The sequence below is a fragment of the Alligator mississippiensis genome, chromosome 1, assembly GCF_030867095.1.
Source record: "Alligator mississippiensis isolate rAllMis1 chromosome 1, rAllMis1, whole genome shotgun sequence".
In the NCBI taxonomy this organism is placed as follows: Eukaryota; Metazoa; Chordata; order Crocodylia; family Alligatoridae; genus Alligator; species Alligator mississippiensis.
The window spans coordinates 293,866,353-294,010,531 of record NC_081824.1 but is presented as its reverse complement, the minus strand read 5'-3'; positions in this window follow the sequence as shown (position 1 = coordinate 294,010,531).

The window sequence follows — 144,179 nt, the reverse complement described above, 5'->3', positions numbered from 1 at the left end:
CTTGATTTGAATTTTAATTACAATTTTGGGTTCAGATGGAAGGGGACAGCTTTGCAATCAGGAAATACTTCACAATTTTAAAAGCTCTCTCTCCCACTTCTATTAGTGTGACTATTTAAACAGGGAGGCAGATTCTCAGTAGATTGTAATGAACACAACTCCATCAGGCTTGGCCTAGTGATTACTGGGGTAGAAGAATAAAAAGTAGGGGTGTGCAAAGCTTCGGTCCATGATTCGATTCAAAGATGATTTGGCCCAATTCGGAGGCTGAATCACTGAATCAGAATCAAATCAGGAGAAGAAAAAAACCCCTTTGAATTGATTTGGAGGCTCTGAATTGATTTGGAAAAGATTTGGAAAAGATTCAGAGATTTGAAGATTCAGAAGGCAGTCTTTCAGGGTAGTAGAAACTGAGAAGAGGGAGGGGGAGCAGTGGGGGAAAGACTAACATCTCTAGCTGGCCAGTGACTGTGATCTTTCCCTAAGCCTCCTTGCAATCACAGTGCTCTGGTGGAGGGACATAGAAACAGCACTCAAGCCTCTGTCTGCAGGCTTTCTGTGCCTTTTGTGAGCTGTTTCTGCCTGAGCAACAGCATCTGAAAGGTACTGGACTGGCTTGGCTTCCTACCTAGTCAGTCTCCTGCCGCTTTCTGTTCTTGGAAAGGATTGGATGTAGCTTACTAACTAGAATCCCTCTACTTACCTCTATCCAATCCATTTCTCATACACATACATCATAGAATAACTCAGATATTATTACAACACAGAAGAAGTCAGATACTCATAGAAGAAGATGAAGAGATTATATATAGTTATTAATATTATTAGTTATAGTTATTTACATACCAACTAAAGACAACACAGAAGTCAGACAGAGATTCAGATTAACACAACACAGAAGTCAGACAGTCATAGAAGAAAAATAAAATAGAAGAGTTTATTTTAGTTACACATACAACAGTAAACATAATGCAGATAAAGTCAGAGTTTCAATTTAACACAACACAGAAGTCAAAGAGTCATGGAAGAAGAAGAGATCAGATTATATATAATTGTTATTATTAGTTATAGTTACAATCAGACTAAAGACAACACAGAAGTCAGATAGAGATTCAGATTAACACAACATAGAAGTCAAAGAGTCATAGAAGAAGAAGACGAACAAGAAGAAGAAATATTATTTTATTTACACATACAACAGTAAACACAACACAGAAGAAGAAGTCAGACACAGTCATACAACAGAGAAGAGGTAGTTTTGAAATGATGGGAGCCCAAGAAGGGTGGCTGTGCCTTAAGGAAATGATCCTTTGGGCACAAAGCGAGACAATCCCTATGCGGGATAAAAGAGGGAAAGGGGCCAGGAGGCTTCTCTGGCTGACCGCAGAAATCCAGGGCAGCCTAAGGCCCAAAAGGGGAGCACATAAAAAGTGGAAACAAGGAGAGATCACCAAAGACGAATATACCTTCTCTGCTCGTGCTTGTAGGGAGGCAGTTAGACGGGCCAAAGCTACCATGGAGCTGAGGATGGCATCCCAAGTAAAGGATAACAAGAAATTGTTTTTTAGATATATAGGGAGTAAAAGGAAGGCCCAGGGAGGAATAGGACCCCTGCTAAATGGGCAGAAACTATTGGTGATGGACAGGGGGAACAAGGCTGAACTCCTCAACGAGTTCTTTGCCTCAGTGTTCCTAAGTGAGGGGCACGACAAGTCTCTCACTGGGATTGTAGAGAGGCAGCAGCAAGGCGCCAGACTTCCATGCGTAGACCCTGAGTTGGTGCAGAGTCACTTGGAAGAACTGGATGCCTTTAAGTCGGCAGGCCCGGATGAGCTCCATCTGAGGGTGCTGAAGGCACTGGCCGACATCATTGCAGAGCCACTGGCGGGAATATTCGAACGCTCGTGGTGCACGGGCCAAGTCCCGGAGGACTGGAAAAGGGCCAATGTGGTCCCCATTTTCAAGAAGGGGAGGAAGGAGGACCCGGGCAACTATAGGCCAGTCAGTCTCACCTCCATCCTTGGCAAAGTCTTTGAAAATATTATCAAGGCTCACATATGCAAGAGCCTGGCAGGGCAAATTATGCCGAGGGGAAACCAGCACGGGTTCGTGGCAAGCAGATCATGCCTGACCAATCTAGTCTCTTTTTATGACCAGGTTACAAAATGCCTGGACACAGGAGGAGGGGTGGATGTCGTATACTTAGACTTCAGGAAGGCCTTCGATACGGTATCCCACCCCATACTGGTGAACAAGTTAAGAGGCTGTGACTTGGATGACTACACAGTCCGGTGGGTGGCGAATTGGCTGGACGGTCGCACCCAGAGAGTCGTAGTGGATGGGTCGGCTTCGACCTGGAAGGGTGTGGGCAGTGGGGTCCCGCAGGGCTCGGTCCTTGGACCGATACTCTTTAATGTCTTCATCAGCGACTTAGATGAGGGAGTGAAATGTACTCTGTCCAAGTTTGCAGATGACACAAAGCTGTGGGGAGAAGTGGACACGCCGGAGGGCAGGGAACAGCTGCAAGCAGACCTGGACAGGTTGGACAAGTGGGCGGAAAACAACAGAATGCAATTCAACAAGGAGAAATGCAAAGTGCTGCACCTAGGGAGGAAAAATGTCCAGCACACCTACAGCCTAGGGAATGACCTGCTGGGTGGCACAGAGGTGGAAAGGGATCTTGGAGTCCTAGTGGACTCTAAGATGAACATGAGTCGGCAGTGTGACGAAGCCACCAGAAAAGCCAATGGCACTTTATCGTGCATCAGTAGATGCATGATGAATAGGTCCAAGGAGGTGATACTTCCCCTCTATTGGGCACTGGTCAGACCGCAGTTGGAGTACTGAGTGCAATTCTGGGCGCCACAATTCAAGAGGGATGCGGATAACCTGGAGAGGGTCCAGAGAAGGGCCACTCGTATGGTTAAGGGCCTGCAGACCAAGCCCTACGACGAGAGTCTAGAGAAACTGGACCTTTTCAGCCTCCGCAAGAGAAGGTTGAAAGGCGACCTTGTGGCTGCCTATAAGTTCATCACGGGGGCACAGAAGGGAATTGGTGAGTATTTATTCACCAAGGCGCCCCTGGGGGTTACAAGAAATAATGGCCACAAGCTAGCAGAGAGCAGATTTAGATTGGACATTAGGAAGAACTTCTTCACAGTTCGAGTGGCCAAGGTCTGGAACGGGCTCCCGAGGGAGGTGGTGCTCTCCCCTACCCTGGGGGTCTTCAAAAGGAGGTTAGATAAGCATCTAGCTGGGGTCATCTAGACCCAGCACTCTTTCCTGCCTATGCAGGGGGTCGGACTCGATGATCTATTGAGGTCCCTTCCGACCCTAACATCTATGAATCTATGAATCTAAGAAGAAGATGACATATATTATTAGTTAGTTACACACAGAGACACATTTTCCAGCACAGGAAAGATTAATATGAAGCGTTCTGGAAAGGCAGGTGCCAGGTCTTCTGGCAGAGGAGGGAGAGGGGCTAGAGGGGGAGAGCTAGAGCTGAAAACTCCACCCCCCCCCCAAACAGACAGTCATGAGTCTTCTGCTGCCAGTGGAAGCAAGGAGGTGGGAGCAGTACCTGTCTCTGCACCTGCACCACCTCCCTAACTCCAGAAATAGGCACCAGCAGCAGAACGACAGTCTTCTCCACCCCAATTTCATCTCCTAGCGTGAGCCTCCCAGTGCCAGAGGATGAGCTGGGTCTGGAACCAGGGGACCTGAGTGCCCTAGCTAAAGAAATTCTGGGGACCGAGGGGGAATCTGAGTTTGTGCTCCACATCCCTCAAAGTTCCCCTAGACCCAGGACTCCTTGTCAGGAAGGCACCTCGGAGGAGGTTGTAGAGGCAAGTGGCTCAGCTGAATCACTTCCTCCTGTTGTTGTATCTCTGCCTGCTGAGGAGGGGGATAAGACAGGATTCCCCTTTCCCCTCCCCCCAGCCTGTCCCTCACCCCCTGATGCCTCCATTTCCATTTTCACTGACTGGCTTTCTTGCCTGCATTGCATGCCAGCCTCTGGCTTCTTTACTATTCCTTCTATCCAGGAACAGCACGCACACACACCAACTGCAGGTGTTTCCTCAGCTGGATGAAGGGTTTTTTAACCCAAAAGCTTGCCAAGATATATTTCTCTAACTATTCAGTTGGTGTACTAAAAGATACCAGATTGACCCAAAGGACCTTGTTTGCCAGTGCCATGTCCTTAGACCAACATCCCTAGCACCTGTCCCTGGTCAGCTGACCAGAAGGACACAGGGTCCTGGGCACATCTAAGCCCCAGGGCTGGGGCTGGCAGGGAGAGTTCTCTGGCATCTGCTGGAGAAGAAGCTCCTGCAGGAAAGGAGAGAAGGGCTCTGTGACAGTTTGTTTCCTGAGATGCTAGTGCTACTGTGCTGCATTACACTGCTTACCTGTTGTTATTTAAAGTGGTAGACTGAGATGAGGCTATAGGGGAGGAGGAGTTCTCATTGGGGCACACTACCATGTCATGTAGAGGCCCCAGCACCAGTAAGAGTGCACCTTAACTCACACACACACACACACACACACACACACACACACACACAGTCACACAGTGAGGGTGCACTTTAACACAAACGGTGGAGAAGAAGGAAAGAAAGGATCTGTGACAGTTTGGCTGCCTGAGATGCTAGTGCTACTGTACTGCAGTGCACTGCTTACCTGTTGTCATTTAAAGTGGCAAACGGGACTGAGGCTGTAGGGGAGGAGGAGACATCATTGGGGTACACTACCATGTCATGTAGAGGCCCCGGCACCAGCGAGGGCGTACCTTAACACACACACGGGGTCACCCATGTCACAAGTTTTGCTTGTCAGCAGCCTGAGGCCTGAGGTGCAGTTTCCCAGAACTCCCTGCACCTATCTCCTTGAAAGCTGGCAGGCTCCATGGCCTCAGAAAGAGCTATCATCCCTGCTGTCATCATCCAGATATGCCATAACACATACACATGACATGAGTTTTTCTTTCAAGTTTTTGAGGTGCAGCTTCCCAGAATCCCCTGCACCTATCTCTTTGAAACTTGGTAGGCTTCATGCCTTCATAAGGGGCTACCATTCCTGTAATCTTCATCCGAATCAGAGAAAAAATGACAAAGGTATAGGTATTTCAGTGGTTCCCCATTATAGTCTGTGGCCGAATCTCCGAATCTCTCCAAAGCCAATTCAGCTGAATCGATTCAGGGCAGTGATCCAAATCTCCGAATCAAATCACTGACCTCTGAATTGGCCAAATCCGAATCAAATACTTCCCTATTCACACCAGTCTAATAAATGTCTTGAAATGAAATAAAGAGCTGCTCTAAACTGTTGTTCAAATCTTGACCCAGATCAGAACCTTTTCTGAAGTCTTAAATATTAGTTAACCATCTCCCCCTACTCTAAATTTTCAGATGATCTGCAACCTGTTCAAGATCTCCAGCCCAATTTTCAGACTGAAGAAGTTGCACTTAAAACCTGAAGATTTTTTAATCTGCTTTTCTGAATGTCCAGACCTTCCTGAAAGCTGCTCAACCACCTGCTGAGGCAACAGAAGCAGGCTTGTTTGTGAAGCAAAATCATGAAATATTTCTTACTGAAGAATTGCAGGATCTGAATTATAATGAGTGAACAAAAGATTTGGTCATCTAAACAGGGCTGGATGATCCAACCTGCTGAGTGTTTGCAGCTACAGCTACACACAAACCAGTGTAGCTTTCAGTGTAGCTTTCAGTGCAAGATGCAGGGTGAGATGGAGGGTGCTTAGCATGCAGAAGAATTGGAACAAATGAGAGAGAAGCCTTGAAATAACTCTAGTCTTTGGCTCCATATCAAGAAAGTTTGGCTACTCTTGTGATTGGAAAAAATGAATAAGTTCTCCAAGTTATTGTACAGTTTATTACTCCCTCAAGGTCTTCTCCAGGGAAGGTGATAGCTGGGGGAGAACAGGAAAGGAAGCTATTTAGTTTCTACAGAGTGGAAGCCTGGACAGAATGCGCGTCATCCTGACAAAACCATCCTGTACAAGTCTGTGCAATGGAGGAGCCAGTGGTGTTTGTTTTTGCTGGCAGTCTCCCTATTGTGAGTTTCATTTAAATACTATGAAAGATGAGAGACAGGGGAAAAGAGAAAAAAAATTAAAACTGTTTCTGGTGATAGAGCTGGCTGTTCATTTTGGTTCCATACAGAATGTACCTGTACAGAGGTCTGAGTTGCTCAGATAATACAGAAATAGAGGCAGGGCTCAGACTGACATGGCACCCTGAGGTATGACACACCAGTAGCTCCTTGAAGTTGCTCTCTTATTCTTAAGAATCTCAGCTTTCACTTGAAAATAAAATATTCTCTTTGTGTTATAGTTGCAATCTCCCCCCAAAGTATAAAGCAGCTGTTACTGATACACAGATGTCTTTGTGCATGTACGGAGGGTTTGGAGCCTGTGGGAGTATGAACTGTTCCATTCATCGCACTGAGTGGTTAACTCACCTAGGGGTGATAATCTGAATGCAATTTTTAACTATTTCATTCCCCAAGGAAGGAAGAAAGAGGAAGGACACAACTTAACTGTGGATGTCATCTCATTTTGGTGAATCACACTGGTGGAGTTTGGTTTGTGTGTAGTGCTTGGTAGGGTATTGCTACCTTCCTTCACAATTCAACCCCTTAAGTGGATGCCACATGAATCATCTAGAGAGAAGTTCCCTCCTTACACTGAGGTTTCAGGAAAGTTATTATACATTCACATATGGTGGGATTCATCAGGTTCCCTATGCTTGGTCAGTATGCTCATCATTTATCCCTTAGCTCTTTCATGAGCTGCCAAGGTCTCTTCATCTCTTTTAATGTCTGATTAAGACTGAGCATACTTTCTGAATGACTAAGTCACCAGACCTAAAGGAATTAATATAGTTCGTGACAGGCTGATGCTAGGATTTTCCTGAGGGAATTAGGCACTCAACTTCTATGGGAACTGGAAGAAGAACTTCTTTGAAAACCCCAGCCTAAATGTTTAGCAGAGCACTATTTCAGCTGACATGCAAGGGTGCTGGTGTGGCTTCTATAGCTCTTGCTTTTGTACTGCCAGCTTTTGTACTGGCTTTAGGTGGCAAATAAAACTGACTATGAGTCTCCCTTTAGTGGAGGCAAAATATTTAACTAGTTTTTAAAATTGAACTTGATTGATTTATTAAAGGAATTAAATGACTTGATGATCCAGGAAGTCACTTTCAGGCTTCAGTTCCTATGACTTGAATACTATATCCAGCAAAAAGCTTTGCTTACAGTATGTAGTTATCAGAAACCATGCTTTATCTAATAGCTTTTGGAGGTCACCATGTATTGGACCGTTATTATCTCAACGTTATGGCCTTGTCTGTACATAAAAGTCGTATTGCTTTAACCAGACTGCTACAGTGAGAGTGGCACTATCTCCCCCATGTGATTGCAGTTAGATTGATTTAAAATTGCTTTCACAAATATAATTTACTCCCATACAGGAAGTGGAATAAGCTATACTAGAGTAAGAAACCTTTATTTTGGTATAACTACAACTGCACTTGGGGTTATGCCAGTGGAACAATACTGGAAGAAAATCCCAGCTTTTATTGAAAAAATACAGGCACAAATAGTACGGTACAAAAGTTGGTTTTAGGCCATGCCAGTCACTTAAAGAAAAGAAATCTTTAGAATATTTTCATGGTAGTCTGTGATAATGGTTAGCTCTGAGTTTCCTTTTCCTTTGAGGCTGAATTGTGTTGTACCAAGGTAACCTGATTTTGCAAAAGTACAGTGGGCATGGAATAATTTTTAAGACCTGACCTACCTGTTGGTTTAATGAGTGCAGTTATGGTGTGAGGTTCTGCACACCCAAGAACACACCAGAGAATGTGATACTGGAGATGAGGGAAGGCAAGCGCCCATGGCATGCTCTAGATGAGAGAAAGTTCGTGCAAAACTCAGGAGCCAAGCCATCTATCCATTGACAAGAGGAGCCTGCTGCCAGAAATGTGATTAGGCCTCCCCAAAGAACCAAATGATTGTCTGAGAGTGCAGGAGGGTAGAGGAAAACTGGAAGAATTATGGAATCATTTAATAGTATGGTTGGAAGGCACTCAAGGAAGTCATTTAGTCCATTCATTCAAAGTAGAACCTGGGTCTGACAGTGAGCTCAGTCAGAGAAGAAAACCAAGCTTTGGAAGCGTATCCAAAATGGCTGAACTGTTTGAGATTCCCCCATATTTGAATTTGACTACTTTCTATTTTTTAAACGTAGGCAAGCATTACTCTGGGTGGGCAAAGGAGTGAGCTGAACATTTTTTCTCTGAGGCAAGACAAATGGCCCTTCATTGTAGTATTCTAGAAGAGAGAAAATAGAGATCTCTAGAAGCCCACTGAAATGGTGAGAACATCAGGGAAGAAAAGTTGCAATAGAAAGAGAAGGAGTTGTCTGAAACTGGACGCATCTACACATGCATTTGCTCTGGGGTGGGTTTACTCTAGAGTAAGTTACTCTAGAGTAAACCCACCCTGGGCAGGTATCTACACGTTCAGGGGGGCAGGAGAAGATCTGCTGCTCCTGGCAACAGTCAGCTCCTCCCCCTCTGACCTTGCACCAGCCCCCTGCAGCAGAACTCTAGGCTCCCCCTGGGTGCTAGCCCAGGGGCTGGCAGAGAGCACAGGGGCCTCCTCCACAGCTGTCTCCTGGCAGGGGTTAGGACATTCCTCCCTGCCTCCAGGAGCTGCCTGCTGCCAGGGCAGGCTCCACCACTGGAGTCTGGGCAGGGACAATGTCCCCCTGCCCCAGCAGCAAAGAGCTCCTGGCCCTGGCTTCCCGACTGGGGGCAGGGAACTTGGAAAGAACTGCAGGGAAGGGGCAGATCCCAGCCCCTTGCACTGATCCACTGGTGGGGCAGCTACCAGATTGCCCTTGATTGCAGACAGATTGAGATCACAGAGCTGGGCAGGGAACAGGTTCACCAACCTGTTTCTCATCCAGCTCTGTGATCCCAGAGCTGTGCAGGGAACAGGATCCCAGCCTGTTTGCAGACCTGCTCCATGATCATGGAGCTGTGGCTAGGAACAATCTCCCCAGCCCCTGCTCTGTGATCATGATTGGGGAGTGGGGTTTGGGAGCTCCTTGCTGCCGGGGCATTAAAATATTATCCCCACCCAGGCTCCAGTGTCCTGACACCAGGCATATCCTGGGGGCAAGGAGAAATCTCCTGCCTCCTGCTGCCGAGCTGACTGGGAGCAAGTTTGCTCCCAGTTGGCTGTCTATATGTGCTATATGGCACAGTGACTAATTGCAAGTAAATTTGCTACTTTTATTTACAGGTAGTAGATTTACTTGCAATTAGAGCCAATTACTGTGCAGTAAGCATCTCCATGTATAGATGGTGATGCTTATTGTGCAGTAATCAGCTCGAATCTTGGGTAAAGTATCTCATGTAGACATGCCCATTCTCTCCAAATTAAAGCTTCTGTTCTGAATTTTTTCATGTTTGAATTGTTTTTATAGGAACTGGGGAAAAAAATTGCTCCTGTGTCTGGGAAGAAACTTCATGCTAACCTCACCCAAAAAATCTGGACATTTTCTTTCCATTTTAAAGGAGAAAATATAGGTAACTAAATGCAGTGGCCAGCTCTGTTGCAAGCCAAGTCAATTACAAACTGTCTGCAATCAAGGGCCAATTAGACCTGTGTTGAAAATTTAATGCAGCATGTTGGACACTGCCAGGGTTTTATGATCTCAAGAGATATTAAAGTCCTTAGTGTTTTTTTCTAGTCCATAAAAAGTCCACTCAACTGAAAATAAGGGGAAAATATTAACTTATTTGAAACATTGAAAAAAGAATATAATATTGATGCATTTTCTTAAGATTACATTAAATATATCCATACATCTCATAGAGGCATTGAAAAATACTTCTGAAACTTAAGTAAATTTTAAACAAAAGTGAATGTTTTGGCTGCAGGAAATACACTGTGTCCTGTATAATAAAAAGGTAAAACTGAATCCACATCTATGGTATACTTCACCAGCCTCCCTGCCTTACTGATCCACATAGTGCTAAGGATCTGAACCAACAGACAGTAGGACTTAAAGCAGCCACAGTGAGGTTGTAAGTTAAGTTGGCTGGAGGAGTCCTCTGTGGACTGCTGTATTTATGTTAGCTGGCCTGGGGATTTCATGTTTGGCTTTGCCTTCTTCCTGCCTTGATGTGCTTCATCTACTGGAGGAAATATGGATTGTGAAGCTGGCTTAGTAAAGGATTGCAGCTTCCCATTTAGGGCTGGTTTGTACTGCAGTGGTGATTTAAAAGGATATTAGTAATGGCCAAGAATCTGTCCAATAATAATGTGTAACACAACTTTACTTGAAAATGTAGTAGGAGCCCCCAAAGCATGGATTATGGTGAAATAATCATGTACCTCACATGCACCTGAAGTTTAGTCGTACTGCTGAACTGGGATATGTATCCTACTCCTTTCATTGTGATTAACTGAAGGTTTTGCATCTAATTGCTTACTGCCTGAGGTGATATTGGTTAATGCTTTTTTTAAAATTACGCCATATCCATTAAAAGCCATCGAATCCTGGTCTCTGAAGTCAGTGAGACTTTTGCCATTGGTTTTCAGTCGAGTCAGGATTTCACCCAATGTATTTAGAAATCTAATGTTTTATATGATATAAATTGCAGTTACAGTAAATAACAGACTTGCAATAAAATGGCCATGAGGAATATGCTGTATTTACATGAATACAAAATTTAAGACTTCAAATTTAAGATGTTCTCTCCCAATAATTAGTTTCAATACATGGCAAATTATAAATTTGTTATTTTCCATAAACAGAATCTAATTATTGGAGAGTTGTTGGCAGGGGATGAGGTGCCAGATCTCCTCCCCTTGGGCTCCTTGCCCTCCCTGCCTTCCCCTTGCTCCACCCTGTGCCTGTTCCTGCATCCACCTGCTAGTTGCCCCCCCCAGGTACCTGTCCCCCACTCCCACTTGGCACCTGTTCCACAACTGCACACCCCCTGCCTCTCCTACCATTCCCCGCCCCATGCCTGTCCCCCTTGGTCTCCCCACTAGGGCTGTGCAAAGCTTCAGTCCCTGATTTGATTTGGTGGAGATTCGGCCTGATTCGGTGGCCAAATCTCCAAATCCTAAGTGAATCAGAGGACCCTTTAATCTCTCTGAATCGAATCAGAACCCTCCAAATCAATTCAGAGAGATTCAGAAAGATTTGGAGGTTCGGACATAGAAACAGCTTTAAATGTTTTTTCTACATACCTCAAGGTACCAGGTGGCTCGTAAACACTGTGATGCTGGGGTTCATGGAGTGTCCTACAGGAGTGCAGGGGGCTCCCCAGCATGCTCAGCAGCAGACCCGGAAGTGGATCAGAAGCACTTCTGGTCCACTTCTGGGTCCACTGGGGAGTGCACTGGGTTCCTGCAGCCCTCTGGCTCGGCACCTGGTGCCTCCTGGGTCTGGGGGGGTCACCCGGGTCCCCCACCAAGCCAGGGAGGTGTGGGGGGGGGGCCCAGCACACTCCCTGGCAGACCAAAAAGTGGACTGGAAGTACTTCCGGTTCACTTCTGGGTTCGCTGCTGAGCACATAGAGGGCCCCCCTACACTTCTGTGGAACGGTCCATGTGACCCAGCATCACAGCAATCATGAGCTGCATTGGTACCTGGAGATACATAGAAAAAACATTTAAAGCTGTGTCTGTGCCTGAATCATTGATTCTCTGAATCAGTATTCAATCTTCAGATTTGGATTTGGCCGAATTGAATCAGGGACAGTGATCCGAATCAACAAATCAAATCACAGTCCGTGATTCAGGCTGAATCTGAAACGAATAGGGCCTGTTTCGCACACCTCTACTCCCCACCACCTGCATCCCCCCAGCCACTTACCTTATACAAAATGTCTGGCTCCAGCTCTAGGACAGTCAGTGGTGGTGGGCCTGGTCCAGCCCAGCCAGGTAGAAGGAGCAGCAGGAGCTCCAAGCCTGGCTGGGTCAAAGCCATGGGGCTGAAGCTGGAGGTAAGTGGTTGAGGGAAGACAGGCTGTGTCACCTCCCCTGTGCTCCCACCAAGCCACACACTGCTCTGTCTTCCCCATGTGCTCTGTCATGTGCTCTGTACTTTCTCCCCCGTGCAGTCTTCCCCATACTGCCTGCACTGCACAAGCCATCCTCAGGTCTGGGGCTGAAGTCAGAGCTGAGCTTCCACCTGGCCAGGGGCAGTACTTGAATATAAGACAAGGCCTTTTTTTCCCCATGTAGATTGAAGCAGAAAAACTTCAGCTTTGATTTGAGTAAATATGGTAAAATATTTTCCACACAATATGCTGAGAGCTACCAAATTTCTCCTCTCCACACAGTAAAGAGAAAAAATGATTAAAGATTAATGAATGTCTCTGAGGCATGGCAGTCCATATTTTGGCTTATAGACATGTTTGCTTGTATAGGAAGTAGTCATTTTAGGTATTGTGAGTTGAGTTATCAGTTTGCTAAATTATGACATCCTTAGCATTCTCAAATCTTCCTTTCGATGAGGATTTTATAGGAAAATAAATTGTTTCCTACTTTTCAAACTAAAATAAAATCCTCACTGTTTGAATATTTGATTTCCAGGGATCTCAACTGGAAGGCTGTAACCAACCTGAGCTCCCTACCTTGCTGACTGGGATGGAGAGTCTACTTAGAACCATTTTTTCTGCTATGGAAAAATGGGCAGCAGGATAGCTGCCTTGTCCTGGAAGGTGACCTTGGTCTACCCTCCGTCTCCAGGGGATGAAGAGCCTGGTAGTAGGAATCAATCTCCCACTCACCATCTCTGATGGTGTGCAGTCTCTGGACTGCGGCCTGGAGCTCCTTCAGCTGATGCGCCAGAGGCCCCAGAAGGGAGCAGACCTCACAAGGGGAGGTGGCCATGCTCCCGGTCCCCAGAGCCTGAAAAAGTGTCAGGCAGCCCCCGCAGCTGAGAGCCAGGGGCTCTGTCTGCATGGAGCCCGGACCCATGGGCTCCATCTGGGTGGAGGCCATTGAGGTGCCAGAGGGCAGGGGCACAGACCCTGAGGAAACCCTCGGAGTGTGGCACATACCCATCTGCATTTTACTGGCGGTAGTCTGGCTAACTGTGGCTACCTACCCTAGGGGCTCACAGGCAGGGCCTTGGGCCCTCCCACTCGCCCTCCTGCGCAAACTCCCATGCTAACTCACACACCGGGTAAAAAAGTGCACCTGTTTGCGTGGCCTGTTCGTGAGGCTCTGGTTGCGTGGATCCCTGGGGGCTGGGCCAAGTAGGAGCTGGGGGGGGCGTGTCCCCCCTCGGCTCTGACTCAGCTGCCCTCTAGCTAATTGGGTCAGGGTCCCTCCCTCCCTGCTGCGGACCCCACCAACCTCTTGCTTCACTGGAGGTCTGGGTTGGGGTCCTGCAGAGGGGTCCTGGGGGTCCCTGGGCTCAACAGGGGCACAGCAGGCTTCTGCCTGTGTGTCTCATGCTGAAGCCAGGGATGAACTGTGGCTAAGCCATTGGTGGGCCCTTTTTAAACTGCTCGCATGCGCAGAAGGGCTGGCCAATGGGGCCGCACTACTCTAGGGGCTGGGGGGTCCCTGCCTCACAGAAGAAGGGGACAGGTGAGTGCTCCCCACTTCCTCTGTCTCACGCACCAGGCAGGACCAGTTGCGTGGCTCCCTGGGGGGCTGGGCCAAGTAGGAGCTGGGGGGGGGGGCATATCCCTCCTTGGCTCTGACTCAGCCGCCTTGCAGCTAACTGGGCCGGGGTCCCTCCCTCCCTGCCATGGGCCCCACCTACCTCTTGCTGCACTGGAGGTCCAGGTCAGGGTCCTGCTGGGGGTCCCTGGGCTCAATGGGAGTGCAATAGGCTTCTGCCTGTGTGTCTCAAGCTGGAGCCGGGGATGAACTCAGGGTGGGACATGGGTATGGGCTCGCAGAGCACCAGAATGTGGGTCAGCTCTCGCATGAAGGGCATAGTCTTGGGGACCTGTCGCAGAGCACTGAGGTGCCCTGCTCCTAAAGAGGGGAAACTGCTAGGGAGGAAGCCCTAGCAGTGAATAAGGAGCCCAGCTGTTGTTTGCCAGGGCAACCAGAGGAGGTCAGCTGACCAGAAGGGGCAGGGTCTGGCTCCCTTATAAACTCTAGGGGCTAAGACCAGAGGCAGTTCCCTGCCAGCAGCCAAGGAGGAAGGAGCTCTCTCTCATGGAAGAGAGGAGCAGCCTGACTGAAGGTGCAGCATTTGATACGGCTGAGGGATGGAGTATTTCCTGGTAGGCTGAACTGTTGTTATGGCCGGGTGGCTTCCGTTTATGTTATAGCCAAGGGGCTTATGTTTGTGTTGCTGTTTGTCATCAGTGGTTTGGGTGAGGCTACTACCCGGGTTGGAGAAGGCCTCATAAGGGACCCACAGCAGTGTGGGGAACCCAGTGCCAGTGAGAGTGCAGCAGTCGGGGTGCATTGACCCCAACCCCAGAAAAGGGGACAGGTGAGAAGCCCCAGAGGACAGAGCAGCACTGTGAGAAGCCCCGGAGGAGGGGCAGCATTGGAAGAAGCCCCAGAGAGGGGACAGCGTTACTGTGAAGGCCCCAGAGAAGAGGGCACATAGTGAGATAGGGCTGGGGAGAGCCCTAGCACCAGAGAGGGTGCAGATCAAAAGAGGTAGGGCCCAGAGAGGACAAGGGGCCAGGTTATAATAAGGCTAGGACATAACAAAGTCTATTCCATCAGCGAGGCGTGGGCTGTGGTGTAGGGAAGAAAACGGAGCCGCAGATAGTGCCCCCTGGCATTGAGGCAGTACAAGGGCAGCCTCCCGCTAATTAACATCAATTAACCAATTAACAGCAAGGCATGGCAGACGAGAAGGTGGGCGGTTGCCCCAGGAACAGGTCCGTGGGCCAAGTTTAGATTGGCCCAGAGCAGATACTTGTTACAGGACCCCACCAACGATTGTAGTCAGTCATGGTCACCCACTCAGCTGGAGGTCCTTGGCCTTCACACAGCACTGCCATGCCAACCAGGAGTGGTCCCATGCATGCATCCCAGCTGCCAGGGCCACATAAATGTGGGCATTCAAGTGCCTGTCCTGGGCAAACTGCTTCAGGACATCCTCCTCACTCCTCGACAGTACCACAAGGGCGCACACCTCCTCCTGGGTTCAGTTTGCACCCTAGGGGCTCTGGATGGGCAGTTGAATGTGGACATGGCAGGGGCTGGACACAGGTTAAGAGAAGGATGTCATGCCCTGCACTGGTTGACTGGGCCCCCGTGCAGCTTGCTCTGTGATACCAGCCCTGGAGGGCTGGCAGCTGTACCCCTGACAGTGGCACGGCCAGGGAGTCACAGCCACACAGCCAACGTGCTTCACCACAGTCCTGCAAAGAGATGGAGGTGGGGGGTGAGTAGCAGTGGGAAGCAAGTGCTGTCCCTGGTGGCACAGCCAGCAGGGCCAGCAGCCCTGGAGGGATTGCAGGGCTGGGCAAAGGATGCAGCCAGCTGCAGCCCTTGGCAGCACTCACCTGTGGCTAGAGAGCAGCTTGGGAGGGTGGCAGCCCAGGCAGCCCAATCCTGTGGGCTTTCCAGGGGTTCGCATGGGGCCCTCTGGGGTGCTACAGCCACAAGCAGTTCCTGCCAGCTCCCTGGAGTTTGTTTCCAAAGGCACAAAATGGCTGCAGGCTTTTATACCCTGCAGCTAGTGGCTGCCAGAGAGTAGCCCAGGCCAGCAGTTGCTAAGGGGACCAGGCAGGAGCCCTGGGACTGGGCTCCAGCTGGCCCACTAATGGCTGGGACAACCCAGCAGGGAGACTCCCACATTACTCCACAGTAACTAATTGGGCATAAATTACCTTCATCATACAGGTATCAAATTTTGCACAAGTTGCCGTAAGTCACCATAGTTACTGTACAGTAAGGGTGTGCATGTGTAGATGCATGCCCGTACTGTGCGTAATTTAGATTACTGCACAGTAAATGTGCATGTGTACATGCTCCCTCCTTGTGGTATCTGAAGCATCTCAGGTTCACAAATATCTCTCCAGTTGCTACTAGTGGCTAACTCTTACTCTGTTCAATCTGAGAGACAGTCTGCTCCTTTCACTAGTGTGTTAGCCTTCTCCATTGGCATTGTTTCCATGCTACCCCTCTTCCTGATATTTTTATTTTTATTTTATTTTATTTTTTTTTGGTATTTTTTATTGTCTTTTCCCTCTCTCCCCCCTATCAGGCCCCCTGCTCCACTCAGAAAAGAAAACAAACATGACAAAAGACTTCTCTGTTTGAGCACAAAACCACTCAGAACTTACGTTACAAAAATGTCCTGGAATTTGAGAAGTATATTATGTTTTTGGCAGAAATATTTTAATGATATGTTCTGTGTGCATCTCTTCTACTCAGTCTGAATCATTGTTAGCTTAGGTCATCGCTTGTGGTAAGTAGGTGTTGGTGGTATCTAACATAGGTACAATCTCCCTAGCAGTAGAAGAACTACTTTGGGATTCTTTGTTATTCCGCAAATTAATCCATTAGCCATATAAGTTTGTTAGTGTCATTATGGTAGCTTCTTGTGTTTTGAAATTTCATTATGTTTCAAAGATGATGCAAGCTTTGTAATGCAAAAAAATGCTTTTAATGATCAGTCTATAAAGGAGGGAAAATGCTACTCAGATCACAGAGGAAAATGAAAACAGCTTTCTTATTGCTGGCTGATGTAGACAAACTGGAGAAATTCCAAAAGAAAGCAACAAGAATGATAAGAAATGTAGAAAATATGCCCTGTGAGGAAAGACTGAAGGACTGAGTTTGTTTAGTCTAGAAAAGAAAAGTGTGTGCACATGAGTGCGCTGGGGATAAGAGGCTTGATAACTGACTTCCCAAATGCAAAGGTCCATTATGATGAGGATGGATCAATTATTCTTCATGGCCACTGCAGGAAGGACAAGAAGAGTTCAGCTGAACTTGCAACACAGAGGATGTAGGTTATACATGAGAAAAAAAACACTTTCAAAAGGGTGGTAAAATACTAACTGACTACATAGGGAGATTGCAGAATATCCTCTACTGGAGGGTTTTTTTAAAGAACAGGTTATGAACATTTGTTGAGGAAGTTTTGATCCCATCTCAGCACAAAACATCAGACTACATGATCTCCTGAGATACCTTCCAGCCTTACATTAATCGAATTCTCCCCACAATTAATCCAAAATCCTTGAATCGCAAGGAAATATATACATGTAATATAAATGTGTCTTCATTACCATGATCGCTCATAAAAAGTGATTTATGTGTGATTACATGAAGAATACAAAGACAAAGTGGATTTTTTTTTTCTGGAATCATTTAAGGAATGAAATTCCATTTCGACAGTTACAATATAGTCAATAAGAACAAAAATACATCAATTGCACTGAACTATTGTGTATCTCAGCACCATATAAGTAATGTATTGTTAAGCTTTACATGAATAGACATTACAATCGGGTGATCATCCTCTCCCCTTTTAAAACACAATGTGTAGCGTGGTACATCACTACTGCATGAATTGGTTACAGAGAGAGTAGCAGCAGACTTGCATTTTGATAGCTTGAACTCAAACCCTCTTTACCCCAAATCATCATAATACCATAACTATCAACAGGATTTCATTGTTTCAAATCAGGAACTGACTTGAGAAAAGCTGGTGCTCTAAGTTCATACCAGTGACAAACTCCTCCTTTAACCTGTAGACCTTTCCTTGCTTTGGAGGGTCTTGGAGAATCTATTTTACTGACTGAGCAACACATCGTTTTAGGCCTGACTCTGAGGGGGAAAAATCACAGGCCATCTGCCCTCAGGCTTTCCTCTATTTTGGGGAAACCTGGCAGTTTTTTTCTGCTGACTGGCCACATCTACATGAGACCCTGGCTTTGCAGTTTTCAGTGCAGTCATTTAGTACTTGCATACCCAAGTACTAAATTACTGTACAGTAACTGGCATTACTGTGCAGTAGTGTCCCCGCACAGCTTCCTGGTAATGCTGATGGTTCAGTAGCTTGTTACTACTCCACAGTAGCATCACATCACAGTAGGTACCACAGGACGCCACTGCACAGTAGTAATGAGCTACCACGCAGTAAGCATCTCATGTAGACATGTCCACTGAGTGGACAATGGAACCTCCAGTTCATGAAAGCAACCCTAATACCTGTTTAAACAATGGCTGCCGTGTGTACTAGCATGTTATGAAACTAGCTCCTAAATCTGGAAGAGATGCACCCTTTCTGCCAGAGCAGCCCATTGTGAAGGTTGCATCCTCTCCTTTATTCACATGCCCTTTTATTTGCTATCACTAGAAGGCATTCTTCCTAGGTTTGAGAGTGTAATGGCAGGGGTGGCTGATTCAGGGTATTTCTATACCAGGGGTGGGCAAAATGTGGCCCGGGGGCCAGTTGCGGCTCATGAGGCTATACTATCCAGCCCGCGGAGCCCCTAAAAATTTTAGAAAATTAATATTAATCTGCCCTGGGCTGCCTGTCATGCTGCCCTAGATGGCTTTCTGAAACTCAGTAAGCGGTCCTGTGCCCAAAATAATTGCCCGCCCCTGGTCTATACCATGGTGTCAGAGAGCTACATCTTTCCAAGGAGGAAATAAACACCATCTACTCACCCATCCACTTCCTGGTGCTCCGTGTGTGTCACGTTTGGATACAATTCGGAGAAAATGCCCTGAGGGTCCCCACAAACTTTCCTTTAGGCCAGACTGGAAACCCCTATCTTTGTGTACGGTGCCAAAGCTGCTTCTCAGGGTGTTTTCACCACCTCAGTTCTGGGATTGATGCATGCAATGTGGGAATGAGAACTGGCAAGTGAGAGGTTTTTTATCAGGAACAAGGCTGAGAACTCTGTCACCATGGTACTTTTAAAGTCTCCTTTTTTCCCTGGCAGTCCCTGCTTGATCAGTGTAGGGGACCACAGAGGCAGTGGGATTTTTCACTGCCTTTCACACCCACCGAATTGCAAATGTTAACAAGGGAAATCAGAGGAGATCTGGCACAGAGCTAACAAACATTGCAAGGGTGAGAAAAGATTCTCTTGCTCAGAACAAAAAAGAATGAAAGATCTTATCCATGATTTAGAAGATAGGAGGTTTCATGAGTGTGAAACTTGCACAGAAAACATACAGTCTGTCATTGTTGGGGGGAACATGGACACTGGTTTACTTGATTACTCCACAGAATTATTTTTTGTACAGTCCACGTACTAGCCTGAATCTTGTCTGTATAGCACATAGTGTGTTCTTACAGTATGCATTATATGCCATTCAGAAGCAACACAAAACAAAGCTAACCACATAGGTCGTGACTCTGTGCATGTGGGAATCCACTCTCTGAGCATAAAAGTTAAGGTACATATCTGGTATTGATAAACACGTTGTGCGTAGCTGAGGTGACCACTTTTCCGTGGGTGCCCTTTGTTATTGCAAATAAGCTTCATCTTGGTTTGTGGCAAACCTCAAATATTTGACTTCAGTCTCAGAGTGCTGTTGAGCAGACACTATAGAGAGTTATTCATCTGTTCCTAAGCAAGAATTTTTGCACTGTAACTTTTCACAGTAAATTGTTTATGACAATGAAACCCCGAGCCTTTCCAAAAAATACACTAAAAAGGAGTGAGAGAATCCTCTTCTTGCTCAGTCAGCTGCTGTTCTGTGTAACAGAGGTTTAGTGCTGACAGTGTTAGGCACAAACCCTTCTGCTAAGCCCCCTCTACACTAAAAGAAACACGTTAAAAGTTTTCCACTGATTAAATTTCACTAATTTTAATCATGTTGGGAGCCTTATTATGTTCCAGTCATTGCATTAGGACCTCTTGTGCCACCTAAGCTGGGACAAAGTATTTTTAAGGCTGATGTAGTACTTTTCTCAAGGTAGATAAGGAATATCAGACTCATCAGGCCCTGTGGGCTGGATAAGTGGTGCCATACCAGTCTGTGGGACAGATCAAGCTGATAGGCAGCCCCTTGTGGCAGATCCAACATTCAGAGCTGGTCTGGTGTAGGCACCACATGCAATACACACCCCAGCCCTGGCCCCACACACAACATGCAGTGCACAGAGCTGGGGCTGGCGCTGGTGCATGCTATGTGAGACATGCAGGCCAGTCCGAGGCACACACTTAATGTAACACATGGATCCAGAGGCCCATGGGCAGCATTGTGGGCCAGATGACAGGGATCTGCAGGATGGATCCAGCCTATGGGCTGTATCTTTAACACTCTGCTTTAGATGCCTCCTGTGCTGCAAAAGTCCATGTATAATTGATGCAGATTTAGCTCACCTAGCTCTGCACCACTGCTGCATCAGTATTAGAGATGATGGTGTCACTCCAAGGTAGACTCATGCACTGATGATTCTGCACCTCTGCAAAGCCTCTAAAACCTACTGGAACTAATGTGCTGCATGTTGTGGCAGCACAACAGAGCATTCTATGGTCAGCAGGGATCCTGGTTTTCTCTGATAAAAAAAATCTCCAATTTGAAAAATGTGAATTTTCAGTTACTTTTTTTATATCCGAAAATTGGGGATTTTTTTTTATCAGAGAAAACCAGGATCCCTGATGATCAATACCATATGTTCTGACCTGTGCTTTTAAATGGACAGAGAAGAGCTGAAGTGTTGCAAGATGGCATCTCATGTAGAGACTCACTTTACCCCACGCAGATCAGTTAGGGTACAGGGTATATGGGAATATGTAATAGTTATATTGATAGCAAAGGATACTAGTATATAGATTTTCAGATAAATCTGTTATGTCTGCATGCTCTTGTAGTGGTGTAAGTGGAGCAAAACTGTTATAACTTTAACCCTATTTCATCCAGGATTAAAGTTACAGTGATTTAGGTAACTTACACTACTGCAGGAGCATGCAGCTGTAACAATTCTATCAGAACATCTAATGTGCACCCTAAGTGATAACCATCCTCTCCTTTTGAAACAGCTAAAAGTTGCATCTGCCCTGAGCCTGAGACTGAAATGAAACAGGATATTGTCAGATTCCTTGCAACTGAGTGATTTCTAAACCATGCAAAATGGTTTGATAGGTTGCTAAAAGAGGAATAAATGGGCATAGGCCTAGGATGCTTCATTCCTAGTCTTTTTCATTCACAGATGTCTATGTAAAGTGGTCACACATGTAATTCGTCGCTCATAACACCAACTAAGTGAGTCTCAACAACCTTCACCTACCAGAAGCTTGCTGGTTGCTCTCAAAACCACAGTCATCTAGATGCTGATTTGTACTAGTGGAGTAATTCTATCGACTTCCTGCTCCCAAAGGTCATGGGAAGTGTATCAGCACTACACTCTCTCCCAGAAACACTTAAGATTAGATGCCTGACTTCTTAAACATTAAGTCCAAAATTTAGATTTGAAAAAGTCTTGCTCAGCTGGCATCTACTCCTCGGGCTCTGTGAGTTGCAGCCAGCATAGTTCCCTAGCTGCTGGGTGTATTCAATGACTATGCAAACAGGACAGGCAAGCTAGGCATCCCTCCAGTAATCTCACTTACTATATTCATCCTCACATAGAGAACTCAATTTTGTGGCCTGGATCTTATCACCCAGTAGACAGAACATTCATGGCAGAAATAGGACACTGAGTTCAAATTTCAAGCAGGGATTTGAAGCCAGCTGAGTCACCTCTCAGAGGAGAGTCCTACCCACCAGGCTATAGGGCATTCTTTAGGGCTCTCAGACTTTCCTGTTGAAGGCTGTTTCATTCAGCACAGAATATGTTAATATTTATTGAGTTAAATAGAAAAGAAGAATGACTCTCTGGACTGCTGTGTAGGGTCTTGGGCGGGAGAATTTAGGTTCTAATCCCTGAATATAATGACCCAGGAGGTCTTATATTTTAAGAAACCATTACTGTGTACATAAATACAAAGCAGCAGCATTTGGCTGGGCAAGGTACAGCCTCAGCTGCTAATTCAGTGTCACATCTAGGATATAAGAAAGTTATCAATGTCCTGCCTACCATCCATTTCAGGACAACATCCTGACTTGAGAACATTCATCATTCTAATGATTCATACTCATTTTTGTCATGAGAATTTTTCTCTCTTCCTCCCTCTCACCCTTTATTTCCAGCCTTGGTACTGGTTTTTCACTGTCTAGTCTGTGCTTCATTTTAAATGTTCTGTTTTGCATCTGCTTCCCTTTTCTGCTCCTACCAGCAGTCCTTCCTCAGTGAACTGCACACCCCAAAACCTTTCTGAGTTCAGGAGCTGGACTTGGGTGGGGACCACAACATGAGGCAGTTTTCCCTCTCTACACTTTACGTACTTTTCTTTCAGTGTAGTTACTGAATTTTTCCTTAGCCCTGAGCAAATATGGAATAGCTGCTGTCCTTGCTCTGGAGCAGACTGCTTTTGAAGCCCAAGTGGTGAACTGCAGACAGTCTGCTGGGGTGTGGTGACTGGGTGGATCAGAATGTGGGGTGCAGTCAGCAGTGTCAGTTCTTGTTAGTGCTTGGCTAGTGTTATCAGTTTCCAGGCTCTTGTCCGTCCCCACCCACATGTACGGTACATGCAGCAGTGGCTGGATTTCCCAGAATGAGACTGGCAAGGAAAGTGCAGAACCTTTGGCTCTCATTCCAAGTTTTAGTAAAAGTCTTTCCCAGGAACAATGTTAATTATAACAGTGTGATGGTGCTTGTAAACTTGAAGCACAAGTAGCAGCCTATGTCCAAAAAGTGTCTCTATTTGTTATAAAAAACAAAATGTTTGAAGGAAATAAGACACACACCCCTGCAGAATTTAACTCCAGCACTTCAGATCTCCAAATGTCTCTCACTCAGACATTTCCCTGACTCTCAGAAAAGCAGAAGACCAAGCCTTTCTGCTACTACTAGTATATTATGAAGAATGGAAATATGCACATCTTAATATGGTATTTGCTCAGAAGAACAAATATTTTAAAGATCCATTTACATACTAAAGATTCCTGTGTTTTGCTCTCAGTTCTGCCCCTACCTATTGGGTAGGGCAGACTCGTGTAAGTCCCATGGGGCCTGTCCACAGCCCAGCTTGGGTCTACAAAGTGGCCCCGAATGCCATGTCTTGTGCATGTCTCTGAGCAGTCTGAGTGGGCACTGCACCTCCCAAACCTGCAGCTCTGGGGCTGCACTGTATGTAGCATCTGTAGCAGGGGCAGCTGCGGAGAGAGAAACCTGGGAGCCCTTCCCTCACAGCCCTTTGGCCAGACAGCAGCTTGCCGTTGCCTGGCCAGGGTTGATGTCGGTGGGGGAGAGACCCCAGACCCCTCTCCCTACAGCCCCTCCCTCATGGGTGACTGGTGCCTCCTGAGTCTGAGAGGACACCCGCAGAAACTGGCAGCGGGGACAGGGCTGGCGAGCACCTGCAGAAGCTGCTGCAGCGGGGGATGGCCCAGTTGCCTATGCCCTCCCTGCCAAGCAGCAGTGTACTGCTGCCTGGCCCAGTCTGCTGCAGGGGAGAGACCCCAGAATCCTTCCCTCGCAGCTCCCCACCTCCCTCCCTGGCAAGGGTGCTGGAATCAGAGGCTGTCACTGACTAGCCCCAGTGATAGCCAGGCGGGTGGATCTGGCTCAGGCTCGGGAAGAGTAAATGAGTTCTGCCTGAGGCTAGAGCACAGCCCTGTGCATCACTTCCCGGGATGGCGATGATTGCGTTCTAAGTGAACGCTTGATGGGATCTGGCACAGGCGTTCCATAAAGTGCTCTAACAGAAAGCACTTTAGTCTAATACCTCATCCATCAAGGGTTAACTTAGTGTGCAATCCACCACTTTTAAAGCACTCTAAGAGCCGTGAACATCTGTTCAGTTACGGCTTTAGAGTATTTTCTGCCTACTTACTGCATGGTATGTATAATATCTGTACCTAGCCTAAAATTACAGAGAAGAACATGTTGAGCCGTTCAAGCAATCCTCATTTTGTTCTGTATATTTCCATTAATGGCTGTGAATTGGACTTCAGATGCATGTGATAAATTCACTAATGAGCTCAGGGAATTTTGATGCAGCAATCAGTCACTGGCATGTGTGCCTGTTAGGGAATGGGACTACAGTACAGGACCTTGCTTCAAGGGTTGGATAAAAATGCAACCACTAAAATGTATCGAATCTCTGTGGTTAGACCTCAGGTACCATCAGCTTCACCCACAGCAGTGCAGCACCTCTGTGACTGTCATGCTGCACATGTAACCACTTCACAGGGGCAAGCCCGACTAAGCAAACCACAGACTAAATGAAGACAAACTGTCATTTCAAAATTCACACGGGAATATAACTTACTCTCTGTGTTATACAAACTCAGTAATTATGTCTGTCAGCAGGTTGATATTTTACATAGATACTGTGCATGGTACTGGCTGACTCAAGCTACTCCAGAGAGCAACTCTTCTGTGTGAAATATATTTATAAAGTAAGCTTTCTCGTAAGTTAAAAATAATGTTTGTAATGGTGCTGATGGGATAATTTTATAATAAAATGGCTGTAATTAGTAGAGCAATTAAAATGGGGCTTCAGATCCCTGTACTGCAGCCATGCCATTCTTGAGTCACACTGTAGTCCCCATGCTGATTGCATGTACAGCTCTCTGAAATTCAAGATGAAACTGCATTGTGGCACTCCCTCTGTTAACCACTCTTAAATTAATGCTTCCCTAAACTGCAGATACCTCAGTTGAGAATGTGTCAGTATGGCCTTGTTGAATCCAGTCTCTGCATTTGCTGGATCTTCATGATCACTGAAGATTTCATTCAATGTACGTCAACACTCATTAGTCACAGATGGGTGGAAATAATTGTCCTTGCTCTCCAAGGGACCTGGGAGGTTTCAGGAGCTATGGTGAGAATAAGAGCAAACAAATCCTCAGATTGCTCCATCTCTTCACCACAAATTCAACGTGCATTTTAGCCTGTTTCCAAAGGGAAGAGAGGCCAAGAGAGATTGCCTGAAATACTAATAAAAAAAATCCAGTAGCGTGGTCTAGCATCAGGGCATTTCCCAAGTGTTAATGACTTGCAAGAAGGAGCCAGTAATTTGAAGGGACAGCCAAAGTGCGTTCAGTCTGCCCAGTCTTTGTAACTAGGAAATCCCCTTCACGGAGATTATACATTTCTATTATAAAGTGAATTTGAAACAAAATTAGGTGTAATTTTTATGGGTTGTGCCCTTCAGTTTGTTAGTACAGAGCACTTAAAAGATAATTATTATCCTGCACATTAGCCAATCGGGTTGCACAATTCAAAACTCAACATTCCCAGTCTGTTTGTTAACAGTTTTATTGTGACCTTCACTGATAGCAAATGCCATAATCAACACTGAGACACAGCCTCTATCCCTGCTTTTTTAATTGCTGGTATATTTCTATTCCAAATACTCTTCTGAGATGGAGAACTTTGCTTGCTTGGAGTCTAGTTTAGAGGCGAACAAGTTAGGAAAGCCTAAGGAAAATTGATTCTGCAGCTAACTAGTTAATGTGAGTGTGGAAAAGGAATAGAATTCATCCATATATTCTGACTGATGGATTTTGTACATTCAAATCATAAATAACTGAAATCAAGGCTCTCAAACATTGTTCATTGTTTCTTCACTGAAAAGGACAAGGTCATGTAAGTTCAAAGAAAACAGACTCCATATTTTTGAAGTAATGTCCCTGTATACACTTCTGAAGCACATACTGTTGGCTTTTTTTTCTTTCTCTGCATGGCTCCTAATATTATGGTATTTTAGTATGTGGGACACGTGGGGATTAACTGTAAGTTTGAGATGTCCTTAGAAGCAAAAAGTCTGCTGAGTTACATATGGCTGAGTTAAGGTCATGCCCTGTTAACAGGGTCTTTGTTAACTCATCTTGAGTTAATGACCCCGCAGTTAAGGACACATTGGAAAAGATTATGTTAGTTAAGGACTCCTGCAACATAGCAGTCTCTGCTCAGCACTCTGGAATTAAGACTTCTTTTACTGAAGAGGATTTCTCAGTTAGGGACATATTGTTACTGTGTTTCTTAATCATATTTTACCATGTTTTAAAAACATGTATTAACAAACATCATTGTAAAATTATTGAGTAAATGGGACATAAATGTTAGTATCCCCTTGTATTTAGCTGTGGGTTTATATCAGTTTATCCTGGGATTTTCAATTTATTTTTAAATGCATATTAGTAGGCCCTCAATGGTCTCTCAAGTGATATGGTATCATCAAGACCTACTGGCCATCTTCACTGTAACGTCCTAAGCTTGCACCACACTTGTGGTGGCCTTTCTCTCTACACCTGGACACTGTCCCAAACTTTGGAACCTGAGTGCACTGCTGCACCCACTCTGCAGGCCCTCACTCTGCAGGCCCTGCTGCAGGCCCTCAGTCCCTAGGGTGACCACCCATCCCTAGTTGGGCAGGACAGTCCCGGAATGGGATTATGAAGTCCCAGTCCTTGGCTGCATGATTCTGGAACAGCATTTATCCAAGATTCACAGCATTGTGCAGGGATCTGGGTTTCCCCTTGCAGGCTGGCAGTGTTCCAGCCTGCAAAGGGCTGCTTGGGGCTGCCAGGAGTGGGATGCAGGGGGTACCATGTGCATATGCATGCCCACACACATGCATGTGGCTGGCAAGACAGCCGAGAAGGGTGGAAGACAGTTCCATGCAGGTAAATCTATGGGAGGTGGAGGGGATATTGGGGGGGGGGGGAGGGTCAGATTGAGGTCCCCATGGTAAGGGAGGGAGTGGGGCCAGAGCTAGGGATACTGCCCAGCCAAGACAGAGCATGAAGTGGGGAGCGGGATAGAGCTAGGGATGGGTCATTCAGGGGGCATGGGGGAGAGCTGCTGCCCTTTCCCCAGGAGCCCCACACCACCATGGTGTTGTCCCCTCAGCAGCTGGGCAGGCAGCAGCATGGGGTTGTGCCGCCCGCTGCTGCCAGGCAGTCAGGGGGCACGCAGCCAGTGTGGGGCTCCCAGGGGAACCCCAAGCTTGCAGCTGGCAGTCTGCATTCACCCTGTCCTGCTCCGCTCTGCTCCAGCTGTGCCACTTGGAGGGGGTAGGAGGGGAAGGAGAGGGATGAGGATGTGTCCTGCCTTGACATTTTAAAACAGTGCTTGCCCTATCAGTCTCTGCAGTTTAATTAGAACATGCTCATGTTTTGTCCAGCACACTTGCAGGGGGAATGCCTAGTGCGAAAAGAGCACACTAAGAGTACTTAAGGACAGTACTGGGCATGTGACCTCTCCCAAGCATGCCCAGGAAATCTGCCGGCAACAGTCCCACAATTCTTCTTTCTGTCACTTGGCACCTTCCTTTCTTGCACTTTTTCAGCAAAACAGGCAATCGAATGCACAAAATTTAGTTAACTATTAAGTGACTCCTCTTCACCGCATTGTTTCTGCACATGGTATGCCATTGTCTGCTCTTGTTTTCCTTGCTACTGGTTGGAGTGTGTCAGATAGGAAGTACACCCCTGTGTTGGTGGCAGTTTAAAGCAGCAGATCCTTTCTGGGTACTCTGGGGCACACTATATCTCAGGGCTTCCCAACTGTTCCAGAAAACAGAGGGAGGCCAGCTGTAGTGCTTCCCTGTGAAAGGAGGTTAATAAAAAGGGAAAGTGAGTTTTTTGCAGTTCTCATGCTGAGAGGACTGAAAGATAGAGAAGTAGCTCTCTTTAGCTCTTTAACACTCCTGTCCTCCACATACCCCATTTGAATTATTAGATTCTCTCTTGTTAGTAGTGGACATTCCTCCCACGTAACAAAATTGTCCTTTTAAGCAGTTTAATTGCCCTCTTTTAAAATTTTAATGGCATCACAGTTTACACCTGCAGTGGTGCATTTCATTTTCATTTTGTCACAGTGTACAAGTGCAGTGGCATATTTCATTTTAAATGACTTTGTTATATAGCAAAGTAAAACACATCCAATGTATTTTAGTTTGCTATGTAACAAAGTGCAGTGCTATACCTGGAGAAGGCGGCAGGGATGGTGCACAGGGCACTGGAAGCCCAGGTGTGCTTGGGAAGCTCAGGCTTGGTGGGCTTGTAGCACCCCATGTACCATCCCTGCCATCTTCTCTGGCTGTCAGCACACCCAGCCACCTTCCTGCTGCCTTCCTGCAGTGCCCCAGGGGAAACCAAGCCTGTTCTTGAGTGGTCCTAGGCAGTGGGAAGGCAGCAGGGATAGTGTATGGGGTGCTGGAAGCCTGCCAAGCACATGCTTCCCTGAGTATGCCTGGGCTTCCAATGCCCTGTGCACTCTTTCATAGTTTCATAGTTGGTAGGGTTGGAAGGGACCTGAGCAGATCGTCAAGTCTGAACCCCTGCCATGGGCAGGAAAGAGTGCTGGGGTCAAACGACCCCGGCTAGGTGATTATCTAGCCTCCTTTTGAAGACCCCCAGGGTAGGAGCCAGCACCACTTCCTTTGAAGCTGGTTCCTAGCTGCCCTGACTGCAAAGTAGTGCCTCCTGATGCCGCCTGAATCTACTCTCAGTCAACTTATGGCCTTTATTCCTTCTTACTCCTGGTAGTGCTTGGGGAAACAGGGACTCTCCCATTGCCTGCTGGTCCCACTTGGCCAGTTTATAGGTGGCCACCAGATACCCTCTCAGCCTTCTCTTGTGGAGGCTGAACAGGTTCAGGTCCCGTAGCCTCTCTTCATAGGACCTGCCCTGCTGCCCCCTAATCATGTGAGTGGCCTCCTCTGGACCCTCTCGATTCTGTCCGCATCCCTCCTGAAGTGCGGCACCCGGAACTGGATGCAGTACTCCAACTGCAGCCTGACCAGTGTTGCATAGAGGGGGAGGATCACCTCCTTGGACCTGCTCGTGATGCATCTGTGGATGCATGACAAGGTGCGGTTAGCCTTCCTGACCACATCTTCACATTGGCAGCCCATGTTCATCTTGGAATCAATAGTGACTCCAAGATCCTTTTCTGCCTCTGTGCTGATGAGAAGGGAGTTCCCCAGCCTGTAGGTATGCTGCTGGCTCTTCCTCCCTAGGTGCAGTACCTTGCACTTGTCAGTATTGAAATCCATCCTATTCTCATACACCCACTCCTGTAACCTGTCCAGATCTAGTTGTAGCCTGTCCCTCTCTTCTAGCGTGCCCACTTCTCCCCACATCTTAGTCTCATCTGTGAATTTGAACAAGGTACTTTTCACCCTCTTGTCCAAGTTGCTGATGAAGATATTGAACAGTGCGGGCCCGAGGACTGAGCCCTGGGGAACCCCACTGCCCACATCCCTCCAGGTTGAAAATGGCCCATCCACCACCACTCTCTGGGTGCGGCCCTCCAATTTGTGACCCATCTGACTGTGTAGGCATTGACACCACAGTCGCCTAATTTTTTAATGAGAATGGGGTGAGAGACAGTGTCAAAGGCCTTCCTAAAGTCCAGAAAGACTACATCCACTGTGACACCTGCGTCCAAGGATTTTGTGACCTGGCCGTTGAAGGCAACCAGGTTGGTTGCCAGGTGCTGACCCACCTGTTGAATCGGGCCAGGTGCTGCCTGAGACCTGGGTCAGCACCCACCCGCTAGCACTCCACCCAGGCAGCCCCAGGGGCACTGCCACCACAGAGTGGAGCACCAGGCCCCCCGTGCAGCTCAGGGGCTGCACAATCCAGTGGGAGCTCATGCGGGCAGGCTCCACCAAGAAAAAAAAAGCGGCAACAAGCCTGCCTTTTTTTATTCAGCTGGAACCCGCTAGCCTCTCCCATGGCCAGGGGGTGAGTTGCTGGTGGGCCCTAAGCTGTGGGGGCTCCTGGACCTTCCCTCCATGGTGGTGGCACCCCCAGGGCAGCACCCACCTGCTAACACTCTGTCCAGGTGGTCCTGGGGCTAACTACCACCATGGAGGGAAGCACCAGGGACCCTACAGCCCAGGGACCACTCAGCCTACCAGCAGCTCACCCCCTGGCCATGGGAGATGTGGGGAGGCACCAGGACAAAAAAAATAGGGGGGGACCAGGCCCCTCGCTGTTTTTTCTATTTTTTCTTGGCAGATTCTGTCTGTGAGAGCTGGGGGGGAGGGGCAGTCCTTCCCTTTGTGGTGGTGGACCCCCAGGGGGTGCTACTGCTGTGGAGGGAAGGACTGGGCCCCCCCACAGCTCAGGGACCACTGGTAGCTCACCTTCCAGCCATGGGAGAGGCAGGCAGGCAGGCTCTGGGGGAAAAAAAAAAAGGATGGGGCCCCTTGCCACTTTTCTTTTTTTCTGGTGGAACCTGCCTGTGCCCAGGGGGTAGTGAGCTGCCATGGGCTGTCACTGTTCCATAACAGTGATGGAAGTCCCTAAATTGAAATGGTGGGTTTTTAATCAACACAATTTAAAACCCACCAATTAAAAACGCAGTCTTTCAATTTAGGGAGAACTAAACCTCCGTCACGTGTACAAACAGCCTATCTGCCTAAATACTAAACCTATTAGAATGAAGGAAGATGTGAGGGTCAATCCCAATTTTCAGTTTCTTGATTAGCAAATGAACACAGCTAACTTCTTTATGTTGTTGACAAGACTTTTTTTCTTAGGGCAAAGTTGAGTGTGAAATTTAGGCTGCAGAAATCTGCCTAAAAGTTTCCCAGAAACGAATAGAGCCTTCCTTCAAAAAATGTGGACTGGGGAGCTTTTACATCAAGATGGCTAACCTTTTTTTGCTCTAGTTATTTAAAGTAACCCTTAGGTTAGGAGTATTGAGTTGAGCTCAGCTAACTATATCGGAATAAAATCCACTTCTTCTTTCTCTCCATTTAGATCTTACACTGAGATAGCTGTCTTCTATGAACTTTCTCAATGAAAACTTACTCTACTTTGCAACACAGACAAAGCCTGATTTGTTATCAGACCATTTCTGTATTTCCCAATTTGCAGCAAGTCAGGGACATTGTAAAATGAGTCAGCATAACCCCTGCAATACCACGCAGGAAGCATTCCAACCAGAACTGTGGGGTTGTGCAGGGTTTAGGACACATGTCTTAGGTAGTTCAGAATTAAAACTTGGCAAAGAAATTTAGTACTGTATTGCAGAGCATTAGTCAGAAAAAAGAAATCTAGTGTTGGCATCTTTAATAACATTATGTTACACTGAGGAAAAAGAAAGATGACAGTACAAGTACTCATTTATTTATCTGCTTTTGTACAGTACATCCTAGTCACAGATATTGGATATTGTGGCAGGACTGTAGGGAACATGGACAAATCTAACATCAGATGCCCCTACCCAACAATAATCATTGACCTCTCATTGTCTTAGGATTCTATAGCCAAACTAATTATACTGAACACTTATGTGCTAGTTCACTCCTTCATTTTGCAATGATTTTCAGCCAGTTGCAAAATGAGGCCCCAAGGGTGTGAGGCTACAGCATACACAGAGAAAACATTAATGTACCCAATCTTTAAAAGGCTGTTTTTAGCCTTAAATCAGCATTTATGATCTTTGGGGTCTGCTGAATTTTGCTTTCTGTTCTTACATTTGCCTTATTTCCATTTGTTGATTGAGGGGATGGACCATGTGGTGGAAGATAGAGAGATACAAGCTGTCTGCTATTCATTTACATATATTCACACTATACAAAGAACTCAGGAGCAGTAGCGCTGTCTAAGGGGGAGGGCACTGACTGGAGTTGGAGCGGGGTTTTGCCCTCCTATTCCTTCCCCCCGTCCACCTTCCCTGCAGTGGCTCTGGCTCTGGCTCCAGTAGTGGGCAGAGAAGCAATGGCAGCAGCTGCTGGTTCACTGCCGCTAGGGGAGATGCAACCTCCTTTTTTGCTGCTATTAGTCACCAGGTGAGAAATTGCCACGACATGTGGTAGCATCTTCTCTGGCTATGTGCAGTTCCTGTAGACTGCCACTGAACTTAGCAGGCAGTCATCAACAATATGTGACATGGTGTGTGTTCTGCCACAGCTACCATCCAGATTGTTGCAAAGATCAGAACCTATTAGCAAGACCCACTGATGGCATGGCAGGGTGAAGCCAGGTGGGCAGACTGTAGGATCTGTGATAAGGAACTTGTTTGGTGGTTATTTCGACCGCCATTCCTCACATGGGTGTCCACCATGTGGTCCTGGTGCGGCAGTTTGGACAACAGTGGGTGTTGTGATAGTAGATGTGCTTCAGAAAACTGCCACTGAAAACTGCTGTTTTGCTGCTGAAAACTGGTGTTTTTTCTGGCGGCTTGACATGAATATCACTTTCCAAACAATCAGTGTTGTGGTTTTAAAAACAGATGTTTTCTACAGCAGATTTTTTGCAGCTTTTTAACTTCTGGTGTCATCTCTAAAGATGTTCCATGAACAGTGATTTTTTTCTTCACCACTGGCTGTGTCTACATGAGACACTGACTGCACTGTTACTGTGCAGTCATTTAGTACAGGCAGTCCTTGGACTTATAACACAATTGGTCCCTGAAAACCACGTCTTAAGTTGAAACGTTGTAACTCGGAACCAATTTTCTCATACGAAACAGTGTTATTAATGGGGGATTGGTTCCTGAACCAAGGCCCGATACCCGATTTTCACCACAAATACCCCAGAATTTTGTACTCAGTCAATTATAGATGAGTAATATAGCTACATTAATGTATTTATATTGTAAATAGTGTCACAGCGGGGTCCTCGCGGAGGGCCGTGATCTCCTTGAGGCCCTCTCACCGCGCTACTTCGGCCCGAGGGCACCCTCCATTCTTGCCTGCCACGTCTTGATGGAATATATAATAGGGAGGCTGCCTTGTGTTTCCTCGGGCACGTAAGCTCCTGGACCCCTCGTGGGTCTCCCGGTGCGATGGGCGCTACCCAAGCACCCCAGCCTTATGGGCTATGCGTGGCTCCTACCGGCCCCTAATACCACGCCCCAAGCCTCGCAGATGTGATAGACGTTGTTGGGTCTGTACGCCCACTTCCTGGGCCTCCTCTAAAGTGTAGCCCACGCTGGGCTCTCTCTGTTGTGCCCAGCCTCCCGCTGGGCCTCCCCTGATGGTACGGTCCTGCTCAGGGACTCCCTAGCGGGCCCCGGCCCTTCCCTGGCCAACCGCACGGATACCCTCTCTGACCCCGGCTCACCGCGCTGCTACTTCCTGTCTTCTCGGGGCAACCGCAGCGCCCTGCCTCGGTCTGAGGGGTGTTGCCGCACTAGCCTGCGGCTGGGCTCGCTATGCCTGTCTCGGGCTCCTCGATATGGCCCCGCTCTCTAGGGCTGCTCAGTATGGCGCTCCCCCTCTCTGGGGCTCACTGTGCCCACACTGGGCTACTCAATAACATACAATGGCGCTCCCCCTCTTTGGGGCTCGCCGTGCCCACACTGGGCTACTCAATAATACCGCCCCTTTCCTGGGGCCGGGGTCTATGTTCCCCCACACGCAATCCGGGGTCTAGGTCCCCGTCCGCAACCTACGGGTTGCGCCCGCGACCCACGGGTTGCGCCCGCGACCCACTGGCCGCGCTTCTTGCCGCCAGTTGCTCACGCACTGGCGTGTGAGCTGCGCCTTCCCTGGCGCTATGAAAATAATGCGCCTTCTTGGCGCTAGGGCACCCCACACTCTCTGGGGTCCCTGTGATTGAGGACACTACGCCCTCTTATGAGGCCTCCTCCAACCCCTACAGCCTCACCCAAGCCTCCGGGTGTAATAACAGAGCCAAACAAACACAAGCCTCCTGGCTGTAACACAAACATAAAGCCCCCTGGCTAAACCATAGTGCCCAATCCTCTCAGGGCTATCATGAGCTGTACTTGCCCGTTGGGCTTCTCCCCATATCTCGGCTGAGGGAGCTCCTGCCTCTCCGGCTGCTAGCAGAGAACTGCCAGCCTGGCTTCAGCCCTGGGCTTTATAAGGGCCAGGCCCTGCCCCCTACAGGCAGCTGGCTCTGCTTGGTTGCTCCGGCAACCCGCAGCTGCACTCATTACCTGAGCAACCCTCAGCTGGGCTCATTATGTCAGGCCAGGGGGCGCTCACTCGCTCCCTGGCAGTTTCTCCTTTCTAGGAGCAGGGGCACTGAGGTGCCCTGCGACAAATAGCAATCATATTGATTTGGATGGACTTCTTTGAGGTGACTTTGCTGATCTTTTTGAAAGGCTCTTGGTTGGACTTTTTGAAGTGTTCTTGGCTGGAGTCTTCTCAGGACTCTTGGCTGCAGGTTTTTCTGGAGACTTAGATTTCACAGATTTCATAGACACTAGGGCTGGAAGGAACCTCGGAAGATCATCAAGTCCAGCTCCCCGCCTGAAGGGCAGGAAGTCAGCTGGGGTCATAGGATCCCAGCAAGATAAGCATCCAATTTACTTTTGAAGGTGTTCAATGTAGGTGCTTGAGCCACCTCTGATGGCAGGCTGTTCCAGACCTTGGGGGCTTGGACAGTAAAGAAATTCTTCCTTATGTCCAGCCTGAAATGGTCTTGCAGTAGTTTATAACTGTTCGACCTCATCATGCCTTGGGGTGCTCTGGCGAACAAACATTTCCCCAGATACTGGTGATCACCCCAATAAACTTATAGGTGGCCATCAGATCACCCCTGAGCCTGCACTTTTCCAGACTAAAGAGCCCCATAGCTCTCAGCTCATTGTCATAAGGTCTGTTTTCCTGACCTCTGATCATGCATGTGGCTCTTCTCTGGACTCTCTCAAGCTTCTCCACATCCTTTTTGAATTGTGGAGCCCAAAACTGGATGCAATACTCCAGGTGCAGCCTCACCAAGGCCGAGTACAAGGGGAGAATGATGTCCCAGGATTTGCTTGAGAAGCATCTATGGATGCAAGCCAGTGTTTTGGTCGCTTTACTAGTTGCAGAATCGCATTGCAGGCTCATGTTCATCTTGCAGTCAATGATGACCCCCAAGTCTCTTTCTTCTGTAGTGCTAGCCAGTGTAGCACTGCTGAGCCTATAAGGATGCTGCAGGTTTTTCCTCCCAAGGTGGACAATTTTGCATTTTTCGGTGTTAAACACCATCAGGTTCTCATCCACCCATTTGCTGAGCCTGTCCAGGTCAGCCTGGATCGCCCTCCTGTCTTCAGGTGTGGATGCTTTGCCCCAAAGTTCAGTGTCATCGGCGAACTTGGCCAGTCCGCTTCTGACTCCAATGTCCACATCATTAATGAAGATGTTGAACAAGATGGGTCCAAGGACAGAGCCTTGGGGGACCCCACTGGTCACAGGGCACCATGACGATTGACGTCTGTCAGTTACCACCCTCTGGGTCCGACCATGGAGCCAATTTCAACTTCTTTGCTTTTTTTAAAGAAAGTGTCCAAGGAAGTTTGGACAGATGTTCTCCAGGGAGATGAATGACACGGAGAACATGTTTGCTGGCATGGCGTTGCATTGGATCAAGCATTGTAAAGTTGAAATGGCATTGTTAAGTTGAAACAGGGTGTCAATTTATAAACGTAAGTGCAAAATGTTGTCACTCAAAATGTTGTAAGTCGAGGTCTGCCTGTACTTGCATACACAAGTACTGTGCACTAACCAGTGTTACTGCGCAGTAGCGTCCCCACATGGCTTCCAGATAATACCGATTGTTCAGTAGCTTGTTACTACTGTGCAGTAGTGTCACATCACAGTTCATGCCCCATGACACTACCTTGCAGTACTAATGAGCTACTGCACAGTAAGCGTCTCATGTAGATGCAGTCATTGAGAAGTACTGTAGCTAAAGTACACCCTGTTCTTGTGAGTCTTGGAAAGTGGCAATTCTTAGGTTAATCTTTTACTCTCATTCCTTTACTAAAGAGATGTAGTTAGCTATGTAAGTCTCAAGTCAGACAGAAGGCAGGGCAGGGTAGCAGCTTAGAGACTAACTTATTCAGAGAGACTTTTGTGGGTGACAGCCTGGTTTGTCAGATGCTAAGACCTTTTGTTAAAGGTATAGTAACAATTAGCTGTTGTTGATTACCCTTTTTAATTGATCAACCACAAACTGAGGAGCTTAAAATAATTACTGCATATCACCTATAGCATTGCTTTATGAATAGTATATTGTCAAGACTAAAAGTGCGGGGGGGGGGGGCAGCAGCACCCCTAAGTATTGGAAATACAGCAAGATAGAAATGAAAAGTCTTGCAAGACAGAAAAATTTCAAAATTTACTGGAGACCATCCAGGATTACTTGTCTGTACCTGGTCATAATGTTGCTTTGAGGCTACATTCTTCAATCCTTGTTCAAAAAGAATGTGGTATGCAATATAGCATTAAAGCAGATGCAATTAACTGTACTCATAGAAGGCACTATGAATTCCAGGCTATGTTGAAAGTGAGGGAACTCAAAATGGATTCTGTGCTTTAAGAACATAAAATCCTCTAGCATTTTTGTTTCAGAATTGTATTTCTATATATTTCAATCTTGATGCAGCGGAGTCATACATCGGTTGTGAGATGTTCAAGAAAGAAAAGACGTATTAGAAAGGAGGGAAAGCAGGCAATCAATGAAGACAATCTATATCTCATTCATATTGTTGGATAAATAATAGCAGAGTGGATCTAAAATTAGGGCTGAGCAGAAATTGGAACCAGTCTGAACATGTGGCTTTTGAATCTCTCCAACCTGCCTTGGACTCTTGAGGACCAGGTCTTTAGTTGGTGTAAATCTCCTGAAATCAGTATATTTACATTAGCTGAAGGACTGGTCCTACTAGTCTGGATTAGCAGGCCTGACACTTGTGTCTTTTGCATTTATTGTGATTTAAAAAAAAAAAAAATTCTATTATAAATGTTACAGAATCCCATCCCTGCAGTGCAGAGAAGAGTCTGGCTGCTTGCCTAATTACCCATGGCTGTCCCAGAAATCTTGGATCTCTTAGGATTTGACCTGATAAGTGACTCTTGGTGATACTAGGCACCTTCAGTTGACTTTGATTCCATGAGTTGTTCACCACACTGAAGATTCTATCTTAATAGCTCATTTTTGTTTCCTCCTTTTGCTAAAAACAGCTTGATCTCCAGGAAAAAAACTCTTTGGACTATGGCAGAACAAAGATGGCCTCATAGGACCAGCAGTCAACCGAGAAGGAGAATGATGAATTCTCACTTAGGCCACAGAAGCCTAAGGGAAACTTTAGCGTTAAACATGGACTTTGCGCTGTGTAGGTGGAACAACAACAGCAACAATTATTATGATTATTTTTATAAACCTAACTGTTTGGTTCACCATCAACAGGAAATAAGAAACGAACTTGCTGTAACTTATTTTAAGAAACAATGGGTAGTATGAAGGAGAACTGGAGTATGGATAGTATGAAGGAGAACTGAAAACTATACAAATTGTGCCGATGGGAGGCCTGCCTGCGTGACTGTGCAGACCACAGGCAGTGGAGATATGGAACTCTGGTAAATGATTGATTCTGCCTCAGTGTCTGCTCAGCAGTTGGCAGGTATCTTGCTCCTTTTAAAGCCTGCCACCCATCCTCACCCTGCAAAAAGAGTATATTATATAGTAAGCTAAAAATCCTCATTTTGCCTTGACACTTGCCTTGCCTTAGATGGCAAGCTGTTCCTTTTCAGTTCCTGTAGGATGCAGCTCTCATCTGACACGTTTTGCTTCCTTTGCATCTTTAAAAGGCAGAACCCTGGGGTTCACTCACTTTTGGGTTAGGAATCTGGGCTTCAGCCTCCTAGTGTCTTATTTTCCTTCTGTGCCAAGATTACATGTCTAAGTGTTTTTGGCACCTGAAAGAAACTTCCTTTTAGGAGCCTGTGATCAGTGTAACTGATTAACATGACTCAAAACAACTTGTCCAAGAACAGTATTTTATTCATTCAGCCCTGCAGTATGCAGGGGCCAAGGTTAAAACAGCAAAAATCTATAGACATCTGGTCTTACCTAAATTGTATTATTCTTGCAAGCTTTATAAGGTTCCACTCAGTCTAAACAGATCTCTATTTCTGGTCTTGGAGAAAAAAACTGCAATCTCTGCAATACCTTGCCTAAGCAGTTGTTATCCACTCATTTCTTTGTAAACAGGTGATTAGCAGTTTAATGGATCCTTTTGATTTTAGGCTGTAGACATGGAAAACTAATCTGTCAACCTAGTCTGAGGAAGAGTGTTTTGTACCTGAAAGCTAGATTAACAAACCTCCCTACTCATACTTGGTTTAATGCAAGATATTATCAAGCACATCCTGCTTCTTCCATATTCTCAAATCACAACTACAGCAACTCTACACTACAACACTACTACAACCTGGCTGGTGTTAGGCGGGTCAGCAGTTCACCCATTTTTCTGTTAAGGATCCTTAGAATTTTCCTTGGAAGTCTTTGCTCTAGTCATTGATTAAGCTTCCTATGAACTGACTGCTCAGAGGAGTTTTCCATCTACTGACTCCTCTGTGAAATCCTATGAAATGTGAACTTTCATTTCTACCTAGGAGAACTTTTACAATCTTTTCTCCAATGTCTGATGAAGGGTGTTTGTGCCTTAAAGCTTGCAATTAAAGATTTGTTTTTGCAAAAATCTTGGTGGTCTAATAAAAGAGATCATCTCTACTACAAGTCATGATTGCATCTCATTTCCAGACATTTTACAGGTAGTGACTGGCTAGGATAACAGAACCAAAGAGGACAACGGTATACCCTTCTTATACGTTATAGGCCAATAGTTAGATCATTTATGGGAGATTAGGTTCAAATCCCCTCTTTGCCTGATTCAGAACAGGGGCTGGGTCCCAGGTGCTCCCACTCAGAGCTGAGTTCCCTAATCACCAAGCCATATGGTATGAAACAGAAGGGACACTAGTGCCACTACCACCACCACCTCCTTCTTGCTAGTTTAATGAATGATACCTTGTACATCTCACTTGCAAACTTCAAGCTTTCTTCCTGAAATGCCAAAAGGAACTATTTCAATATTTTTGAAATTTTTCATTTTGGCTGAAACTGTGCTAAATCTGACCTGGATTCACAAATAGTTTTAGGTCAACCTGCATTTCTTAGCAAATAGTTTGTTGCCTGGAGGGAAAAATTGCCCAGCCCAACTTGGCAGTACATATTAAAAAATAAAATGGACTCCTCCTTATTCTTCACATGGGAAGATTTTTAAAAACACAAAAAGAAGCTTGATGCCTAACCCCACTTGTGCCTTTGAAACTCTCCCTGCAGATGGATTAATCAATAATGACAAATCTTTCAAACTCTGAGTAGTAAATAAACCTAATAATCCTTCCATTTAATGGCAGAAAAGCCCAGATTGCTTTATGTGAAACTTAAAAGAGCATTAGCTCAAATGATAAGTAACATCTCCAAATGGACTGAACCCAATTTTTTGGATTTAAACTGAAGGAGTTGTGACATTCTTTGCCAGACTAAATAATGTTATCAAACCCATTTCATTTCAGAGCTTCACATAGATCAGAACAGACTGATGCACTTCAGTCTGTTTTTGCCCTGGAAAACCCCATACTTACAAGATTTGAAGTCAGCTGCTGGACAGAGCTCAACAGACAGAGTGCTAAACCTGAGAGAGACTGACAGACTCTTATTATAAATAACACAGGGCTGGGCTTGAGCCTAGGAAAAGAATCCCAGGAGGTCAAGAAAAGAAAGCTGTAGTTAGGAATGGAGTGGAAGGGAAAGAAGCTTGGAAAAAGAGACGGAAGTAAAAGGGAGACATCAACATTTTGAATCTATTCTGAATTAGCAGTGGAATGACTGCCATGTGTTTTTCATCATTAAAAAACAAAACCAAGAAATAAATACCCAAGTAAATAATACATAAACATATAAAAAGATAAAGGAACAAATGACAATATTATCAGTTTGAAGTCCTGATGTCTATAATGTGAGTGATTAAAAAAATAAATACCAGTACATTGGTAGTGTCACTGTATCAGATAGCATTCTGTTCTATAAAACTTCTAGTAAAACATCTGCATCCCATCACTTTCAAAACTTGTGATTGATTATAATGGATTACTTAGATATATACCATGTTCATTATTGTACAAGAGGCCGGATAACTCTTATACAATAGGGATTCTTTATTTATGAATGATTAAAAATATTTTATAGCTGCCTATCACTAATTTCCAATGCAGGAACGTAGTAAAATCAATTAATAGTAAGAACAAAGAGTAGGATCCTAGGGAGAAGGAAACTTTATTAATTTTGTCAATTTCTTTTCATGGAACTGTCTTTTGTGCCATTCTTTTTCTCCTTGGTTTAGTTCTGCTGATTTAGAGTTCCCTGGTTTACTCATGATTTAAAGGCAAAGTGAAGTGTAACAAACACTGACAGGCTTTAATAAAGAGATGTACAATCTCTCTGATGTATTTGAGGGAACCTTTGCTGCTTGTGGTTTTGTATATAGTTATGGTAAATAACTATCATGCTGATTTTTGTGGTCTGCCCTTTGCTGTGAACACTTGACCACTGGAGACTCATTTAACCTAAATAACCCAACCCTATGCATAGTCTCAAACAAACAGAAAAAGAAAAACAAATCTGAAAATGACCTGCCACAATGACATGTCTATTCTCTGGACTCCAATGTTTTATTTCGTACACTATTAAGGAATATGGTTCTGACAGGCCTCAGACCTCAGAGAACCTTGTTATATGTTAGGTTTGTCACTGTGAGTTTCCCCTTTCCCCATGGCTGATTCCTGCAGATTCTCTTAATAAATGAGCCCAAATGGGAGATAGAATGACAGGGTTGAGGCCTTGAACGCAGCTAGCTGTACCTCACAGGGGGATAGCAAACTTTACATCTTGACAGAAGGCATTCAACCTGAACTGAAGTTGCAGGCAAGATTGAGTGTCCCTGTCTCAATATAGAGCAGAAAAGCACATGCCTTTGGACCTGAGGGGCTTTTACTGAAAATTATTTTATTCTTCTGAGTAGCACTTATAAAGCAGTTAGGGAGAAATTAGTGTTGTGCTCACTATCAAGGAAAAGCAAGCTAAATAAAAGAAATCAATTTAAAACATGTATAACAACAACAACAATATATTATTGTTCTTGTTGTTGTTATTATTATTATTATTATTATTATTGTTGTTGTTATTATTATGGGCACAGGTTAACACTGAGTGATGAATTCAGAATATACATCTTAGTTTATGTGTATCGAGGACTGATTATTGTAAAAAGTAACCCAATGTAACGTCTTTCCCTGTGGGTCTTTAAAAATGTGTTTCAGTATGTGCTGGAGCAATAGTTAATATTATTCTGAGGCAAGTTAAAAACAGTTACAGAGCTTAATAAAAAACTTAAATGACCACCAGGTAGCAAAAGGAATTTCTTCTGAAGTTTCATTCATCTTTGCAGCAGGATGTCAAGCAGGGACATATGCAGTCTGGTAAACCTTGAAGTCATAAACATGACGCTATCAGAAAATTTCTGGGTTGAGCGCATCTCCAGAGCATACTATTTTTAGTAGTTTATAAAAACTGACTATAAATTAGAATCACCTGAAAGGTGGCAGGGCTTCTTTCCCTTGAGGAAAATTTTTAATTTTTTGTCAAACCTTCCTCCCCCCCAACTTTTTTTTGGTTTTTAGCAACCAAAGATATTCTTTTTTGACTGAAAAGTTCTGTGGCTTGGTTTTCTGATGACAAACCAGTCTTTTTGGGGAAAAGTAAATTTTTTCTGTAATTTAAAAAAAAAAATTCCAATTTGATTTGCCATTGGATTAATAGTGAAGAGTTGAATCAAGGTAAGCTGGGTGAGCAATTCAGTGAAGTCGCAAGTGGCTAAGGATAGGATGAGCATCTCCTATAGAATCCATGACGGTGTTCTTTGGATAATCAGCCTGTTCTTTGAAAGGCTAACAAAGAAACAAAAATTAGAGCAGTTTACAGTTAGAAGAACCATTTTGTAACCTTTTCAATGTTCACTAGGTTGCTTTCTAATTGCCATGAGGTAGTGTTTCCTGAAAGCATCACATTGCTAGCAGGTTCAAAGAGTGGAATAAAGATGACACAAGAGGGCAGTGCCCATTCAATACTGGTGTTTCTTATCTGAGTGACAAAAATACTTTTTGAAGACTAATTTTGTAAACATGACTTGCTTTGAATAGATTTCTCTTAGGTTATGAAATGACTCTTTGCTTTAATACCAAATGTAAAGTTCAAATACTCAAGATAACAGTTCAGGAAACACCTTTTCAAACCTAAACACTTTAATAAAGGCAACTTTTTGACTGATGCAATTTTTAAATATTTTCTTGCCGTGATCTTACAATCTTCTAATTGCATTACATTATTGCTGTTCAGCAGGGGTGTGCAAAGCGGGCTGTATTTGATTCAGATTCGGATTCAGCCCAAATCAGGGACAGTGATTCGATTCATTGATTTGGATTACTGTCCCTGATTCAATTTGGCCGGATCCAAAACTAAAGATTTGATGCTGAGAATCAGCAATTCAGCCATAAACATAGTGTTAAATGTTTTTTCTACATACCTCAAGGTACCAGGCATGGCTCATGAATGCTGAGATGGTGGGGCAGGTGGAGCTACCTGGTACCTTGAGTTATGTAGAAAAAAAATTTAAAGCTGTGTCTATATCCAAATTGCTGAAGCTTTCTGAATCTCTCTGAATCGATTCGGTGAGTTCCTATTTGATTCAGAGAGGTTAAAGGGTCTCCTGATTTGATTTGGATTCAGAGATTTGACCACCAAATCTTTGCCAGATTGAATCAGGGACTGAAGCTTCACACAGCTGTACTGTTCAGCACTCCAAATATCTAAACTTTATCATATTACCCAGTATTCATGTCTCATCAAACTATCTCCCCTGAACATTCCTGGCTATTATATGTAAATTAAGTAGTTGGACAGAGTGCAGCAGCAAGAAAGTGGCCTGGAGAGTGATTAGCTAAAAGTATTTCTGTCCAAGAAAAGATATTTGCCTTTTTAGGTGAACAGCTTCAGTTCCAAGATGTGCTGTAGGAAGGTTTTGCACTGCTTGGCATAACATCTCCATTAAAAATGGTAGCTGAGCTCTGCAAGGAAGAAAAGGAACCCATGCAAGCTTTTGTGTTTTTTCAAGACAAATAAGGGAATTCATGGGGTTTGTGCTTTTTGTACAATTTCTTTATAAGGAAGAAATGCCAGATCTTTTCATTTGGTGAGATGCTGAAACCCCAAGCCAAAAATGCCCATGCCAATATCTAAACATTGAAGTTTATGGGATTATTTACTGAGAATTATGTATATGTTTAAGAACTTTGCCCGCCTTGCTTTCCAGAGGCCTTGTAGGTTTGGAATAATTTGTGTAATTTCTACAACTCACCCTTCTCTCATCTAATGCCACCTTTTTCTCTTACACCATATTTTATTGTATTACACACAAAAAACAGTGGTAGTATAGTAGGAGGGGATTCATATTTTTGGAAAATGAATATGGACTTAATATTCATTTCAGAACCAAATACAAAGTTAAATTTGGACAAAATGCACAAAATGACTATACATGAGCTTTGAAGTCCCAGAGCCAAAACTCTGTTGAGGTACTGAGCTGACATGCATGGATTGAATTATTGACTCTTAATTTGTTTGACTCCTCTCTTTTTTCTAGATAACACATTGAATCTTCTGTGAGAATCTGTAGCAAAACCTTCTGACAACTTAGTAAATAATAGAATAGTTTATATGAATCAGAGCCTTTTGCTTGCACTTGATGCACGAGGACCTTGCAAAATCAAAGTCACAAATTGATCCAACATCATCAACCTGCTCAGCACACAATGTATTAAAATGAATTTCATGTTAGTTGTTAGAAGCAGCATCTTGATTGGTATCTCTGTACAGAATGTTTTCCTGGGGCTGTGCCAATGGTGCCTCATTGTCTGATTTCAAAGTACTGTAATTGAGTGATAATTGCAAGATCCTATTTTGAACCAACACCATGTGTGGCCTGATAAACTTTGTAACCGTTTAGCTGGAAATCTGAGAACCCTAAACAATTTATTTAAAAAGAAAGACAGATATATATTTTAATATACTTCATAAATTGTCTACTCTTCACCACAAGGACAACAGATGTACAGGCAGCAAGGAAGGATCAATTAACATTGTACTGCCATTTCTTTATTTAAATCAGTCCCCTCTTTTGACATGCACTCTATTGGCCACATATATACTTTATAAAACCATGGTCTCTTTCCAGCTGTATAAATGGAGGCATTGAGCCTTGTTTTGCAGTGTGTTTTGTTTTGTGGTGTTTTTCTTGATTAGAACAAAGCTAGTCAAACTAATATTTGGGAATTCCTTGAGAATGCCACTTGGGAATTTCTATAGTAAATAACTCATTCAATGCTAAGAATAAAAAAATCTGAAATAATAAATAAAGACCAGGGAGTCTTAACATAAATGTTTTTAGTTTTATGGAGTGACTCTTACTTTCTGATAGACTTATTTCATGCTGATGGTTTGTTCGGAACATTATTTCCTTATGTCTGTATTCTCTCTGAGTGGCATGCTATAGGATTATTTATTAGGTTGTATCTTACAGCTTTGAAAAGAGATGGTTTTAATCTCTCTTGTGTGGGGGGCAGGGGTAATACAAAGGCATCTAAATATCTACTTCACTTTAGGTGACATTTAAAATGCAAACTCTTGAGTGTGTGTAAATCAAGGGGTAGATGGGTGGTTACACTTCCTAGAGGTGCAGCGCAGAAGGCATAGCTGGGTGGGGGAAGGTATTCAAAAGAGACCTTAAGTTACCTTTGCTCCTTTCCTGTTCCATGCTGGTGTGTGGGACTGGGATGGCTGCTGTTGTAACTAAAGGCTTTGTTAGATGGTAAATTTAAGTGGCTTCTGGAGCCCTTATCCCTAGACCCCTAATTTTGCTCCTGTTCCATTAAAGTGTGGCCACTTTAGACAGCTATTCTGCACAAGTTGAAGGCTATTCTGCCTGCAGCATCCCAGAACACACTGGCCCCTCTTGAATCAGGGCCAACAGAGATGCCGGGGTCCACTGAGGCCAGACACAGTGCCAAGTGCTCCAGGGACATCGGGCAGAGTGAGCATTACAGCCCTGGAGCACCCAGTGGCCGCAGTGCTTCCCAATACCACCCAGACTGGCTCTGCTCCTGTCGGCAGCATGGGTGTGGGGGTGGGCTCCAGAGAAGAAAAGGATTGGACCCCTTGGAGCTCAGGCAGTGAACGAATCTGGGCAGCAGCAGGAGGCACTGTGGCTGCTAAAGATAGCAAGGAACTTTCTTAGTAGCTCAGCTGGGCAGAGCAACTGAGCTGCAGGGTTGTAGCTCTCCTAGGGTCTCTGGTCTCATTGGAACTGACACATAGGCTCTGCACTAAGGGCAGGGCTGTCAGGCTTAAGCTGGGCAGCCCTGCTCTCAACACAGAGCTGCCACAGATCCATAAAACCAGAGAGTCCTGGAGAAGCAGCTTGGTCTTGTTGAGCTGCAGCAGCTCTGCACTGACAGCAGGGCTGCCAGGGCTTAAGCCTGAGAGCCCCACACAGTGCAAGGATGCTGTGTCAGTTCCAGTTGGACCAGAGAGCACCAGGGAAGCTGCTCCTCTGGGTCTGTCTAGTTTTGCTCAAACTGACACTGTGGTGCACCTGTTCTCTGCTTGGTGGGAGCAGCAAGCTGGTCCTGTTCCTAGCTCCTAGTCCTGCCCATGGTCACCAAACCTCTAGTGGCAAGTCACAGTTGTGCAGATGAAGGACCATCAGAGATGGTTTTTCATCTTAAGGTGTGACTGCTCCACTAACATGAACAACACTAAGCCAGTGAACATTCGTTCAGCTTACAGAGTAAGGTATAAGCCCTTTGACAGCCTGCTAGTTTATGAAGCAAGCTAGAACGGCTCAGTGACAAGCACTGTCAACCCACTCACTGATGCCCTGAAGTATGTTGCTTGTATGGGAGCAATGAGGTAACTAGCATCTTAGGAAGGAAAAGGAAAAAAAGAATGTCTTCCATAAAGTTTAAGGAAATCTTAGAGAGTCCTTTTATTGCCTGCTATTCCTTATCCCTCAGATTTCAGTTAGAGATATTTAACACCGTTCTCTGCATTTAACCATAAAGGAAGCAGCAGGCTGCCCCACATTTACCAATGCCCAGTCTGTCTGGGGTCAATAGTTCAAAAGAATCATTTTCACTTGTCTGTAAAAACACAAAAATTGATTTGTAGAGCCAACAGCTTAAATTTATCTATTTGTCCAGCCGCAGCATACTGTGTGTATAGGAAAGGGTACTACTGAAGCTTTTAAATGGATTTCTGTTTTGCTTAATGCTCCTTCTATGAACTATAGCTATTAAAACATGAAAGATATTGATCTTTGCTTTACCTATATTCACAGAATTTAACCAACATGAATATGGATGCCAAAAGTATACTTATTGGACAATCTGTTTATTTTGTAGAAGGCCAACTTAAAAAGTTATTTCTCTTCTTGTAGACAATACAGTTCTTTAAGAAGTTGTGTTCTTTTGACCTTTGATAGCATAAGAACTAAAATTTTAGGAAGTAAAAATATCAAAGGACATTTATTAAACACTATTTTGTACAAGGCCAACTTCAAAAGGCATATCTTTTATCTAGGAGAATGATGGGCTTTTTTATGAGTCAGTCTCAACAGCTACTACAATCTGTGCCATAAATTAGAAGGCTCCAGTTTTTGTTCTCAAAGGCTAATTATTTTACTGGCAAGAATAAACTGCCAACCTTGCTCTAGTTGACTTGTGTCTTACAGAGCAACAAGATATGCATGCCTGCATTGAAACCTTCCTTCAAATGCACCCCAACATACCTATTAATATGTTAATTTTTTTCCTCCAGATTTAAATGGGTGCTGTAAGCTTTTATACTGAGCAACTTTTACAGATAGAAAAACAAAGTAAAGAACCTCTTCCTGCTTCTTCCAAGGAGGAGCCTTCTTTTGCTCCCACAGACATTTTGGTTTATTTCAGTGAAGCAAAATCAGCATTAAAGTATGAAATTCAATTTACTGTTGTGAAGTGCATAAGGCAGGGAGACCACCTTTTAAAAATGTAAAGGCAAGACGCATTTCTACCCTTTCCCCGCTCCTCCGCCAGTGGCACGGCTGGAGCAGAGCCATGTGGGAGTGGATGCGGACTGCCTGCTGAGGGATTGGTGTTGCCTACCCTTCTGCCTTTCTCCCTGGAGCCCTGCACTGGCCAAGTGCCCCCTACCCACCCGGCAGCAGTGGGGGGCACAACTCCATGCAGCTGCTGCTGCCCCTGGCCCATTGCTGCCAGGCAGGCAGGGGGCACATGGCACAGGGTTTCTGGGGGGAGGGCAGCATGGCAAGGAGCCCTGAGCTCACAGAGGGCAGCCTACATCTGCCCCTGCCCTACATACAAAGCTGGGGAGCATATACCTCCCATGCCCTCCCGAGTGGGTGCGTGCAGCAGCAGGGAGCCACCCCATGCACCTGGCTGGGCAGCACCCCCAGCCCATGCCCCACTCCCTCCTCACTGTGGGAGCCTCAATCTGCCTTCCCCATGTTCCTTCCCCACCACAGACTTATCTGCAGGGAGCTGTTCTTCACATTGCCTGGCTGCATTCCCAGCAACATGTATGTGTGTGGGCACACACATGCACATAGCGGACCCTCCCCCTGCTCCTCCTTGGAGGCAGGAACGCTGCCGGCCTGCAAGGGAAAACCCGCTGTGTCCCACGAGTCCCTGCACAATGCTAAGAATCCAGAACAAACGCTGTCCTGGAGTCATGCAGCCCAGGACCATGACTTGAGATTCCTGTTCCACGACTGTCCTGCCCAATTAGGGACAGGAGGTCATCCTAGCTTTAGGCTGAAGAAGCTAAATCCAGGCTTCAGCCTCAGCAGCCTCAAGTGAATCCCTTTTAGAACATGATTTTACATTTAGAATGATGACCTTTTCAGTATTTCCTTCCTAACCTCTTCCCTTACTACATGACCACCATCTTCAAAATGAATACCAAATGCAGGGATGGCTACACCACTCATTTATTGAGTCAGGAAGCACTGTGATCATACATGGCATACTGCTCCTAAACCAGGGGTTGACAATTTTTTACCAACAATAGGTCACTACTTGTGACCTGGCCTCTGTGAGGTACTGATCCCTCCACAGTGTCCCAGCCCTCCCTGCTGTCTGCCGAGAACCATTCTTTGACCCCATCACTCTCTACTGTAGCCTCTGTCTACCCTTGCCTTTAAGTGCTATTGACTGCTGTCCCAATGATGATGGGGAGTGGCAAACTTATCAGTGAGGGGAAGCAGAGGTTGCAGTATGGGGTGAGAGAGCAGTTCTTGGCATAGAATAGGGTGGGCTGGGGCAGGTGGCTTACGTGCTGAGGAGGGGTCAGCAATACATGATAGAGGAATGCACAGTACAGGGCAGAGAAGGTGTCCCTCCTGTTGTATGCAGCTGTGGGCCACATCACACCTTTGTGGGACATAAGTTACCAACCTGCGTTAAACCCTTCACTTTTGATCCACAGCCTTCTGGCCCTGCTGGTTCCCCTCATGCCCCACCCACAGTCCCCCTATCCTTGGAGCTTGGGATCCCATTGGTTAGCCAGGACTGTGTGGACTGAAGGAGCTGGACTCAGACTTGGAGGCAGCTACAGGTGGCTGCTGTGTGAGCACTCGGGCACTAAAAGCTTGTTTGGGTACACCTCTGGAGGTGGAGGGTAGAAATTAAGGTTCTGAGTGGGTATTACTACAATTGGTGTTTCTTTATCTTTTACCTGTTCCCTCCCTCTAGTCCATTTGCTTGTGATCCTAGCCCCTATGATTTTCTGTATAAAAAGTGGGAACTCTCCCCTTTGTGCCAGTTTCTGAGGCTGAGGGTTGGCACACTAGTTTAGGAAGTGGTGTGCTCAGAGTGGTATGGTGTGTTTTGGCATGGAAATGCCTGGCACAATAAGTGAGCAATACAGAACTTCTCTAAGTGAGAGGTATAGACATGACTTTAAACTACATATACTGCTGTTGCCATCTTGCCTTCAGTCCTGCTACATCTCCCAGCCAATTGCCTTCTCTACACATTTGTAATGAAAGATTGAACTCTCAGCGTACTTCAGCCAAGCACCTTAAAAAGAAAATGGTTTTTGCTCTCATGCATGCATGCACATGAATACAATATCTCACTGTCTGTCTTTATTAGAATTTCCTTTGCTAAGCTTGGGAGTGTTTTACCACCTATAGCAACATAATTACTCAGGTGTCCTTATACCAGCTTCTCTCTAGTAATTTTTTTTACCAGTTCAGCTCATGTCCCAAGTAACACAAAAGTTTTTTATTTTTCTTCAAAATGTCAACATTTTACAGTACAAACACCCCATTTTTGTATACTACTACCACCTCTCCTACTGACACACAAAGCTTTATGAAGTCCATTCATGAGCCATCAGAACACGTTTTGATTCCATTTCTGTATGACTTATAAAGCCCAAGGAAAGGGAATATGCAGCAGTTTAGCTTCACATTTGGGTATGATTAGGAAGGGTAAAACTTTAGTGCTGAAATTCATGCCAGTTCAGAGGTTGCTTATACAAGGTCAACTGCTCCACTTACATCCTTGCATTAATGGCTTAAACGGGTCTTTAGTAGAGGCCTCTTTGCAGTGAAGTTTGCCTCAAGTGAACCATCCCAGCACTATGAAAATGAATTAATGCACAGAACAGATCAGTGCATTGAACATCATAGTGATGCTAAGCATAATACGAAGAGGGTCATTTCAAGTCAAGTCTAACCCATTCATCTGGTCATTAGGAGGCATTATGACTGTGCAATTTTATTCACTGTTGATTAGAATTGGTTGAAAAAAAGGTGTGGCAGAGCACTGTTGGGGCCTGCCACTTTAAGGGCTGAGCCAAACAACCAGCAGTTGCTTGGTTGCGGCAGCCATTTTAGAAGTCTGGCCGCCTATATAAACAGAGCAGTTCGCTACCGGTAGACCAGGCAGAAACATTGCCTAGCTGTAAGTGCTGTCCTAGAGGCAAGGGCAGGAGCTTAAGGGGATGGTTTAGAGGCCCCTGGTCCTAGGCATGAGCTAAAACTGCACCCTGCCAGGGATGGGCGGCCTGGTGGGGCTTTTGGTGGTGTGGGAACCCCCAGGAAATGCCAGGCCAGTTGCCACCCTGGTGAAAGGCAGGTTGGGGTGCCTTTATAACCCCAGCTCCCCTAACTGGGTGGGTTACCCCATAATAGGGCCAAGAAGGCAGACTCAGGTTAGAGAATGGGCTAGAGGCTCATAACCCTGACTTGGAACACCCTTGACTGGTCAATGCCGGGGCCAGGACCAAAAGGGGCAAAAGGGCCAGGGGCCCACTGTGAGGGATGCCCAGAGCTGAGCGCCTGGGGTTCTGACTAGCTTTGGAGGTGAGGCCAGGGCCTGTGTGGCCAAAGGTCCTGGGGGGGGGAGGGGGAACAGTTCAGGGAGCTAGGCAGCCCAGAATGAGGGTGGAGTAGGCTGCCTGATTGGAGGGATCTGGTTGGGGTCTGGATTGGAGGATTATGGAGCCAGTGACATTTAGAACTGTGGATGCTATCTGCGAGGCTTGGGCTGTGGTGTAGGGGAGGAATGGAGCTGCAGATAGCACTCCCTGGCATTGGGGCAAGAAGGGGCAGCCTCCTGGCTTATTAAAACCAATTAAGAAACAATAAGGTGTGGTAGGCAGGGAGGTGAGTGATTGGCCCAGAAACAGGTGGGCAGGCCAATTGCAGACTAGCCCTAAGAGAGCCCTCTACTACACCAGGCTTTTAAAAAAAATCAAATTGTTTAATTTTATGTTTAATACATTTTTATTTTTTAAAAATGTCTTTGGCTCTTGGTAAATGTAAAATTTCAGTAACAATTTGGATATTTTCAGTAAACATATCAAAATATTTTTAAATGGATGGAAACTGAAATGAAAAACAGAATTGTAACATGGAAAACTTCATTTTCCAAAAGGCTTTATAACAAAAAAGAGTTGACCAAGCAGATATCTGTAAAATGAGATGTGACAATTTATGTTATTTTGTAAATGTGAAATGAATATTCAAGAAGTCTCCCCAGCTTGTATTCTTAGATATGTCTGTACAGGCCAGATTCTTACTTCAGTTACTCATCTGATCAGTGCTGTTTTCTTCCAAATGTATAAATTTAAACCTGGTATCCAAAATTATTTGCTTATGCACAACATAGTCCAATGAAACTGCAACTTTAAATTAGCCACTCCTACCTACATAATTTTTTTTAGTATGGTCAAAAATTAAATCTTGATCAATTTAATCAAGGAATCAAATGATGATAATCATTACTCATCAAATGTAAGCATACACAGAAAAGTATAGTGTGATTGGCTGGAAGGAAGAGCCATCTGGGATGGCTGAAATCCCAGAATGATCAATACAAAAGGCACATTACTAATTAAACTTGGGTAGTAGCTGTTGCTGAACATTCCTCCCAAACCTCTCAAATCATTAGAAGTATGGAGAACAAGCCATTTACTGTAGCTTACTTCTAATTACAAATCTCATGGGGCATCATATCCCTGCAGATTACATTGTTGCTGTATTACTTGTTTCAGATGGAACCCACAGTGGGTTTGGCACTTTCCAAAGAAAGAAAAGCAATGGGTCCTTCCCAAAGAGACCACACTATCTTATGGCTATTGACATCCCTCTATCAGATAATTTCTATGTTTTTCCTGCCACTTTAGTATCTTTGGGTCTTCTTTGATGCTCTCAGTTAATCACCCTGTACCTTTTTTATGTTTTCTTTCATTTTTAGTTTTCAGTTGCAAATGTTATGTTACTACTTTGAAACGTCTCATAACAGACTTTCAGTACTGAACATTAGGGCTGTGCGAAACAGCACCATTTCATTTCAACTTCCGTTTCACCATTTTGATGGGACAGTGTTTTGTTTCGAGTTTCATTTGCTTTCAAAAGCACTGTTTCATTTAGTTTAATCAAAACTGGGGAAGCATGAAACTGCCTATAACTTTGCTATTTCCTGCCTGCTTTGGATGAAACTTGCAGAGATGATTGCTCCTTCTAAGGGCATGAAGCCTACTAAGTTTCAAGGAGATAGGTGCAGGGGTTTGTGGGAAACTGCACCTCAAGCTGCTGATAAGCAAAATGTGTGTATGTGAAGATACAGCTTTTTTTCCGTCCATCCCTCCCCCAGAGCACTAGGATTGGAAGGGACCTCGGGGAAGGATCACAATCACTGACCAGCTACACATGTTAATATCAGAGCAGTCCTTTTTCCCGCTCCCCACCCTTCTCCCTGCCTCTCCTTAGTTTCTGTTTCCCTACAAGGAAGCCCAGCTTCGAAACTCAAAACGTTTTGAGTGCCCTCGCTTTGTTTCTTGGCTGTTTCAAAGCCTTTCATTTCATTTTGATTTTGCTGTTTTGAGCTCAAAATGAGTTGAAACAGCATCAAAACAAAACACCTGGTGAAATTTCGCACAGGCCTACTGAACATGTTTCAGCATATAGCAAAAAAATTTGAGAGAGAGAATATTCTTGGGTATACGTCCGGCAAAATTAATTAACCCTGCTATTTTGTTTAAATAATACTGATAGCAGCGTTCTTGACAACTATATACAAATGCATGAATTGGGGAGTCCACTTTTATTTTCTATTCTTTACAAAAAAAGATGCATATAGTTACAGCATAATAAGAATACTGATACAATGATGACACTTCTGGAAATGACATCTTTGTTTCAGCTTCTGCTCATAGATTCATAGATTCATAGATGTTAGGGTCGGAAGGGACCTCAATAGATCATCGAGTCCGACCCCCTGCATAAGAAGAGTGCTGGGTCTAGATGACCCCAGCTAGATGCCTATCTAACCTCCTCTTGAAGACCCCCAGGGTAGGGGAGAGCACCACCTCCCTTGGGAGCCCGTTCCAGACCCTGGCCACTTGAACTGTGAAGAAGTGTTTCCTAATGTCCAATCTAAATCTGCTTTCTGCTAGCTTGTGGCCATTATTTCTTGTAACCCCCGGGGGCGCCTTGGTGAATAAAACCTCACCAATTCCCTTCTGTGCCCCCATGATGAACTTATAGGCAGCCACAAGGTCGCCTCTCAACCTTCTCTTGCGGAGGCTGAAAAGGTCCAGGTTCTCTAGTCTCTCCTCGTAGGGCTTGGTCTGCAGGCCCTTAACCATACGAGTGGCCCTTCTCTGGACCCTCTCCAGGTTATCTGCATCCCTCTTGAATTGTGGCGCCCAGAATTGCACGCAGTACTCCAACTGCGGTCTGACCAGCGCCCGATAGAGGGGAAGTATCACCTCCTTGGACCTATTCGTCATGCATCTGCTGATGCACGATAAAGTGCCATTGGCTTTTTTGATGGCTTCATCACACTGCTTTCTCATGTTCATCTTGGAGTCCACTAGGACTCCAAGATCCCTTTCCACTTCCGTGCCACCCAGCAGGTCATTCCCTAGGCTGTAGGTGTGCTGGACATTTTTCCTCCCTAGGTGCAGCACTTTGCATTTCTCCTTGTTGAACTGCATTCTGTTGGTTTCCTCCCACTTGTCCAACCTGTCCAGGTCTGCTTGCAGCTGTTCCCTGCCCTCCGGTGTGTCCACTTCTCCCCATAGCTTTGTGTCATCTGCAAACTTGGACAGAGTACATTTGACTCCCTCGTCCAAGTCACTGATGAAGACATTAAAGAGTATCGGTCCAAGGACCGAGCCCTGCGGGACCCCACTGCCCACACCCTTCCAGGTCACCCTTACCTTGCTGGGCAACTGGTCCCCCTTACACAGAAATCCACCTGCATAGAGCTACATATAGGGTATGTATGGGCTTCATATAGGTTCAAGACTGTCCACAGAGTCAGTTGCAGTTGCATGATTACAATGCAAGAAACTTGGAACAACATGGCCAGCTTACATCTATGTAGCTTGCACCTCAGTTTTCGTAGCTAGTATTGTATTGCTAGCCAGTCATATATGACGTAAGTAGCTGGCTGAACCCTAGAAATTCCAAACATAGTTGAATTATAGTTGAAAATTCCAAACATAATTTTGTAGCCTGGGTGCACCAGGGTAAGTGTTCCCTCTTCCAATGGAAGGGAAGTAATGGCTAGGCAGGAGTGCTGTGAGAGGGATCTGTGAACGAAGGCCAGTTCCCTCTATTCCCTATAGAGTCAGGCCAGGACAAGGGATGCTTAACTATATACAGATTTATTAATATATACATAATTAAAATAAATTGTTATTAATAAACATATGTACACAAATATGCTATTATCATATAATGCTATATCTTGTAAATGAAGGCAAGAAAATTACACCACCTCCAGAGTCATTGAACAATACGTAGGTAAATAGTTGATCTAAAACAGGCAAACAACAGGTAAATACAGGTAAATATGTGTAAGTAGCAGGGAAGGGTCCTAGCAGAGCCCCAGTTAAAATCATATACTCTATACTCTATTAAACTACAAATATATAAATAAAACACACAAAATATAAGGTGCATCATCAACAAGTTAAACTTAATCATTTAACTTCCCCAAGGCCCCAGCTGGTCCTGGGGCATTGGCTGTGCTCCAGCACCCAGTGGGTGAGGAAAATCTGCAGTGCACTTCAGGCCTACTGCAACCCCAAAGGGATGCCTCCAAAAGAAAACCCAGACCTGGGGACCCCTTTTCCTGCTTAGGCTTCCTTTCCAATAGGCAGCCGCATAAAACCAGGGTAACTCTCCTCTTCCCTGTAGGAAATCTCTTTCCTGGGTAACCCATGACTCCAGGGTCCTGAGAGAGACAAGAATCTTAGTGTGTTGTTACACATTAGAATTACGACATGCTAAAGCTAAGCTATGATAAACTTAGAACATTATCCATGTAGTTGCACTTTAAGGGTTAATACTTTCTCTAATCTGCATTGCTGGGACTCACTGCTAAAGAGCTAATGAACAGGGGAGTGGCTAGGAGCTGCCAAACTCCCCCTGTTTGCCCTCAGGACTCACTTTTTTTCTCCCCCTCTGAAGCTCAACCCCATCTTTTGCTGGGGCTCTTCCCCAGCTCCCAATTCCCATTCATCTATGGCTGCTAGCACTGTTCTGGAGGTGATGGAAGCTCCTGTCCTCCCAAGGGCTGCAAGGGGCTGGCCTCATCTTGGACAGAAAAAACACCCAGGGGAGAGCAGGCACGGAGGAGGAACCCAGTTGCCATTGCTGTTTTCCCAGTCTCAGCTCAGCCCCGGGTTGTTTTCCACCAGCCAGAAAGCAGGCAGGGAGGGAGAATTTGTCCACTCCATTTCTGGGCTGAGCGCAGCTCCCCCACAGCTCCTGGAGTAGGATAGGAACTTTCCTTACCGCCAGGACAGCACCAGCAGCTGCAGATGAGCAGGGATACAGGAGCCAGGGAAGAGCCAAAGGGAAAGGTGGGCATTTGTACCAGTGGTGGGGATGAGCCCAAAATAGGTAGAGAGGGAAAGGGAGAGGGATAGGGAGAGGGAAGGGGATGGGACATGCCTCAGCTCTGAGTAATGCCCTAGAGGATATATCATCCATGGAGTGGGGGGCTGGGAGCAGTGCATCCTGGGATTCTGGAGGACCACTCCCAACTTATTTTGGCCTCATGGAGCATTTTACCATTAAGGCAACATGAGCTGCCTAAAACAAACTAAAGATAATCCTCACCTGAAGAGGACTATATGTGATAATCAAAGCCTACCTAGCTCATCTTTTTCTATCTTAACATGCAGACCCTCCTGTCTTAACAGCCCTTAACATATGGAACACCCTTAAATTAAAACAATGGAAATTGAGGTTGGATATTAGGAATTACAACGGGAGTTAAGCATTGGAACAGATTACCTAGATTCTATCCTTGGAAGTTTTTAAGACAGGTTAGATAAACATTTGACTGGGATGGTTTAGATAGTGCTGACCCTGCTTTAATGATCTAAGTTTCCTTTCAGCTTCAGCCCTATTTCTCTATGATGCTATAAACACAAAGGAGGAGAATTTCTACTTTGCCTAAGCCTCTAGGTACAGTGAAGTCTGGGAGCAGGCAGGGAACTGGTTGTAGGACATCAAGACTTGATGTAACACAAAGATAACTTAGAGGTGCTACTGGTTTCCAGAAAAGAGAATAGATCCCATACTTTAGTTTGATATGAAGGAAACCCCCCAAACATTTATCTTTTCTCCTCAAAAATGAGTTTGTATAGGTGCCAATTTCTAATCTAATAATTTGGGTAATGGAGATAGCATTTGAGACACCCCACCTTAGAGTGGTGACTTTCTTTGACATTACGTATGATAGGGCCCACTAAGTTTGGTGATATCTCAGTTATCACAACATCCGTAATATCTTAAAATTAATGTAGGCATTGGACAAGTTAAAACCTTTTCAGATTTACTCTTATCCCTAAGAAAAGAATAGCTATCAGAATCATCATGCGATTGTTTAACTATGAGGAGGGAACTTTTATTTCACTTTTGAAATGTGTCCTAATGGTACATGCTGTACTGAATCATATTAGGCATGTTTTGATAGCAACAAAAAGGTGGATAAAAATTAGTAACATTTTCATTTAAATATATTTTTTCTTTTTAAAAGTAATGTCATTTAGAATTAGATTTAAGTTATGTTACGCCTCAGCTCTGTATTCTTGGGCAACTCTGGCACAGGATGCAGTCTGTCTGACTCACAAAGGACTCACCCCCCCTCCCTCCCCTCCTCTACATAAACGAAACTGATTGTGAGATACGCACCTAAAACTCTCCAGATAAGGGTGATAAGAGTGAACAACTGCCCTCGGTCTCATTTGCATCTGAGATGGAACCAGATGACCATTCATTTACATGAGAGATGGAAAACAGAAAGCCTGAAGCAGAGACTGCAGTGAATTCTGGGACCAGAGAAGCAGGAGAGTGCTGCATGATGGGGAATCTGTGCTTCCAATGTTAATTAACCCATGTTCACAGACACCCAGCTCAGCATTTATCAGACCAGTTCTAATCTGGATTTGCTAAGGACTTTCCCCCCCCCCCCAGACACACACACAGCTCTAAGTTTAATAGGCATCTTGGGCCGTACATTCCCCGGTCCCACTATGGGAGGCCTATTTAAACTTGATTGACTAAAACTCGGTTGCCGGGTTAGGGAATGCTGAGGCAAGAGACCGAGTCAGAGGGGGTATGGGCAACATTTGAACAATGGTTAAGGGTTCATCACAGCATCCAGCCTGCTGGAGCCCTAATCCCAGGTGTTGTCATATCTTTCCCGAGACGACTGGTGGAAGTTCTCTCCACAAAAGGCTATGAGCACCCCAATAATTGCTTTAGATCTGGAAAAGTCATGCTAAGCTGAGGCTTGTGCACAACAAGTAAAAATCCAAAATCCTGATGCTGCAAGCTATCTATTGTTCCTGAAGAAACCATGAGATATCCCATCAGGATATCTGCCATCCATAGGAATCTCAAGCTGGCTCCCAAGTATTTGGGTTACTCCCTAATCTTAAGTGTTTCCTGATTATCAATCAGTTTCCTGAGATGGTCCAAACCAGATAACCCCTTGTCAATAGAAAAGACAATGATTTACACTACTGAGGGTGCTTCAAAGCAGCTGAACTGAGGGTATAAAAATCTGTAAGTGTGTGTGCTTAAAAAGAAAGAGAAAGAAAGAAGAAGAAGAAGCAGGAAGAAAGAAGAGGAAAAGAAAAGAAGAAGAAAACTCCTGTGCTGACACAATCCCCTGTCATTCTTGGGACTCTGGAAGAACAGATCATCTCTCTATTGTGCTACGGACTGTGCCTGTCAGCTTTGCAGCCTGAGTACCGTGGACTAGGTGAGATTCCCATCGTTCTCTCTCTTCTGTCTAGGCATAAACTTCTGAACCTGAACTGTATTAGTTAAGCTTGAGCTAAGTTTCCCCAAATATTTAGTGAAACCAGGGTAGTATTGTCATTGTTTGTGTTTGTTTTTCTTTTGCATGTCTATTACTACTCGTACTATTATATATTTCATATGCTTAGCAATAAATAACTTTTATAGGCAAACTGGTAGTAATTGGGTATATTTTTCCTTCTCTGCTTCTTTTTCCTCCTGTGCTCTGCAGCAACGCTTCTTTTACCTATGCTAAAGATCCCTGTGAAGCCTAAATTATTGTGGGGTTTGCTCATCAAGAGGCCAAAGATTGGGACGTGCTGAGTTTGAAACACATAAGGGGATCAGCTTGTACAGGCTGATTGACCCAGTTTGACTCAGACGTGCCCTTATGAACTGAATGCTGGCCCATGAGGGTGTCCGCTGGACACCCAGCCGGATTCAGAGGGATTCTGTTTACCTGTGTGCTTGTGTTTGACTGCATTTTATTGTTGCTCTTATGAACTGATTCTTGGCATATGAGGGTGTCAGCCTGTCCATGCTGATCAGCCCAGCCAGGTCAGGCGTGTCACGTTAATGTGTGTGTGTTTGTGTGTATGACTGATTTGGTGACTGGAGGAACCCAGTCCCATTGAGATTGAGTCCTGCAAGATAGCTCCACTGGGGGCGAGGGCTTGCAGAAGGGAGAAATACAGCTCCGTATAGTAACACAAGCAGCACATTGACAGAATCACCAAGACCCTAGAAACTATCCCTAATAAATGAGCACACCCCAAAGTAATGGGCAAATTTGGTAACAGTTATGACAAACCTATGTTAGGGAAGGTCCTGTTTGCTTCCAAAGTTGTAAAGAGGGTGAAATCACTGAACTGGTGAAAGTCTATGGTTAAGCCCCTGAATTCAGTGTTCACTGATGTCCTAAATAGACTTTTTCATAAAAGTAGCCTCCTCTGCAGGTACAGAGGGAACATTTGTTTCTTCATTCCAGTTTATTCATCAAGTTCAATTCAATAACTAGTTCTTTTAGAGTTGAATAACCAATTGGGATTTGAAAAAGTAGGAAATTTTGTTTTCCTCCTTCAACCAGTCAATAAAAATGAGGTATGAGAAGATGAGATCTACTAGTTCTACGATTGAGAATGACATCATGATCAGAAACAATCATTCCCATTGACTACCTGCAAATCAGTTTCAAACTCAAAACCTGGTTATACTTTTATCTTATGTATCCAGCACATTTTAGGTTATACGTGAATCAGAGGGCATGTCTACATGTGCATTTAGTCATGATTAGATTTACTGATCAGTAAGCTACTGTGCAGTAAGAGATTTTGGGTAGGTGTTTACAAGTGCAGGGACCTGGCACTAAATTTAGTGCCAGGTCCTTCCAGCCCTGCCATGTGCTTCTGTGGCCACCGGGGGGAACTCCAGCTTCTGGCCCCAGTGGTCAGCACTTGGCAGCTGTTTGAGGCCAGACCCAGTTGCCAGTACTTGGCAGCCATCTTTAAAACACAGCTCCGCTCTGTGCTCTCTTGGCAGCCAGTTCCTGTGCTCAGATAAGCAGCGTGGTATGCACAGAGGCAGCACATGGCAACTGTGTTTGTGCCCCCTCCAGGCTCCTGAGCTATAGCTGTCCCAGACCTGGCCCTGGCAGTGAGGAACAGGGTCAATCCTGCTGGTCTCCTCATCACCCTGCTGGCCTGCTGTGCTCATTATCACCTGGCCCATGGCTATCTATCTCTGCCTGGTTTCCCCACACACAGCAACTACCTATCTGCCCACCGCATGCCCTCCCAGGGCCTCTGCAATGGAGCAGCTGCTGCCAGTGACACTGCCAAGGGGCTCCAGGAGGCCACTGCCAAGCCCCCATTGCCCCCAGCCCCACAGCCTCTGGGCCCACCATGCCAGCTGGACTGGTGGCAGCAGCTGGTGCAACGAGATGGGGATGATAAGCAGTGGGTCAACACCTTTTGGCTGACCCAGGCCACCTTCACTGACCTGCTCCACCAGCTCTGGCCCCACCTGGAGTGCCAGGACACTGGAATGTGTCCAGCCCTCCACACCAACACCTGCTTGGCCCTGGAACTGTTCTCCAGCAAAACCTGCCTGGCCCTGGAACTGCTCAATCTGGCCACACCTGCCAGCCTCTGGTATATGGGCCACTTGTTCAGTGTGGGAAAAGCCACCACTGGGAGGCTGTCCTGGAGGTGTGTGGTGGCCTCCAGGATGTGCTGGTGGACACTGTCCTCCATGTCTGCAACCCCCAGGTAGTGGTGGTGGGGTTCCTTGCACTGGGATTCCCCCAGTGTAGCAGGGGCCTGGATGGCACCCACATACTGGTGACCTGCTCACCCCACACAGACTGGCCCTATTATAGCTGCAGGGGGTTCCACCCCATGGTCTGGCAGGCAGTTGTGGACCACCGTGGCACATTCATATGAAAGAACTCCATCCCAGCCTCCTCTCTTTTTGGGTTGGCCATTCTTCCCTTCTCTATCTCACTGCCCATATGTCTATCAACCCAGTTGCTAGGCAACCACCTGGTTACCTAGGGGATACCTTAGGGAGGGGGATATTCCCTCTCTCTGTGGCCAGGTCTATTGTTAAACTTCCCACCTTTGACCTGGGAGGGTGGTCCTAAGGCAGTGTTATCCCTCAAGGTGAGGGATGATGTTACTCGAACTCACTGGTCAACATCAGTGATGCTCAGAAAATACCTGATATTGGTTGGGTCCAAGTGGTGAGGTCAGAAAGGTTATATATAGGGTCCCTCCATCTTGCTGAATCAGACTGAAGTTGTGTACCTCCAGAATCCTGTGGACATTGCTGTGAGTAACTTATCTGAATTGTAGCCCGTAACTTAGACCTAAGTGTTCTAGACATGTGCTTAAAGGTCCAACCCTTATACAGTTTGCTCAAGGTGGTTTTCTTTCAAAATTCCTGTTGCAGTCCTTCCCTGTGCCCCCTCTGTCCAATCAATAAAGGTATCTATCATAGCAATCCAGGAAGTAAATGTTTGAGGGGGATTGGGTAAGCCTTTTTTCTCCCTTTGCTCAGCTGACTAAGGGAGGCTACTTCCTATGCTTCAGGTTAAAGGAAGCACCCCAATATCTTACAGTGGGTTAAGCACCCTCAAAGTCTACAAGGCCTGTGTACCCTGGGGGGCACAGAGCCCGGATAAAGACCAGAACCTGGGTGGTGGCAGCGGCTACCCCAGGCTTACAGTTGCACACCAGGAAGGGGGTCAGCCAGACGTAGGGACCCCATGGGAGGCACTTGAGGCTTGGTTCTTGGTCGGGTGTAGTGAAGCAGGTGGTTCACTGCAGGAGTGCCCCCTACTGGACCACCATAATTTATGCATGTCAGCACTGGCTGTGTGGGCACCACCCCCAATGCCCGTGTGTTTAGAAACTCTGGACTGGCCATGCTGGTGAAGAGCAGGCACTTCGCATTGGGAGTACAGGACCTGCAGCTGGGTGACTTCATCATCCCATCCCTGCTTATTGGGGACCCAGAGTACACGCTTCTGCTCTGGCTGATGAGGTCCTACACTGGACATATGGACCTCCACCAGGCCTGCTTTAACCAGTGTCTGGGCTGGTCCCAGCTCCCCCCTGGAGGGCCACAGCCCCTATCCCCCACAGGGTCCCAGCCCCCCTGCCCAGGGTCCCAGGCACCTTGGAGGCCCCCCCCACCCAGGGTCCCAGCTCCACTCTGGAGGGCCACAGCCCCTATTCCCCACAGGGCCCCAGCCCCCCTGCCCAGGGCCCATAACTAACCACTAACAGCAGCAGCAGGGGGACCATGTGCTGAGCCCAGCCTGGCTGTGTGGGCCCTGGGGCTGCTCTTGCCACCCAGCCAGCCTGATCTTGTGGCAGCTGGACCCAGTGCAGCACACAGGGACCACGTGCCAGGCCCAGCTGGGTCCTGGGCCCCCTCTGCAGCCCAGCTGGGCTGGGCCCATGGTGACAGGACCCAGTACGGCATGCAGGGACCATGTGCCAGTCCCAGTCAGGTCCTGAGGCCCCTCTGCAGCCCATCCAGGTTGGGCCCAGATCCCTGAGGCTCACTAGTCTGGCTTTGCATCAGAGTGGGTCGCACGACTCCAGGAGGCACGCACAGGAGCCACGGCTCCCAGAGCCCTGCAACCTGCTTCAGTGCAAGCCCGGACTAGCAAGCCACATGGGGCTGGGCCAGGTCCTTACACCCCCACAGGCACAGGGGACAGAGGCGGGAGCCGGTCCTGGGGCCTGGCCCATGCTGACAGGAGCCGGTGCTGCATGCGGCTCCTGCGTGCCACGCCAGATCCTGCCACAGCCAGGCCCTTCCTATAGCTGCAGGACCCAGCCCGGCACACGGGGACTGCGCAGAGCCGAGCTGGGTCCTGCTGCCCAGATGCCACCTGGCATCTGGGCAGCACGACCAGCCCCAAGGCCGGCAGGACCCAGCTTAGCTCCATGCGGTCCCCATGTGCTGGGCTGGGCCAGGGAATATGAGCCACCTGAGGCTGGCAGGATGCAGCTCAGCTCCACACAGTCCCCACATGCCGGGTCGGGCCAGGCAGCAAGAGCTGCATGGTCCCCGGGAGGGTCCTGCTCCCTGGCCCAGCCCCGCATGTGGGGACCATGTGGAGCTGAGCTGTGTCCTGCTGGCCCCAGGAGGCTTGTGTTCCCTGGCCTGGCCTGGCATGCAGGGACCACGCAGAGCCAACCAGGGTCCTGCTGGCCTTGGGGCTGCTCATGCCACCCAGGAACCACATGCCGCACTGGCTCCTGTCAGCATGGGCCGGGCTATAGGACTGGCTTCTACTTCTGCCCCTGTGCCTGCGGGGGGGTGAGGACCTGGCCTAGCCCCATGTGGCTCACTAGTCCAGCCCTGCACCGGAGTGGGTCACAGGGCTCCAGGAGGCGTGGCTGCTGTGTGCACCTCCTGGAGCCATGCAACCTGCTCCGGTGCAAAGCCAGACTAGCGAGCCTCAGGGATCTGGGCCAGGTCCTCACCTCCCCACCCCCTGCAGCCCCAGGGACAGCCTCCTGCCACTCTCCAAAGCCTCCCCCACATACCCCTGCCACCTCTCACCCCTCCAGACCCATGAACCCCCCCCCCCAACTTACCTTGGACAGTGCCGGGGGCAGCAGAAACAGAGTGTCTCTTTTGGAGGACTGGCTCCAGGCATGGTCTTGAACTGTGCCTTGCTCTGCTGTATTGTGGAGCGGTTTTTTTAGACCCTTGGATATCCAGGGGTCTAACTTTCTCCCTGCATTGCAAACTTGCAGCGCGGGGAACATTTTTTTGTTCTCACACATGCCTGTTGCCCCACCTCAAAGGGGTTTGAGGAGGGGCAACAGGCACGTGCGCGCTAGTCTGGACGCGCCTCCAGAGTTTTAATTATCTAGATGCTTCCTCTTGTAACTTAAGCATTTCTGTGTTTTTCAGTAATATTCATGATGGGTCTTCAAGAGGAGGTTAGATGGGCATCTGGCTGGGGTCATCTGAACCCAGCACACTTTCCTGCCCAGGGCAGGGGGTTGGACTCGATGATCTATTGAGGTCCCTTCTGACCCTAACATCTATGAATCTATGAAATGAGGGTGGGGATGTTTGAAAGCATGTCTTTTTTTTTAGCAAGGCATCTGAATTTAGAATTAAACCTAAACAATATCCTGATTTCTACCTAATGAATTCAAGTTACAGTTGAAACTAAGATTCTATGTTCTTCTTCTAAAGATGACTCCCCTATGGTGGGTTATTCTCTGATACTACCTGTTTACTAGGGCTGTGCAAAGCTTCAGTCACTGATTTGATTTGGCAGTGTGTGGCAGTGCACCTTCGGGTGCCTGCCACTTTAAGGGCTGGGTCAGGCAGCAGCCATTATGAGAAATAGGTATAAAAAGGCTGCAGTCTGCTGCTGCCAGCCCAAGCAGAAATATTGCCTGGCTAAGCTGCAGTAGGAACACCATGAGGTAAGGGCAAGAGCTTATGGGGATGGCTAAGAGGCTCTTGGTCCTGGGCATGACCTAAAACTGCACCCTGCTGGGGACGGGTGGCCTGGCGGGGTTCCTGGTGGCATGGGAGCCCTGAGAAATGCCAGGCCAGTTACCACCCTGGTGAAAGGTGGGTCAGGGTGCCTTAATAACCCCTAACTCCCACAATTTGTTGGGTATGAGGGGCAGGCATGGCTACGGCCACCTGAGCCCCAGGGGGTATAAGATCCCAATAGAGAAGTGAGGCCAGGCATGGTTGCGGCCACCTGAGCTCACAGGGGAGGAAGACCCCAGAGGCCCCTGGTTGGGGATAGTTGTGTGGCCCTACACAGAATGGGAGTAGGCCTGAAGGGGTGGGCATGAGGGGGGCTAAGTAGGACCAAACCTGGAGTAAGCCTGAAGGGCAGCGCAGGGGCTAGTCCTGGAAGCAGTTGATTATGAGGAATGATGAGAAGACCCTCAGGCTGGGGTGTGGCATAGAGGCCCTAGAGTGGGCATAGTAGGAACTCCATGTGTGGGGAAGACACCAGGGTATATTTGTGGATACCTGAGGCTGTAGTTTGGGCCAGAGGCTGAGTGGGGGGGGCTCAGTCAGAGAGTTAGGGGCAAGTTCTGATCCTGGTAAGTCCTCTACCACAAGGAGGCTGAGTGTGGGTTGAAAGGAAGACCTAAAGGTTGAGCACGACTTCAAGTGGAAAACAGTTAAAATGGCCTGTATTCCAAAGCACTGAATATGAACTGCCACTTCCAGATTTTGCACCTAAGATCTATCTTTAGCGACAGTGGAACTCACTGGGTTTTGCATATCCACACTTAAGCATTCAGCTGTCTAAACCTAAGGTCATCCTTTCTGTTTTGGCAATCTCCTATCTCATTCGCGTCTTCCAATTTCTGGAACAGGGGGCTTATGAACTATAGTCTTCACTATAAATTCCACAGTGTCTTAATTAGTCTTAATTCTGGTCCTTCCTAGCTATTGAATGTTTGCCTTACAATCTTAACGTTCTCATGAATGGACTTTTTATACCTTCCTATTTTTTAAAGCCAGCTGAAAAAGACATTCCTTTCAGCTGCCATCAGAAGAGTCGGCCTTGCTAGCGTGATCCTGGCAATGTCTGCTATTTAAGCTGAAGGAATAACTGACAGCAGTAATAGGTTGTCAAAAGGAGAGGGGACATGAGATGCATATGTTGCCAGTGGTTTCATAGGTGTTTACTAACAGAAAAAGAATGGTGAGACTCGGCATCCCTGGGCTGCATTCTAACCTATTGGTACTGAATAGGAGAACTGCAAATTTTCAAAGGCTAATAACTCAACCAGATTTAGGAGGATTTTCTTGGGGACAGAAAAAAACCACATCCCTGACCCCAAAGCCACCTCTCCATCAAGCTTCAAACCCTTGCTCCAAAGCACTAGGAGCAGTAGAGCTTTTCAAAGAAAAAGACAGGATTTGTTTAACATGAACAATGCATATATTTTCCCCTTGCCCTTTCTTTGGAAATGGCTAATAGAAAATTTCTAAGAGTCAGTAGGAGGCACATAACACTCGCTGAAATGGGGAAAAAATATCTCTGTGGTTATACTTTGATAAACATACGAGTCACTGAAAATGGCTTGCTATGACAAGAAGCCAGAGCAAAAAGTGGCTCTTCTAAAGTATGGAGATGACAGAGGATTTTGGGTTATGTGGGTTGTTTTGCTGGAAGCTGAGGCTTGTATTGAGAAGAATAAAGCTACCTGAGCCTAGGAAATATGTTGTATTTGTTCCTGGGTAAGTTGTACCTGTGTTTGTCACAGAACAAAAATATCCTGGACTTGATGTGTACACACATTGCCATTCTAATCAGGTTTTAGTGAGTGGCTAAATGCACCATTGCTCTTCTGTGATTGATTCAAAGATCCAATCCCGGGATAACCATTCAGACACACTTTGTGATGTCCCAGGATAATATGTCAGTACTTCTTAACCCATGATCTTTTGTAGGATTTATCCTGAGACAATAGACATGGGATGCCTGAATGTGACTTTATCGTGGGAGAAATTCAAAATCTGTTTGTAACATTGAGTAATAATATAGCAAAGGCACCAGGATAAACAACCCTTTTACATTCCTAAACAAGAGCCTGCTTTTGAAGAGCGCTCAACCACCAGTAGTATTCAGTGAGACCCTTGAGACCAGATTTTCAAAACAGCTCAGAAATCAGTGCAGTATTATATTCTTTTAAAAATATAGTCACGTATTTTGGTTTTTCAGTGGGAGTCAACCACTTTTGAATCTCTCCTCTTAAATCTGAGTTTGTTTGTTGTGATTCATATGAAGAATAAAGCTTCACTATTGCTCTCTTCCTTACTCCTTCACCCTGAGACATATTTTGCCTTGCCTAGTTTGATCTGGGTATTTTGAAACCAGATCCAATTTTTTACATAAATATTAATGTCCTTTTTATTATAATATTTGTCCCCCAAATATGAAAACAGCCTTTTATCACATGAAATGCTAGCAAATTTCAGAGACTCAGAGTTACAAAACACGTGTGAAGTGCTTACTCACTTTAAACAAGTGAAAAATACCAGATGAGGCTTTTTTCATATAACCTTTGTTAATAATTTAACCAAAACAGTGTTTTGTCTATAACAGGAAATATGGGTTACATGTAGGTCAGTCTGTGGAGTCTCCAGACCAGTAAGAAAAACAATAAACATGTCAAACAGAAAACCTTAGCTAAAATGAAAAATAGATTGTTGTACCCACAAGCAGTAAATCAATTATTTTTGCATAAAAGAATAAAGCAACTGAATTCTGACTTAGTAACTGACAGTCCATTGAGCAAATGTTCACTAACTTCCTGCCATGTATAAAATGCTGTTGCAACAAGTTCAGAGCAAGTGAATGAAATAAGCTTTGCGTGTGTGTACTTGTAGCAACTTGATGACAAGCTACAGGGTTCTCCCTAGCACCATTTTAAAAATTAAAAAGCGAGACTTGGAATCTTCATTTCTGAAAGCTGGGGTCCATCCAGGTTTCCTTGGGAGGGAGGAATCTGCCAAGCCTGTCTTGGTTTGGAATTCAAACATTTAATCAATTACATTTGTACTGCCAAAATTGTAAAAAGAAAACAGCTATTAAGTTCTGCCTTGCATTTTTGTCTATGTGAAGCAGAAGTGATTTTTTTTTTTTCCAGTCAAATCAATTACAGTTGAACCAAACAGCTTACAACAAACATGTCCTACTCCACATGTCTTCTCCCTTAGATGAACATACTTGGATCTTATTAATGTAAGTGGACTTGCATGCACATATCAAGGAGAGAAATAAAAATGCTGCTTGTGACCCTTATGGATCAATATATATCCTTCCATCCTTTCTCTGTCATTACTCTTTAAGGTGGTTATTTGTGTGAAAGGGCCACAAAGCTTGCATATATAGGTAACTATCAAAGGGTATACAATAATGCTCTTTCACTCTGTCTGCCCACAAGCACTAAAAAAAATTAGTTGTCATCACAACTGAGCACACCAATGAGCATGATTTATTCTTAATTATAGAGACATGAACTGGGTTAATGTATACAGGACATATTTCTAGGATCCCTTCAACTGGAACATTGAAGCCGTTTTTTGTAGTGAACATGTGTAGCCAGAACACATGTAGTCAGAATATGAATATTTCCTTAAATATCTCTACTAGCCATCATATGAAAGAGACTGTTACTCTGAGTCAGAACTATGCCAGTTTTACTTTTGGGGAGTTGCTTTCCAAATACTATGTAAGTGTTACTGTGTGGAACACACACGTTTCTAGCAGACTGAATCAGTGGTGCAGCTTGACACAACAACTATGCTTTTATTTCTTTCACTAATTGAGGATAATATGAGCATAGATCGATGATGTATTATTCATGGTTCCTTTGTAATGGAACCCAGAACACTCCTGATGAGTGTAATACCTTAAGATGTTAGAGAGAGAGAGAAAGAGAAAGTAAATGGAGTTGAGGAAAAAGAGAAGCAAATCGTTGTTGTATCTTTGACCAATGGTTATTACAATCTCAGCTACCAGGAGAGTTCTTATCACTTACCATCTAAAAAGCAGTGTAGCTTTATATGGAAATTGTGACCCAGAAGCATAGGAAAAATGTTATTTATTATGTGCAATTCCACAAAGTAAAGGAAAGGCACTGATTTCAACATGGGGAAACATTTTACTCTGGTTTTCAGCAAGCAGGAGATATTTTATACTACCAGTTTAGAAAATGGCCTGCAGGTAAATTTTAATGAAAAAACAAGAGCAAAATTTCATGATCTCTGATTCACCTCTCAGTGGTCTAACAACGAGCCTGCTTTGGCTTTCCTGAGGCTAGTTACCCTCATGTGTCTAGACTTCCATGGTTCTGTGTATATCACGCACAGGGAATCTGGCTAGATGTTGCACATCCCTTTCTAGTCAGATAATATGCTGAATACTGTATCTGCCAGGAGCTGGACATCACTTTAAAGTAGATTTGTATGTTTAGGTTGATTCTCCAAATTCTTGTGAGTCCTCAGTTTGCAGAAAGCAGGCGTTGTTTTTATATTCCCTCCAAAATGCCTGTATTGTAGGTCAGATATATAACAGGACTGTAAGACTTAAGAAGTGGATACAACTTTTCATACTATGTAAAATAAAATGAGTTAAATTTATTCTGGTTAAGCACATTCCTTATTCTTTGGGGTCTTTTCTGCTGCTGATAGACATGTTTTGGGCTGGCTCCAAAGGCCCAATTTAGAAGGATGGTATAAAACACTTGGGAAATGCTTACATCTGCTATCTGCAGAATAAAAAAATCTTGTATGTTGTAACTGAATGCTAGGACCAGACGGTTCAGACCTGAGGCTTAGTTGTGTGGAAGCCTCAGGGGTCTGTCTGACCTGCAAGCAGAAGGCACAATTACAACACAAGTAGGAATGCCCCAACTTACTTTCATCTGTACAAGCCTGCTGGGGGCCCTGGGTATGTGCTCTAGTTGCTAGCCAGGCTGAAGCCTCTACCTACCACCTCTTCTCTATGATTGTTATTGAGTTAGTAGATCAAAGCCTCTGACTACATTGTGAACACAACCTTGGTAGTGTAAAAGAATCTCAAAGGGAATTTACAATTTTACATTGCCCAAGCCATGAAAAAAAAAAAGTAGCATTACTGAGAATCAGGCCCACAAAAACTATTGTTAACAAGTGAAACACAAATGTAAAACATACTACTTAATCTGGAGAAGAGAAGACTGAGGGGGGAGTTAATAGCAACTTTCAACTACCTGAATGATGATTACAAAGAGGATATTGTTGTCAGTGGTGGCAGATGACAGAAAAAGGAGCAATGGTCTGAAGTTGCAGCAAGTGAAGTTTAGTTTATATCTTAGGAAAAACTTTCTCACTAGGAGGGCAGAAAAGCACTGGAACAGGTTACCTAGAGAGGCTGTGGAATCTCCGTCCTTGGAGGTTGTTAAGACCTAGACAAAGCTTTGGCTGGGAAGATCTAGTTGGGGATGGTCCTGCTTTGAGCAGGGCGATGGACTAGATGACCTCCTGAAGTTCCCTCTAACTCCATTTTTCTATGGTTCTATGATGTACTAAATACAATCTTGACCATTTTAATTGTTTTATCAGTTGATTTTAGTTCAATTACATTTTAGTTGGATTAAATGTAAAACGTAACAAAATAGGCAAAAATACTTAAAGATGTTGCTTCTTTGGTCCTTTAGTCATTACATTTAAATGTACAAACTTTCAGATTCATAAAACAAAAATTGGACCTTCTAAAGTATCTTGACATACAATGCTTCACTGAAAGAAGTTATTTCTGTACCTAAGTTAATCTGGTGCCCAGGAGCTGAGCAGACAGAGCACTGGGGCAAAGCACCCTGCTGTCTTCTCACACTAGAGACTCCAGTGAATGAGGAGGTGGAAGAGAGCAGCTGGCAGCTTCTTCTCCCCTCCTCCCCTGGTGTCACACTGGGTCATGGGCAGCAAGTCTGGGGCACTCGGGGATTGGGGTGCTGACCAGGGTCAGGAGGAGTAAGCAGAATCCAAGGATGAGACAAATCAGGAAGCTGAGAAGTCAATCCAGGAATGCAGTGTAAGAACAAGCCAAGTCAGTAAACTGGGAGATTAGACAGACTGCAGTCAGAAAGCAAGCCAGGTCAAAAAGGCAGGAGATCAGTGAAAGAGCTGGGAAATGAGCCAGAGGGACCAGCAAAGCAGTCCAGGATCAGGTTGAACCCTGTTGCCCAGGCGCTTCCTGTTCTAGGTTAGCGGTTTATACCGGGGAAGTAGAGGGTCAGCTGACCCTGACTGGTAACTTCAATGCCAGGGAGATGGGGGGGGGGGGGGAGGATGGGAGTGCTAGGGTCAGCCTTGGCCAGCCTAGGTGACCAGCTGTAGCATGGCAAGCTGAGGACCCAGGTTTGAAGCCACAGCCTGATTCCCAGTTTGTTGGAGGGTTGGGAGCAGCTGCCTCTTCTGACTTCTCCAGACCAGAGTGACTCCAGTCTCCAGAAGACATGGAATCCTTTCTCCAGCTCTACTCTTTCTGGTACCCAGGAGTCAAGCTATGAGACAATGTACAAATACTCATTATTCCAGGAGCAACTTCTAATGAATTGGAGTTGGGTTATTTTCCTCCCAGAACTTCCATTTTTGCTGCAACAGAAAAAGCTGGACTGTTTGTTACTACTGGGAAAGCAGAGATTCTTCAATATAAATGCAATCTCTGTACATGGCCTTTGCTTTACCCTATTTTTTTTGTATTGTACCTAACAGAATGAGGCTCTCATGTTGATTAGGAGCTCTAGCTTCAGTTGTAAAAAATCGGATTTTTTTGCAAGCAAAAATAAAATCAGCCTGTGTGGAATTTCATTGATGAAACGGAGAGCTGAGTTTGGCTAGTTATGTTTTGTGGTTTAGTAATTGGGTTGATCCATCTGAATTGGCTGTGGAATCAGAAAAAATATATGCCTTAAACTTTGATTATTTTAGTTATAAGATGACATAACCGCTTTGTGTAGAATTGCTGGCTCGGTACAGTAGAACAGATAAGGGCAAGTGTTTGTTCTTTGTAACTCTTCTGCAAATGCTTCGCTCACCGCGGCCTTGAAGGTAGAAAAAAAAAAAGTATGTACAAAGTAGATTTCCAGGTGCAAGAAGGAGGTTTGTGAACTAACCCTATCTCCCCCATAATTCCCATCCTGATAACAGCAAAGAAATAATGAAATAATATTATAGCCGCTTTTCATGCTAATTTCACTATATGATCACGTGAGTTGTAAGCGACTGTTAAAAAGTATATAAGCCTCCTGATTTTGCTCTTGGGGGGAGACCCCTTCCAAGTGCTTGGGAAATCCATGTCACTTTGGAACTCCCCCTACAGCTGTAGTTTCTTTTAAATAAAAGCTTCTGCTGACCTGACCCAAAAGTACTCTGTGTGTGTTTCCACGACAATTCCTGGTGCCGTGACTCGGATCCAGAACACAGGCTGAGGAAGGAGGACCGCAGGCTACCCCCCCCCCGAACCCTGAGGCGCCAAACTTGAGAGGTAAGAGACCTAATTCAAAATCTCTATTGGGGTTTCGGAGGAGGACTGCCTGTAGGCTCCCAACTTGGCCATGGTAACTGGATCTGAACCTTGTTAAAACAGGTCAGTCTGAACCTTACTGCCGGCTAAAATTTTCTGTCTGGTAAAGGATCCCATTTTGTGTCTGGTAACGTACGTTTTAGGGAGAAACTGTTTGAGGCACCTTCATCCAACAGCACATCGGGCTTGTAGTTAATTAACTAAGGCGGTGTGGGGTAGGAGGTCTGGCTGACTGAATAAATGTGCATGTGTGTGTGTATTTAGAAATATGAGCCACTGACCAGGACTGAGACTACGGTTGGGCTCAGCCGCCCCAATTCTGCCTGACAGGGCAGTTTTGAAAGCAAGGGGGCCCAACTGGAACCTCGTGACCCAGTGGACAGGGCTTATTGAATGAATGTGTGTGTGTATTTAGAAATATGAGCCACTGACCAGGACTGAGACTACGGTTGGGTTCAGCCGCCCCAATTCTGCCTGACAGGGCAGTTTTGAAAGCAAGGGGACCCAACTGGAACCTCGTGACCCAGTGGACAGGGCGTCTGAGTGATTTTGTCTTTTCCAAACCCCTCGTCCCAGTAGCTTCTGCCGAAAGCAGGAGTGAAAGGATCCCTCTAGTGTTTCCCTCCCCATTTCCATTTTATGAGCCGGTGTCGGGTCAGAAGCCTTTTGTCTGGGCAGTGAAAAACTGCGGGGCAAGGCACTGAGCGGCCCGGACATCCTAAATAAGCCTCTCCTACGTCTCCCTGTGTGACTAAAAATGGGAACAAGTCAGTCTAAACAGGTTCCTGTCCCCCCTAAGGGGACTCCGGCGTACTTTATGTACACACACTATTCTCCCGAGACTTGCAAGTACCTGGATAAGTGGAACTGGTATACTAGGGATGATCCTATAAAACATTTTCCACAGGAAGGAACATTTGATCAGGATAAAATAGTGCACTTGAGAGGGGCGTTAGAGTCCCGTGGATCCAAAACACCACAAAACCAGTGGGACGCGTTCTTTTATTGGTATGATGAAATGTCCAAAAGGCGGACAGAATCTCAAACTAGGAGCCTAAAAGACTCTCAAAAAAAATTAAAACAGCAGTTAAAAGCTGTTCGGGAGAAATTGGCTGCTCCCCCAAATTACACGCTGGCCACCGCTCCAATGTATCCAGCATTGCCCGGAGCGCCCCCACCACCGGAGCCAGCAGAGGATATCCTTGACCTTTGTTCGAACCCCGCTCTCCTGGGACTCCCACATCAGCAACAACCGGTTCAACATCAGGCTGCAGCCCAGGCTAGTGACCCATTAGCTGAAGCTCCTTCAGTAAATCCATCCACGGAGCTTAATAGTCCGGACTCATCCACCATATCTGCCACTCAATCATCACCAGTGTGGCAATTTACTCCTGGGTCACAACCCACCACAGGTGTATTTAGAAGAATGGGAATAGGCATGGAAAGATCTCCCATCAATCTGAGATCCCGAACTGCACAAGTTTACCCCCTAAGACAAATGCCAGGCATTGGCACCGATGGACAAAATATAGTAACTGTGCATGCACCCTGGACTCCAGGTGATCTCTACAATTTAACTCAAAAGTTCCCAAAAATCAGGGAAGACCCAAAAAAATTTCAGGAAGAATTGCAGACTGTTATAAATTGTTATAATCCAACATGGGCTGACATTAATCAGCTCATGCGATCCATTTTGCCCAAGGAGACTATGCTACATCTGTACGCTGCCTGTACTTGGCCAGATCAAAACCCAGGGATTGGCCAAGACTTTATTGACAAGAGAAATGCTTTGGTTCAGGCAGTTCTCACAATTTGCCCAAAAAAGGCAGACTGGACCAAAATAAATACCTGTAAACAAAACAAAAATGAACACCCCAGTGACTATTTAGAACGCCTCAAACAGACATTTGAACGATACTCAGGAATGGATAACCCAGTCGGAAATGCTAAACAAGCAATAGTGACAGCATTCGTCCAGGGACTTAACCCTAAAATTGCTGAGAAAATTCAAACAGTAATTATTGGCTGGGAAACTAAAGATTTGACCGAAGTCCTTGCTGCGGCTAACCATTTTCATAACAAATTGGAACGGTCTAAAGACAGTGCCGAGTTTAAGTTAATGGCCTTACAGATTTCTCAGTTGCAGGGTCCAGGTAGAGGAAGGGGACGAGGACGGGGAAGGGGAGGCCCGGGTAGATTCAGGGGAAGAGATAGATCCTTGAGCCCACAAAACCCAGGCTATGGGAACCAATGTCATTATTGCAAGCAAGAAGGACATTGGAAATCAGAATGCCCCAACCGCCCCGGCCAAGGACCCAGACCCCAGCCCCCACCTCCACTTCCTGTCAATTTTCCCAGTGTTGAATAGGACAGCCTGAGGGACAGTGACATCATTGCTCCTTTGCTTGCTACTGACCAATCTGGTCCGTTTGTTGAATGCCTTATTTCTGGTAAACCTGTCTCCTGTCTTGTCGACACCGGAGCGTCCCGCTCCACGCTAAAGGCTGCTGAGTTTCCTTTTCTACCTTATTCTCCTGAAACTGTAAATGCTGTCGGTATAGGCGGACAACCTATCCCACATCCCGTCTCTGAACCTGTCTCCATCTCTATTGGCCCTTTGTCTGAAAATCATGCCTTTCTTCTTAGCCCCTGTGCACCTGTCAACCTTCTTGATAAGGACTTGCTGTATAAACTGGGATGCGTGATTTATTGTAGCCCAGATGGTGTTTACCTTGAGGTACCGGAACATAGGGAAACCGAGCTTGTGGCTTTGCTAACCCAGGAGTACTCTGATTCTGACACTTCCTTCTTGCAAGAGGAACTGTTGGCACGAGTACCTCCACAGCTGTGGTCCACCCATGCGAATGAAGTGGGGCACATGCTGAGTGCTGAACCAGTGCGTATCATCCTGAACCCTGCCAAGCCACTTCCTCGTGTCCCGCAGTACCCCATCTCAAAGGAAGCTGAGGAAGGGATCAAGCCTGTCGTTTCCTCACTCCTTGAGCAAGGGATTATTGTCCCAATACGCTCCCCTTGCAACACACCTATCCTACCTGTCAAAAAACCTGGTAAAGATACGTATCGCTTTGTGCAAGATCTTCGAGCTATAAATGCCGCTGTGTTACCCGCTTTCCCCGTGGTCCCTAACCCTGCCACTATTCTTTCCTATATCCCTTCAGATGCTACATATTTCACAGTAGTGGATCTTTGTTCTGCTTTTTTCTCTATCCCCGTTCATAAGGATAGCCAGTATCTGTTTGCATTTACTTATCAGGGATTTCAATATACCTGGACAAGACTCCCTCAGGGATATACAGAGTCCCCAACCCTGTTTTCCCAGATCCTAAAAAAAGATTTGGATCCTATCACGTTCAAAGGGGGGTCCACCCTTGTTCAGTACGTTGATGATCTATTGTTAGCCTCACCCACTTTAGAGGCCTGTGAGCAAGATACTTTGACACTCCTCACAGCTTTAGCTCAGAAAGGCCACAAGGCCTCAAAATCTAAATTGCAGCTCTGCAAGTCTAAGATACATTATTTAGGGCATGATATCTCAGCAGGAGAACGACACCTTTCCCCTAGTAGAGTTGAAGCTATCCTCAACATTCCCAAACCTATGACTAGAAAACAGATGAGGAGATTCTTAGGTGCAACGGGTTATTATAGACAGTGGATCCTGGGTTATGCTGCTTTCGCAAAACCCTTGCAAGCATTCACTCATGATACCACCCCGGAACCCCTCCCTTGGACTCCTGAAGCCGAACAAGCATTTGTGGTCCTTAAGCAAGCCCTCACTCTTGCTCCTGCTCTTGGACTTCCTAATTATAAAAAACCCTTTACCTTGTTTTGTCATGAACGGGAAGGAATCGCTTTAGGAGTACTCACTCAGCTGCATGGTGAAAAGCATCGCCCAATTGCATATTACAGCTCTGCCCTTGATCCCGTAGCTGCGGGACTTCCTCCTTGCCTCCGTTCAGTTACAGCTGCTGCCTTGTTGGTTAAAAAGGCAGATTCTCTAGTTTTGGGACACTCTTTAACCGTTGCAGTTCCACATGCTGTGATGGCCCTTCTGCTCAAGGGCAAAACTCAGCACATTTCCAATTCCCGTCTTACTAAATATGAAAAACTTCTACTGTCAGCTGCAAATGTAACCTTAAATCGCTGTTCAATTCTGAATCCTGCGTCACTTCTGCCTATTGCCTCTGATGGTGAGCCTCATGATTGCCTGTCTATCACAACTCAATTGTTAACCCCTCGAACTGACCTCAAGGACATTCCTATCCCGAACTCTGACCTTGTTTTGTTTGTTGATGGTTCCTGTCTTAGAAATGATGCAGGCAAATTAGTTGCGGGATATGCAGTATGCACTCAGTATGCTGTTTTGAAAGCCTATTCTTTACCCCAAGCTCGTTCTGCTCAAGTTGCTGAACTCATTGCTTTAACACGTGCTTGCATTCTTACAAAAAATCAAACCACAACCATTTATACTGACTCTAAGTATGCTTTTGGTGTTGTTCATGATTTTGGACAAATCTGGAAACAAAGAGGGTTCCTCACTTCATCAGGGACCCAAATCAGTCATGGTTGTTATGTAAAAGCGCTCTTAAAAGCTGTTCAATTGCCTCTTGCTATTGCTATTGTTAAATATAAAGCTCATGAGAAACCGTTTGATGATGTCACACGAGGAAATGATCTGGCAGACCGTTCTGCCAGAAATGCGGCCCTTTCTGGCCCACAGGCTCCTAACTCTGTTTTTGTTTGTTTTTCAGCAGACCAGTCTCCTTTGGCTAGCCTTTCAAGTCTGGCCCTTCTTCAAAATCAGGCCCCAAAAAAGGAAATAAATGACTGGCTGCGTGCAGGATGTTCACTGCACCCCGACTCTCTCTGGCGCTCCCCGGACGGCCGCCTGGTGGCGCCTAGAGAGCTTTTGCCACATCTTGCTCGTTTAACCCACTCTGTGGCCCATACGAGCAAGGGAAGAATGATTGCTACAGTACAAAGAAATTGGTTTGCCCCAAATTTTCCTTCCATGGCACAACAGTACTGTAGCTCCTGTCCCATCTGCTTAGCTCACAACATTGGGCAACGGATAAAAACGACACCCGCAGCCCATCCCCCTCCATGGGGACCGTTTATAAATCTGCAAATTAATTTTGTGCAGCTACCTAAGTGCTGTTCTTATGAATACATTCTTGTTATTATTGATGTGTTCTCTGGATGGGTGGAAGCCTACCCATGCATACGTGCTGATTCCATCACTGTAGCAAAGAAATTGCTCAAAGAATTCATCCCTAGATTTGGATTGCCTCTCACAATAGATAGTGACCGTGGCACCCATTTCACAGGACAGATAATAAAAAACATCTGCCAAGCACTCAACATACAGCAACACCTACACTGTAGTTATCATCCACAGTCAAGTGGTGCTGTAGAACGTAAAAACTCTGATTTAAAAACGCGCATTTCGAAGATTTGTGCTGAAACAGGCCTCAAATGGCCTGATGCACTGCCCATTGCTCTTATGCACATTAGAAACACTGTTAACAGAAAACATGGCCTAACCCCTTATGAAATACTCATGGCACGACCCATGAGGATGCCAGCTACACCACCTGTTGCCCCTCACCAAACAGACCTACAATTAACTGATGAAACTGTACTAAATTATTGCAAGGCATTAATGAAGTATGCCAGGTCTGTTCATTCACAGGTCCAAGAAGCCTTACCTCAACCACCGGATGTTCCCTGTCACAACCTCGAACCAGGGGATTAGATCTACGTAAAGGTCTATCAACGGAAAAACGCACTTCAACCCAGATGGAAAGGACCTTTCCAGGTACTTCTAACCACTAATTCTGCTGTTCGTTGCCAAGGTCACCAAACGTGGACTCACGCCTCGCACTGCAAGAAGGTATCACCTCCATTGGACCCCGAAGCAGCTGTATTCCAACCAAGGTTGGGATCTTTCCCTGAGGCCAAGGACAAAGACCCTCAGGACCTCACTCAGACAAGTGAGGAGCATCAGGGTGCAAGTGCTAGTAACCTCTCCCCTGCACCCAACACCTCAGCCCAGCCGGATTCATCAGTTAAAGAACGAAGATATCATCTTCGGCCTCGAAAAAAGTAAATGCTCCCATTCGAAAGATCACCACCTCGATCAAGACCAAGAGCCGACATTATCAGTCCTTTAGGTAACTTGAGCCCAGAGGACGAAGAAAGACTTTGGCTGCCATCCTGGGTTTGGCTGGTAGTGTTCTTTTTCTTACTGGTGCTGGTTATGTTTGTTGTTAAGATTCTTTGTCCCTCCTGTATCTAAAAATGACACTAAAATCCTTATATATCACACTTGGGTATCTCAGTATCACCCAAGGGGGGTGGAAAAAAAATTTGTATTTGCAGATCTCCCATGCGGTGGCTCAAGCTGGAAATAAAAGTGACTGCTGGATATGCTCTCACAGCCCAGCACACCTACACCAAGGAATCCCAATGATCGGAGTACCAATATCCCTCCAGCAATGGGAAACAATAAACGGCGGCTTCGTTAGACACTACTCGTTAGCTGCCCATCGGTCCGCTCCTAAAGAATGGAGGGCCGCCCCTGCTAACTGGATAATCTCCCCAAGAGTAGAGGCGCCTTTCTGTTACAGATCCAACAACACCGGAGCTTATAATAAAGCCACACCTGTAGGACACTACCCTCATTGCCTAACTACTCTAGATTATAGCCCTAGTAGCACCAGTGGAATCCTGTTGGGTAACGTACCCTCTCTCAATTGTACAGGATTCATGGTCTACAACTTTTCTAAGGAACCTCATGTTGCTCTCATTGCAAACAGATCAGAATTTTACATTCACTCCAATTTTACTTCTTGTAATATATCTCGGTCCAGCAGAATAACAGCTGAACGTGGACCGTCCTATACGATGCATATCAATCAAAAGTGCCGGATAGGGCACAACAACTGCCGAGATTTGAGTACCCTTTCTGCCCCAGGCCTTTACTGGCTCTGCGGAAACAGGGCTCATAAAATCTTGCCCTGGAATTGGGTGGGAGCATGCACTCTTGGACGTGTTATCCCTGGTTTCGAATGCATAGTGCAATATATCTGGAACAAATAAAAAATTTCAACCATCACATGAAAAGGGTGGTTAACCCCTTAGCTACCAGAAACACAGGGTTCCATCGATTTGTGAGAACCTTCATACCGTGGCTTGGAGTAAGAAAATTGGAACTAGCCATAATTAACATTTCAGCCACAATAGAAGCTATGGGAAATGCCACTGCGGATGCAATTCAGGCTCTACAAAAAGAGATCTCCCAGATCTCACAAGTAACTATACAACACCGCATAGCCCTAGATTACCTATTGGTATCCCAGGGAGGAGTATGTGCCTTAGTAAACTCCACCTGTTGTGTCTATGTCAATCAGGACATGCGAATCGAAACTGACATTCGCAAAATCCGAAATCAGTTGAGGGTCCTACATCAAGTGGCCTCAGAAAATACTGACTGGGGTCTAAAAGAAATGTGGTCTTGGCTAACCTCCTGGCTCCCAGATTTCGGGGCCCTTGGCAAGAAAATCCTGTATGGAATATTGTTTGTCTTGATAGTTCTGATAAAGTTCTATGTCTTAATGCAACTGATCCTCTGCTGCGTGAAAGCCAGCAGGGAAAGCTTTAGCAAGGCAAGAAAACCCACAGCAGAGTCTAGAATAATGGTGTTACAAAAGTGTGAGCAGATTAAAAGAAAACATGAAAGGCTGCATGATGAAATAGAGGGGCTCATGAGAATGAAAATTTAAGGCTAAAGTGAGACTAAATAGTCTCAAAGGGGGGGGCTGTGGAATCAGAAAAAATATATGCCTTAAACTTTGATTATTTTAGTTATAAGATGACATAACCGCTTTGTGTAGAATTGCTGGCTCGGTACAGTAGAACAGATAAGGGCAAGTGTTTGTTCTTTGTAACTCTTCTGCAAATGCTTCGCTCACCGCGGCCTTGAAGGTAGAAAAAAAAAAAGTATGTACAAAGTAGATTTCCAGGTGCAAGAAGGAGGTTTGTGAACTAACCCTATCTCCCCCATAATTCCCATCCTGATAACAGCAAAGAAATAATGAAATAATATTATAGCCGCTTTTCATGCTAATTTCACTATATAATCACGTGAGTTGTAAGCGACTGTTAAAAAGTATATAAGCCTCCTGATTTTGCTCTTGGGGGGAGACCCCTTCCAAGTGCTTGGGAAATCCATATCACTTTGGAACTCCCCCTACAGCTGTAGTTTCTTTTAAATAAAAGCTTCTGCTGACCTGACCCAAAAGTACTCTGTGTGTGTTTCCACGACATAGCCTTAGAGAAGTTTAATTTAGCAAAAGATTTCTTCCCTAACTTAGAAGCCAAATGATGTGTTTATGACTTTTTATAGCAAAGCTTTTAATTTGTTTCTACCTCTCTGACAAGTAATATCATGTCCATATAGTTCACTCAATCATAGAGAAGTTGGGCTGGAAGGGACCTACATAGGTCATCTAGTCCACCCCGTCCACCCCCCCCCCCCCCCCCGCCTGAGGCAGGATCAGACCTATCCAAACTATCCTGTACAATCCATAATCTAAACTCTACACAAGACTACTAAACGCTGACACAACACAAACCTAACACCCTAACCTGTTACAAGTAAAGCAGGCTGCCATGATTCTGCTATGTCCTGGTTTTATAAAAGTTTGTAAATATATGCTCAAAAGATCCCAGGTAGAGGGCCATGCCCCCCTCCCCAGCCCCCTGGCAACAGTAGAAGTCAAGAATCGCCACATATCACTCTGGCCATGGGGTAAATTCCTTCCTGACCCCAAATTTGGTGATTGGTCTGACTCTGAAAGGAGAGGGAAGACCTTCTAGCCAGGAATCTCCCCCTTTGGTCCCAGCAGGATCATTAGCACACTGCAGTCAAAGTCAAGCTATAGCCAATACCTAATGCCTCTGAGGAAGGCTTAAAATTACCCGCAGCAGAAAGGGGGGAGGAACAACCAGCAAAGCCCAGAAGCATGGGAAATATCCATAGTAGAACATGGGCATAGCTACACCTAGATCATCCCTGACCAGTGGCTGTTGACAGACCACAACTTCTCTAGGCAGTCTGTTCCACTGCCTCACTTTTCTGACAGTGAAGAAGTTTTTTCTGGATCTCCAACCTAATATTACTTTGCTGCAACTTCAAGCGATTGGCCTGCGTTGTCCTTTCTGCAGCAAGAGAGAAAAGGTGCTTTCCTTTTTCTTTAAAGTGGTCCTTCAAGTATTTGAAGAGTGTTGTCATGCCCCCTCTTAAACGCCTTTTTTTCAAGCTGAACATGCCTAGCTCCTTCAGCCTCTCCTCATATGACTTGCTTTTCAAGCTCTTGATCATCTTTGTTGCCCATTTCTGGATCCTCTCTAACTTCTCCATGTCCTTTAAAAAATGTGGAGCACAGAACTGTGCACTTTATTGCAGATGAGGCCTAAACACTACAGAGTAGAGTCACTATCACCTCCCATGTCTTGCACTTAATGCTTCTAATAATGGAGCCCAAAACTGCATTCATCTTTTATGCAGCAACATCACATCACAGACCATATTGAGCCTGTGATCTACCAAGACTCCAAAGTCCTTTTCCATAGTGCTGCCATTCAGCCAAGTGTCACCCATTTTATATTTGTATTTTTTATTATTCTTCCCACAGCATAGCACCTTGCATTTGTCTGCATTGAATTTCATCCTGTTAGCTCCAGCCCAGCTTGCCAATCTATCAAGATCCTTCTGAATTGTGTTTGCATCCTTCCCATTTTTGTGTCATCTGCAAATTTGCTCAAGATGCATTCTATGCCAGCATCCAAATTGTTAATAACCATGTTGGACAGCACTGGGCCCAGCACTGGGATTCCACACAAAACCTCTTGCCATTCTGACATGGACCTGTTAAGGATTGTCCTTTCCTTGCGACTATTGGACCTGTTATCTATCCACCTTATAGTAGTTTTATCTAGCCCACATTCCTACAATTTGTTTAGGAGAAGGTCATGTGCGAACTTGTTGAGAGCTTTACTGAAGTCCAGAAACATGATGTCCACAGACTACTCTTCATCCATCCAAGTAGTTATTTTGTCAAAGAAGGAGATCAAGCTTGTTTGATATGATTTGTTTTTCATAAATCCAGGTTGGCTGCTTGTGATCAGCCTTTTTCTCCTCCAGATTCTTGCAAATGACCTTCCTTAGGATATTTCATAGATTTCATAGACATTAGGGGCTAAAAGGGACCTCATGAGATCAAGTCCAGCCCCCTGCCAGAGACAGGAAGTCTGCAGGGATCATATGATCCCAGCAAGAGAAACATCCAAATGCCTTTTGAATGAGTCCAGAATAGGTGCCTGCACCACCAGACCTTGAACACTCGGACTGTAAAGAAGTTTTTCCTATATGCTCCAGTGACTTCCCAGGTATTGTGCTGAGGCTAACTGGCCTGTAGTTTCCTGGGTAGTTGAAGGCTGGTATTAAATCCCCTCTCAGTCTTCTCTTTTCCAGACTAAATAAGCCCAGTTACTTCAGCCTTCCCTCAGAAGTCATGTGCCCCAGTCCCCTAACCATTTTCACTATCCTCCACTGGACTCTCTCCAACTTGTCCACGTTCTTTCTGTAGTGGGGGGGTCCAAAACTGGACACAGACCTCCAGATGTGGCCTCAGCACTACCAAACAGAAAGGAAGAATCACTTCCCTTGATCTGCTGGCAACACTCCTACCAATGCAGCCCAGCATGCCATTTGCCGCCTCCTTAACAAGTGCACAGTGTTGGCTCAGATTCAGCTTATTGTCCGTGGTAACCCCCAGGTCCTTTTCTGCAGAGCTGTTGTTTTAATCGGACAGTTCTCAACCTGCACCAGTGAGTAGGATTGTTCTGTCCTAAGTGCAGGACTTTGCACTTGTCCTTATTGAACCTCATGAGATTTCTTTTGGTCCAATCATCCAATTTGTCAAGGTCTCTCTAAATCTTAGTCCTACCCTTCAGTGTATCTACTACTTGTCCCAGCTTGGTGTCATCTGTAAACTTGCTGAGGGTGCACTCCATCCCATCTTCCAGGTCCCATGTAGATATTGAACAAAACTGGTCCCAGAACCTATCCCTGGGACACTCCACTTGATACTGGCTGCCAAACAGACATTGAACCATTGATTGCTACTCTTTGAGCCTGACTATCCATCCAGTCTTCTATCTACTTTATAGGCCATTCTTCCAGCCTGTATTTACTTAGCTTTCTTGTGAGACTGTTGTGGGAGACCATAACCAAAAGCTTGCTAAAGTCATGGTATATCACATTCACTGCTCTCCCTGCATCCACAGGGCTGGTCATCTCATCATAGAAGGCAGTCAGGTTAGTGAGGCCTGACTTGCTCTTGGTGAATCCATGCTGACTGTTCCTAATCACTTTCTTCTCCTACAAATGTTTAGAAATGGGTTCCTTGATGACCTGCTTCATGACTTTTTCAGGCAGGAACTGAGTTGAGGTTGACTGGTCTGTAGTTACTTCCCTTTCTTAAAGATGGGCACTATATTCACCTTTTTCCAATCAAACAGGACTTATCCTGACCACCATGAGTTTTCAAAAATAATAGCCAGTGGCTCTGCAATTGCATCAGCCAACTCCCTCAGCACCCTTGGACACACTGCATCTGGTCCCATGGACTTGTACACATCCAGGTGTTCTAAACAGGCTATCACCTGTTATTTCACCCTGGGGGCTGCTCACCTCCTCCCAAAACTGTGCTGCCTGTCTCTAGTGGGTTATGGAATAGAGAAAATCCCACACAATTTACTGATTCGTTTTGATGCACTGGCTGGGGGAGTAGTTAACTGATTGCATGATTTCACAATGATTACACACTTAATTTATACAACACAATTTTATTTTAAAACTCTTTGCTATGTATATAACACTGCTTAGCTTTAAGAAACACCACAAACATACAATAATTACATATATCAGAAACAATGCTCCGAATGCACTTCCTTCCCAAACAATACTATAAGAATTAGTGTTACAAAAACAACTACAATTACAACTAAAAGTTAAATTTGAATCAATACTATTATTTTCATATTATACTTACAATCCTAGACTTCCAAGAAGCCAAATACCAAAATATGGTTTCATTCCTCAGTAGTACGATTTAATGGGTTGGCCTCAGTAGTACGGTTCAATGAAATGGGCTCAGCAATACAATTCAATAGGCTGGCCTCAGCAGTGATAGGACTAAGTCCCCTTCCTTCAGTCCTTTTCAGGTGCTCCGCGGCTTCAGCGTGAACTAAGAGATTTGTGTTCACGGAGAGGGTGGTTTCAGGTGATCAGTCTGAACCGGGCTATACTTGCGATTTTTCCTTCGTTGTTCTACAAGTATAGTCACCTCCAAATTGGGACAGTAAGTTACCGTTTTTATTGAGCGAGCTGCCGTCAGTGGGCTCTTCCTACTCAATATATCACTGCTCCCAAATTTGGGCTCGGATCTTACTCAACAGATTCTTTTACCTTTGTTGAGCATTTTAAATTACCTTTGGGAAACTTCCATATCACTGCAAATGCCCTTTTCTTACCAACCTGGTCAAAAGGCCTCACGGTTTGATCTCTTGGAATTCAGGATATTTGCTCTCTTTGTAAAAGATTTCTAAAAGATGAAATTTAAATTAAGACTTTAAGCAAAGTCAGGACCTTTTGCACGTAGTCCCCAAAACAAAGAACTAGATAAGGAGATAAATCTTATCTTCTTCCTGAAACTGGCTAATGGGCAACCTTTACAAATATTCAAACTATTTCATTCAATATGACACTGCCATTAGTAGTAGTCTGTGAAGACTGAGGTAAAAAGAAGGCATTGAGTACTTCAGTCTTTTCTGCATCACTGGTTACTAAGTTGCCTCCCCTATTCAGTAAGGAACCCACACTTTCCCATATCTTCCTTTTGTTGCTGACATACTTGTAAAAACCCTTCTTGTTACCCTTTATGTCTCTTGCTAGCTGCAACTCCAATTGTGCTTTGGCCTTCCAGATTTCATCCCTGTATGCCTAAGGAATATTCTTATACTCCTCCCTAGTCATCTTTTGAAACTTCCACTTCTTGTAAGCTTCCTTCTTGTGAAGAGTTCCCTGCTAAGCCAAGCCAGTCTTCTGCCATACTTGTTAGTCTTCCTGCACATCAGGATGGTTCATTCCTGCACCCTCAGTAAGATTTCTTTTAAAGTAAAAACAGCTCTACTTAACTCATTTCCCCCTCAGACTGACTTCCCATGAGATTCTGCTCATCAGTTCTCTGAGTGAGTCAAAGTCTGCTTTTCTGAAGTCCAGAGTCCTTACTCTGCTGCTCTCCTTCCTTCCTTTCCTCCAGATCCTGAACACAATCATCTTATGGTCACTACTGCCCAAGTTGCCATCCACTACTGTGTTTCCCACCAATTCTTCCCCATTTGAGAGCAACAGGACAAGAAGAGCATGGCCCCTAGTTGGCCTTTCCAACACTTGCTCCAGGAAGTTGTCCCCAGCACTTTCCAAAAACTTCATGGATTGCCTGTTCACTGCTGTATTGCCCTTCCAGCAGATATCAGGGTGATTTGAAGTCCCCCAGGAAAACCAGTGCCTGTGATTGGGAAACGTCTGCTAGCTGTTTGAAAAAATACTTATCCAACTCATCCTCCTGGTCTGGTGGTCTAAAGCAGACCTCCACCACAACATCACCCTTGCTGCTCTCCTGTCTGACCCTAACCCAGAGACTTTCAACAGGCCTATCTCCAGTTTCATACTTGAGCTCTGAACAATCATTCAGCTCTTTTACATAAATTGCAACTCCTCCTCTTCTCCCCTGCTTGTCTTTCCTGAACAGTTTGTACCCATCCATAGCAGCACTCCAGTCATGTGAGCTATCCCACCAAGTCTCTATTAATTTAATCATGTCATAGTTCTGTGACTGTGCAAAGGCTCCCAATTCCTCCTGCTTGTTTACCATGCTCCATGCATTCATGTACAGATACCTGAGGTAACTAGCTGATTGCTCTACTTTCTCAGGAAGAATAAGACGGTCTCCTCTGTTGCCCCATTCTGCTTGTGCTTCCTTCAGGGTACCCATTTCCTCACTTAACTCAGGACTTTTGTTTCCATCCCCCAGTGAACCTAGTTTAAAACTCTCCTTATGAAGTTAGTTTAGTTTAAAGCTCTCTTTACCATCTGCCCAGCCATAAATTGATCTGCAGGATGTATGTGCTCCTACCTGGGCCCTTCCCCTTGACCAGAAGGATTGAAGAGAATACCACGTGAGCTCCCATCACCGTCACCTCGGCACCCAGAGCCCTGTAGCCACTTTTTGATCTGCTCAGGGTCACCCTTGGACGTATCATGGGTGCCCATATGGATGAGCAGCATGGGATAGTAGTCAGAGGGCCAAATGAATCTCGGTAATCCTTCCATGATAACTCATATCTGGGCTCCAGGAAAGCAGCAGACCTGAGACAACAGGTTAGGCAAGCAAAGGTATGCCCCCATCCTGTGCAGAAAGAAATCTCCAAACATCACTACTTGTCACTTCCTCTTAGTGGCAGTGGTTTCAATCCTTCTAACCTTGGGGATGCCCAACCTGGCCTCTTCCACCAACAGAACATGCTTCTATTCCTCTGTTGGCTCCATATCTGTTCTCTAAATCTGTCCATCTCCCACAACTTCATGAAGATCATTGCCAAGAGTTTTGAGACTTTCTGTGCCAGTTCTTCAGTACCCTAGGATCAAGTTCATTTGGCCCTTCTCACTTGTTTTTGTTGGGTCTAAATGAATTCTTTCTGACCGTCTCTTTTGTCATCTCCTCCCTCACTGTGCCCCCTTCCTTATCCAGATAATCCTTGCTAGGTGTCTGCTGCAGCTACATTTTTTTTGTGAAGACTGAGGCAAAGTAGCTGTTGAGTAGCCCTGCCATCTTTACATCTTCTGTTAGGAGTTTCTCTTGGCTTGTTAACAGAGGACAAACAGCTTTCTTGGCTCTTCTTTTCTGGCCAACATGGTTATGGAACCTCCTCCTGGTCTTTAACCTCCTTTGCCAGGTGCAGTTCATTCTTTATTTTTACCTCCCTGTTTTTGACCCTGCAGGTTCTGGCTATTTCCTAGTATACTTCCTTGGTAACCTGCCCATTCTTCCATTGTTTATATGCTTTCCTTTTGCCTTTGCCAATTTTTAGAAGCTCACTGTACAGCCACATTGGTCTCTTGTCATTCTCCTTATGCTTCCATTTTGTCCGGACAGTTTCTTGTTGGGCTTCCAATACTGTGCCCTTTAGAAGCTCCCAGCCCTCTTGGGTGTCTTTATCCTTCAGTATATCCATTCATGACACCCATGCCTATTAACTCCTTAAGTTGGATGAAATCTGACTTTTTAAAAACATCTAGTATCCTAACTTTGCTGATCTTATGCTTTCCTTGTCTCAGGATCTGGAATTCTGTTGTAATGCTATTGCTTCCTCCCATGTTACACATCACCTTCACATCCTCCACCACTTGGTCAGGACAAGATACAATATAGATGATCCCCTAGTTGTATCCTCCATTTTCTGGAACAGAAAGTTGTCTTCCACAGAAGTTTAGAACCAACCTGACAGTTTGTTTGGCTGCATTGTTCTTCCAGCAGACATCCAGAAAATCTAAGTCTCCCATAACTTTTTGGATAACCGTTTGTCACCTGCTTGAAGAATGCCTCATCCACCTCCTCCTCTTTGATTTGGTGACCTATATTAAGCCCCCAACAATTCAGTGCTGCATGTTTCACCTTTCATCTTCACCAAATGCATTCTACTTTGCTGTCTTCTTCCTCCTGAACCATGGAACAAATGAAGTTTTGACATGCAAGGCAACATCACCACCTTTTCTCCCAACCCTGTCTTTCTGAAACACAGTGTAACCCTAGATGTTGGCATTCCAGTCAGAAGAGCTGTCCCACCAGATCTCTGATGCCAATCAGATCAGAGTTCTTTTCACAGGTAGAGCTTACAGTTCATCTTGCTTATTCCACATTCTTCTCACATCTGTATACATGCATCAGATGCATTTTGCATTCTGACTTACTAGCTTCCATTTTATGCCACTTGTTTTAGTCCTCTAGCTTTCTAGTCCTTTTCCAGAGTTAAACTGCTTCTTTGAGTCCTTTTCCCTCTGGACTGCATGCTCTTTTGTTGGAGGGTTTGGATCACCATCCTCCCTGAAACCCAGTTTAAAATCCTCCAAACTAGATTGACTAGATCATGCCCAAAGATGCTCTTCCCCATTCTCATCAGATGGATCCCATCTCTTGATAGCAGTCCTCCACCCAAGAACATCCAGTGTCAAAGAAGCTGAAGCCTCCAAGTCAAAACCACTGTCTCATCCACACGTTCACTTCCAGGGTATGATGGTCTCTGCCTGGACCCTTGCCTTATTCATAGATTGTTAGGGGCTGGAAGGGACTTCACAAGATCATCAGGTCCAGCCTCCCTGCACTAGGCAGGAAAGACAGTTGGGGGTCAGGTGACCCCAGCAAGGTGACTGTCCAGTCTCCTCTTGACAATTTCCAGGGTAGATGATTGCACCACCACTGGAGGGGGTTTGTTTCACAATCTAGACACCCTGACTGTGAAGGAAGTTTTCCTAGAATTGAATCTTCCATGGGAAGTATGGGAATGATCAGTGTCATTCCTGGCAACACTTATGCTGCCTACATGGACAGGCAGGAAGGTCCAAAGGATGGATGAACTTTGGTAGTCTTTCTGTGATGTCCTCAATTCAGGCTCAAGGAAGGCCACACGCCTCCCAGGCTCCCAAATCTGGATAACAAATTATTGCCTCTGTCCATAACACAGGGAAAAATTAGGAAACCTTACAGGTCCTCTACTTACAGAACTACTTGAGAAGTGCTTCAATCCTCTAGGGGCACTTGAGTTAGAAGAAAAAGAAAACTTTGTTTTACCGCAAAAACAATTACAGGTACTAGCTTTAGAGACAGTGCACACTTTTCTGGTGGTGACTGTTTATTTTGGTTTTTAAGGAAGATAGAAACAAATGAATACTAGATTGTGTAAATCTTATTACCTGGAATGACTTGGCTTGATGCCGCCTGAATGCTGTCAGCCCTACTGAGACCACACAGCTCAGATAAAAGTCTTCTGTCACTAAATAAGTACCCTGAACAATATGCACTTCTGTGCAGATTTTCAGTTGAACCCATAATGGAGCTGCGACAGTCTCCGAGGGCCCTAGCCTGTGTTACTTAAGTAGACAGAGGGCAGCATTATACAGCTGCAAACAGTTGCAGGCAGCTGGCTTAGAGAAAACTGCAAGGTGAATTAAGAGCAGGAGCTTCGATGTTTCAGAGTTAGCGCATGCTACAACCTGTAGCAGAGCTAGGGAGCTGCTCAAGATCCAAATGAGAAACTTCTGCTTTGGGTGGAGTGTCAGAGATCATGCAACAGGAAGTGAGCATGGCCCAGGGCTGTATAAGCCTGGCTCTTGGGCTGGAGACAGTAGTCTGGTACAGATTCCAGAGTATAAATTGCTCTGTGGGGGAGTCTCACATAGCAATAAGGTCCTGAGTTTCCCGGTTTATGTCTGAGCCATGAGGAACGGGGTGGCTAGTAGAGTAGTGAGGAGACCAGTCAAAACACCTAGTCGGGGGGTACTGCAGGTTTGTCTAATTGACTTAGGACTGTTAAGGCCAGCAGGCTGTGAGAGAGAGGTCTGACCACAAGGATGGTGACTGAAAGTCCTAACCAAGGACTGTTACATGGAGGCAAGAGAGAGAGAGTGAATGAGTGAGTTCTGACTGAAGACTTCCAACAGCAGCTAGCGAGACTCAGGACTTTGTGGGAACAGACTACCAGAGGCCAATAAAAGGGAGAGAAGCCCTAATTAGAAGCAGAGGTAAATGATCAGGCCAGAGCAAGGTGGCCTGATGGTAAGCCGGATGGAGTGAGGCACTTCACTCTGGTCTTCTGAGGATTGCCTCCCAGGCTTAGAAAGCAAGGCGAGGCAGTACCCTGGTGAGAGCTGGAGTGAAAGACAGGATTGTTAAGGATTGGTGCCAAAGAGCACCACAGTTGCCTTCAGAGGTAGGGTCCAATTATACAGAAGTGCCTTCCCTGTGGTAAAGATCACAGTTTAAAATGTTATGTTTTTTCATATCTGCTTAAAAACCATGTAAGTACTTGGTACTGATTAAATACACTGACGGCTGTACTGACATTCTCCTAGTCACCACTGTTTACTCTAAAACGGGTGTGCCAAGCATATGGCCCATAGGCTGCGTCTGGCCTGCTGAGCTACCAATGGGCTCTCAGAAGTTGGGCAGTGTGGCCTGGTGCAGAATTTAGGGCCATATGGCCCCACTGGCCATAGCCATTGGTGGTGAGCTTTGGGCAGTTGCCTAGGAAATATAGGATTGAGGAACTTTAACCTCATTCTTCTAAGTCCACTGCCTAGCCAGTGAGCTATAGGCTATTTAAAAGTGGGACTCTCAGTATCTCCTGATGGAGTTGTTTCACCATGCGTAAAAACTTAAATATTTATTTGAATGGAGACTTGAGCATGGGTGTTTCACATGCATGTCCTAACCACCAAGGTATTGGATGTTTTTATAGTTATTTTGTCTTTTATTGTAATCTCCTCTGAGCCTTTTTCTGGGAAGGGCATCATCTAAACCTGATAAAAAGTATATTCTGTGGTGGATAAGTACTCTTTCCCTCATTTTGTTGAGGAATTCAGTCCTTGTTGAAAGTGATACATCCATTTCCATTAAATGTATTGGTCTCAGTGAATCAATATATTTCCAACAAAAAAACTTCTGTCTCTTCAGAAAATTCATGACCAGCTCTATTTCTCTGCATGGTAAAATCATTCTGAGTAAATTCAGAAAAATCAATTATTTTGAAAGTTATCGGCAAGGTCTTATTCTACATGATCTAAATCAACAAGAGGCCGAGAAGTATATGCCATCGCATTCCACCTTGCCTGAGCCCCTGAAGTTCTATTAAGAGTAGTGCAGGGATGTTAAACTCACTTGAGGTCCAGGTTGGATCCATACTGTAGGGCTCTTCACAGGCTGGATCATGAGGGCAGATGCCCTGGTCACTGAAGTAGCGAGGTGCCCAGTGGGACTGGCAGCGGGTCTGGAGATGGCCAGGGGTCTACGGGTAGTGGGTCCAGAGGCAGCAGCAGCAGGTCTGGGCACATGAGTGTTCAGAGGCAGCCTTGGCCAATGGGGTCAAAAGACCCCTTGTTCTACAGCAGGCTAGATAAAGAGGTTTCACAAGTCTGGATCCAGCTTGTGAGCTTTGTTTGACATCCCTGGGTTAATGGAACTTCCTTCTCCTTAGTATTTTTGATGACTTAACTCTGAAGGCTAGAGGCACAGACAAAGGGAACATTTATAGAATTTTAAATGATTCCTAAGTGATAGAAAATTAAGTTGGCAGATGACACACAATGCTATAGTGCTACACATTGGCCCCAAACCTATAAGAAATGACCCTGGATGAAACTCTCAAGCTCTTCACAGATGCACGTCAGCTGGAAGACTGTTGTACTTATCTGTATAACTCTAATGGGCCAAAAATGTAAAGTGCTTAAAAAAAGGTGGAATCTGAAATGCCTGATATGTACTTCTGTCCATACCTTAAGATGACAGCATGTCACAAAAGTCGCTGTATCAGGCTCCTTAGTACGATCCTATTCCACTCTGCTTGAGCACCTGAAAAAATCATTTAGTTTAATAGGTGGAAAAGGAATCTGATCCAACATTTATAGCACTATTACCCTCCCTGCCCCCTCCTTGTTTGGACCTACTGGTTGGGGATAATAATGTTTTTTTCCAGCACAGATTATGTCAATTTAGAAGCAGTTTAACTTGACCTTTCCCTGACAAAAAAATCCCCACAGTATAAACTGGGAAATTTCCTGTAAAGAAAACCCTTAAATCAACCTGGCCTCTTCATTCCCTTTGCAGGAAAGAGCAAAACTGTGATGATACGGCACACAGGGATGTTTTCTTTCCCTCTGTTGCCTCTGTGAAAGATCTATATGACTAATTAGCCTGAAATAGGGCAGACCTAGTGATCATTGTGATGGGGCTACAACAAGCAATTAATATTTTCCCTCCCTACATGGAATACAGTTTACTCAAGAAAAGCTGCTCTGAGTAACATTAGTTAATCTGACATACTCTAGAGCAATGGTTATCAATATTTTTAAACTCAAGGAGCCTCTTGGTAGACTCAAAGTATCCCTCAGAAAATGCCAGCTCTTACCTTTCATTTGTTTTTTTTGGCTACAAAAATAATAGCGCAATTCTTCTGTTGCAAAGGACTCAGAAAAACCGAAACTGGTCATGATGTTTTGACATTTGTGGATTCCTAGTGGAAATGTCTAGGTTTAGCTCATAAAACATGCTGGTGTTTACACACCTAACAGTGCTAATATTGCGTGTCACCTTTGAAAGGATCTCACAGCACCCCATTTAAGAATTGGTTCTCTAGAGCACCTGCTAGTGGACTGAAATTCAGTGACAGCATATCAAAGAGCCAAAGAAGCTGCTATTTTGGGTTAATATATCTAAACAGGGTAGCAAATAAGTTCCAAGGAATTGGAGCTTGGTCTTCTAAGAATCCCCACCTCTAATGCTTTTCTTGGTATGCCACCAATGAGGATGGAAAAGGGGTTTAGTAGCTAACATGAAAGAGTCACAGAGTTGTTTATTTACATCAATCTGTTCTGACACTGAAAGAATACGGGGCATTATCCTGTATTCTTTCCCTGTCTATGGGCCAGCTTCTTAGCCAATGTAAATTAGATTAGTGCCATTAACTTCACTTAAGCTATGCTGATTTAGATCAGCTGAGGATCTGACTTGTGTATCTATGTGTATGGTCCCCTTCCCTGAGTTTCCAAGTACCTTCCAAGTATGTCATAGAGAAACAACTATAAAAACCTTTTCACAATCTGGGCAGCAGACTGTTTGCCCTGGAATGTCTGCATAGCACAGATGGTACCACCTGCTGCATATTATTACATTCTTGTTTTCTCTTGGTCTTGGCCCTTCTCACTCAGTTGAGAAGGGACAATATATTCTATTCTTTCAAGAGCATTACTGGTTTTTACAGAACCTTGAATAATAGTGGGTTTGTGAGAAATGGCTCCATTCTCCTGTAGCTGTTCCCATATAAGTTCCAGACTTGCAGGTATTTTATTACAAACAAATATTTTGAACCACAAAACCAAGTCTTTGCACAAGTACTGATCCTTTTTTTTTTAAAACAGTCATTTTAAAACTTTCTCCAGCTAATGGGCTTGCTTTGTGAGTGGCAGGAGAGAAAGGAATAGGGATGCTCAGTTGATACTATAAGTTGACTCTGCACATCTTCTTTTTAAGGAATTTCCTTTTCCATTTAGAAGCTCCATAATATGTCTTCAGTTTATCTTCAGATAAGATACCAATGATCTTTGACACTGGGATGAACTAATCTGGAGAGTCACTGTGAGACAGAAGATTGTCACTGATGCTGCTACTTACTGCTCACACCTATAATAAATTGCTAACACACATAATGGACTTCATTCTGTAGGCTCTTTATTACATGCTTTCTTCTCAGAAGCTCTTGCTGGTATGTTAAACAGTGTCTTCCTGTGAAAAACAAGCTATTATTGAGGTGTGGGTTGTTGTGCTATACTTAAGACTGAGAACCACAAGGCAGAGGTAGGGAGGCTGTGCAAAACGGGGAGACCAGCTGCGTGGCGGGGGTGAGCATCATAAGAGCATATGGCTTAGTTCAGTGTGATATATGTATGCAGAAGCTGCCCATTTTACATACTAAAGGCTTCTAAAATGGTAGTGACTCAATGAGACAAGGGGAGCTGGAAGCAGGGAGGGCTAGATGTTGTGATCAACTGTGTAGGTGAAAAAGTGCTAGATGTTGTGATGGATGTGTGGGTGAAGAAGGAGAGAGACACCTGTTTACTCTCCCTTGTCTATGTATTAAAACTATCAGGATCTGTAGACACAGATCATGTCTGTGTTTTTTCTCTCACTGTCCTTGTTTGCAAGTATACACTCCAAGCATTTCAGCACTGGGACATAGAATAAAGCTTATAGGATAAATGCAGCTGTTTCCATGATCACTGACTCCTACAAAATAACATTTCTCTTTTGGTTCAAAACACCAGAACTGAACAGAAAAGCATTTATCATCTCAGAGTTAAGACTGCTTGGTGGTATCTTGGGCCCTTTCAGAATGTCTAGCTTAGCAAAACTTAGAGTTCTGAAAACAAAGAGAGAACCCTGACCACACGACTTGAACTCTGCCCTTGGGAAGCTGTACCCATGACATTGTCATTTTCCTGGGCTGAACAGGAACCACTGATGCCTACTTTATGATACGTTCTCCACTCTTTGCCTTCTTTACAGACAAAGCACTACACCTGCCAAATTTTACAGCTCCTTCATACTTACACACATGGTGCCATCTACCGCCATCCATTACACATTAAGCCAACAAACCACGTTCTTTTCCTACCACACCACTAACAAATTTCCATGGCAAGGTGGCTCTGGAGTTCCAGTTTGACACAACCTATACAGTGCAGCACTGAAACGAGGCATGCTGGATCTCTTTAGTAATGAGAATTTAGTTGTCTCTGACACATGCTCTGCTAAACTGCTCCAGCTAATCCTTATGTCATTCGATGCATCTGTGCCTAATGCAGTGAATACAGCTAGAATCCCTGTAGATATTTGCAGCTGGCTATTGCCACCTCCAGCAGGGCAGAGATGAAGTTGCCTGGGCATGGTCCTCAACTCTATCTCCTAGTTTTCAGATCATTTAGTTTTGCTGAATTAGATATTCTGTAAGGAGCAGGGATACCAATGGCAATCTTAAGTCTGCAGCAGCCAAATCCTTTTTGTAACTGAATTGCCTAATAGTAAGAGCAGTAGCTTCAAGAGCTGTCAGTCAGCCTGATACTAAATCCACTGAAATTAGCTAGTATGGCAAAAGGAATAGTGTGTGCAGAGGCAGATAACTGTACTGCCTAGAGAAGGGGCTCTCCTTTGTAAGGGTCCTTTCTCTGTGTATGGCTTTTTAAAATGAAAGCTTTCATCAAAAACAAAAATTGAAAAAATATTCAGGTTGCTTACAAACAACGCATAGGTTTTCAACACATGAAAGCAGTCAAAAGTGGGGGGAAAAATTGGTCTTCAAAAATTGAAATAGGTTGACAAAAAAATTTCGGGGAAAAAGCAATTGTTTCATCTGTTTCAAAATGTTCATGAGGAATACTTTCCAGATTAAGTTTTTCCCTTTGCATTGATGATAAACAGTTTGCTGCAAGTATGTAATGCATAATGTTTGAAAACCATGCTCTTTTGTTTAGTTTTAACTGAATACATATGTCACATGAAGTTGTTTCTGCTCCTTGATTAGCTGAGGTTTGACAAAGCTTCTGTGTTTTGGAGTGTCTTAAGAGAAGGTAGAAGATAAGCAGGGTAAATCAATCTTAAACAAACTTACCTACTTAAGTATTTAGCTTGAGGCATAATTCATAGGAAATGAAGCTACTGCAAGTTTTAATGTCAGATTGCATGATTTGAATGTAGTCTAATCCTCTTCAAACAAATTTAATTTTCTCTTATTACAAAGTAGTTCTGTGAGTGTCTGTACAGGACCTTACGTGTGTAAAGAGGCTGAGGTCAGACTGTGTGTGGCTCATTTAGCTATTGATGTACCAGTGCTTTGTTGAGGAATTTGGGGGTGGAGAGTAAAACAAAGAATAACAATGTACCATGTAGTCCCTGGTTAAGGTTGAATAGTCTAGGCACTAAGATTAGAAACATTACATCTCCATGGGGCTACAGTTTCATAGGTCAGCCTTTCACCATAAAGGTAGATACATTGAGTTCCACACAATTAACTGTATGGATTTTCCAGACAAAACCTCAAGTGTGAACTCTGCAGTTATTAAAGGGGCCATAGTGCATTTTGTCATTGCTCAAAAATTTCCATTTCACTCTCAAAGCTTACTGAGCTTCAGTGATGCTCCTTACATATGATTTGTAAAATGTTTCAAGTTGAAAGATGTTGTATAAATGGAAAACATCATTGTAGATCATTCTAGGGCAGGCGTGTTCAACTACATCTGTCTTGGGACATGGGGACAGCTACCGTGGCCACCACAGCAGCACTGGTGGGGGTCCAGCAATGGCAAGGGGTTTTGCAATGGTGGTAGTGGGTCCAAAGTGGTGAGAGGCCTAGTGAAGGTGGGGCTGGAGGTGGAAAGGGGTCCAGGAGGAGGGGTCTTGCAGCAGTGGAGGTTCAGGTACATGGTAAGGCTAAGGGATTCTCACATTCAGGAATGGGTGTGTCTCTTTCCAGTTTTAGTACTTTAAAAGGTTCATCACAATGTAGACCCAGAACATTTCTGAAATTCCCAAAACCTCCATGGGACGACTACTTCCTGCCCCCAAAGTTAAGAATACAAGACTAGAAGGGACCTTCCAGACCATCAAATTTAGTCTCTTGTCTTTACAGGACCAGTTTGTCCAAAATGGTCTGAAAGAGCATCCACTTTAGCCACAATGCACTCAGTTAAAAAAACAAACAAACATAAAATGTACCACAAGAAAGGAGTGGAAGAGGGAAAAGCACTCCCAATACTTTGGGCCCCTACAATGGCTAGGAATTTGTTAGGTAAAATATGATCCTAAGTGATACAAAGACAGGTTTGCACTGCCCAACACTCCTTCTCAATCAGATACAGGGGAAAAAATGCTTTCAGATAAGAAATCTGAAATCAATTTGACTCAAAGAGCACAAGCAGGACCCACCAGCCAAGAAACTAGTGATTTCTATGTAGTGTTAAGAGCACCAGGCTACCCAAGCAATACCCCCACCTCAAAGCAAAACAAATAATTCCAGGGAAAGAATTCATGAACTGAACTGAAGACTAATAGAAGCCTTGAAGTTTGGGACTACGCAACACCTCGTGTACATGGAAGCCCTATATCACACCCTCTGATTACTACTACTCCCTGAACAAATCCCTCCTATTATACTAAAACTTCTGTAAACTTCTCACCCCATCTTGAAGGATTTCATGTTTCTTGTCCCCACTATTTTGTTTGGAAGAACAAGAAGTTCTGAAGAACAATTCAGAACTTCAGTCCTCTGATGGTTAGAAAAGTTCCTCTAATTCTCAGTCTAAATCCATGTCCGTCTTGTTACTATTTAATCTTGTACCATATTGTCCTCTACATAGTTTTCTCCTTCCCTGACATTCACTTCCAAATCTATTTATAAAGGGCAGTCAGAACCCTTTGCTTTCCTAAGCTAAAAAAAGCAAATTCTTTCAATCTTCCCTCATAAAGGTATGTTCTTTATTCCCCTAATCATTCCAGCAGTCCTTCTCTGTACCTGTTCCAGGTTAATCTTTAAAAAAAAAAAAAAATAGAGAACCGGGACTTTAGATAATACTTTAAATGTTCTTACTAATGCCTTGTTCAGTGGTCCTAATATGTCCTTGTTTCTACTAAAATTATTCTTTTGCTTAGCACACTCAAAAATTGTAGTAGTCTCTTTCACAGCTTTATCACAATTGCAGATGATTATATTCCTATAGTTGACCAGTATGCCTATGTCCCATTCTTCTTCTGTTTCCTCTGAACTGTGTGCCCTTATCTTATATAATATGTCCTTTGTATTACTTGCTAAGTGCACCTTTACAATTTGTATTACTACACTTCATACTATTTGTACTATTCCTGGGTGCATCTACACATGCAATTAATGTGAAGCAATAAACTCCAGTGCATATTACACTGGGGTTTATTGCTCCCAGGCACATGTTCAAACAGCACACCTGGGAATGAAGTATGTTGAGCTGTCTTGAAGCAGCCCCAACTGGCAGGGGGCCCTGGGGTCAGCCTGCCAAACCAGGGCTGCTCCCCCACAGTTCAACGTGCTACAGAGGGGCTGGCTGAAGCACCAGGGGGTTCACTGTAGGGCTATCTGGCAGGCAGCCCCCACACTAAAGTACCCTCATGACACAGCCAGCTGTGTCAGCATCTGCAAGTGAGCTGTAGCAGAGTAAAAAATGCCACAGCAGGATACTACTTGTAAATATAAGTACTATCCTGCTGTGGAGTTAATTGGTTTACTCCAGCCTCATTGCCCTGTATGCATAGGCGACTGCTCAGGACGGGCACTTGCCACGTGTGGGCACCAACCTGGAAGTGCCAGTGACACACCTGGAAAGGCCAGAGATACTCCTGGAAGGGGCAGCGGCACTTCTAGCACCCACACTCTGCAGCCAGCACTCTTGGGGAGCATCAGCGCTCCCGCCTGCCACCCTTCCCATCACCTAAATGGGGAATGCTGCCTGTCAGGGGGTGCACTTGCACCCCTGTGCACCCCATATGTGTCACCACTACCTGCATGTGTAGACACTGAGACATTTACTGTGGTGCTAATTAGTCAACTCCACAGTAAACATCTTGTGTAGACACACCCACGTTTTCCTTCAAAACTTTTCTCTTATTTCAGGGGCTTTCAATTGAGGGTATATGTACCTCTGGGGGTACTTGGAACGGTCCTAGGGGGTGCGCACGGGTGGGTGGGGACAGAGCACTTCCCAGGAGCAGGGCCAAGGTGGGGCGAAAGCAACAGTTCCCCTCTGTGGGGGACCTTATGCATTAGAGAAGCCGTCTTAGAGGAGATCTTGATAATTGACTTGGGTATTTCTTTTGTGTAGCCACTGCTGCCACCCACCAGCCTAGTGAGCTTCCTTGCCCTACAGAGGGGTGCTGCTGCCCTCACCCCAGTCCGGCGAGCTTCCCTGCCCTGCCCTGGCCCTGCTTCTGGGAGGAGGCAGTATTCTGTCCCCGTCCGTCTGCGCGCCATCCCCACCTCCCCGCTCCACAATCGTTCGCGTGCTACTTCCCCCCACCTCCTGCACTCAGCTCCCCCCTCCCTGCCCCCACATTCACCTGCATGCCATTCCCCCCCACCATGTTTGGCCTCCAGAGGTACTTCAATTAAAAAAGGTCGAAAACCCCTGTGTTATTTCACTCCATAAAGCCTTCCAATTTGTCCTATATGATAATCTGATCCTCCTCTGTATTAGTAGTATCTACCAAACCTGTATCATTTATTGTGAGAGAAAATAAGGACCTGAAGCAGAATAATAATGAAAGAGCTGGCTCCCACTTATGGAGAATGATCATGGTATATTTCTGGGTTAGTGAACAACACTGTTTCTTTGTGTGTCAGCAGTGCAGTTATTCCCTCTCCCTCATTCCAAATATTATTGCTTCTGGCTTACTAAAAGGCAAAGACACAATAAAACACCTGTTGACCCTACATGATATACATAGTTCTGAGTCATTCCCTTGGGACTCATCTTCAGTATGTGCCAGTATCTTTACTTAGGGTGATTTGGGAGAGGAATCCATTAAAAAGAAAGAAAAAAATCAATACCATAATTAGGAAACATTATATTGGATAATAATGCCAATTAAAGAGCAACAGTAGAGGCTATATATGTGTCTATTAAGCCATGCTGTTTATACTTGCTTGTCTGCGACTTCCTGCCTTATACCCAGAACCATCAAAGTATTGTTTTGCTAGGGATTAGGTGAAACCTCATGGAAGCTGCTGAGGGTAGCAGCTGCCCTCCACTCAGAATTGTACAAAGCTGCTATGCTTTTCTGTGGAGTAAGATAACTGAAAAAAAAATTGGAGCCACTGTTCAAAGCAATGACCATGTGCCAGGCCAGTCAGAAACTGAACAATGCAAAGTAGAAGGGTTTCACTTGGGTTTGAATTAAAATATGTATTGAGCTGTGTATGCCTGTGTGTGCATGAATGGAAGCAGATCTACTCAGACATATGAAAGGAACAGACAGAAAAAGCAGCAGAAAAGTCAGAGGGGCACAGTTCCCTGAGAGAAAGCTAAGAACACATTTTGGGAAAAGAGCTATTTATAAAAAGAGGGTTGATAGATTGAAATGGTCTCCTGTTGTTTGATTTGTGCAGTGTTCACTTAAACAGAATTTTGTTTATTCTTTGTAAATAATAGCACTGCACAAAAGAAATACCTGAGTCAATTATCAAGATCTCTAAGATATCTTCTGTAATGCATAAGATCCCAAATATTGACTGACTCTTGGGTCAAAAGGAGTTACAATATGTCAATTCCAAATTTTTATCTGATAGAGGCAGAATAACCGGTTCCTTTTGAAAAAAAATGAAGGATGCCGGTAGATGTGCCAGGAGTCTGCTCCAGTATGCTGTAATTACAGATTGAGTCTACTTGAGTGTGCTAATTAGTGTGCTTCAGCCAGCCTTCGCGTCTTGTGTATCAGTATTCCCATGCTTTAAAATGGCGGCAGGGGTCCTCTAAAGCTCATTCAACAAGCTTTAGTTAAAACAGCCTTGTCACCATATTGAAGCATGAGGATGATGATACACAAGATGCTGTGGAGCTGCTCTAATTAAAGCTCCCTGAGGGTGGGAGTGAGGCACCGCCATGTACACCACCCCCAACATACCCTATTGTGCCTCACTCCCACCCTTGTGGGTGGAAGGGCCCAGCCTGGCCAGCAGCAGCTTCCCAGCAGGGCTGCTGCTGTCACTGCTGCAGCCCTAAGGGACCTGCTTTGCTTCCCTGGTCTCCTGCTGGCTCCAGACAGGAAGCAGGGAAGCAGCGGGGGCAGAGCCGCAGCTGGGTGGGAGCATGGAGAGTGGTGCAGGGGCTGGCGGCAGTGAGGAGCTCATGCCCAGAGGGGCAGCAGCAGCTCAGAGCTTGGGTGGGCACCATGTGGGTGTGAGGGAGGGTGGGTGGATATGGGGACCCTCCCCCACACACACACACTTCCCTCATAGTGTGCAGCCTTGGCAGGCAATGGCAACGGCAGCAGGTGAGGGTGCTCAGGGTGCTGGTTCCCAGCGCAGGTGCTGGTGCCCGGTGGGGCAAAGCTCTGGCCAGCGCTGCACATTGTGATGAGGGGTGCAGCCTCCACTGGGCAGTCTGTATTGCCAGCACTCCTCGCACTTGCCAGGCATGGGTGGGAAGCCCCAGGCGCTTTCCCCTGAGGGGTGGGGAAGGCAGCCGGCTCTAGCGCCTGGGGCTTCCTTCCCATACCTGGCGAGTGTGGGGAGCACTGGTAATACAGACTGCCCAGTGGAGGCTACACCCCTCATTACAACGTGCAGCACTGGATGGAGCTGTGCCAGGCACTAGAGCCTGTGCCAGGCATGAGCACCCTCAGCGCCCCTGCTGGCTGCTGCTGTGCCCTGCACCTGAAATCATTTCCTACCCCCGCTTTAACAGATACGGTGTACTCAGAGAAACAGTACAGAATAAAAGTAGGGCAGAGGATATAATAAAATGGATCCTCTTTTCTGTAAATGAAGAAATCTCTTTTTGAAATGATAGCAGCATCCTGATCTTTCTCTGGTGAGATTGGACTACATAAAATAGTAAATTTAGTTTTATAAACATTTGAATTAATTTTGTTTAGGATGAAAAATGACCTTTTACCCCAAAACACCCACAGATGTTGCAATTTTTTTTTCTTTTTCTTTTTTTTTTTGATGAAACACAGGGGGAAAAGCCCTGGTTTTCTACTGTTTTTGTTTTTATTGTCTTTTTGTCCCTCTCTCCACTCATTTTCAATGGAAAAAGGAAAAAGACAAGCTCCCCAAAACTAAATCCCCACAAATTTTTGATTTAATGAAAAAATACATCTTTTTAAATACCTATGGTATGCAGAATATTTTTAAGATTTTCATGAAAACTGTTTGTTTTTTTTAACCAGCTCTATAAAAAACATTGAAGAAAAAAAATGTGACTGGACATGGGTCAGATCCTCAGCAGGTGTACCTGGACTGTTTTTAGTGAAGCTGTGTAGGGTTTATACCATGTGGTAGTTGGGCCCATTCTTCTATTTTAGGTCTCAATTCTCATCCATTTACTTACATGCATGTATCAGTGGAACTAGTCCCAGTAGTAAATCAAAGTGTGTAAACGAGTTTGTGGGATTAGGATTTTACATTGGTGTACACGAACACGTTTATTTCTCGTTCTGCAAATGTGACATATAATAAAATGAAATTAATACGCTTGGAAAAAAATCACTTGTGTGTTATATTGTTTTCTCTTTGACCTTCATTCTTGCTATCTTTCCCTGAACCTCTATCTTGCCTTCCATTTCTCTTGGTAAGCCAATCATAGCAAGATAGATATTCATTTTAAAGCTTCTGGAAGAAACGGCAGTATTAAAATACCACCCAAAACAGGTTTCTTCTCCATCTATTCCTTTAAAATTTTATCTCAGTACCAAGTGTCTTCTCACAGATTTCAATTTAAGCAAATGTGTAAGCATTTTTATAGGGTCAGGCCTTAAAATGAGTAATAATTTTATGGAAAAATTCAATCTTCTATCTCTTTTCTGTGGAGAAACACTGATTAAAAGCTTTTTTTAGGGGCTCAGGTTGTATTTCAACTCTCTTCTCCCTTCCCCTCAGTCTTTCAGCTGCACAGGGGAAAATAGTACTTTATGTATTGCTCCTTTGAGGTTAAATCTACTCTCCCCTTTTTTTCCTCTCAATCTCCATGATGCTCAAGGGGAAAGAAAGCACTTAAGAGTCTCTCTTTTGGGGCTCACTCCATATTCCCTCCTTTTCCTCTCCAGGCTCCATGCTGCCAAGACGGGTGGAGTGGGGGCTTACTGTAAGTAAAGTCTGATATTAGTGTTCATTACGTTACGCATTCCCCAGCCCCCTTTTCTTTCTCCATCTCCCTGATAGACAAGCCTCAGCTTGTGTGCTCACCAAGAAAAGCAAAATAAATTCATATTTGGTGCAGGAGATAGGCTTGTGGTGATTATATTTGTCATGTTGTCTTTATGGTGCAGCAACTCTTCATCAGCAGCTTACTGGGCTTGTTGAAATGTTCTGGCTCTTTGGTCAGTGGCATGTTTTTTCCTATTTTTATTTTCTGCTTGGTCTGTATTAAGAACTCTGTGGATCAGTGGACCAAGCTGAAGACTTTCATAACCAGGGGCCATCTTGTGCAGTCACTTTTTACACAGAACTAAGAGGAAATTATTGCTTCATGACTGGTAGTCTTTTGGGATCCCAGAGTTGAATATGTAACAATCACCATGATTTGGCTCCCCTTCTAATTTCATTTCTCTCCAATTTCCAGAGCTTTTCCAAGTAGGCTGACCACTAACAAATGGGAGGTGAAACTAAAAGGCATTATGAAAATAATTATGGGATGCATTTGTGGTGCTTCAACAATCTAAAAGTGGCAGATAGTGAACCAGAAGTTAAACATTAAGAATCTTTCTATGAACAGGCTATTGAGAGACAAAGATGTTAATAATTATGTTTGGGGTGTAAAAGGCAAGGTTCAGGAAAAATGGCAGGAAAAAATGTGAATGAGAGCATAAGTTGGTGTTTTTCTATTCAAATGTCTTTTCATTTCACTAACTTTTCAGCTAACCACAAACATCCTTTCTGAACAAAGCTCCTATTTATCAACTTTACATACATGCTTCCTAGTAGGACTTACACAAACTTGTGAGAAACCCAAAGCATTTCCCACCCCTCTTTTCCTCTTGATGGTTGTATGCTTGATGGTTGTATGCATGCTCTATGTCTTTTGGGTTAAATTGACTGAAGTCAAATGCCGTTTGGGAATGGGGTGTAGGTTGTAGCCGTGTTGGTCTAAGGACATAGGTAGACAAGGTTCTTTGGGTAAACTCGATAACTTTATTAGACCAACAAGTTGTTGCCCTAATAAAAGGTACTGAATTTACCCAAAGAACCTTGTCTGCCTATTTTTGAATGTGAAATCCTAGGCTAATAAGGCTTCTACCTGTAGCAGTACTAGATTTATTTTTGCAACCATGAAATCAAGATGATTTCTGTTTCCAACTATAGTATCCCAGTTCCACTATCTAGAACTGGAAAGTCTGTCAGTAGGCTCCCAGTAAAACACAGGATATAGAATAGCACATTAAAGTTTATATAATCCATATTAAGGTTCAAACATCTCATTCTGTATCAGAATATTGTCCATAGGCCAAATTTGTAAAGTGCTGGCAGTTAAATTATAGTGGAAAAATTTCTTATGTGGCCATAGTCTGGTTCACACAGGGCAGTGAAGAGACGTTGGTGGAAATGGTGTTGGGCCTGTGCTTCTGACAGCTTAGGTGGAGAGAAAGCAGCCTAGAAGCTGCTCTTAACTCATAGCTGAGGATCAACATAGCATTGTGGAATACTGCTCTATCCCTTCTCTTTCCACCCTGGACATGCAATCTAATCTAGAGTGAAGAGGGTAGGTACAAGAGCTGGCTTTGGCAGCCTGGAGCTGAGAGCCCCCCTGAGATATACAACTTTTCAACCAGCCATTTAAAACTAGAACATGGCTCCTTTTCACCACCTCAGATTTTACATGAGAATCTGTGTCTTGTCTTTTATTTTATTTGATATACTGAATTTCCAAATCAGATCTCTTAAGCAATGCAATATTTATTAGAGGTCAGTGAACTTGAAGATCTTCAAAGGTTCATTTTGGCGATACATTCAGTAGTCTGGATTTTTATTCAAACCTCATTCTCTGGTTTCTCTTGATGCTCAGTTCCTCTCTGGCATGGCAAAGCACTCATACACCTAAATAAGCTGTCTGGCTAAACAGGCATTTTCATCCCTGGTGCAACACAAAGCACTGAGTGCAGAGGCCTTGAAAGCTTTTTTAGTACCTGGAGTGGGACAGAGGAGAGGGAGAGAAGTCTTACCTTCCCAGGATCTCCACACTTGAGCTGCAGCTGCTGTTGCTATTGCTACTCTTTTAACAGCATGGGCTGGGCTGCCGCCACTGAGGGACAGATAACAATGCCCCATTCATCCTCTACCCCTGGGAGCAGAACTGACTCTCCCATGGCAAAGCCCCCTGGGGAGAAGGGACATCTTTCTACTCCCCTCCCCTCACCAGATACACTGCTGGGCACGGTGCTGTCCTTGTATGGCTGTGTCTGCCCTATGCGCGGGATGCAAAGAGGTCTGCATGCCATGGAAAGACTCCTGGGGGGCAGGGGGAAGGAGCCATACCAGCACTCCAAGTTGGCCTCTGGTGCTGGTTACCCTCTTGCCCCACTTTAGTCATGCTACTGAGTCAGAGCATACTGGTGAATTTGGCCTTTTGAGTCAAAGGCCAAAGTAGGTTGAAACTGTCACAAGAGTAGACTTGACCTATGAGCAGATCTGGAGGTGGGGAGGGTCCCCCTTCAATTCCTCAGCATCGCTCAGTATGGCTATGTAGCACATACCTGCAGTGTAAAGTGCAGCCCTGCCAGCTACCTTCTTTTCAAAATTCTAGATCCACTGCTCGCTGGGCCTCAGCATTTCAGTGCATGTGGCTCTAATTATGTCTACTAGTGAGAAATTTGGGGACTCACAAAAATGTATATATATTTTGTCCCTATATGTCTTAGTAACAGACATAATCCAGTAAGAAAAATATATATTTCTATTGTGTGTGTGTGTGTGTGTGTAGAACACAGTGGATCAGATTTATCCCTGATAAAACTGCATGGAAGCAACTGAATTGGATCACTGACACAACAGGGCATTGATCCTGAAATACATTTTAATGCCTCTTCAGGTGCAACTAGCAACTTGCAGGGGTTCACTTTTTTGGGGTTGTTTAATTAACAAATGCTTGGTTTAAAAGGCTTGGTTTTCAAAGCAGGGTGCTCAGCTTTTTCTGAGAATCAGAATCATTTAACTCATTTCAAGAGGGCAATTAAATAGCTAATGCTTTTGAAAACCCAGCTGCTAATTTTCAGGTTTGTCGTGGCCACAAATATAAACATTAAAACACTGAACAAAATGCTCATTATTAAGGATATTGAACTATCACTAATAATTAGCACCTACAAAGAATGTCACATACCTCTTCAAATTGCTTTACAACCATTAGCTAATTTAGGAGTGACGTTCCAGTTTCAACAAAATTTTCCTTGGAGATTCTCTGCTTCTAGACATAATTTCTGAACAGAACTGGGGAGGGGAAGAGTGAGAGAGAAAGGGTATGTTTGTTTGTGTGTGTGTGTGTGAGAGAGAGAGAGAGAGAGAGAGAGAGAGAGAGAGACTTTTTATAACTTTTTTTATTATAAAAAAGTTAAAAACAAAAGTTAAGGTGGAGCAGTGAATGGCTCCCACAAAGAACCAAGCATGAAAACCTTGCCAGTAACAAAACACCCATGTCATCAGATACTGAAATCTCATTCCCCTCTTGCACCCTTCATGGGATTATGCATTTAGGACTAGCCTTCCATCTTGGAGAGTGCCCCTTCGATAATCCAGCTCAACACAATCTGGTCCACATTTTGTTGCAAGGTGAAGGTCCAAACTCAAACAAGACACTCACCCAGACATGGAAACAGAAGAGTTGTTGTAAGCGGGTATTTGGAGATGTCCCCTGTGAGCTGCTTCCCACAGCTCTTCAGGGTTGCCATTTTGGCCTGGCCCAGCAGGAAATTTGCCAGACACGGAGAGAGAGAGAGAGAGAGACGGAGAGAGGGAGAAAAGCACAAATAGCCTGGTCATGCACAACCATGGACCTAGATCTGGACCTCAAAATCACACTGATGAGTGCCCTGATCTGGTGATCTTGAATTCTTGAATGAGTGGGTCTTGCTCCTATTCCTTATGAAAATCTTTGTTTTCATCCATCTACAAAACAGGGGTATTTTTGAAATCTCAAATGATTTTGCAAGATGGGAAAACCATTTCCCAGACCACTCTAGTGATATATTCCAGGGCTTCCAAATGATTGTTAAGCAAGACTGCCCTTCAACTTAATGCATTTTGGCTATTTCCAGTTTAATATGTCTTTTCAAAGTATTACATCATTACTTCATTAAATCCCACAAAACTATTTCCCCAGGAAATAATCCAAAGCCAACTGGATTACAACTACCTGCTTTATCTCACACAACCCACTTATAATAAAAATCACGACTGATACAAAATCATTGTCTTTCCCACTTTCTCTTGCTCAGTAGCCAAACCTGTCATGGAGGCCATTGTAAAATATCAGCTAAGCCTTTGCTAATTTGTCTCTTCATTTCCTTTAGCAGTCATGGTAACTGGACATGATACTTAGTCTTCCCTAAGAGCATTCAGTTTTAGCACAACCCTTTTCATTTGTATCTGCTCATAATCTATCTCCTCCTGTCACATCCGGAAATACAATCCCTTTGTTAAACAGTTAATTTGCTTCTCTTTGTAGAGGAGAGCCTGGAGAATTGCCTAACAAATCTGCAAGGTCTTCATTCCTTTTATTAGACTCACTGTTATCATTTTTCACTTTTACCTTTCTCCTTTAAAAAAAAAATATTTTACCCCTTCTGTACATATTGGACGCATCACACTTATCTTTCCTTTATGCTCGTCAATGATAAGTACCATGGGCCAGAGCCTCAGTGGGGGAAAATGGCATTGATCCATTATAGAACCCAATAGAATTCTATTGATGTAGTCCAGTGAAAGACTGGGATATAGAGATATATTTTATAATATGTCTCTACTTATATGACTTCTATTAAACCTCCTTACAATATTATATTAAAGTTTTATTAAAGTTTTTTGTTCATTCCTTATATTTCTCTGAATGGGGCAAATCTGATCACAATTACTTGTATATATTCACTGAAGTCAATGAGGACTCCCATTAAAGCCAAGAGCAAAATTTAACCTTACTTCTCCATATACAGAGGCATAATGGCAGAGCAGCAAAGGTATCTCACTGTAGCTCCAGAAATGTCAACTCAAGCCTCCCTGGCTGTGTCCAGATGAACGCAGCCATGTGGCATGTGGCACCGCAGACACATCTGTAGTGCCACATAGCACACATTCAGCTGTTCTCCATGCTGCAAGGTAGCAGTGCAGGGGTGTTTTTTGACCCCAGGATTTCCTGGGGTAAAAAAGACCTGTGCAAAAAAAAGCAGAGCAGTTCAGGTGGGGGCACCCAAAACTGGAGCCTGGCCGGCCACACTCTAGCTGCCGGCCACACTCTAGCTGCTGGCCAAGCTCCAAGTGGCACAGTCACTACTGCTGCACCCCAGGAGGACCCCAGAGCCCCAGGTAAGGATCCTGGGGCCAGCCTAATGGTGGCTCCAGCCTCCTCTACCCTACCCAGGGTAACCTGTTGTACACCAGAGGGCATGTGGCACAGGCATTCCCTGGGGACAAGTAGCAGCAGCACAAGGTTCTTGTCCCTGGGGAATCAAATGTCCATGCTCATGTGGATGCTGCCCCTCAGGATTCATGCCAAAGGCCATCCCCACTTCACCTAGGTGTAATTGGGTACCTGGTCATTCAGGCTGGGGGTGCCAAAGATAGCTGAATGGGATGCTGGCCACATTTTTCTCTTTTGCCCCATTGGCTATAAAGAAATGGTGTGCCTTAACCAGCTAGCCAATAAGCTGCTCTGCTTGGGTGGGCCCTGGACTTGATTCTATTTAAGCACTATGAAATCTGAGCAGCTCCTACTTTCTGGAGTATGCTAGGGAGTTGTTAGACATTAACTTTCCCATATGATACCCTCTTAAGATGGGAGTGGCCATGGATTAAAGCAGGAAAAAACAAGATAAGTGCCCTCCAAGTGTCTCAAAGTTATGTGTCTGCAGGCAAGGATTGAGCTGATGATAAGCAGCTCATGTTGTAGTAATGTCAGTCTGCTCCTCTGGACTAATACAAGCATTTTGCAGTCCTCCAGTATCCCAGGATGCACCACTCTCAGCCTCCTCACATCCAGAACTCTACTACTTCAGACTGACGGAGACCTGGGAAGAGCCAGACAGCTGAAGGTGACTGGGGAGCCATGGAAGGGGTGGTGAGCAACAAGGGGGTGGGTAAGTGGAGAGCTGCTGGAGACCTGGGCAGTCACAGGGCAGAGTTGGCAGGTCCTAGCCATGCCTTATTCACCAGTCCTTTAGCAGCAAGTCAGAGCTGTGCACATTAAAGAGGGTATTCAACTTTTAACATGTGACTGTTCACAGCATGTGCTAACTTTAATACCAGCTACTATTGTTTAGAGTTTGCAGTATGAATTGTAACATATAACAATGTCCTTATTCATGTGTTATTGCTGCAGTGTGATAACAAGCAAGGAGCATGCAATATGTTAAGTGAAGTAGAAGAAGAGTTGTAACTATTGTGTTTGGCAGATTTTTGAGCAAACTTGAATAGCTATAGCCACATTCGCAAAAGGCTGCTTTATGCTTTCTGAATGGCTTGAATGGTAATGAAGACACAATGTTCACTCTTTCTCTCTCTCTACCCTTTAAAATGTCCAAAGAAAGCTACCATGGCAATACAGCTAACATTCATGATAGCAGAAATTACGTCTGCACTGATGCTTATCCATGACACAAGAGAAATAATTAAGATTATGACCTTCCTTGCTAATCACAGGCAACTTCTATCAGCCAACAGCAGAGCTCCCTAAAAGAACTTGGGAAATTCCCTTCAATTCAGAATTGAAGACTACAGAAAACTACATACCTGGCAAACAAAAAGGCAATAAATCTGTCCTCTCCCTTAAATTGTCAGTGCCTATTTTCAACAGCGTTTTGCAATTCTACGAATAGGCTTTCTGTGGAAAACATGAAGGTTGCCATGATAACAACAGAAGTGAGGGGAAGACACTGGTTCAGAAGTCAGTGCTGATGAGTTTGGCTGCCTTTTGATTTAGCTTTGCATCATCACCACAGTGCAACATTTAGCACATGTAGCTTCTCTGACTTTTTAGCCAAGATCTGAAACTTGTTTACTTCTTCCCTGTACAAGGAGTACAGACTTGGCAGTTTTTCAGAGTTGGAAATCTTGGTTACTAGGAGCTAGAAGGCGAAGCCGGTAAAAATGGTAGTGAATGCTTTCTCAACGGTTTGTTTTTTCTTGCACCTGAAAATTATGTCCTTATTTAGAAAAATACCTGGGAGAAAACTGCATGAAGAAACTTGGTGTTTATGCACAACATTTTCAAAGGTACTAGAATGGCTTATAAGCCAAAATTCTATCTTCAAAAATGATTCGGGGGCCTAAATCTAGACTAGGTGAGGCAGGTGCCTAAATCGCATTGACATTGAATGAAGCTTCTTGGGTTTGAGCTGCCAAGTCACTCAGGTGTTTTTTGAAGATGTTACTCATAAGCATGTGTATTACTTTAAGCATGACAATAGTTAGACTTCAGTGGAACAACAGATAAATAGAATTTTTTTCATTAAGCCGTTTTATCCTTTTTTCCTTAATTGAGAGAAGCTATTTCCATTTCAAATCTATCATTGATGTAGGAAGCTACAGTTTATTGTAATCATTCTCCTTTTGCCTCTTTTTATCAAAATGTTTGTTTTGTCTGACATATTGTTAGATAGGCTAACATACCAGTAACAAACCAATTCTAGGAATCATTTTATGACATTCAAGTATGTCAACTGTTTTCCTTTATGGGATAAGTAATATGGAAAAACAACAGGTTTCAGTACTCTCACAGATCCGTATGTTCCATATGTCTCTTCAAGAAACAAAAAGGAGAACTATTTGCATTGCTACCAGAAGGTTTATGTAATTTATCCCTGTGTAATGCAAACAAGGATCAAGATGAATCAGGATCTAATATTCTTATGAAACAGAATGCAAATTTGCAAAGTAAGAGAAAGCCCAATGTGTAATTAAATAACTATATTGCTGAAAGCCTTTTGTATTCTGTAACATAGACTGTGTAGATCAGAATCAACCTATAAACTTTTATAAGCTCACACATAATTTTTGGATAGTTTTTTTTTTTTTTTACATGTGACATTTTACTTTTTTCTAATAACATGACTTGTAACTCTAATCTTAAGCATCAATCCAAAGTAAAAACCTAACATTATTATATATTTAAACTTCTAACTATATTCATGTACATTATGGTATTTGTTTCCATGACCAATTTCTAATTCAGGTGATCCTTTTAATGTGTTAAATATAGGAGACTTCACATATAGGACAGATGCCATTCTTTATGTAAAACAAGGTCCGACTCACTACCAATGAAAATCAAGGGGAATTTTCCACTGAATTCAGTGGGCAGTGGATCAGGCTTCAGATGAACACATTTTATTTCTGTTCAGTGGTGAATACCCAATTCACAGGACTTACATTACATTAATCTTGTAATGAAAACTCCATGGGGCTCAATGCTCTTGGAAATGTATCTGGTTCAGACCAATAATATTAGTTTTACAAGTGCTTAATCTGTTCCAACTGGCAAAATTTAAACTGACGTCAGTGGTTCAGGATCAGTTAAATGATGGAAGTAATCAGTCTGCAAGCTCCTCCCACATTGCTTTGCCTCCATACCCAAATTAGAACTTGCCAACAGGGCTGTACAAAATGACTTGCAATTAATATAAAGTTAGGTTTCTCTTCATAGTTCATTTTTTGAACTGAAATATCTGGCTTAGCTGATATATACGGGCTTGATATAGTGTATTTGGATAAAACTTTATGGCCTATGATAGGGATGATCTAATGGTCCTTTATGGCCTAAATTTCTTAAAAATTATAGGGATACATTTTAGAAATATCTATAAAGCAGATTTTAAATTTGCGTGGTCAGTTTATAGTAGGATTTCCCATTCAAGATGCCCTTTCTCCTGCCTCCTGGTTTTAGGACTATCTAGATTAGTCCATCAATTAAGATTCCCTATGCTTGATCAGCTATAGCACTGCTTCCACCCTGCTTTCACCCCCCCAGGTATGTTTTTCCCTCCTTTAGCATCCTTCTGGCTCGCTGCCCTCTCTTATTTATTGGTGGTTTTGCCATGAGGATAGAAGCCCATTTGGTCCTACTTGTGGCATGTGGAATGTCTGGCAGTGTTTGGGTCTCCAGGAGTTAAGGAATCTGACAGTCAGATTCTTACGTACTTTCTTAGATTCATAGCCATGTCCATTTTTTATGTGCTGCTCACATCCCTGTTAATACATAACCTCTGAAAGTAGCTCACCAAATCTGTGTTACTCTAATGAAGCCTAAGGCAGAGCCAAAGGACCAGAAGAGACAAGTAAAGCAACAAAAGCAACTCGCCTTCTTCCATTTCCTTAATTAAGTACATCACCATAGACTACCGTAGGCTTACACACCACTAAGTGTGTGGAAGCACATGTGGAAGTAGGTAAGTTATGACTAAGGATGCTGTGCTTTTAAGCAGAACTAATTCCACTAAAGTCATCTGAATTATGCTATTGCAAACTGTTTTAAATCAGAACAGAATAAGGCCTTTTATGTAAGTGATAGTGTCTCTGAGAATGGAGAAGTTCTTACACATTACCTCTGAATTTCATATATTGGATTTAAAGTTTGGCAGGTCAAAGCTCAACCTAGTATTTGTTCAGTTTTGTTTATACGGCAACTTTGTTCCACTATTTAGTTTTATAGATTTTCTTGGCTACAATCTTCATATAGCTTTCAGACTGTTTATTTGGAGTTAATTTCATGCAAGCACCTAATTATAGCTAACTAAAATTATAGGTTCTCAGTAAGCTTTGGCACTATATAAAGTTAAATACAAAGCAGTTACTGTGAATAGTAATGTACTGTATAGTGAGGGACTACTAAAAGGAATCTTTATTGTAAAGTAATTTTAAAAAAAGTATGAAATTGAGCCTAGTGATTACTAATGAATATGCCATTGGCATGTACTCCTAAGATGTGAAGGTTATGTGTTAAACGGGTCCACCTTAAGCCCCAAAATGGGCAAAAGAACAGAATATAGGGCAAGGAATGATTTCATTATATGAATGAAATGGAAAAACGCAGTGAAATTCCATCCATCCCTAAGGACTGGCTCCATTTAGAGGTTAGAAGAATAGCTCTGAGTGATCTCACACTTATGGGTTCTATAACTGTCATTCCTAAACAATTGCAGTGAGGTTATGACTAAGGTTAAAAGAATCGGCATATAAAAACCAGGGGTGAAATCTTGGCCTCAGCAGAGTCAATGGCAAAATTCCCAGTGGCTTCAATAGGGCCAGGATTTCACCCCTGGAGTTTACTGCTTTTCCATAGGATGCATAATAAAAGAGAGATAACAGGTCCAGCGGGCCTCTCGCCGTACCGCCAAGAATATTCTAAACACACAAGAGAACAGAGTAGATGTGTGTGTTATGGAAAAGCTGGAGCCAAGGTGAGACTCAATGAAATAGTTTTCAGGGCTGGAGTCAGCTTCATGGTAAAGAAAATAAAGCTACTTTTCTGTAGTGGATTTCTGTACTGGATTCATCCGCAGGATGGTGCTGGTTGGGCCTAAGGCTAAACATAGTGGAAGTAGATTTCAGACTTCAGTGGGAATAGGTTTAGGCTAACAGTTAATTCAAATGCAAATAAAACCTAAACGCAGGTAGCTTTTTCTGTACTAATCCTGTTTAAAAATGAGTGCTTTACTAAATGTTTCAGCTGGTTGTGACAACCCTAGGTTTAAGCAGGTAGCATGTTTTAACTATATTTTCCCAGCACAGGGAAAGCCAAAGGATTATGAGGAGAGACCATTGTGTCTGGTACTGAGAGAGGCTGGTAGGATGTCTCACTTTGCCCAATTCACATGGGTTGGAACTCAGCCAGGGGGGTACTAAGGGTACTCATGTTGGCACACAGACTAGGTTGGATGGGGTCTTTAACTTCAGCTTTCTTCCTAAGTCTGTTGCTCACAGTTCGTTTTTGTTGTTAAGTTACTACTCATGGAAAGCCTCAGGAAATGAGTTAATTTAAATCTAATCATGCATGCTGTCCAGAGGTAGATTCAACCATACCTTAGTGAAAAAAAATCAGGAATCCAGCAAAATGAACAGAAACAAGCAAGCAACCCCCCCTATAAGAACAAGCATGAAAAAGAAACCCTATAAACATCTGGAATCTCTTGTAAATTCATGCTAACCTAAATGCAGATTTCCCCTTCATCTTGGTTCATGGTTTCTGTCCTCCTCACAGTTGCATAATATCAGTGGTAACAAATTACAGGAAGAGTGACTTTCCCCTAACTCAGAACAAAGACCTTCATTAGAAAAAAGAAACTGTTATTCTCACCAGGACTCCTGCCCTCCCCTGTAGACCTCCAAATTAGAACCCTCTACAGCTCTTTCTTTCTAGAATATTAAGGGAAAGGCATCCTTACTCTCACCTTCTTCACATGGGATGCTGAGATCCTTTTTTTATGCAACACCTCTACATGGGGGAGGGGGGAATAGATTATGCCAGTCAAGCTTCAGATGTCAACAATTTCTTAGATATATGTAAATAGTCTGCTCCATCTGTCAGTATTCAGCAAATACCCTTATTGATATGCTGGCCCTGCTTCCTTGACTGTTGTGGAGCAAGGACAGCCTTATGACTTCCACTGCTTCCTTGCCTTCTTTCAGTACCAGAATCTAAAATGCCTTCCTGCTCTTCCAGCTTGCTAGGAAATTTTCCCCTTCCTTTCAGAGAAGGATCCTTAGCCCCACTCAGTCATGTCCAAGCTAGAGGACTATAACTTTGTATCTGGAGATGAATGTGAAGGCTGTGCAGACCTTCCACCAGGCACATAATGCTGCACCCTGTCTTTTGCAGCCATGAGCACACTATAGCTGTGCCCAAGTGCACTAGCTCCCAGGCAGTTTCTAAAGCCAGTTTAAGAGCTTGGTCCTAATTTTCAAAGTGATTAGTGTAGCATGCCTAGTTGGATGCAAATTTTCATCTCTGAACCATGTAGATCATAACATCCAGAGCACATCATATGAGAGGCAAGACAAAGCTCTCTCTGTTCAGGGAGTCCTGTTAAGGAATAGTTTTCCAGTAGAGATCAAAGGGATCCACAGTCTGACCAGCTTTAGAGAACATGGCTAAAGCCTTCCTCTACTCTTCCACCATAACTGACACAATTTAATCGAGCCTTTTATTCCTACACCCCTTCGAATTCCCTTGAAATTTCTTTACCTCCCAAAACACTTATCCCAAGCAGAAAGAAGAGGAAAGAACCAGGGACTCAATGAAGAATTTTGTTGCTCTTGATTTTGTGTGGGGTACCCAAACAACACAGTGGTGGAACTCAGACATGGGAGAAACAGGATGAAGAATTTGTTGGTCTTCTTGGGGCACAAGGAATGCAGGGATCTGTATTGTGGGAGACTGTTGTACCACTGTACAAGAGAAGGGAAGGTTTTCTGCACACCTCTGAAATTTCACAGGAGCTCTGTTCACAACATGGCCATTACAATGTAATAAATGGAACTTTAGTTCAAATCCTGGCTGTCCACTGAAGTAAGTAGTAAAACTCCAGTCTATTGCAGTTCAGCCATAATTTCACCTGCTGTTTTCTTCTTAGTCCTTAAAAATACCTATTGAATTAAATAAGTAGTAAGAAATGCAGTGCTTTTATAGAATGTTGCAAACCCTTACAATGTGATACTCAAAGGGATTATGAATACTAGATGCTATAAGAGAAGCAGATTTGGTTATAAACAGATCTGGTGCCAAATCTTTGCTTTTTTTTTTTTTTTACCACATGGAGCACTAGACCTACTTGGTCAAAAAATCTGCCCAAGCCTCACGGCTTGTTGACCATGGTTAAGGCATACCAGTTTCTGTAGTCAATGGCACATAAGCCACAATGTGGCTAGGATCATGTCTCCTATTTTTGACTCCCCTAATCCCTAAATGACTAGGTATTTCTTTTACAGATGGGTTAATGGGAGGCAAGCTTTGTCACAAGTCCAGAACAGGATTCAAAGTTTCATAGTTTCATAGTAGCTAGGGTCAGGAGGGACCTGAACAGATCATCTAGCCTGACCCCCTGCCACAGGCAGGAATGAATGCTGGGTTCACAAGACCCCAGACAGGTGATTGTCTAACCTCCTCTTGAATTTGCCCAAGGTAGGGGCAAGGACCACCTCCCTGGGAAGTCTTACCTCTGGAACAACAGGAGGTCTCCTTCAATACTGTACCATTGAGCCCCAGCAGCCATATGTGGTACCCCCCACAAAATATCCATGGAGGGTGAAATGGCCACTTTAAATACCTAGCGAGGGGTCTCTAGGTGTTCATTTGTAGACATTTAAAAATTGTACAGAGACCAAAGATAGGAAAAACTTACACTTTGAGCAACAGTACCTTCTTATTAACAGGAGATATTCCTCCCAGGACAGCTGCTCCAGGAGTTGTACAAGTATAAGGAACTGCAGAGAAGGGTTGACTCATTGAAGTTGAGCAGAAAAAGTGAAAACAAAGAAGAGGCAGTGAAAGTATTTCTGAAGTGCAGTGGCTTTAAAGGGGAAAAAATAAACAAGATCCCCACTTCTAAATGAATCAGGGTCTGAGTTTCAAGCTGCCAGCCTTTTCAGTTCCTTCTCTTGGCACTTTCTTCTCCTTTTGGTTCCCTTGATGATCATATTCCTTCCATACCCAAAACATTTGATTTAATTCCATTTCAAAACTGCTCTTTACCATTGCAGATTCTGTCCCAGAATGACAGTATGGCTTTCAGGAAAGTATCTGTCTCATAATGGAGCTGAAGTGGGAATTCTGCATATTTGTCTGAGCATTCAAGTGTCTCTGTGAGTTTAAGAGGAGACATTGCAGAACATACCTAAGAATCCAGCTGTATACATATATATATTTTTCCCCCAATGCAAATATGTAAAACTGACATACATTGCTCTGGAAGGGATGGTAAAAAGTGGCTAGCATTTAGGCATGAAAACAAGCTGCTGTTTAATTCCCAGCTCAGCAACTTGGGTTGAAAACTGTAACAACTGTAATTATCAGCAAGTTTCCAAGCCAGACAATTGAATCACTCGTCTGAGCAGATGCCCTTGGGGAATTTCAGTAGAATTGCGCTCTGAAGCTAGTAATACATAGATATGCTACACATAAACTTAAAATCCTTACAGAGATGGATTCTTCTTATATGTTGACGTCTTGTTAGTAAATAGGAGTTCAAGTAAAGAAAAAAAGTAGCTGTTTCCTGCTGTAATCTGATAATTGATTACACTGTAAAGCCTGAGAGTGAAATCCTGGCCCATCCATTGAAGTGAATGGGAAAACTCCCATTTACTCCCCATTTAATCCAAAGTGGCTAGCATTTCACTCTGGATATTTCATTGCATTTTATTACACCTTGTAATATGTTAAAAAGAATATCTCCTTAATAACATTCCTTGCTTTATAATTAGACCACTATTTTGAGACTCTACTAGTGACCCAGTGGAATTCTCCAAAATTACAGTTTTGCTCTTAACCAAACCCAGGATGGCAAATCTATTTTAGACAGATAATTTTGGTCAGGGAACACAGACTCTTCTTATGGCTCAATAGTTTTGAACTACAGTGTTAAAAATAACTGAAGGAACACCCTCGTTGTCTGTAAAGCACAAAAAAGATCCCTCAGTCAAATCTGCATAGGGAAAGAACAACTTAATTGTGTTGGTGCGTGATGTAACTGGACAGGTTTCTGCAGTTTATTGAATTTTATGGATGAAGCTACAGTGGTTTTTTTCCCATCAGTTGAAACTTCAAACAATGGATACACATGTGTACCCAAGGGAAAACCACCCTGGTTGTGTTCACAATTCGTAGCAAGGCTGCCTGTTTTCCACAAAACCTGTTCAAGCTCCAGAAAACTGCAGTGGCATTTACATGCCGTAAATCTCTCTTTATAATTTTTCTTTTTGTAAAGCACTGATTTATTCTCAGCCTTGGTAATCTTCTATGCCTTTCAACCATTTTCTACATTTCTAGACCCTGGGAGAAGGGATATTGCCATGTTAAAGATCTCTCTACTGTGTGACTAAGATTATGTCCCACTGTGGATATTTCAGTTTTAAAAGTGAGATGAGACCTGATAGTGATACCACATTAAACACATCTCCTATTGATCCTTTCTAACCTTGCAAAAGAGCTGCCCTGCATTAAGTACCTTTTACTTCAGCACTACTGATGGGACCACAGATGTTAACTGCCAGGCTAAATATCCTCAGAGGTCAGCAGACAGGGCAATTGAGAGGTCACAAAGTAATCATTTCCTGGCTGAGAAACAATAGGAGTGTTTGCCTCCCTGCCCTCTAACATGGCTTGAGGACAATCTTGTGGATCACTCTGAAGTATGTTTATAAATAAAGGAGAATTAATAAAATATTCTCTCCCAACCACGATTTCCTCTCCTGAGCATGGTTTTGACAGATTTATAACTACAACTTAGTTTATCAAACTACTGGCTGCATATCAGACTGTTGGATAGCGGCTGTATGATAGATGCAGTATGCCTCAACTTGTAAAAATATTTGTTCAGTTTGCACCATGTGCCTCACTTGTGCTGTATACTTCACACAGAGCTGTCCCTAGGGGCCCAGAAGCATATCAGCCTGTGCAGGGCCAGGGCGGGGGGGGAGGGTGGCCGGAGCTGGCAGAGCAGGGTTGCAGGGGTGGGGAGCAGCTGAACCTGCGGCGGGGCCTATGCGGCACTGACTGTGGGTGTCCCCCAAAGTGCGGGGTCCCCCAAAGCCAGTCCTTGGGCCAAAGCCTTTGCTTTATCCCTTCTGATAATTTCTGTACCAGTTCTCAGAGATGGCAGTTGAGTATCAAAGGAGAAACCCATTGCTTTAGATCAGTTGTTCTCAAACTTTTTAGGTGTGAGGCACTCCTTGATAGACTCAAAGTGCCCCTCAGAAAATTCTAGGTCTTCGTTTTCACTCCTTTTTGACTACAGAAAAAGAATAGAGCAATTCTGCTATTGCCAAAAAGCTCAGAAGGACCACAACAGGGCAGAATGATTTTGACACTCTGGATTCCTATGTGAAATCTCTAGGTTTATCTTGTGAATCATGTTTGCACATCTAACAGTGCTAACATTTTGTAACACCTTTTAGCATCCTTGAAAGCATCTGACTGGTTGAGAATCTCTGCTTCAGAGAGTAAATGGCATTATCTTTGCAGAACTCCATGGGCCAGATTCCTAGCTGGATAAATGAGAATAGCCCATTGCCTTCAACTGAAGTACATAATTTTACATCAGTTCAGGATCTGGCTCCCTGTTTCAACTCTGATTTGATAGCTGGTGCTATGGCTTCTTTTTAATGTTTAAGGAAGTAATACTAATTCTATAGAAGAGTTACCAGTAGTCTAAATGTTCTTTATAGATCATTTTCTTAAGAATCAAAGAGTATGTATGTTTACCAATTAAACATAATAGTGAGTATTTTTGTATATAAAATAATGGTATGATATGGCTCTTTTGAAATTTTCTTCAATTAATTTTAATTTTTATGTATGTTACTTCTGGATGAATCATACTTATATTGTTATAATTCCCTCCAGATTTTCTTTCGTCTTTTGGGAGCAGACACAAAGCATCTTTTCTTAGTTTTAATGATCACTTTTGACTAGGTGATTATTTTTCTAGTCCTATTTTTATTTTTCTTTCTCCTGCATTCACTCTAGTAATGTTTTATAAACAGAAAAAGGTGATAATAGGCTTGCTGTTTGTACATGCAGCACAATGAAATTGGGGCAAGCATAATAGATAGTTTGTGTGCTGAGATGACTGTTGTGTTCCCTGTCAAAATATTGCTGCCTTTACAGTCATGGCGGGGGGAAAGAAGTGAATGGATTTGTGACAGCCATCTCAGCAGTGTTCTGTGGGAACCAAGGGACAGAAATTCTTTCAATGAAATGACTTGTGTGAATAAAATTTGTTAGTCTCAAAATTCAAAATAAGACCCTGTTTAGGAAAATGACCTATTGCTGACAATGGATTTTAACACTCAGTCCCATTCAGCTGAGGTGACCCAACTAATTAGCTCTATGGATACTCTGAAACAGCTGTTCTTGAACATTCTTGGGCTCAGTCTTACAAACTGCCTCAAGGTAAACCTCCTTTGGACACGAGAAAGACTGCAGCAAGACCTGGATAGGTTGCAGGGGTGGGCTAACAAAAACAGGATGTGTTTTAATACTGACAAGCGCAGGGTGCTGCACTTGGGCAGTAGTAACCGGCAGCACACTTATAAGTTGGGAAACTCCCTTCTTGAGAGCACAGAGGGAGAAAGGGATCTTGGAGTTGTCATTGACTCCAAGATGAACATGGGCCGACAAAGCGAGGTCACTGTTGGCAGGGCTAACCAGACCTTATCGTGCATCTCAAGTAGGTCCAAGGAGGTGATCCTCCCCCTCTACGTGACACTGGTCAGGCCGCAGCTGGAGTACTGTGTCCAGTTCTGGGCACCCCACTTCAAGAGGGATGTGGACAACATTGAGAGGGTTCAGAGGAGGGCCACCCGCATGATCCAGGGACAGCAGGGCAGACCCTACAATGAGAGTCTACGGGACCTGAACCTGTTCAGCCTTCACAAGAGAAGGCTGAGGGGAGATCTTGTGACTGTCTATAAACTTACCAGGGGGGACCAGAAGGGTTTGGGGGAGACCTTGTTTCCCCTAGGGCCCCCCCCAGGTATAACAAGGAATAACTGCCACAAATTGTTGGAGAGTAGGTTTAGATTAGACATCTGTAAGAACTACTTCACAGTCAGGGCGGCTAGGATCTGGAACCAACTTCCAAGGGAAGTGGTGCTGGCTGCTACCCTGGGGGTCTTTAAGAAGTGGCTTGATGCCTACCTGGCTGGGGTCACTTGAGCCCAGTTTTCCTCCTGCCCAGGCAGGGGGTCGGACTTGAAATCTACAAGGTCCCTTCCGACCCTACTTCTATGATTCTATGAAGAGCTGAGCAGGGAAAAAAAGGTTCCCTATCCAGGAAGTATTCTTGAGCTTTTGAAAAACTTTTCCACCCTAACAGGATAAAAACTACAAACAACGATATCTATAGTGATATCTGTATTGATATATGTGTAGATATCTAATTAAATGTGGATTGGGTCAATATTTTGATCATTTCACTTTGAGTTTGACTCTTTTATTTATTTAGTTATTTATATTTGTTTTACTACAAATTAATTTCCATTTCTAAACTATTATTTTGAACTAAGAACCTGAGGTTTTCTTTTAATAAATGTGGAAACAGCATATTTTGAGTGTTTTGATTTTTTTCTTGAAATGGAAAATTTGTCTAAATCAAGGCCCACCTGAAAATACTTTCTGCTTTGTTGGCTCCACAGTTAACAGTGAAAAAACATTTTGACCAGCTCTATCTTTGACTTCAGAGTGGGTTTTTTTCAGAGAGGACAGAGGTTGTGCCCTTTGTTCCCTTTGGTTGGATGAGATTTTATAGTTAATACATTGTTGCCCTTTACCCTTTGGGTATTTGTTCCTGGTCTCTTTTACCAGACCTTAGGAAACATCTTTTGAAAAGCTAAGCAGATGATCAGCTCACCTTTACATTTTACGTGTTGTTTTATTAACTTTTCCAAGAGCTCTTATGGATAGAGAAGCAGGAGGTCTTTTTTTATTTTTGTATAGAAACTGTGCTGGTTTGACTTTACATGGTTTTTCTTCTCCAAGTACTGCACTATTCTTTCCTTAATTAGGCACTCATGCTGTTCCCCAAGAACCGAGGTTCTGTAATTCCCATGGCCACTCCTAGCTCCTTTATTAAAGCATAGATATTATTAGTCACCTTCAAGCCCTGAAGAGTGGCTGCTATTTTTAAAGTTATATTGAATCTCCCTATCAGTATCTCCACTTTTTTCATACTTTTTAAATGCTTAATTTCAACAGATCATAGTTTATGCTTCTTAACATTTACTTAACATTTGAGTCTGACCCAAAACCTAATAGACACATGTATTTAACCTTCAGGTGAAGATTACCCTCAACTCTGCCATGTCTGTTTGTCTAAACTTGACTACAGGTTTTTTGAGGGAGGTATCTTGTTTTCCAATATGTTTGCAGAAATAAGGCACAAGAGCAATACACATTAGTAGTACTAGAAATAGCACCAGGTGTACATGCTTTCTTTTCTTTTATACACATATACATACACACACATACATATATATACTTACCTATACACACACATACATATATATACTTACCTATACACACACACACACACATATACATATATCAGTTGATTACATCAAACTCTTTTAAAGGGATCAAGGTGGGCCACTCTGGAGATAAGGAGAATATTTGCAATGTTCTGCAAGATACTTGTGAGATCAGCCTTTTAACTACCATATCATACCCTTTTGTTCTCCTCTCTCTCTCTTTCTCTCTCTTCATTACTTCCTTCTCAGTAAAATATCCTGGATCCAGAATCACAGAAAGCAATGCTGAGGGTAGAGGTGGAAAAAAAAAAAAGAAGTGAGAGAAGTGAAGTGAAGTGAGGTAGAATTGTGCTTTGGCTTGTAGCAACAACAGTACCATAATGGTGGCTGGAAACTTTCTTACTTCTTTGTGGCAGATACAGGGCAGTTTTTTTTGTTTCCTGCGTAATAGAAAAATATATTGTGGCAAGACCAGAGTAGCTGCCATCCTCAAGCAGCGAATCCAGACCAAATAGCACAGCTGATTAATGTTATGACATCAAGGATTTATGTTCTTCTTAACTGCTGAATGAACTATTAAAAGGCAAAGATCCTTAAACCACTTCAGAATTAATAAGAACAAGAGAACCTGGAGCAGGTGGCACCATCTGTGCCCATCTAATTCTGATCAAAACAAATTCCCTAGCTATAGTGATGGAAAAATGATCTGCTAAGTCCAACTCCAGGGAGAGAAGCAGAAGTGACACAAATAGCTGCCTCTCACCCTCTCTGCCCAGCATAAGATCTCCTGGTAATAATACCTACCACATGGTGAGCAGGCTTGTGATGGTTACCTCATATTTGTAAGGCACTTTGTGCTTATATAGTATCTTTCATCCATGCGTTATCCATATATTGTAGCTACTTAGTTGTCTGAGTTTAAGTAAACATCTCCCTTCCCATTTCCTCCACAGCACAGATTCATTTCCCTGGATGCATGGTGCATTCAGCTGAGCTCTCTCAGTGATCCTAGAATAGTAAAAAGAGTGGATTTCTGGCTTGTTACTAATATACATACCATTGCTTAAGTACACCAATTCCCTTTCCTTTTTCCCTGTAAATTGTTTGCTCCTCTTACAGCTAGTGTCACTAAGGGTCCTAATATTTTCAGAAAGTCGATACATACACAGGGTGTATCTACACGTCACCCAGTGTCGCCATGTGGAGAGCTACAGCAATGTAGTGTTCACCTGGATCTACATGAGATCTCTGGCTACATCTCTGTAATGGTGTGCTTGTGCTGCCTGGAGTGTAGTGTACTGCTACAGTGACGTAGCTGGTAAATCTAAATGTGCACCACCCGTAACTTACAGTATGGGCAGCTGCTGCACCGGGTTTTAGTACTTCCCCCAAGCAACTACTAAAACACAGGCAGTACTAATGTCACTGTATGGTGACGTGTAGACATGCCCCCAGAGATCTTCAGACTATGTGAGGCTAAGTATTTTCACTTTTCTTCATTGTAGGATTTAATTCATGTTGCATTTTATAACCCCTTGGTTTCTGTAACACAATGATACTCAACCAGATGCTATGGCACCCTGGGGTGCCTTGAGATCCTTTCAGGGGTGCCACAAGAAAATGTTCATAGGGAGACAAGGTTCTTTGGGTAAACATGGTATTTTTTATTAGACCAGCTAAATAGTTGGAAAAATTGTTCTTTACAAGGTTTCAGGCACAAGCACCCTTCTTCAGGCATAGGGAGTCACAAGACAATGTTAGCACTGTTAGGTCTACAAATTCGATTCACAATATAAACCCTGAAATTTCACATAGGAATCCATAGTGTCAAAAATATTCTGTCCTGTTGCAGTCTTTCTGAGCTGTTCGCAGCAAAAGAATTGTTCTATTCTTTTTTTGCAGTGAAAAGACAAGTAAAAACTAAGACCTAGCATTTTCTGAGGGGTGTCCTGAGTCTAAAAGTATTGAGAACCACCACTGCAACATGCAATTTTGTTGGAGAAGATTTTAGAATCAAACGGGAAGTGTGAGAGAGCTGATCTCAAATAGAAAACAAAGGCCTATGACTAAAGCCATTCAGTGTTGAATGATCAAGGCATTAAAGTTTTGCACAAAGCTAGAGAATAGAGAAGTCATGCTAAGCCACTACAGACGGGCCCCTTGTTTTGTCACTGCACTTTGCTAATTCCCCTTGATTGCTCAAGAGTATTGTTCATCAGTTGAAATGATATGCTTTAATGTTTATCTACCCCGCTATACCTGTCCATAATGGCCGCTGCTCATGTGCTGTACAGCAAGGCTGAATGCCGGCTTATCTTTCTAGTATCTGATGTGGCTTCTGTGTCAGAGACAGAGCAGGCAAGGAAAAGGAAAGCAATTGTCATGGAAAGAAAGAAGCAGGAAAAAACAGCAAGATACATTTGCTGACAAAACAGTAACTGTTGAATTTCTGAATTTAGGAAGGAATCTAAAGAAATGAAGTATATAAATACAGAATTTTCCCTGAGAGTACCAAATGCCTCTGAATGCCCTGACCTTCTGATGTTGGGTATAGCCAGCCCCAAGCAACCAAAAGTTGTGAGTTTGGTGTCAAAATATTATAAGATTAAGAAATATTCAAAAATGAGAAGGTTTTTTTTTTTACTTGCCTTCCCTGATTGGTGGGGTACATATGGTTTATGTTTCCAAGCCTTTTTTAATAATCACAAAGGCTACAAATGAATTAATTGAAGTCTGAAATTTTCACATAATTACTTGACTCCAAGTACTGTAACATTAAAATAAAACATCTGAATATTAGAACCTAGACATAACTAATATTGGCCTTTTTGGAAAAATAATCCAGAAGTTCACAGTTACCAATGTTAACACAGCGGGCCAGGCCTACAGCTGGTGGAAATCAGTGTGGATTCACTGAAAACAGTGGAATGGTACTGATTTATAACAGCTGAGAGTGTGAACCATTGACATTTAGGACCTAATTTAAAAAATACAAAAACAAAAACAACAAACCCATGGCTTCCTTTTGTGCTTGTGTAAGTTAGGAGGGCAGAAGTTTCTCCTGCATTTTCCAAGCATTAGCACCTGGATAAATGGGCTTCTTTGCACGTAATTTCTCTCAACTGTTTGTGCAGGTGTGAAATCCATCGAGTTTACATGTACAGGTGCTAGTGCTTGAAAAGAACACACAAGTGGGCTGCTTTCTAAAACAGGCTTGTGCTGGCATGATCTTAGTTATATGAGCACTGCATTTATTAGAGGGCTCTGTTTTAAATGAACTAAATTACTTCCTGAAGTTTGAACAGTTACATCAGAGTTTGTGCATCCCATTCCTGTCCACATTCAAATTAGTGCAAAACTAATGGTTCAAGGAGTTGGCCCACTAATAGGAAGATCTTGTGAAGGAATGAAATTTCCCCCCACCCAAAGTACTGTATGCTCTCAGTTTTTGGTGTGAGAATGCTCTTTTTTCAGCAGGAGATGCTTAGCATGCTTCAGGCCTTGAGTAGCTCTTCCAAGTACATTAAGGTTATAGTTTATGGCAAAGAGAATTTAGAACCTCACAGAGGGTACATTTATCTCCTGATTGGTCCCCTGAAAGTGCTCTACAGCCGTGACATGACACACATGCATGGCTGCAGAGTGCTTTAAAGTGGCTGATTGCACAACAAATTAACCCTCATCAAATGAGGGATCAGATGAAGGCACTCCACTTGGGAGTGCCTTAGGGAACTTGTGCTCCCTAGGATTAATTTGTGTCATGATCTGGGTTGTCTGCAGAAAGAGAGGGGGGAGGGGAGAATGAGCTGTGGGCTGGGGTTTGCTCAGTCTGAGCTGGGGGGTGGGGGAGGTGGATTAGAGCCCCCCACCTCATGGCTGCCACCCCCCATCCTCTTCCCCTCCAGCTCAGGCCATACAAACCCCAGCCAGCAGCTTGCTTCCTTTCTCCCCTCCCTACTCCTTTCCTGCAGACAGCCCTGGAGCTAGGAGAAGGGGCTGGGGAGAGGAGTGGCTTCTTGGCTTCAGACAGGCTCCTTGGGTTCTTGCAGACAGGTGGGCTCCTACAGGCAGGTGGATGTCTGTTGGATTGGGGTGGGAGAGGGGGCAGTGGGTGAGGAAGAGCACTCTAACTTATGGTGCTATATGTAAAGTGCCATAAGTTAGAGTGGGGGCCTACACATCTGTCAATGCCCAGGATTACATCCATGGGGTCCAATTCAATGCCTACTGAAACAACACGAATCTTACTTTTGCTATCAATGGATTTTTAGATTGCCTCCATAATGGAGAACAGTACCAGCCAGTTGAAAGCCTTTGGGCTATTTAGGTAGCTGAATTACAAAATGGCAAATACAATTAATTTAAAAGCATCCTTAAAAAGTTGACTAATCATTGGTTCTAACCTGACAAAGGTCAAAGGAAATTTAAGGCCTTCCCAGAAGATGCACTACTTGATGTTGCCTACAGTGATTATTTGGTAGGCAGTTTGATTTATAAAATATGGTTCTTTTTAGTATCATCCTATATCTGTGACATCTTTACTTGTGACTTTTAGGGAATATTCATTTGTGTGCATTTGACCTATGAAGTAGCATTTTTTTCAGTGCATGTTCATTTGAATTATATAAATGAATTGATTTAATCTGTGTTTATAACTTGCTTGTGTTTGTTTTCTGATAGCCACTTAGGAAACAAGTTACTGGCATAGCACTCACAGTAAACTGCTCTGTAAACCCTATGCATGCTCCATAACATGACTTTATCTAAGCAATTAATAAATGTATCTTTCCAACAACTTAGATAAGGCTAAGGGTTATTATTATCTATATTTTAGACAGGGAAATTGAAGCGCAGAGACAATACCATGTAAACATACATAGACCCTCCTTGTCTTCATTCATATGCCTCCTTAAAATACTATCCTTTGCTACCAAAAAACCCCAACAATACAAAACTGTCTCCTTGACAGTAGGCAGCTGATGATCTTACTGACCAGTCAGAATGCAGGACAGAGTTGCACCTTATAGACTAACTAATTCAGAAATGCATAAACCTTCATAAGCAATGGCTCACTCCATCAGATGTTTTGTGTCAGCATCTAGTGAAGTGAGCTGTTGCTTATGAAAGTTTATGCACCCTTAACTAGTTAGTCTATAAGATGCAATTCTGTTCTGCCTTCTGCCTGATTTCAGACTAACATGGCTAACTATTAGGCCTGTGTGAAGCAGCTAGCATTTGCTTCGGATTTGGATTCGGCCAATTCGGGGGTCAGTGATTCGATTCGGTGATTTGAATCACAGTCCTGAATTGATTCAGCTGAATCTGATTCAGAGATTCAGCTGCTCCAAATCTCTGAATCAGCCAGGCCAGGCCCATCCCCTGCCTACTCTCTCAGCCCAGCAATGGCTGCCCTGCCCGCCCCAGCTCCTGGCACTTAGAAAAAAAAAGCCCTGACTCAGCGGCTGCTGCCGGGCAGGGGGTGATCCCCACTGCCTCACTCTGTGTGGGGGGCTTTTCACAAGCCCCATGACCTCCCTCCCCACTGTCCCAACCCCCACCCTCCATGGCTGCCCCGCCTGCTGCATCTCTGGCCCTTTAAGAAAAAAAAAGACTAGAAAACCCTGGGACGCGCCAATTCTTGTCCAGCAGGGGGTCTGGAGGAGCAGACAGGGGATGGGGCCTGGCAGGGGTCCCCCCCATGGTCTGCTTCTCCAGCCCCGCCTCCCGTGCTCCCTATTTACTGGCTCCAAGTCCGGCTACAACTCACTGCTGCAGCCACTGGGGATTTTCTGAATAACTGAAGCTCTCCAAATCTTTTCTGAACATTCAGACAGCTTTGAATCGATTTGGACCCTTTAATTGGTCCTCTGATTTGATTTGGATTCAGAGATTTGGTCACCAAAATGGGTTGAATCTCCTCCAAATCGAATCACCACCTGAAGCCTCGCACAGCCCTACTAACTATCTCACTTTATTGACTAATATTATCCTACTGTTATCTAGTGCTTCTGCCTACCCCTCTTCCCCCATCTGTTTTTAACCCAGCTGTTATCTCTCTATATACTTGGCCTGTAAAAGTTTTTTGAACAAAGATTATCTTTTTGTTCTCTGCTTGTACAGCGGTTAGCACAAGGGGACCCTGATCCCTGGCGGGGCTCATAGACACAAGCCTACTGCAAATTATTGTTATTGTTGTTATTCCAAATAATTGTAATTATAGTGGCTGAGGTTTTCGAGGTTGTCTGTAGCATTTGGATTGAATTCCCCTAGGCAGCTTTTGAAAATCTCTGGCTGAGTGATTTTTCCCAACATCACAGAGAGAGTCTGTGGGAGTCAGTGGTAGAATCCTGATGACCCGCATCACAGGCCACAAACCATCTTCCTTCTCAAAATAGCTAGCTGAATAATGAACAGACCACCAACCTCATTCTAGCTTCCATGCAGTGTCAATAATTACTGAAGTCACAGCTGTAAAAGTGGTGTGAGATCAGAATCTGGCTGTAGGAATTAGTCCAAAAAACATTTTGGAAATGATTTAAAAAAATGCATCTATTGGAGAATAATCACAATATGTTCACAGATTATTTGCAAACAGAACAAGAGGCAAAATTAGATCAATTATCCTTTAAAAGTTATTCATTTGGCTCTAATAATCTTATTTCTTGGAAACATAACTTAAGGGAAAAACAGTGATCCTGGTGATTGAAATGAATTTCTGAAACTGAACGTCATATGAGGTGACTCTCAAAGGGAAGGGATAGAAGCTCACAAATGGAGAGGGGGGAGAAGGGAGAGAGACAATGGAGGATCTTGTAGCATAAACAGCACTTTCTGTGGAAACAATTAGTGCTGTAAGTGTATTCTTGAAAATGAACTGCTTTAGAAGGAGATTACTTACAAGCATCATCTCTGCTAAAATACCCATAAAGAGTTCTGCAGTTCTGAGAAGTCCTCTTCAGAGACATTGCTTATTGGAATTCATAGACAGTATTTCATGCAGTACTCTCTGAAATTAGCTAATGTTTGGGTCATACATAGCCCTCAAATTGCCAAAGTCTCCAGGGCTTTTCCGTAGGGAAACCTGATGTAGTGTATATACTGCAGATCTGCTGCTGCCCACATGTTGGTATCGTAGGGGTACTATCAATATGTAGAGATAGGTTGAGGTTTGTAAAGCACTGCTGGTTCAGAGTCAGGTTCCACTTTATCTGAACCACTGAAATTTTGAGGATTGTGGGCTAGATAAAAGCCTACATTCCTCTTCCCCCTCATCTTAGTTCTATAATGAGTAATTTGGAGCAATTTAGGTTTGTAAAACCTCAGTATTTAGATGCTGACCTTGAAGCAAAATAGGTGTGGTCTGAATATGGGTTTTATTTTTATTCACATTTTTTACCCCATAGAAGCATAGAATCTTAGAAATTAAGGGCTGGAAGGGACCTCAAAAGGTCATTGATTCCAACTCCGCAGCTCTGGACAGGAAGACTGCTGAGATCAAATGATCCCAGCAAGTTGCCCATCCAGTCTCCTCTTGAAGACTTCCAAGGTTGGGGACTGCACACCTCCTTGGGAAGTCTTTTCCAGATTCTGGTCACCCTTACCACAAAGAAGTTCTACCTTACATCGAACCTGAAACCATCCTCTAACAGTTTATCAATAACAATTTGTCCCTTACATACTTATAGTAAGCCACCAAGTACCCCCTCCATCTTCTCTTCCCCAGGCTGAACAGTCCCAGATCCCTTAGTCTTTCCTCATAAGGTTTGTCCTCCAGGTCCTTAATCATTCTTGTGGCCTTTCTCTGGACCCTTTCAAGATTCTCCATTTCTTTTTTTGAAATGCAGTGCCCAGAATTGGACACAGTACTCCAGCTGGGGTCTCACCAAGACTGAGTATAGAGGAAGTATCACTTCCTTAGCCCAGCTTATGGTACATTGGCTAATGCATCCCAGTATGCTATTAGCTCTGTTGACTACAGCATTGCACTGGCCGCTCATGTTCATCCTGTGATCAACCATAACCCCGAGGTCCCTTTCAGCCATTGTACTGGCCAGGACATCTCCTTCTAACCTGTATTCCTATCACTGGCTACTTCTCCCCAGATTAATCACTCTGCATTTATCCTTATTGAACTGCATCTGGTTCCACTCTGCCCACCTTTCCAGCTTGTCCAGGTCCACTTGGGTCCACATCCTAACCCCTACCATGACTGCTTTTCCCCATAACTTAGTATTGTCTGCAAACTTGGCCATTGTGCTTTCCACATCCTCATCTAAAATGTTGATAAAGATGTTGAACAGCACGGGGCCAAGAACTGAACCCTGTGGGACACCACTGGCCACTCTCCTCCAAGATAATACAGATCTGTCCACTAACACTCTCTGGGTTTGACCCCTTAGCCAGTTCCCAACCCACCTGACTGTGGACTCTGTCAGCCCACAATCCTCCAGTTTTTTTAGAAGAGTGTTGTGGGAGACCATATCTAAGGCCTTTTAAAAATCCAAGTGTATAACATCAACTGTGTAACTTTCATGGTTTATGTCAATCAGAAGACTGATGGAGTTAGAAAATAACTTTTCCTGCAGAGAGGGGCTCTTGTAAGTGTCCAATGTAGGCCAATAGGACCTGGCTACACATTACACTGCTAGCCACACAGATGTTGATTGGCTTTGTGCTGCAGTCACACCCTCAATTTGAGTAGCACATCTGTGGGGAGTGGCTGGGTGATATGGAAGAGGACCTGGGTTATGCAGATCAAGAGACAATCCTGCCCTGGAGTGATGTTACTTTGAGCCACAAAATGAGTGCTTTAAGCCACTTAGAGGTGTTAATGTGTTGGCAGTCCAGGGTTTAAGACCTCCAGGAGCTGCCTAAAATTAACACGTAACAAAGATTTTACAGTTCTTGAAGCAGGTGGTTCTGTTAGAAGCAGAGAACTGGGTTAAATTGGGCCACTGCTGTGAACTCATTTGGTATTTCTTATGTTTCTGTGTTTGAGAACAAGAGAAGTTCAGTTAGATGGTTTCATTTGTTGCCCATTTTGACCATTTCACATTGATAACCATCCTGCCTCTTTGTCTGTGATGAAGCTTATCACCAGTTGACAAAGATATTTCCCTTATCACCCAATAATTGATGTTATTCTTTAGTGCACTTTGAGATTTTTCAAGTGTTCCCTAAGAGGAGTTCCTCGTTGCTCACTAATACTTAGTTCAAGTCATGTATTTGATTTCAGACCATGCAGACATACCTTTTATGATTTATTTTTGTAGGAAAAATACAGAGTTCATTTATTTGCCACCTGATTCCTCAGGGTTACTAGCTCTGAATCATGATACATGCTTATTTGTGCCACTTGCCAGATAAAAATAATTCAGCAGTTTTGCCTAAAGACACAAAGAGCCTGAGCCATACTTCATGTTGGTTTTACACCTATGTTATTTTCCAATTTCATTGGAGTTGCTCCTGATTCACACCCAAGTTAGGGAGATGAAAATCAGGACTAGAAAAAAACAAAAAGGAGAAATCCTGCTTACTTTGCTTTCTTACTTGTCTGATACAGATAAGGAGTGCTTTGCCCAAGCTGTATCTGGGTTCAGAACAGGCCAATCTTGAACACATTTTGCAATTAGCTTAAAAGAATTTTGCTTTGCATTTTGCCTAAAAATAATTTGCAAATTATCAGTCTGTAAAGTAGAATCATTAAGGAGATTTCAGGGATTGATTCCTCATTAATAATTAAAATAGATTACAGAGACAATGGATTCTTTTAAATACTTAGAATTTTAGAAATATGGTTTAAAACACACAGTGTTAGGACCTGATCACCATTCACATAATTAGTCCCTTTGGACAATACACCTCCTGACTCCATTGGGGTTACTCACATGAGAAGAATTACTTGGAGGGGAAAAGCATTAGGGTTGGTCCTTTTTAATACTTTAAAACTTGACTTAATAGCCTGTATGGAGTTTCATCCTTTCCTTTTTCCAGGAATAAAATGACCAAACCAAAAAGCTATTAGCAATCACTTTGTTGGACTAACTAAAGTTCATGATGAAACAGTGACATTCAAGACGTATATCCATGATCAGATTATTAACAGCAGCATAATTTGAACAGCACAGATCATGGGAGGACACTGAGACTCTGCAGTGTCATTCTAAGGGAAAGAGAGCTGGTCAAGGGGAAACGGAACATTGAAAACAAAACTAAACTAGGCAAAAATAGTCTAGTCATATATAGCTAAACCGTAGCTGATGCATACTGACTCGCTGTATTTCTCTCTGAGTTTCCCAGAATACAAGAAAGTAAACACTGGGGACAGTGCAGCCAACCAGCTCAGTTGGCCTTATCACAAAGATGACTGGGTACAAACCAACAGGATATGTACCTTATCCTTGAGGGAGTACTTGAGAGTACATAGAAAATATGAGGCCTAGAGATGCAGCTGGAGAAGATGATGTAGGTCAGAAGAGGATTTGAAGACATGATGAAGGTGAGGAAGAGTAGTTAAAAAAAAAAAAAGTTCATAATCAGCAGATGCCTGCTGAATAAGAGGAATCAGAGGATAGACACTTGCGCACAAGAAAGGTGACCTGTGGAAGAATGTGTCCATAAAAATGAGGTAGAGGACTAGCAGTGGAACAGAAAGAGGTAAAGTAGAGGTTTTCTGCAGTGGAGAATGAGGAGGAGAAACAGGCTGCTCAGGCAGAAACAGAAAATGGAGTGTGGCAAGGAAGAACAAAAGATCAGCCACTTGCAGTTGAGGAAAGGAAGAGATCATGATGATAAGGACTGGGGCCCAAGGAAGACTGAACACAATGAGTGCGTCTACATGTCACCCTAAGGTGACATAGCAACATGCTACATCACTGTACGGCATGCTATGGCAATTTAGTGATCACATGTGTCTACATATGATCGCCAACTACATTACCATAGCGGCTTGTTCCCTGGGTATAGTGCACCACTATAGCAACATAGTGACAAAATCTAACTGTGCCCATGTGCGTGGCACAATAAACACACATACCACCCAAAGCAATGTTGCCGTACGGAGATGTGTAGACACACCCAATCTATAGGAGATTCTGAGAGAGAACAGAAGACAGGATAAAATATATACAGAAGGAAGAATGAAAGGAGCAGGTGCAGAGATTCATATCAGGACCAGAAAGAGTCATCAGTTGCTTAGACCAGACTCCTTATCAAGAAGAATGATCAGATCTATCATTAGGGAACAGAAGAGCTTGCTGTCTACCAGCAGCAAGGGTACAAGATATGGGCCTAAGGCTGGAAAGGATTTTGATGGGAGTAGGGAAAAATCCAGCCTGTCCTTCACAATGGAGCAAATAATGCTGCCATGTCCCTGTTGGACTGGATCAAGGATGACTATGCCAAGCTGGAGTTAATGCCCAAAGAGGTGGAATTTTATCCATTATTTTTTTCTGATTTTGTGAGGAGGATGACAAAAGCATACTAAGATTATGAAATTCCACAAATGGCTCACAAATTGGTGCCAGAAGGAATGTTTTGTGATGTTTGACCTTTGGGAAACATTCCTTGGACGAGGGCTTGATATGAAATGAAAGAAGTGCTTGATCAGTAAAAAATGCTATCTCCAGAGAGGGCTGGAAGTGTAAGGGGTAAAGTGACAATTACCAAGAGTCAAAGTGAGTTAGCTGTCTTCCTTGCAATGGGAACTACAACAAAATATAATTTAGATACATAAATAAGAAGAGACTCACGAAAGAAGAAATGGGACTCCTATGCAGTAAAGATGGAGCAAGAGATTAAAGATAACATAGATATGGCCCCAAAATTAAATTAATACTTTGCCTCAGTTTACAGTAAAGAGATTATCAAACATGGGAGAAACTCAGATAATTTACAGGAATGAAAGTATGGAAATGGAAATGATCATGTCTGAGAGGAAAGCAAAACCTTAAGAACTCAATGCACTAAAGTCAGGGAGCCTTAAAAGAGAGATTCCAGAATTTGAAAGAACTGGTAGGTGAAATCTCAGGTCCAATAGCCAACATACATTTATGAAAGAGAGAAAAAAAGTGATCCAAGCAACTAAAAACCCAATAATCTGACCTTAGAATAATTATAGATATTGAGGTACCTGGAAAATGAAATAAAATGCATTGTGAGCTTAACAAGGAGATACCATACCAGACTAATGGGTTTCTTTCTTTGATAAAATAACAGATTTTTTTAAACCAGAAAAAGTGGAAGATTTAATTTATATGCTTCAGTAGAGCATGTGATATGGTGCCCCATAGAAAATTGTTAGTTAAACCATGGAGGATGGAGATTATTACACAAATAAAGTGAGTAAATGACTGGCTAAAGGAGAAAAGATGATTTGTGCTGAAAGGGGAACTGTCAAGCTAGAAGGAGAGCACCTAAACCTTTAGTTAAAAATTGCTCTGATTGGCATCCTGTTCTCCACATAGTCACTGGCAGTGCTGTTCACCTCTGCAAGGACATGCTACTGCACTCCCAATACTAGGCAATGCAATTAAAAATGTCATTCAAATGAAAATCCCAGTGGAAGTTCTCTGTAAATACTGACTACACAATGTAGATGAGGAAGGGCAATCATACTACAGATATTCAGTATCCATTAGGCGTAACATTAATTGTACTCTGTGCATTGGGAAGCATTAAAAGATCAGAGAAAAATATTAGCAAATGCCATTCTAAGGGATTTTAACTATTATGTTCTAAAAGAGTAACTTACTTCAAATGGAATAAGGCTCTGATTTTTTTTTTTTAATATAGAAACTAGAATCATAGAAAAACGGGTCTAAAAGGGATGTCAAGAGATTTCATAGATTTCATAGACATTAGGAGTAGAAGGGACCTCAGAAGATCATCGAGTCCAGCCCCCTGCCCAAGGGGCAGGAAGTCAGCTGGGGTCATAGGATCCCATCAAGATAAGCATCCACATTTCTCTTGAAGGCGTTCAGTGTAGGTGTATGAACCACCTCCAGTGGCAGGCTATTCCAGACCTTGGGGGCTTGGACAGTGAAGAAATCTTTCCTTATGTCCAGCCTGAAATGGTCTTGCTGGAGTTTATAACCGTTTGACCGTGTCATCCCTTGGGGCGCTCTGGTGAACAATCGTTCCCCCAGATCCTGGTGAACACCCCTGATATCTCTTAGTCAACCTCTACTCTGTACTGTCAACAAACTTCCTAGAAAAATGTTTGTTTACCTGGCACTTAAAAATGTTCATGGATTTCACAACTACTTTAGGTAATCTCTTCCAGTGCTTAACCATGATCATGGTTAGATGTTTTTCCTAATATTGACCCTGTATATACCTTATTAGAATTTATACTTGTTATTTTTTGCCTTCTCCCTTAAACATGAAGAACAATTGATCACCATCCTTTTTATAATACCTTTTGTGTATGTGACAATAATAACATCCTCCTCCATCTTTTCTTCTTTAGAATAAATCATTTTTTTATTTTTCCAGCCTTTGCTCATATGCCATGTTTCTCAGACCTCTTACCATTTGTTGTTGTTTCCCTTTGAACTCTTTCTTAAACTGCAGCACACAAAACTGGATCCAATACTCAGCACCAAGGAGGCCTCATTATGAATAAAGTAGAAGAAATACTTCCCACAAATTGCATCTGACCCTCCTGTTAATATTTCCTGGTATGCCAAGAGCTTTTTTGGAACAACATTGCATTGGTAACTCAGGTTCCTCTTGTAATCCACTATAACCCATAGAACCTTCTCTGCAGCTAGTAGTCCCCCTTTCTGTACATGCTTATTCGCTTGTTCTTTCCTGTTTTGTGCTTTACATTTTCTGTTATTGGATTTCATTTTATTTCAAATCATTTTTCTAGTTCATCAAAGTCTTTTGAATCCTAATCCAACCCCCTAAACTACCCACCTGGGTGTGATCTGCAGATTTACTAAATACACACCCAATTCCATCCTCCAAGTCATTAATGGAGATATTGAACAGTTGAAGATCCTTTGGGAATCCCAGCGCCAATACATCCTCCCAGTTTGACACTCAGCTTTTGATCACTATTTATTGACCATTATGAGTCAAACAGATATGCACCTGCCTTATATTAGTTTCGGCCAGACTATTATTTCCTCAACTTTCTTATCAGAATGCAGGGGGTGGGGGCAGGAAATCCATGAGGTAGTCAGGTGGAAAGCAGCAAGAAAACTACCTATGGAGGTTTCTGGGAGTCTCCGGGGCTGGCAGGGGTACCAGCTGCAGCCCCAGCCCCAGCTCTGGTGCTGGGAGAGTGGCAGTGGCATGGGCCACACCGCTGGAGCAGATATGGGGGGCAGTGCCCACCCTGCAATCCACATGCTGCCCAGGGTCTGGGGGGCTTCTGGGAGGTCTTATGGAGGGTTTCCCCCTCTCGCTCAGTATGAGCTCTGTGTGCTGTGGGGCGGGGGGGGTGGTGTTTTACCCACTCCTCAGTGTGCAGAGGCCCCTGGGTGGGACTTTTGGGGGCCTCTAGGATGACCCCCTAGCCCAGAGTGTCAGCTCTCCCTGCAGTGCTGGGGCTGGGGCAGGGGGGGCTGCAGGTGAATTCCTGCTGCCCTTTGGGTTTTACCTGCTCCCCTGAGCCTGCCTGGGACCCTGACGCAGCTATATGGGGTTTTGTGGGGGTTTCCCTCCCCCCCAGTGCAAGGCTTCCCTTGCAGGCTCCGCAGAGCAGAGCTGGCATCGCTGCCTGTAATGCAGTTGTGGGGTGAGGAGATTGGTTCCCTGGTTCCCACATTTGCAACCTCTTTTCCCATCCTGGTGGTATGTTTTGAATAAATAAAAAAAAACCTATACAGACAAAGATGCTTATTTTTATTTTCACAGACTCAATATTTCACAGACTTAACATAGACATTGGATTTATGACACATTACAACCTGCCTGACATCTGATTCATCACCAGGCACCTGCCTGACTCCACCTCTTATGTTCTTCTTTTTCCCCAACCTTTCCTCCTCTCCTCCGTTTGTTCTGCCTTTTGTCTTCCTGATTTCCTCCTTTTCCTTTTTGTTTGACAGCCTCTTTCACCTTGTACTATTATCACTGTCCTGTTTCCCTTAGGCCTTTTCCCCCTGCTTTCCTCCCCCTCTCTTCCCTGTTTTACTTTAGTTTTTTCTAATTTTGACCTATTTTCTTTTCCATGACTTCCTGTCACTCTTTCTGTGTCCCTCTTTGCTCTTTTCCTGTCTCCTACTTATTCATTTTTCACTGATGGCTTCTTTCCACCCTTGCAGCCTATCACTGCTGTCTCTCCTCAGGGCAGCAGCGGCAGGACCTGGCTCACTGATGAACCCGGCCCCACGGGGGTAAGCAGCTCCCCTCCTTTCCTTGCCAGCTGTGGCCCGCGGGCCAGCCCTGCCTGCCTTGCCTCACCTCACCGCTGCCGTGGCTCTGCGCTCCATGGTGGCGGTGGCGCTGCTGATGGCTCCACACTCCGCAGTGGCTCCGCACTCTGCAGCAGCGGCGGTGCCACTGCCTCGGGCCAGATAAAATGGCTTGGTGGGCCACATGGCTGCCCACAGGCTGTATGTTGGACAAGCCTGTGTTAGAGTGATGCTATAGCTGTGATGGTCCAGTTATGCAAGAGGCAAGGATTTCTTTAGGTGATATAGACATTTATTTCACAGATTTCATAGACATTTGGGCTGGAAGGGAACCCGGAGGATCATTGAGTCCAGCCCCCTGCCCCATTGGCAGGAAGTCACCAGGGATCATAGGATCCCAGCAAGATAAGCATCCAAATGTGTCTTGAAGGATTTCAAAGTAGGTGCTTGAACCGCCTCTGGTGGTAGTCTATTCCAAACCTTGGGGGTTCGGACAGTAAAGAAGCTTTTCCTTACGTCCAGCCTGAATCGGTTGTGGTAGAGTTTGTGACCGTTCGACCTTGTTATCTCTTGGGATGCTCTGGTGAACAGACGTTCCCCCAGATCCTGATAAGCACCCCTGATAAACTTATAGGTGGCCACCAGATCACCCCTGAGCCTGCACTTTTCCAGGCTGAAGAGTCCCATGGCTCTCAGCTTCTCATTGTAAGGTCTGTTTTCCTGACCTCCGATTATGCACATGGCTCTCCTTTGCACTCTCTCAAGCTTCTCCACATCCTTTTTGAATTGTGGAGCCCAAAACTGGACACAGTACTTCAGCTGTGGCCTCACCAAGGCCAAATACAATGGGAGAATGACATCCTGGGATTTGCTTGAGAAGCATCTATGGATGCAAGCCAGCATTTTGCTTGCTTTACTAGCCACAGCATCACATTGAAGGCTCATGTTCCTCTTGTGGTCAGTCATGACCCCCAAGTCTCTTTCATCTGTAGTGCTAGTCAGCATAGCACTGCTGAACCTATAAGCATGTGGCAGGTTTTTCCTCCCAAGGTGGAGAACCTTGCATTTTTTGGTGTTGAACACCATCAGGTTCTCATCTGCCCATTTCATGAGCCTGTCAAGATCTGTCTGGATCACCCTCCTGTCCTCAGGTGTGGATGCTTTACCCCAGAGTTTGGTGTCATCCGCAAACTTGGCCAGTCTGTTTCTGACACCAATGTCCACATCATTGATGAAGATGTTAAACAGTATAGACCCTAGGACAAAGCCTTGGGGGACCCCACTGGTGACCGTGCACCAAGACAATTGGCTTCTATCAACCACCACCCTCTGGGTCCTACCATGGAGCTAAGTCCCCAGCCAGTGGATTGTGGTGAGGTCAAGGCCGCAGTTGGCCAGTTTTACCAAGAGGTGATCATGGGATACCAAACTGAAGGCTTTTTTTAAGTCAAGATATACGACATCAATCTCTTCCCCCTTGTCCAGGTGATAAGTCACCTGGTCATAAAAGGAAATGAGATTATCAAGCAAGACCTACCCGCAACAAACCCATGCTGGGTATCCCTCAGGATATTGCCGTCAGCTAGGCTGTTAAGGATGGCCTCTTTGATGATCTTTTCCAAGACCCTCCCCAGAATAGAGGTCAGGCTGATGGGCCTGTAGTTTGCTGGATCTACTTTCCTCCCTTTCTTGAAGATTGGCATGACATTAGCCTTCTTCCAATCTTTGGGCACTTCACCAGAGCACCAGGAGTTCTCAAAGATCCATGCCAGGGGCTGAGCTATGATGCTTGCCAGCTCCTTGAGTACCCTTAGGTGTAAACTGTCAGGGCCAGCTGACTTGAAGGTATCCAGCCTGTCAAGGTGTTCCTTCACGAGGTCAGCTTCAATGGAGGGTAAGGAATCTCCCTCACCCAGGCCTCCCTGACCCACTGTAGGCAGGGGCGTCCCATGGGGCTGGTGAAACACTGACACAAAGTACCCATTTAGCAAGTTTGCTTTTTCATGGGCATCGGTTGTCAGTTGTCCCATCTGGTTTAGCAGGGGTCCAATGTTGCCTTTGCTTTTCCCCCGGAGAAAAACTGCATAGTTGGGCTAGAGTTAGACAAGCTCTCAAACCCAAGACAGTGAAGAATTTTGAAAACTTGTCTAACTCTTTCCCAACTAAGCAGACGGTTCAATAAAAGTATCAGTAGATTTCCCCCACAGCAAAAACTCTTTTGAGCTGTGTCTTAATTCTGCTGATTCCTAAAACATAGTGTAGTGTGGTGCCCAAACTAACCTGAAATGAGCTAACCTTTCTTGACAGAGTAAATTAGCCTATGGTGATCTTTATGCTACCATAGCTGGACCGCTTATTTTACAGACAGTTTATATATTTCTATGCTGGACGGTCTGCAAATTAGATATATGCTAAGAAACAATCTAAAATGTCCAGAAGGCTTGTCCTGTCCAGTGTCTTTGTTCACTCTTTAAAATACCTTCACTTACTGGAAGGAACCAGAGATAAATTCCACATTTAGGGCAAAATTATGGCCTGGTTGCTGCGGCTCACAGAGGCATAAGCAGAGATGGGACAGAATATTTTTGTTGACGTGAAATTTTGTCTAAATCTTTCTTGTTGAAGCCAAAATATTTCACAGCGGTGGGTTAGTTTTGACAAACTTTCTTTGGGTGCATTGCTTTTTTGGTCAAAGAGAGAGAAAGTCATCACACACCCTAGTAACCCTAGTGAAATAGACAAGTTAGGGATCTCATACAATCCAGACTAGTGCCCTAACTATGGGTGTGTACAGAAGTCGCTTCTTTTGCCCTTTAAAGTGCTTTACTGCCATGACTTAACAGAAGTTCACAGCTTTACAGTACTTTAAAAATGGGTATAGCGCTTCTAAATAACCCTTCTTAAATGAGGTATTAAATTTGAAGTGCTGTATTTTATAGCAACTTAGCAACCTACAACACTTCAAATAATTTCTGTACACTGGTCAAATTTGTCAAATTTCTGACTAGTGGAGAAGCCTCAGGAAGCTGCAAAGCTGCCCTGCCTCATAGCCTGGAAAGTGCAGGGAGGCTCAGCACCACCCCCTCTCCCGCCCCCAGCCAAACACTGAACTTCTGTCATGTTTAAGAGTGTAAGAACTTTATAGTGCTATAAAAAGTGCTCTAGATTACAGTGCTGTAAAATGTGCATGGAGCACTTCTGCACACACCCTATCAGCCTACAAAGTGTAACAGGAAAGTCTCTTGCTCTGGACTCAGTATGAAATCAGAAATTTGAACACAATCCTGCATGACTTCTGATAGGTTTCTGTTTTTCTTCCATGTCAGAAGAAAAGGCAGAAAGAAAACATATTTTGAAACATTCAAAATTAACAAAATAGAATTCTCATCCTCAGGTCAGCTCCAGCTTTAAGGCACCCTCCCCTTTCCATGTTGCTTTGTCAGCTGCCCATATCCTGAGTAGGAATGCATGACATTATACAGTCTCTACAGAGCAGGTATATTTTCTTTTCCACAAACATGTAAGAGAAATCAGGAAGAACAGGAAATGGATGAGAAGTCCAGGATCCCACATGTTGTTCATTGCTTGGGGTTGTGATAAAAGCCCTAGGGAGAAGGTGTCTAAAAGTTGCATGAGCCCCACATGATGGAGCCAGTGGCCCAGCCACATGCAGTCCTGGGGCTCACCAGGACCACAAACTACTTAGGAGGCTCTGCCTGTTGCTGCAGCTGGTGGCAGGGCTATGTGCAAAGGGGGTGTGTTTCTAGGGAGGGCCCCACACTCCCCCCCAGACATACCCCAGCCACCCTCCCCTTCTATACACCCCACAACCCACCACACACCCACAGCCCCCCACAAACCCAGACCCACCCACTCACACACCCATACATCCCCACTGTCACAACCAAATTAAGTACTGCCCATGCCACAAGCAAGAAATATATTAATCAAAAACAGTTTTAGTCTGCACTAGGTTAACTAAGAGTTAACTAACAAGAGGATAGTAACAGTTTTTTGCTGCGCATGTCAAAAAGAGATTTATAACTGCGACACTAACTAGAAATGAAACTTAGCCTTCTGTGTTGTACATAAATCATTATAACTGGTCAGAAAAAACAGGGAGTAACCCTATGATAACACCCTAGCGAAGACCACTATACAATTGGCGATTCTAATTAAATTTATGACGTGGCGAAAAGCAATTGGCTATTATACAAATAAAACCCGTCTTCACTTCCGTGAAGTGGGAGACCTCCACGCACACACCTAAAAAACCTCTGAACGTATGCGTGAGAGTAACTGACAAATTGATTGCTTGTCAGTTTCCCCCATCTCGACCCAATTCTCAGACGTAAATCAACGACCTGCCGGCCCGACCTTTTTCTCCATTTCTCTGCCTGACCAACGAACTTTTATGCAGACCGACCTATGACCGATGAAACTTAAGCTGTAACTAACCAAATATCTCTGACCTCCGTCCTTCACCACCTTGACGGCATGAGTAAATAATCTTGCTTTGCAACCGATAAGCGTCCGCCTAATTAATTCCACTCCAAGCATCACAAGTACCCGCCTGACGGCCTTCTGAGGCCCCGGACCCTTATCTGCCCGGGTGGGAGTCAGGGAGAGCTGCTGGCCGGCTGCCCTGGGTCCCAACACCCACAAATACACCCTCCAACAAACCCCCCATACCCACCCCCACATCTCCCACATCCACACCTTTCCCCACAGCCCACAAACATCCACACCCCCCACAAACCCCATACCCACCCACGCACACCCACACCTACCCACACTTCCCCACAAACCACACATACACATCCACACCTACACCCTAACACATGCCCCACATACACATATACCCATATCACTCCACATACACATATACCCATATCCCCCCACAAACCCCATACCCCCCACACCCCTCCACATCTCCCCACAATATGAGAGAGAAAAACTTCATTCTGAGCTATTAAGCAATCACCTCTATATGCTCAATGCAAACACACACACACATCAAGACAAAAATATTTTTTGAAATAAAATTAATACATGTTATTGTAGATGTTTGATTTTTAGTATAAAATTTGTTTTTTTCCCCAGTTCCAAGATGGCAAAACCCCTTCCCAAATGAAGTACTCAAGAGTTAGGGGTGGGACTTCCTGTTCAAAATTGGAAACCAGGGGGCAAGGCACCTGTCAAGGGGCAGGGCTATCCTTGAGGCCCTCAGCAGCTCACCAAAACTTGCTCAATGGCCCTCCAGCTGAAGTAATTGCCCACCCCATTTTAGATGTAATGTTCACAGTGCTCATTCATTCTGGCCCTTTTTAATTAAATTCAGAATAACCATTTCTGAATTTCATTGTAAGAGAAGACAACTTTAATTACTGTACTGTCTTTATCCTCTGAACACCAACGTTATACAAAGATCAGCTATTTAGCACTCGGACTTCTATGATGAGTATAACATTCCCAGTTTCATTGCTCAGTGAGGAGTTTAAGTGTAAACTCAGGTGAGAGAGAGATGGCTTACTTCTCTTTCCTGAATGATCTAGTTTATTCACAGCAGACAGCTTAACATCCAGTTAATCCTTCTTCAAAGACAGTGGAAAGGTAGGTTGCCTGAAAACCTTCACAAATTTCTCTAAACAAACCTACAAAGCAAATACAACTCAGAGCAGAAACTTATGCTAAACAGCGATACTAAGAAAAGTTTGGTGTTTAGTACTGACAAACATTTTCTACACAATGGTGTCAGTCAGATGTAATGACTTTGCTTTAGCTAGCTCTGGAATATACTAGGAACTCGTACACTTGGATTTGTATAATCTTTTTTGAGGCTTCTTCTATGGTTTCCTAAAATGTTTAGGATTGAAAAGGTCCTTATAGTGTGTGATCCAGTTCCTATTACAGGCCATGATAAACTTCCATTGAGTTGTATGGGTGCAGCATGGGCTCTGATTCATCAAAGCACTTAGCACGTGCTTGAAGTCAAGAATGTATTTAAGTGCTGTGCTGAATTCTGGCCATAATGAATAAGACCATTATGCTTAGTTTTGGAATTAGCTTTCAAGTTTAATTTAGAATGGATTTGCTTGTAACTTGAATGAATTACCCATTGATATTAAATTGCATATGCTGTCAGTTCACTCAGAACTTAGGTAAAATGGAACTAAGGGCCAATTTTTAACAGTATTGTGACATACGTTGGATTAAACCTTATGGAAACTGAAAGGGTTACTTGGGAGCCTTCATTTAAGACAGCTGTCAAGAGTACTTTAGCATGTGTTTTTGCCCCAAACACAGGCAGCTTCATGGGTGCTTAAGAATCCAAACGCTCAAGTTAGAGTAAAATGGAAGCATGTGTTGAGATGGGTACACACATTAGGGTGTGACATCTCAGGGTGGCAGGAAGATAGCATACTGGAGACAGATGGACAATTTGAATTGTCTACTCTGATTTACTGTTAGGCCTAGACTACATTTACGCTCATTCTGCACCTTTCACAGTGGCAGAAACCTCTGCTCTGCTGGCTGAGCTACTTCACTTCTGTTGAGTGGAGTAAGACTTCCACCAAGCAAACTGAGAGCACATGAAGACACTCCCATGCCTTTTGACAGCTGTTCTGACCCATTTCAGTAGTTTTGTGCTTTTATGAAACAGCTGCTCCTGCAGTGTGGCCATGCAGAACTTCCACAAGCCTATAAATGTGCATGCATAGTAATGAGTTGGCAGTGGCAGTGCTAGCTATCACCATAACTTCTTACTGCCAGGCCAGATTATGACTGCATTTACCTGATGTGGCACTGGAGGCAAAGGGGGTTTTGGAAGAGGCTGCTAGAGCTGACTTTGGCAGTTATTTCCCTCTTGTGTTCAAAGAAGCAGGACTCTGCAGGCTGCCACGGTGCTGACGGTGGTGGCATGCCTAGCCACCCCTGCATTGGTGGGTATTTTTACAGAAGTCCACAAAGACAGCTTCTGGGGCTGCTGACCTAGTTGTTTCTCATCAGTTATGCTACCGCTCTGTGCACTCTTGCAAATAAACTCCATCAGAGATGCCTTACTTCATTAGTTTGTCTTCCAATTTACAAGACCCTGAATTTGGGCTAAATGATAGAAAGTCAGGTGCCTAACTCTTATTGTAACCAACAAAACACAATCCCTACAAAGAACTCTTAAGAATGATCCTGACATATGAGGGATTGAGATCTATGTAATTCTTACTAACAAGAAGAGTTGGATGCCTGCTTTCATAGGCAATATGCATTATCTGATCTGCCACAAGTTTAGTGCAAGATATCGAGACATCTAATTAGAGTTCCAGCGAATCTGAGATTGATTTACAATTATTTA